The sequence below is a fragment of the Ambystoma mexicanum genome, chromosome 10 (assembly GCF_040938575.1).
Source record: "Ambystoma mexicanum isolate Mex_15411 chromosome 10, UKY_AmexF1_1, whole genome shotgun sequence".
NCBI lineage: Eukaryota > Metazoa > Chordata > Amphibia > Caudata > Ambystomatidae > Ambystoma > Ambystoma mexicanum.
The window spans coordinates 1061283891-1061428069 of NC_090932.1; positions in this window are offsets into that span (position 1 = coordinate 1061283891).

The window sequence follows — 144179 nt, forward strand, 5'->3', positions numbered from 1 at the left end:
TCTCTTATTGACTCTGAAAATAATTGTCTATCTGAGGCACGTTAGAGAACATGCAATGATGAGGTTATGATGTGAAAGAGAGAAATGAAGATTATGGTGCTATGAACATGGCATTGCTGAGGTTTCACTGAAGTGTATGCAGGTAGGAGGATAGTGTGAAAGAGATGCATTGCAATGCATATGTCACATAAGATGGTGTTAGAGACTGGATTGAATTATTTGTATAATTGAAGTTGTGAACATTGAAGTGCACGGTGCATTGAAGGTGTCATCAGTAAGTCTACATTTAGTATGGGGGGCATCCAGATGTATGAGACTACAATTTTCATCAGCCAAAAGATATATAGTAAAAGAGGGATCATGGGACCCATGTTCTTAAACATCTTGAGAGCCACCGGTTTAGAATCGTGTGTGTGACTGCAGTGAAGTGCACGGGTCATTGAGAATGAATAGTGAGACAAAAGTGCAGTGTATGGAGGCATGGAGGGTGACAATTACTTAGACTGCATTATTGTATATGAGGAATGGGTATGGTGTGAGTGAGATGGTATTGAAATGTATTGGGCATCCAGGGCCTGGGCATCCAGGGCCGAGCAGTTAGATACATTAAAGGGTTTGAGGTGTTGTGACAGTGTCAGTGAGACTGCTTTCAAATAGGATGGTTTGTTAATTAATGGTGGTAGTATTGAGACCAAATTGAAATGTATAAGATAATGAGTCACCCTAAATAAGAGAGATTACTTGTCTGACGAATCAATATATGCCTTGTCAGACATATACAAAACATCTAGAAGATGTCTTTATTTATTGGATTTCTTTTACATTTATAGAGTGCACCCTACCCAGAGTTACATTACGTGCAACAGTATAGAGACAACGTTCTAGACCCTGCAAGAATCACACACCTAGGAACATATGGAACTACCTTGAGTGCACGCTATGGTAAAGCCGGTATGTATGCAAACATGAATGACAAAATAGGTATGAGTGCACATTCTGGCAAAGCCTCGCCTCATGGTACGGGGCTACCTCAGGTATGTATGCAAATATGAATGACAAAATAAATATGAGTGCACATTCTGGCAAAGTCTCGCCTCATGGTATGGGATTACTTCAGATATGCAGGCTAATAAGAGATACAAAGCAGCACGACAGAGTAGGGTGGACGTTGCAGATATGTTACAGGTGTAGCCTTAGGCTAAGAGACGGGGAGGAGGGGCATTATGAGTATTTTACAAGTATAGCAACACAATGAATGTCAAAATTGGCACATTTCCATAAACATGCCTTCTCTTTACCTGTTGGCCCAAATAGCTTTATTAAGGTAGGAACAGAATTATGTTTTGTGAATAATAACTCAAAGGAATATGATCTGGCATATTCTTTCACTATGACATTATTGAGATTGCTTTGGCAATGCACGGGATCTCGATAATGGTGGGGCATTACTTTGAAGTGCATTGTGAACTTTGAGTGGGACTGCATTGAACTGTCTGGGTGGTTAAGGACAGGTTGAGAAAAGCTGTGGTAAACCATATTGATGGTTGAGAAATTGCCATGAGTGAGACTACCTTGAAAGGGAGGATGGTGAGTGAACTGCATTGCTGTGCGTGACAGCGTTGCAATGGTATGAGTGACATTGTGCACAGACTAGCAGTATGTCTAGGACTCCATCCTGTAAGTGACATGTCTGCATTTATTTATTTTGAATCTGTAAGGCATCTGAGTGTTCCGCAGCTGATAGAAGTGTGTTGCATTATTTTTCTCTCTACCGTGCCAAGTGAATTAGCTGTAATTAATTGTACACTCAATGATTTGTGTGCATGTAATAAAGGGAATATGATCTTGTATATAATTTAACTGTCAACAATTCCTAGATGTAGTGCTGGCAACTTCTGCTCACCACAAGCCTTTTTTCTCATGTTATGTGCAAATACTGCTGCTGTTTCATCATACTTGTCATATATAATTATGTACACTTACTGTTACCTGTGTAATGACACGGTTTGACATAATGTGTGTTTTTGTCTGTGATTATCTGCTTTGTACATTCAAAACCGAAGAAGAAAGAGTATTATTTCACTTTATTGTATTTTATTTTATTGTATTTCTTATAGTGCTAATTTAGCAAGTGCAGCACAGAGATTTTTTTGAGATGGTGCCAACATTGGGTTTAGCATTTTTTTATGGTAGCGCAGTACTTTTGTGGAGGGAGGAATTTTGATTAGTTTGGCAGGTATTGTGTAAAAGAGCTCGTTTGTAATGGTTTGTGGAACTGGAAGCTGGTGAAATCAATACTGTGGCATATCTATCCGAGCAATCTAGTATTACATCTTCATTAATCTTCTTCGTCACAGTCCTTGCTCTATGATGAGAATCTTCACTCCTCACCCCATAGAGACAGGCTTCATACGTGTCTCCAATATAAAACAAAATACTGGTGACATGAAGTGACATAAAACTCGTAGAATGTGTAAATCAGGATCACTTGGACATTCTATCCCTAGATATTCCATCCTACATTTTATGGAGCATGATCTTGACTGAAGCAGAGGCATTTCAATCTACGAGATATGACATTACAAGTGCAAGGACTTGGAAGTTCGCAAATGTGATCCCAGTCATGGAAAATGTAGCTCCTCAGATGGAGAGTCACCTAAACATTATATGTTAGCAGGGTGGCGGAGAGGGGCGCACAATCACTTTTAGTGACGAGAACATTCAAAACCAGTTAAGAGGCGAGGATTGGACTTGGCTTACCGGGGATTTGGGTCCTCTAGTGCACTTCCATAAATGTACGGTCTTAAGCACACGATTTTGTTCCCAAAAAATTGCTTGGAACACTTGTCGCGTTAGACAGCTCTTGACAGACAATACATTTTGTTCCAATCTGAGTGAGTTCTCAATTATTCTTTTACAAGAAGTGTGGCTGCTAGACTCCCCATAATTTCAGGGCATCAAAATAATTTTGTAACCTGCTACTGATGACACGCTGGGAAGGCCTTCTGGGGGCCATATAGTTGCTATCAGAAATCCTTATGGTTTTATTACTAAAAACATGGACACTATGCATGAAGGTATTCTGTATGCGAGTGTCTCCTATAGTACGAATACTCTCTCTTTCCTTTTTAATTGTGAAAATATATTGGAACCCAAAAAAGTAAATGATTCAAATATTCCAAAGTAAACTATGTAGTATTTTGGATGAATGGCATGCTAGTACCACGTGTGGTTGAAACCTGATAGGGGTGATTTAAATGTGAATGCTTAGACCTTTGCAATTCAGCATATTAAGGGCAATTCTTGTTCCACTGTCTCATTACATTCCACGGAGCAAATATGGTCTGATTTTATGAGGAATCACAGCCTTCATATGCTTAATGGTAACACAGAGACTTGGCACAGGGGAAAATATGTGTCATGTATTGATTACATGTTCGTGAGTGAGATGTTTTTTCATAGGGGTAAGTGGTTTCATGTCTACAAACCAGAGCAAAGTGACCATAATTTGATGGCTGCGAAATTAAGTCTTGGATTCCCTCATATTTTGAATATGGAACCTAAAGACCTAGAGGTTAGCAAGTCAGACAATCTAGTTTCTTGGGGTCCATAGAAAATTATAAAATGCAATGCATCACTGCACAATGAGCTGATAGATGCTAAGGTAAACACGTGTGCACAAATCTCACCCACCTCCTTTAATGTATTCCTCCAAGAAAAGCGCGCCAGACTTCCCCCTATGGGGGGTTGTGGAAAGTCTAAACATTATCATGCATATGATGAGGAAATCCACTCAAAGAAAAGGGAGCTTCACCAAATGATAAGAACAACTCAGAGCGGTGAGGACGCCTTAACTACAAGAAAAAGAAAGTACAGCTCCTAAACAAAATCACAAAAAAACGGTTATTACACCAACGGGGAAGTAATGCGAGGTATTTAACTGCCAAATCTGACTCACAGTTTTGGTCAAAAATTAATAAACATGAACATCCTCAGTTGGCAGTACAGATTAATCCCATCTTGAACATAGTCTGTTGAAGACATTTTATATCAAATTAATCTTCACTCGGACCAAACCATTTGTCTAAAGGGCAATGAAAAGTGCATCAGATTCATGGTCTGACATACTGTATAGCCATTTTTCTAACATCATCATGGCAATGTTAACTATAATATCTTGGAAAGCTTCCCCTATCGTCCCCCTTTTTAAAAGAAGAGCCAGCTTAAATCCCCATAATTACAGGCCCATTAAGCTACTGGATATAGATAGCAAGATTCTTGCTGCTGTACATCAATTTGGCCTTTGTGGATTTCAGGTATGTGTCTGATACAGTAAACTGTACTATTTTTGGGTGGGAACTCTCAGATTAGGGTTTGCCAGGTGGATCATTAAGTATTCTAATCTATCTACACACGGACATGAGCATTAGAGTTCGATTGAATAAAAATGGTGACTTTACCGATAGGATTCCAACACACCATGGACTGCGGCAGGGGTGCGCATTGGCACCATGCCTTTTTAATGTATACATCTCAGGTATTGGCAATGCCATGGAACCTGCTGCATTCAAATCCCCAAAACTCAACGACTTGTGGTTGCTGTATGCGAATTGAAAGACCAAAGAAATATCAAGGCTTAGTACCACAAATGAAATACGCCAATCACGGTTGAAAAGATACAAGTATCTTTCATTACTGTACAGTCAAAGCAAAACAGATAGCTATCTGGCTCCCAACACATCACAGTGTGTACCAGCAGACATAGTGAGGGGTGAGAGTGCTGGACATCTAAACACAGACATATTTATACTATTTTCGAAACATTGTCCAGCCTCTCTCCAAGCTAATAAGTCACATGCTAGAGTTTGTGCTCAGTTCACATGTCAAATATTACAATATTGTACACGGTATTAAACATGTTTGCATGTCCATGAAGTTACAAGGATGCTTGTTGGTTCTCTGATCCACGGTAAGCCTTGTTCTAAGAATCGCTACAATACAGTTCAGCCAGAAAACACGATCTGAGTTTGCTTTCCATTCTCTCATTGTTTATATGAGGATGAGGCTTGTGAGCGCAGACAACACTTGGATGGCAGTTCATTCGAGTCACAAGGTTTCTTTACATCGGTCAGTCTGCTCTTGGTCAGCCTAAACATTAACAGAACTCAAGGTTGTTCGGCTCGGCTGCAAATTGAAAACACAGTCCACCATTTTAGAACACAGAAACAAGAGTTGAAATCAAAATGGCGGACAATTCTTAAAATGGCAGTAACATCGGTCGAAAAGCGAAACATTTCAGACGCAGTTTTCTATGTAACGCGAATGGGCTTAGGCCAATATTCATAACAAGGTGGTATTATGCAAATAGGATTTAACAGAATGATTTTGTTCTATTGGACCATTCTGCAATTGGACTGCAGATGCTTTTATCTGCCTTGACTGTGCAAACGAGAATGATTTCATTATTAATGAATCCAAGACAAAAGTGTTGAGATTTGCAACATTGCACAAGAAGCACAGCTTCAAGTGGCAACTGGTGGGTGTGTCCCTGGTACAAGAGTCACACTTTACATATTTGGGTTTCCCATTATAAAAACAAGCTTGCACTGACAGAAGTCCTTCATTCTAAAGGTGAATTAACTAATACCCACAGTAAAAAAAAATGTAACAATGAATACGGCATTGTTAAATATTCCAAGTGTAAGGCTGTACCAAAAATCATCTACTGCATAGAAACTAATCTTATTTTTGATTATAATAACGTGAGATTGATAGAGGAAAACATTTGGAGAAGCCTGCTAAAACATCCCTTGTTTGTGCCTTTGGCGGTGACTCATTATGAATTGGGCCTACTACAACTAAAAGCAAGAGTTCAGTGGAATTTGCTAATTGTGTATGGGAATATACTACCTCCTCCTGAGAACTCTTTGTACAAAGATCTTTACGCCTGCCACAGGTCACACAATGGTGACATTAATGGGGGTCAGATTAATGAGTGTACTCAAAACTAGATTAATTTGAGTACACTAATGAAATGGTAGTAACTCCACACTGGGATTTATAGTAGATACATACTAAGAATGCAATCAGTCGATATAAGCGATACTCTGATATGGCTTAACATAAGCAGATAGTAGATTTGCTGTTATATCTAAACAAGTTCCCTGAGGCTAAATTGAGATAACAGTTGTTGAGATTTCAACTCAACCTATTGTTGACTAATGAATTACTCCATATCAGACTAAAATGGACTATCCCTCCCCTTACTGCCACTTTTCTGACACTGAAGCAGTTGAAACCCTAAAACACCCTTTTTTATTGTGTCCAGCTATTCTAGGGCCTAGAATCATTCGTTTTGGAAAATGTCTTCATAATCTTTCTTTTGTTGAAACTGATTGGTTATGAGCAAGGATGTTTTTATGGCCATACACTCCTTTAACTCTGGCGATGTTGCAGTTTTAAAGTTCTTCAAAATAATCGAACAATGGACAAAATATGCCAACTGGAAGCCTAAAAACCGAGGTTGATATTTAGAATTATAAGACATATCAAATATGTATTCTGAAAAGGATGTTTCACATGTTATCCATTGCAAAACATCCTCTCTCAAATATCTGGAGAGGGCAATGCAAAAGGACGGGCCAGGAGCATAAATTGGGAGAAGTGCCTCTGGGAGGTGAAGCAACTGTATTATTGAGAGGAGGTCCACAGGGGGAGTAGGGTGGGCTGGAAAGGAGTGCTGGGGTGTACGGGGGAGTCCAGAGTATGTGAGTGGGGAGGGTCGTGGAGGGCAAAGGAAAGGGCAGTGGTTCTAGGGAGTCCCCAAGAGAGTCAGTAGTGGCCATGGGACATAGTGGGGAAATTATTCCTATTAAAAAAAACTATTGTTCAACAGATCCATAGAGGTGTGTGAAAGGTTTGTATTATACAAACAGAACACAGTACAATTAAATAATACTTTATGAAACTGAAATTTCCAGAAATAAATATAAAAGAAAGATTGACATAAATGTCCAAATCCAGATTATTTGGCTGCTCCCTTTTGAAAATCTGAGTCATTGAGGTCCCTACCTGCAGGGAAGTAGGTAATGTGACACATTGTGCATCTCATCCCTTGCACCCAAAAATGTGCAGACCACTCCACAAAGGGTATCTTAATGTGTGCACTTTAGAACACCCAGTGTATGCTTAAATCACCTTGATGTGCTAGAACCATGCCTTGCGGTTCAGTGAGATGTGCAATCCCTGTGCTGCCCACAGCACTAATGATCTGTGTTCACCAACCAGGGACAGCCCTCCTCCAACCCCTGGGAGTCATTGAATATGCCTGCCAAACCAAACTGCTAAACCCTCCACCCCAGCCATGATTGAAATGAGTTGGGGAATTCTAGTGCCTTACCTATCTGCCATGTGGGTTGCTCTGGGGCAGTGTTGGCATGTCACATAGTTGCAACCCCTCCTGCCCCACCCCACCCACTGTGCTTGTTCACCACACTACCATCATCCACACCATTAAGGTCAGCAGCTTCAATCTATCACCATCCTCAGAATCAGCATCTCTGGGAGAAACATTATGTGTTTGCCTCATCAACAAATCTCTGACCGCCCTTCAGATTTGAGACAGGGGAACAGATGACCAACCACATTCCCATTTACTTCAAAATCACTCTATTCATCTGGGTTGTTTAATGCATCTTCCTGCCCTGCTATCATTTTCCCATTACTATTTTTATAGAAAAGAAATGAATGTAGCTATCACCCCCATGTTGGGGGGCATACATGACCGTTAACAGCCTGTCAGCCTGGCCTAGGCAGGAGAGAGAGAAGCAAAGACCTTGGTGAGGGCTGTGGGCCATTATTGGCCATGTACAACCGACCGTGGTTTTTTTGCCCCGTGGTTTCGATCACGGGGCAAAAAAAGTTTATTATTTGGTTCATAAGAAATTGGCTTCACAAGTATTGTGCCTGCCTGATCCGCCATAAAAAATAAAAGATGGCCACCGACATTTGAAAATGCATGTAGTCTCTTTTCTATGTCCATGGCGGTTGTGGGCAGTAGGAGTTCTGGAACAAACAGAGAAGAGAGTGGGCACCACCATGTATTCAAAAATGTTCAGAATATTCAAGTAAAAATCAAATGTTTCAAAAAAGAATATACATCTAATTGAAAAGGAGCTGGCTGTGACAAGTCTGGAGACACCCGGACTTATAATTGCAAAACACGCTGGAGAACAAGTAATAATACTGGGTCACACAACCGCTCTCATATGCGGCCCAAGATGGGCACGTATTTATATCTGATTCACGACAATATGTTCAAGTATCCATAATATACCATACTTCTTAGAGAAAGGAAAATGAGTCTTTCTGATTCATATCAAAAATGATTTATCCATAATAGTTCAAACAAAAAGCTATCACTAATAATCCTTAGTGAGGAAGCAGTTGCCACAATCCACATGTATTAGGCTAAAAAAGCCAATGCATTTCGGAAATTATTTCCTTCATCAGGGCGAGTCTAATTATATAAGTCCAGCAAGCAAGTATATAACATAACAAATGCAAGTATGTGACATAAATTCATATAATGGTGACAATTCAAACGAAACACACATTGAAAAAAATGAAAGGAAACATACCAATCAGTAGATGTTACATCATGGGTAAATATCAATAGCAAAAAAGAAAAAGAAAAATGCCGTAAGTGGTTTATAAGGTAAATAAATGAAACCAAAGAATATTAGGTGTGGATTTACCTCATTGGTGTGGTCAGTGGTGAAAAACAGAACGTCCTGCATTCATGCCCTCTCAGCAGTGGGTTGTAAATGACATTATGCACAAAGGCATGGAGAAAATCCACTCGTGCTTACAAGGAAACCAATCTGTGGATCATAAAAGATCCAATTAGATACTGTGTTTTACACTCATACTTGGTCAAAGAGAAGGATTGTAATCAGATTCTTACCTTGTAATACACAGAGAGAAACGAACCTCCACTGTGGAGCTGCAGGGCAGTGACTCAGACTGCAGTGTGAAGCCGTTGTCTAGGCAAAGGTTCTTTTGTTTAGCATGTGACCACCTCGTTTCTGTGAGATGCAGGTGGTCACAATTAATGATGTCAAATCGGCCAGGGCCCACAAAAATGACAAACCAAATATTTATGGGGCATCATAAATAGGTGCCCATAATTGTGATGATAAAATCCGAAAAAAATTAAACTTTAGAATAATGAAGATAGAAAAAATACTGTCACATGTCCTGTGGCTGTCTGGTCACAAATACTGCTGTAAAGTCAGCCATGGCCCCCAAAAATAAAAATTAGGTATTTATAGGGCATCACAAATGGGTGCCCATAATTGTAATAACAAATTCCGAAATTAAAAAAATTTATGAAAAAACAAAGTAGTAGTGATAGATTTATGCAGGTGGTCACAAATAATGATGTACAATAGGCCAGGGCCCACAAAGATGTCAAACCAAGTATTTATGGGGCATCATAAATAGGTGCCCATAATTGTGATGATAAAATCTGAAAGAAAATTAAACATTAGAATAATGAAGATAGAAAAGATACTGTCACAGGTCCTATGGCTATCTGGTCACAAATACTGTTGTAAAGTTGGCCAGGGCCCACAAAAATTAAAAATGAAGTATTTATGGGGCATCACCAATGGGTGCCCATAATTGTAATGACAAAATTCCAAATAAATATATGAAGTAACAAAGTAGTAAAGATAGAAAAGATACTGTCACAGGTCTTTAAGCTGTCTAGACAGCAAGACATAACGAAATTAAGCTAAGGTAATAGTAAGACTATTCAAACGTAGATGAGCAGTTGAAGTACAGTCACAGTGCGTAAGGTGTCGCCAAGGGGCGGCACCTTGGGTCCCAGACATACGTCCGGGACATGCACTAGGGCTGTTACTAGAATGCTCCAAACATAATTAGACAAAAGGCAACATATGCCAGACAATAATTAAGAAAATAAAGCAAAAAAGGCTACATGAGGTAGAGTGATTCGAACAAGTTAAGCTCAACGGCTGTCAACATGTGGAAATGTAAAAAGAGCAGTATCCAAATGTTCAGAACATCTTTCACAAATTACTCTGAGCATCATATAGAGTAGCCAATGCAATCAAAAAGTAATAATTAGAGCACAGGGCAAAGAGACCCCTATGTATGAAAACATGTTAAAGTATACAACTCAAGCACAGAAAGAACAGTAGAAACAGTAAAGTCACAAGAGGAACAGTGGAGACCCTTATGTGTGAAAACATGGCAAAGCATACACCTTTAACACAGGCAAAACAGTAGTATCACAATCAAATATAACAGTGGTAATTGATCTCCTCATTCAGACCGCTCGGGACCAAACTACAGAGTTTATCAATCCAAAATGTCTCTCTGCGATTGAGGCGCAGACCTAAATCTTCATGAGGATTATTTCTTGTGAGTACCTCCAGAATCAGAAACTTAATCTGTGAAAGATTGTGATTGTTCAAGGCCCAGTGGCGAGCTACAGCCGAATTAGGGTTGGAATTACGGATACATGACCGGTGTTCGTTCCATCTGATTTTGGCTGCTCTAGTTGACTGGCCGACATAGTATTTTCCGCAAGGACATTTAATGCCATATATGATGTTGGCAGTGTCGCATGTGCCAAATGTCTTGAGGATGATCTTCTTACCTGTGCGTGGATGGAAGATTACATTTCCTTTATGACGGAATTGCAATTAATGCAGTGTAGGCAGGGAAACGTACCAGTGCGTTGTGTGATAATTTTTTTCAATGGAGGTCTTGTATGTACAAGTTCGTCCCTGAGATTCCTACTCCTCTGGTATGCAAACACAGGTAATTCAGAAAACAAGTTTTGTACTCTTATGTCGTTTTTGAAAATGTTCCAGTGTTTCTTAATTGTTTGTTTGATTTTATTACTCTGGGTAGAGAATTTTGATACATATACTGGTGATTTAAGGTCCCTTGTTGGTTTCTTAGGAGTGAATAGTAAGGTTTTACGGTCAAGACTGTTGACCCTTTCAACTGCAGAATCCAGTTCTTCTTGATGGTAACCTCTTGCAAGAAATTTCTCTTTCATAGCCAGTTGCTGTGAAATACAATCCTCGGGGTCACTTACAATCTTTTTGACTCAAATAAGTTGACTAAATGGCAGGTTCCTTAGTAAGCTAGGCTGATGGAAGCTAAGGCGGTGTAGCAGATTATTGCGATCAGTTGGCTTCCGGAAAAGGGTGGTACTATAACCATTGTCTTTCTTAATTATTTGTACATCTAGAAACGTAATCTTGTCCCGTGATGATTCCCTAGTGAATTGAACTCGTTGGTCAATGTTATTAAGGTGCTCAAAGAAGTCATCAAATGCTGTATCTGTGCCTGTCCAAATCCCAAAAATGTCATCTATGTATCGAGTCCACATGTAGATATCCTTCTTCCATTCGGGTTTGTTCAAAATGTGGTCCGACTCGAATTTGTACATAAAGCAGTTGGCGTAAGTCGGCGCCATAGTTGCGCCCATGGATGTATCAGAGACTTGAAGGAAAAACTGGTTATGGTATTGAAAATAAGAATTTTCAGCAATAAATTGCAGAAGAGTTAGAATAAATTCCTTTTGGGCTCGAACATCCGGTGATTGAAGTAAAAGCCATTCTACTGCTTCAATTCCAAGGTCGTGTGGTATAGAAGTGTATAGACTTTTGACATCTATAGTAAACATCAGATGATCCTGTTGGAAAGTAATATTGTTAAGCTTCTGTAAAAAATGAGTTGTGTCTCGAGTATAAGTAGGGGTTTCTTGAATTAGGGGTTGTATGAAAAAATCAATGTAAACACCAAGTGGCTGGTTTATATTGTCCATTCCTGCGACAATGGGTCTGCCAGGGGGTTTGATAGGGTCCTTATGAATCTTTGGCAGAGTGTAGAAATTCGGAATCCTCGGATGTTCATTGAGCAGGAACTTATGTGTATGTTCATTTACCCAATTTAGTTCGAGTGCTTTGTCCAGCAGAATAACTAAGTTCTGTTTGATTGAGATAGTTGGCTCATGATCTAAAGTGGCATATGTGGTCTGATCTTGAAGTTGTCTACTGCACTCAGAATCATAGTCTGTAGTGTTAAGGATGACAAGGGCACCTCCTTTGTCTGCAGGGCGAATAGTGATTTTGGTGTCGCTGTAGAGATCTCTAATAAGTCTTATTTCGTGAGGTTTCAAGTTCTTGTGTGGCAGGGTTCGATAATTGATCCGTTCAAGATCTCGAGTGACCAGTTTTTGAAAAATATCGATAGAGGGGACACTGATGGGAGGTATGAACCCACTTTTAGCCCTAAACTCTTGGAAATCAGGCATGTTGGGAGGTTTATCGTATATGTTTCCAATTCTTCAAAGAACACTTTCAATTTAAGCTTCCTTACAAATGTATAGAGTTCGATCTTACTGTTGAACAATGTTGTACTATAGGTCGGAACAAAACTGAGACCTTTTTGTAATGTGTCTTCTTCCTGTTTAGTGAGAGTTCTGTCTGAGATATTAATCACTAAGTTTTCCTTAATTGTAGACGTGTTTGAGGTTTGGGTCTTAGGCTTCCTCCTCCCCCTGCGGGTTCTTTTGGCCGTGCGCCTAAAAAAACAGCGGTGGATGTTTGTGCTGAGGAGCTCGCTGTGTGGTTGAGGTTGTCAAGTGCTTGTTCAATTGGTGTTTCTGAATCTCTCTGTACTTCTGAGTCTGAACTAGAGGTGTTATCAGATGATTGTTTGTCGGATGGGTATTTATAGAGCTTTTTTGGTGCTACTGGGCCATATTTCTCCATCCATGTGTACACTTCATCATTAATATAGTCATATGTGTCGCGCTTAAATTTCTTAACTTTCTTTTGTGATGCCCCATAAATACTTGGTTTGACATCTTTGTGGGCCCTGGCCTATTTTACATCATTATTTGTGACCACCTGCATAAATCTATCACTACTACTTTGTTTTTTCATACATTTTTTTAATTTGGGAATTTGTTATTACAATTATGGGCACCCATTTGTGATGCCCTATAAATACCTCATTTTTATTTTTGGGGGCCCTGGCCGACTTTACAGCAGTATTTGTGACCAGACAGCAACAGGACATGTGAAGGTATTTTTTCTATCTTCATTATTCTAAAGTTTAATTTTTTTCGGATTTTATCATCACAATTATGGGCACCTATTTATGATGCCCCATAAATATTTGGTTTGTCATTTTGGTGGGCCCTGGCTGATTTTACATCATTAATTGTGACCACCTGCATCTCACAGAAACGAGGTGGTCACATGCTAAACAAAAGAACCGTTGCCTAGACAACGGCTTCACACTGCAGTCTGAGTCACTGCCCTGCAGCTCCACAGTGGAGGTTCGTTTCTCTCTGTGTATTACAAGGTAAGAATCTGATTACAATCCTTCTCTTTGACCAAGTATGAGTGTAAAACACAGTATCTAATTGGTTCTTTTATGATCCACAGATTGGTTTCCTTGTAAGCACGAGTGGATTTTCTCCATGCCTTTGTGCATAATGTCATTTACAACCCACTGCTGAGTGGGCATGAACGCAGGACGTTCTGTTTTTCACCACTGACCACACCAATGAGGTAAATCCACACCTAATATTCTTGGGTTTCATTTATTTACCTTATAAACCACTTACGGCATTTTTCTTTTTCTTTTTTCTTTTTTGCTATTGATATTTACCCATGATGTAACATCTACTGATTGGTATGTTTCCTTTCATTTTTTTCAATGCATGTTTCGTTTGAATTGTCACCATTATATGAATTTATGTCACATACTTGCATTTGTTATATTATATACTTGCTTGCTGGACTTATATAATTAGACTCGCCCTGATGAAGGAAATAATTTCCGAAATGCATTGGCTTTTTTAGTCTAATACATGTGGATTGTGGCAACTGCTTCCTCACTAAGGATTATTAGTGATAGCTTTTTGTTTGAACTATTATGGATAAATCATTTTTGATATGAATCAGAAAGACTCATTTTCCTTTCTCTAAGAAGTATGGTATATTATGGATACTTGAACATATTGTCGTGAATCAGATATAAATACGTGCCCATCTTGGGCCGCATATGAGAGCAGTTGTGTGACCCAGTATTATTACTTGGTCTCCAGCAGTAGGAGTTCTGGTCCAGCAGATCAGTACAGAGGGTGGGAGTGGTAGGTAAAAGTGAGTAGGATGTCTTTGGGGCTGGGAGAAGATGGGATGGAAACTTGGAGAGGCTCCCTGTTGCCTTCCTACAATTAAGATGGCATCGCCCGGGCAGATTGTTGTTTGGCAGGGAAATGTGGTCAGTACACTGTGTGTTCTTGACCCACATTTCCAGACATCTACGGGGTAATTCATAGAATTCAGCGCAGAAGTGGCGCACGCGGCTGGCGCACAGTGTGCGCGTGCGACATTCTGCGCCAGCTGCGTGCGCTAAAATCCATTTCTGTGCACAGCGTATTCATGGATTTTAACATCCAAAACCAGCCGTGGCGCAGAGTGGTGCATCGACCCTGCAGCAGCGCCAGTTATGCCCCCAACCCCTCCACGTGCGCCATGTACAGTGCACAAATCCCGTACATGGCGCACAGGCTCACAACCTCGAAAACGCCTGTAAAACTCCCCACGCACACCTCCGAATACATGTACCCCGATGCGCGGGTAGTCTCACACGCGATTGGCCCTGTGCGAGCGGGGTACATGTATTACTGGGGTTCACGGGAAGTTTCACACGCAATTGGCCCTGTGCGAGTGGGGTGCGTGTATTACTGGGGTTCGCGGGAAGTGTAACACGCGATTGGCCCTGTGCGAGTGGGGTATGTGTATTACTGGGGTTCGAGGGAAGTTTCACACACGATTGGCCCTGTGCGAGTGGGGTACGTGTATTACTGGGGTTCGTGGGAAGTTTCATACGCAATTGTCCTTGTGCGAGCGGGGTACGTGTATTACTGGGGTTCGCGGGAAGTGTCACACGTGATTGGCCCTGTGCGAGCAGGGTACGTGTATCACTGGGTTTGCGGGAAGTTTCACATGCGATTGGCCCCGTGCGAGCGGGGTATGTGTATTACCGGGGTCCGCAGGAAGTTTCACACAGGATTGGCCCTGTGTGAGCGGAGTACGTGTATTACTGGGGTTCGCAGGAAGTTTCACACGCGATTGGCCCTGTGCGAGCGGGGTACGTGTATTACTGGGATTCGCGGGAAGTTTCACACCGATTGGCCCTGTGCGAGCGTGGTACATGTATTACTGGGGTTCGCGGGAAGAGTCACACGCGATTGGCCCTGTGCAAGCGGGGTATGTGTATTTTGGGGGTGCGCGTGAAGTTTCACACACGATTTTGCTGTCAGAGCGGGGTAGTTTATCCAGTGTGGTGCGCGGCGTCCTACACGTGAGTTGGCAGTGTGGGTCCTCCCAGGTGTCCCCTCTACCATGTCTACATCCCCTGCAGGCAGCCCACAACACAGGGGACTACCCTACACCCCCGGTCATGCCCTGCAGGCAGCCCATCCACCATGGGCATGCCCCCCAGCCAAGCCACATGTCACCTTGCAATATGATCACCAACTCATGTCCCCCAGCACCCGCAGCCCCCAGCAGTGAGGGGCACCTGCCAGCAGGCCCCCACTCATGTCCCGCTCATGTCCCCAGCACCTCCACCCCCCTGCAGTGTGGGGCATCTGTCAGCAGGCCCCACTCATGTCCCCCAGCACCCCCACCCCCCAGCAGTGAGGGGCACCTGCCAGCAGGCCGCCACTCATGTCCCACTCATGTCCCCCAACACCCCCACCCCCCAGCAGTGAGGGGCACCTGCCAGCAGGCCCCCACTCATGTCCCACTCATGTCCCCATGCACCCCCACCCCCCAGCAGTGAGGGGCACCTGCCAGCAGGCCCCCACTCATGTCCCACTCATGTCCACCTGCACCCCCACCCTCCAGCAGTGAGGGGCACCTGCCAGCAGGCCCCCACTCATGTCCCACTCATATCCCCCTGCACCCCCACCCCCCAGCAGTGAGTGGCACCTGCCAGCAGGCCCCCACTCATGTCCCACTCATGTCCCCCTGCACCCCCACCCTCCAGCAGTGAGGGGCACCTGCCAGCAGGCCCCCACTCATGTCCCCCAGCACCCCCACCCCAAAGCGGTGAGGGGCACCTGCCAGCAGGCCCACACTTATGTCCCACTCATGTCCCCCTGCACCCCCACCCTCCAGCAGTGAGGAGCACCTGCCAGCAGGCCCCCACTCATGTCCCACTCATGTCCCCCAGCACCACACCCCCAGCAGTGAGGGGCACCTACCAGCAGGCCCCCACTCATGTCCCACTCCTGTCCCCCTGCACCCCAACCCCCCAGCAGTGAGGGGCACCTGCCAGCAGGCCCCCACTCATGTCCCACTCATGTCCCCCAGCACCCCCACCCTCCAGCAGTGAGGGGCACCTGCCAGCAGGCCCCCACTCATGTCCCCCAGCACCCCCACCCCGCAGCAGTGAGGGGCACCTGCCAGCAGGCCCCCACTCATGGCCCACTCATGTCCCCCAGCACCTCCACCCTCATCAGTGAGGGGCACCTGCCAGCAGGCCCCCACTCATGTCCCACTCATGTCCCCCTGCACCCCTACCCCCCAGGAGTGAGGGGCACCTGCCAGCAGGCCCCCACTCATGTCCCACAGCCCCCCAGACCTCCCAGCAGTGAGGGGCACCTGCCAGCAGGCCCCCACTCCTGTCCCCCTTCACCCCCACCCCCCAGCAGTGAGGGGCACCAGCCAGCAGGCCCCCACTCATGTCCCACTCATGTCCCCCACCCACTCACCCACCCAGCAGTGACATGCCCATCTCATGACACAAACCAAAAGTCAACTATGTACATCAACGCATGTCCATCACACACACACACACACACACACACACACAGACACACACAAACAGGTTGCCATTGATTGAGTAAACCCACATGTCAACATGAATGAACCCAATGAGTGAATCCCACACATTGAAGTAAAAGATCAAAATGTATTAACATGAAAACCAATTGGAAGTACTTAAAGCATAAAATAATGGCAAACATGAAATGAAATGCATTTCCTAATAAAACAAATAAAAATCCTCATAAAAACCCAAGTAATCCAAAAAAAAAATAGCCAAAACTCTCTGTCCACCAAACCAAATCCAAATGAAACGCAAAAAGGTAAATTCATAGATCCATGGTGAAAAGAAATTAAAATGTCCAAATAAATCCAACATCCAACTATGTACAATACAATTTTCAAGGGTCCATGAGCCCAACAAAACAAAAGAAACCTATCTAATAATCTAACCAAAAAACTATTTACAAAAGTGTGGGGCATAGTCCAAAAGCCCCAAAATAAAAAAAAGGAAACCTAACACTATAAACTATTTACAATGGCGACGTGCAAGTCCTGCGGCTCACTCATTGATGTTTTCGGCCATGGCATCATCGAACTGCATGTCTATTTGCTGGAGGCAGGCCTCTGTCCTGGCCCGAGGTCTCGCAGGGAGGCACTCATGGCCTGTTCCAACTCCCTGCGATTCGCCTCGAGGCACTCTGCCCACCTCAACGCCCGACGCATGGAGAACTCCGCCCTGATCATGGTGAGCCATGGCTCTTCCGCCCGCCGCCGCTCCGCACCTATACGCTGGCCCAACCGCAGCCACACGGAAGACACATCCATTCCAGGGTTCTCCTGCCCTTTGGCCGATGTCTGCCCCCCTGATGTCGATGGCCCTGAGCCATCATTGCTCCCACCTAGAGCCTGCTCCTGCTGCTGCTGTCCATGTGCCCTGTTCGATGATGCCTGCACATCCTCCATCAGCGGGTCTCCAGTTGTGGTGTCCACCCCTGCTGGACCACTGACTCCGTACTGTGGCAGGGATGGGATCTCCACCAAGCTGGTTGTGTTGGTCAGGCCAGGTCCACAGGGGGCCCTGGTGGAATCTGGGCCGGAAGACAGCAGGGAGAACGACTGGCGCATAGTCTCCACAGAGGAGGAGAGGTCCGCAAGAGTGCGCGTCACATGTAGAAACACACCAACCAGGGCCCCTCCCAACAATGCCACGTCGTGACGCTGTGGTTCATGATGGCGTGCGTTCTCTGCCCAGGAAGAAGGCACGTCATCACGAATGTCACGCGTGTGCAACGCGACACCAATCAGGACAGAGCCCATACGTTCATTGGACCCCTCGTCCGCAGGTAGTGGAGAGGCAGTTGACATGGCACTCTCCCCTACCTGCGGACGGGCCTTGAAGGGGCATCCCTGCTGGTGCATGGTGGTGCAGTCACAGGGTTAAGGACAGGGACATGCACAGGCCCCTCTGTGGTGACCTGTGCTGCCTCCTGACCCTGGACTGCACCACTTGCACCAGTGGTACTACCCCCACCAGGACCCATGTGCGGCTCAGTGGCGGGCTCCTCCTCCTCTGTGGAGACCACCAACCTGGATGTCTCCGTACCATCTTCCGCCATTGCAAGCCGCTGTGGGGGCTCTCCTGGCCCTTCCGCCACAGCCGTAGTGGCAGACGCGGCACCAGCCCCCTCGCACCCGGATGATGGCAAGTCCTCGGAGGGTGGCTGGGCCTTGCGTCGCTGCCCAGCGGAGGCATCCCCGCCGCTTGGCTCCACAGCGCCAGCTCCGCCCTCTTCTTCACTTGACGCTGCGTAGAGGGAGACATAGAACACAAGCATCAGGGTACAGTACAATATTCGCCTAGACAGGAAGCAATAACACATGAGTGGCAGTGTCTAACATCACTTCCATCCTGTCCCTCCACAACACATGGGTGAATGCACGCAACACACATGCGTAAACAGGCATGGCTCCTGCAATCAACATCAGCATCCATGTACAAGGGCCTCTATTAATCAAAATGTTGCCTTCAAACTCACATGCATTATGGCTCACACTGGTCCCATGCACACACATCACCGGAGGGTCATGCATCATGCCTTTTACAGCACAGACACATTGGATAGACATAGTGCATACAACGGTGACTGCACTGCATGAGTGAATGTACACATCATCACGTACATGTGTCATGAATCTATGGTGTATCAAAGTCACAGACACACTTCTCAGACACACATACATGTACACCATACATGTACATGACAGCAGCACGCACCCCTCACACCCCCACCATGTGCAAGAGCAGACACTGGCATGCTTTCATTTGTGCATTTGCCATACAGCTCCCCATATTGCATTGGAACTCATGCACCAACCATGTGGTTCGCACATTACTGGTCTCACATGCCTGAACATGTTGTCCCTGCACACACACATCCATACAAGACCCATGTCACACATACAGGCAAGTATCAGACTACCAGCACACTGCAACATGTCCTGTCTCACACAACAATGCTTGGCCACTTACCGCTCAACTCCAGACGGGTCTTCCTCCGAAGGATCTGAGCGTGGAGCGCTGGGCATACGTGCTCCAGGACCCTCATCTGGATGTCACTCATGCTTACCCGGTCCCTCTACGCGATGCGCCGGGCCTTGTGGAGGGTCCTGGACCTGAAGTCCTCCCAGTGCTTCTTGACGTGCTTGATGTCGCGGGTTGCCACCCCCTCCGCATTGATGGCAATCACTACGTCGTCCCAGATCCTCTCCCGTCCTTCCTTGTTGGCACGTGATGTTCTGAAGAGGGCATCATACTGCCCCAGGACATGCTCCACCAGGACACCAACTTCCTTCACACTGAAGCTGGTGGCCCTCTGCCTCTCTGGCTGGGGGTCACCAGTGGTCTCATATGGTGTTTGCCCTGAAATGGCGACCCCCGAGGCAGGCGTGGGTGGGCAACTGGGTCCTGGGGCTGGGCTGTGGAGCGATGGTATCCCAGTCGGGAGTCTTCTGTTTCAGTAGGGGTGGACACAGCAACTGGAACCCTGGCTGATGTGCAGGCACCAAATAGCAGGGCACGTGGACAGCAGGCAGGCAGGCAGCAGCAGATGGCAGGTGGGAGCAGGCTCGGGGCTCTGGGGGGCAGTAATTCGGCCTTCTGGGCAGGATCGTGGTCTTCCGTGTGTTGTTGCGTGGCCAGCTTGATACGGAGTGATTTGGCACGTGAAAACCTTGCACGTCAGTGTGTAATTTGAGGAAAGTCCCTTAGCGCGTAAGCGCATCAGCACACGTACACGGTTTCATTGGACCAAAGGCCCTTAGCGCGTAAGCACGTCTGTAATGTGATGCGCGCGGGTGTTTCCCTCGTGACGTGGGCATAGTGGCTCATGGCGTGTGAAAAAACTGCACGTCCGTGTGTGAATGCGTGTAATCTGGGGAAAGGGCCTACGTGTCTGTGACGTGACGTGCGCGGGCATTTCCATCAACACGGGTGCATGTTCATCATACACGTCTAAAAACTGCACATACACGCGTAAGTGACGTTGTACATGTGGGCGGCTTTAAAAGGTACGTGTAGGACCCCATCTCCTTGTACATGCTTTTCGTGGAGAGCAAGTGGGTGAATTCTGTACTTCTTGTCGGTTCACACGCGATTACTTCACAGCGTTTCAAGTTCATACTCCCTGTTACCTCTGACAGCGTTCATTTTTTTGTTGGGCCTGTTTCCTCAAACAGCGTTCACTTCTTCTTTTGTCCTGTGTCCTCAGACAGCGTACAATTCTTCTTTTGGCAGGGGTGTTGCCAACGCGCACACACGCATTTTTTTCACGTTCTTTTTCCAGGCAGACAGTGAGTCGCGCACGCATTTACCAACTGTGCTTGCCCTGTGTGTTGCGTACCCCTTCAGAGGTTATTCTAGGCTGCGTGTAACACATCTACGCTTATTTTTGTGTTCCTGGGTGCCACAGCATAGTGCGGGGTCATTTTTCCACGCACGTGGTCTACGAGGGGTTGGGTACAAGTAATTTTTTGTTTTCGGGTGCCTGTGCATTGCGTGACCCGTCATCTTCCCCCAGGGGTCACAGACAGCCTTGCTAGAGCTCTAGGGTATGAATTCCATCTACTACCCTACCCCTTTCACCCCCAATTGCCCAGGACAATCGTTTACTGCTACTCCCATACGCACAACATCAGTGCCATGGATGGGAGGTGACCAAGCAGTAAGGGAGGCAAAGGTGGCCAACCTCCAAAAGGTGGGTGTGGTGGGCGCGGTATGGGACTTGGCCAGGATTTGCAGGGTGCCCCTAGACCCCATGTGTGGAGGACCAATCAGGGACACCCATGCCCCCCCCATGGTTGTGGGAAACGTAGCTGTCACCATCCCAGCTCAGCCCTTGTTGGACTAGCCCATTGTGGCACCTGACTCGGCACAGGATTACTCCCAGGCTGACTTCCAGGTCAGCAAGTCTAAGCCACATGTGGTGGTGCAAATTGGTGTCACCAGGCCACGTGGATCTGGGGCAGCGATGTCATCTGCTGCCCCAAGTAGGCAGGGTGGGGAGGCTGCAGGGGCAGCTGCAGCTCTATCCACCCCAGCTCTGAGTCTCCCAGCCGGGACAGTGTCGGTCCAGGTCCATCAAACGGACGATGCCCCTGTCCACATCACACTTCAGCCAATGCCTGCACAAAGACCTATGGTCATTGTGCCTTCGCACACTCCTAGTACCCAGTCCACCGGCGCTTCTGCCCCTACTGACCAGAGCAGCGTAAGCCACTCAGGCTCCGCTCCACCTTTGAAAAAGAGGAAGAAGGGTGCTGTGGCACTACAGGCTGAGACCCCAGACACGGCTACACACTCCAGCACGTCAAGGAAGCCTAGCTTTAATGACGCTGAACTTGATGCACTTGTGACCTATGTGTCGGCACATAGCCGCGTAATGGTGGTGACTGCAGGGTTCAAGACCACACCTGCTCAACATAGGGCACACTGGCAGACCATCGCGGACCACATAAGTGCCCTTGGATTTGTGAGGCGCACAGCTGATGATTGCTACAAGTGGTGGAATGACCTGAAACGCAGAGCAAAGAACAAGCTGGCCCCAAATCATGCCACTACTTTGGTGACTGGCAGTGGGTCTCCACCAGAGGACAACAAACTCACTGAACTTGAGTCTGTTGCTGGGACCTTCATCTCAGAGGAACAGATCGAAGGCGTGGGAGACCTATCTGATTATGACGCATTGTCGGGTGAGTGCCCATGCATGTGTGTGTAATCCATGTGTATGTTGTTTGGGTGACGGGTTCTGATTGAGTGCCAGGTGAGGGTGTGTACTCCTAAGTGTTATGGGTCACCCATGTGCTTCCTCCAATACATTCACATGCCTTTGATTTGGGTATGACAGTATCGCTTCTGCCCACAGTAGCCAATTAGCCCCACATTACTGCTGTTGCCCTTAAACTATCATTGTTCTGATTTTTTCAGTGTTCATTCAGGCTGATTGTTTAGATCATCCCATTTTTCATATGATTTTTTCATCCCTAATGCCACATATGTGACATGCTTCTGTCATTGTTTACACCCCACATTGTGCCACTTTAGTTACCTGGTTATGTGAATGATTAGACCATTCAGGGCGAGGGAGTATTGGCCTCCTGAAATGTATTTATTGTGCCTGTTTGGGTATTACAGTATCGCTTCTGCCCACAGTAGCCAATTAACCCCACATTACTGCTGTTGCCCTTGAACTATCATCTTGCAACAACATTGTTCTGATTTTTTCTGTGTTCATTCAGGCTGATTGTTTAGATCATCCCATTTTTCATATGTTTTTTTCATCCCTAATGCCACATATGTGACATGCTTCTGTCATTGTTTACACCCCCACATTGTGCCACTTTAGTTACCTGGTTATGTGAATGACTAGACCATTCAGTGCGAGGGAGTGTTGGCCTGCTGAAATGTATTTATCGTGCCTGTTTGCATGTGGAACATGATAGTTGTTTCCTGTCATGTTGAAGTGACCAACCATTGATGTGTACATCTGCCTACAATCACTGTCTTATTGTACACTGGATGTGTTGCAGTGTGTGGCACATGCATATTTTGCAACACTATTCTGCATTAATCTTCTCATCATGTCCATGTGACATGGATGTGTGACAGTACTCATTCACTGACATATCACTGTAGTTGTTACCATGGCTATGCTACATGACATCTGTGTGCTGGCTTGTTTCATGTATGTGTATTGGACATGCCACTCACAGGATGATGTGTGATGCCAGTGCTACACAACATGCGGCAAATGTGTTGCTTTTCCATCTTGGTGTCCTCATTGTCTGCCTTTTTGACTCCCCTTCAAACTCATTGAAACTCATTGACAGTGCATGCGTGCCAGGGTTATAGTCATGTGGGACATGTGTAAACCATGTACAGGATCTCTGTCTTGTCAGGCCTATGTGTGTGCTATGGTGTTCATGCCTGTTTCCATTTCTTTTATTACATGTTTTTGCAGGAGACGATGCACTTGATGCTGGTGAGGTTCAGGAGATGGTGCAGACCCAGGAGGATTCTCAGCCACAACCAGGCACCAGTGGGGGACGTGGTGTGGTGGTGGGTGAAAACACTCTGGTACTGCAGACCATACTGTCGAGGGGTGTCTCTGGGGTCAGCTCCCCAGACCTCTATCCAGGGGTAGAACCCTCTATGGGGATGTCAGTGTTGGTAGGTCTGCCTTTGGCGGTTACGGATGTAGCGTCACACTCCACAGCATCTGATCCTGTTCCTGGGCCAACAGATCAGAGGGGGAATGCAGTCCTGCAGCCTCAGGCAGTGTCAGCACAGCAAGGTGCAGATCGCCTTGCCCCGAACAGGTGTGGTGCCCGCCGACACGGTGGCCGTGCGCCACCAGGCAATACTGTATGGGAAAACTCCATGTACGGTATGGCAAGCCAACAGGCAGCATCAGTAGAAATGATGGCTCAGGCAATGGAGAGGGTGGCCACTTCCATTATCCCCCTGAAAGGCAGATGGAGCAACAACAGCAGGCAACAGACTCCATTTGCCAATCACACAGGGAAGAAATGTTGGCGTCCAACAGGGACCGATGGGCGGCACTGGAGACTCTGCACAAATCCATATCAATAGAGTCACAGGGCCACAGGGAAGCCCTGCGGGTAGAACTCCATAACCTCAGGCAGAGTCTGCTTGAACTTGAGGCTTCCCGAAATGTTAGGGCAGAACAGCAGCTGGAGCAGCTCACACATTTGCTCTCAGCTGAGCTGCAGGCAACACGTGAGGCGATCCGGGCATCCCGCGAGTCCATGCGTGCAGAAGTGCAGGCAACCCGTGAGGTGCTGCATGGGGATCTCTGCACTTTAATCCTCCAGAATCAGACCTTTCAGACCCGCATGCTTGCTGCCATGGATGACCATACGAGGGCTTTGCATGGGCTGCCTCCCATAGTGCCACCACCTCCTGATGCAGCAGCAGAGGGTGAAGAGAGCGACAGCAGTTCTCCCACAATGGCATAGCTGTGCAGGCCATGAGCCCATGGAAGTTTTTTTTTTTTTCTCGCAACATCCACGCAGGTGGGTGTTGGTGTGCACCCTCTCCTTGAACCTCCTGGGTGGCCTCCCCCCCTAGCCCCCACATGTCCATTATTTATTTATTTTTTTATTTTTTACAGTGTGTTGCCTTGTGTAGCTCCCGTGGGCATCCACTGTATTCCGGCTGGGCACATGCAGGCTTGTCCTGAGTTTGGGTTAGATGCTTGGGTCCGTGACACAAACACCCCTCCTGCTTCCTGTTTCCATGGGCTTGCAAAGGGTGTGACCAAGTGACAGTGACTTACAGAGTGACATTGGGCTCCCAGGAGCTGTGTGGGCAGTCTGTAGTCAATACTGTGTGGCCACCCCGAGTGGGTATTGTTGTTGCATTGTACACTGCATGGTGTATTGATATGTGCTTGTGCATCCATGTTTTCCTCATAATTTGCAGGTTCCTTCCTCATGTCTTCACAAGGCCGTCTCCTTTGCAGATGGAGTTCATGTTGTATGCAGTACACTGACACATTTGCGTGGCAGCAACACTCTACAGTTGGAAGGGGTCGATGTGCTGGCTTATTCAGGTTGTAAGACTACCACTACTTTGACTTATTACTATCATGTTTTTGCAATGTTTCATGGTGTGTTGCTGTATTGTGTTGGTGGTAAGTATTTGTTCATGTGTGAAGTTTGTTATTGATTACTGGGAGCATATTGTTTGTGTGCAGTTTCCATTTGGGACAGTGAACTTTGTGACACTTGTGTCAGGTCTTGTGCATTGCTTTGTTTGCTTTCACATTGCATGACATGTCATGGTGTGTTGGGTGGCGGAGCTGGGGAGGGGTTGGGTGACAAGGCGCTGTTTTCATGTTGTATTTTGCAAGGGGGTTATCAGTTTATCAGCATAGATGTATGTCTTATAATGACATAGCATTGGTGGTGTTTCGGTAGGTAGGGATGCACACAATGTAACACTTCCAGGTGACAAATCTCAAGCTGGTATGGTTGTGACAGTTGACTGTCCCTTATGTCATCATCATTGATTGTCAGCTGGTATGTGCCAGGGCTGTGTGCACTCGACAGGGGTTTGATTTTATGTGAAGTAATTAGCCACCACCACATGCCCTTTCCCCTCCCATGTGCAGCGGCTGTGCATGTGGTTGGGGATGTGGGGGCACCACCATGTCCACCAGCAGTCCCCGGCATGTTGCAACGTCGTGCAGGACACATGCTGCCACTATGATCCTACACACTACTGGGGGAGCGTATAGCAGCTGCCCACCAGAGTGGTCAAGGGAGCGAAAGCGTGACTTGAGCACTCCGAATGTGCGCTCCACTATGCCCTGCGTTGCAATATGGGCTGTGTTGTATTTTACCTCGGGTGGTGTTCTGGGGTTCCGAATTGGCGTCATCATGTGGGTGCTCAGAGGGTAGGCACTGTCCCCTGGGGAGGTGGTGATGGGTATCATTAGTGGGTTTGTGACATTACTCAGTTATATTCACCAAGCAGCCATGTATCGCTATGCCGCCCAGCTTCTAGGTCACGGTTTAGGGTTGACATTCTGTAAATGAAACGGTCATGGGTGGACCCTGGATAGTTGGCATATACTGAGGTGATGATTCCCTTGGCATCACATACGACCTGCACGTTGATGGAATGCCAGTGCTTTCGGTTTCTATAGATGTGCTCCGTTGCCCTGGGGGGACTTAGAGCCACATGGGTGCAATCAATGGCACCTAGCACTTTGGGGAATTGTGCCACCCCACAGAAATCCTGGACAGCAGCCTGCCTTTCTGCAGGTGTTCTGGGCAGGTATATGTACCTGCAGACTGATGGGCGTGCAGTCATGATGGCCAACACATGGTGCAGGCAGTGTGACTGCTTGGCCTGTGACACCCCCCCCACTATAGCACTTGTCCACTGAAATGATCCAGTGGCCAAGAAGTGCAGTACATTAAGCACCTTTTCAAGGGGGCTCAGTGCTTGGGAGCACAGGGTGGGTGATGTGAGGTCATCCTCCCACTCACTCACCATGTCGAGTATTATGTGAGGTGGAAACCTGTACCTCCCATACCTGGTCATCAGGCATCCCAAAAAGGCTGGTTCTGGGTGTAAAAATTCTGGCCCTGACTATCCTCCTCCTCCTTCTGCGGTATCCCACGACCACTGCTGCAAGGAACAGTATATTCATCTTGTTGTCTGAGCTTGTTTGTTGTTTGCGCGCACTTTTATGCTGCGTGGGTCCACGTACAGCTGCTTCCTGCTGGCGTACGTGTTTCCGGATTAGTGCATCTTTTTTGGCGCATGCATTAGCCCCGTTCGATTCCATGAATATGTGTTGTAGGCGCGTGTGTGGGCGTTCCGCGCATTTGCCTCCTGTACTTCCCCCGTGACGCCCACATTTTCACACGTTGTTCCCCATTCCGCTTGTTACGCCCCGTGTTACGCCTACTTTTGTTGTGTGCGCTGCGCTACGTGTGCTTTCGCTGTGCGCGTAGCACACGCTGTTTGAAGACATGAGCGCCGGCGTGTGCCAAGCAGGATTTTAGCGCACATCCATGGATTTACATGGGCACTCGACTTCCATGAATCGCTGTGCACAGGTTTTGCTGCGATTTTCGCACTTGCGCTGCGATTCGCATGCTTTTGCACGTTTGCGCGGATATTTTCAGCGCACATTCATTCCATGAATCGGCCTGCTAATTGGATGAGCTCCCTTCACTGTGTGTGAATAAGAAAAAAAAACATGAAAACAAAATGTAACTGAAAATAATTTTTAAAAAAACAAACTGATGCCTAGAAAACTTTAACTAGAAAAACGTAAAGGGACAGATTATTTAATAATTCTGTTTCCGTACATAACTAGCATAACTTTCAGCTGAAAACCGGATTTATAAGTGGCACAAATGAATGTACTTTAAGTTGTGCCTGCTTCACAAAGAAGAGCAGCTTCCATTTTGCCTTTTTACTGCTCATTCCGCCATACCTTCTTTCCAGGTGGATAGAGATAATATACCCTTTTTGAAAACAAATTAAATCACTTGGTGTGTATCTGGATCATTTGTTAAATTGTTCTGTACAAGTCAACTTGACCATAGGCATTGCCTCCTATTACTTTTTCTTTTCTTTTTTTTTTTAAGCAGATGCAGTGTATACCTCTGTGTTTGAGTACTTTACAAGTCAGTATCAATATCAGTAGTATTGCTCATATCGACATGTGAGGGATTAGGCTAAGGGCAAACACACCATGATTTTCATGACATATTTCCTCCTTCATCACACATCCCATTAGTTTGCAAATCAACAGTTTCTCTTCCAAACATTAACACCTGACCTATTTATGTGTAATCCACCAAAAGTGAGAGAGGTTTTGTTATAGAGGCAACTTTTATTTTTGATAAAAACATTCTGGGAGTGTTGATCTTTCTAAGGGACACAGTCACACTCATTCTCAAGCCCACAAAGTCATAGACACACATCTGTTGCAACACTGTTCCAAATGATTGACGGCATTACGGGTTATAGGTACATTTGAAGAAATCCCGCCATTTCCTGAAGAGAAGAAAAGCAGAATGTCGATGTATGCAAAGTCTAGAAAGTCAGACATAATTTTATGATGCAGGCAAACACCCTTTTGTGAATCTCACAGAACTAGCATAAGTTTAACTTTATTTCAGACATAATACGCACTTACAACTGGAAAAATACAATATTTGTTTTAAATCAGGCAGAACGACTTCTGCAAATATATTACAAACGTATACAATAAGCTTTGTCTCACTAACATGTACATTTAAAATGTTACCTAACTCTACATTCAGTATTGTAAGTATTAAAAAAAAAAAAAACTGTGATTAAGTAAATAACATTGTGAAAACATAAGGTTGCTCTACCCAAAAAAAATAAAAAAAAATAAATCGATTTCTTGACCAACCCAAATTGATTTAATACTAATTATAAGAAAATATAAATAAGTGTTGTCTAACAAACAAAATAAGGTCTCCATAACTAAAGTAAGAACTAAAAATAAGATTCCACTGAAAGAAATGAAAAGTGAAGTAAGGAAATTCCAGTCCAAATAAGAAAGTATTCAACTCTACCATGCCTGACCTCCCTATTGCTAAAAGTGGCACACACAAGCCTTGGCTTGTGTCTAGGCATGGGATCAACATTGTCCATGCTCTTCCTAATAGTACTACTTGTTCAAAATATGGAAATAGTTAACACATGCTACTACCACCTTAGCATATGATGTCAGTGCCTGGCAAATGGCCTGCATAATGACTATGCAATAGCCAAAACTACTGGCCTTGCCAACACTTGTTTTCAACAAGGTTTCAGTGCAAGGAACAAATGCAAAGACACACTTCTATGCTTACATTCAAGTGGCTATTACAAGAACAGCTAGTTTAGCTCTATTTATAGCAACAATTAGGTCATTACCTTTCAGAAGACTGTTCAGAAAGCACAGAGCTAGACTCAAATATATTCCAGAAGTGATGTATTTTGCACCTGAGGGGTAGGTAGTGGATATGGATGGCTATAGGGACTAGCATGCCTATGGGTCGTCAATGAATGGATAAATAACCAAGCAACACCTGCAGTTAGTGTATCCACTCCCAAATCTCAACTCTCTCACCCCCTCCCACATCTCATCTCTCTGATACCTTCACCTGCCTTGACAATAGTCTTGGTTTGTAGGCAGCACTTTCAATTGCACCTAATATACAAAACTAAACATACATCAGACAGTTAGAGGGTTGCTTACGGTGCAAAGCTCAGTTTGTTTATTCCATCAAATGCATCTGAATCTTGGGAGGCCTGAGCAGCCCAACGAAATGCATCTGAATCTTGGGAGGCCTGAGCAGCCCAATGATTTGCAGTCTGCTGCAAATTTCTCCAATTCTACCAGGTAAACATGTCGAGATGTGCATGCTACTTTGAACATATTTACTCTAGCCAGGGATGGCTGAAGGTGTGGTGACAGATTGGGGAGCCCATTTCAAAATGGTTTCTGTGGCCCCCTTTTCCTGTAGCTGGGAAAAGCCGTCTGAGGTAGCTTTGTGATGCACAAATTATAAACCCAGATTATTTTAGAGATCTTTCCTAATGCAAACCCCAGTGGGTGATTTGCCTGGTTTCATCACTGAGTGTGCATATCATGCGCCCCAGTTTGAGCTTCAGGAATCACCAAGTAATGTACTGCCCCAAAGCAAAGAGCTAAACACAGGGGGGAAGATGTATGTGATAAGTTAACCCCTTTGTTTCGTTTTTGTTGTCATGTACAGTTTTGAATGGACAGAGCCTTTAAAGTGTGAAGATGGAAGCTTCCATAGGCAATTTGTACACACCACCTAGATCCCAGATATAGTAATGGAGGGAGTGGCTGAGTACACGCATATAATAACAAGTCCAGTTTATTGGCATCTGCACAACAGAACAAACAGATCATTGGGGAGCTGAAACCCTAAAAGCCACTTAAACAAGTTATTAAGCTTCCTTTGTCAGAGTCACCACCTCCCCACAATCCCAAGGTGTGGTGGCCCAGTTAAATTGATATGGTTGAATGTCCTTGACATGTATCTTCTGTTTTTTTAATTAATTAATTTATTTATTTTTATGGTGCTGGAAATCCACAGGTATCAGGGTGCAATAACATGGTAGGAAAGGACAAAAGATTAAACAAGACATGAGTTAAGATAACAGCTAGTCATGTCCATTGTCCAGGCTTACCTGGTGCCACACAGTATTGCACAATCAGATGAATCAAAAAATGGACCTTTATATGGTACACAGCTGTTTTGTAGCTTGGGTGTATCTAGTTCAATAACAGGAGACTCCACATTTGCAGCCTCTCTCTTTGGTCACTGTTTAAGAGAATGTTTGGCTCTGACCATATAAAATATGATGCCTTAAGAAGAAACATGGTTAAGTGCCATGGACATATGGGTTCAGGTGTGGTTGAGGGAGCTTTGTCTGTTTTGGTAGATGGGACCTCAGCCTTAAAAGGGCACCTGAAAATATGGCACACACATTTCCTGGATTTTGTTACCCCATTGGCCATTAAACAGTACTATTACTAATTAAAGGTAATGTGCAAAGTAAATGAGCTCAAAATTCTAAATGTATTCAGATCCATGCGCACAAGAAAGACATGGGGTCATTACAAGTTTGCTGAGCTAGTATTAATTTTCCGGTAATAACATTTACCAGCATGTTTCCAGACCGGCAAACTACACGTTTGGGGTGACCTAATTTACCTGCAGACAAGAGCTGGAGCCAATGTTTTAATACTGGCAAACCCCAATGTAGGCCTATGAGACTCCATGAGATGGGGATTAACCTACTCTTGCCGCCGCTTGTAATCTGCCGGTGATACCGGCAGACAAATTGGTGGTAATGGTATTACCGTTCGGTGGTATCCTGCCAAATTTTTAAGAGTAACTCTTTAAATTCAGGTTTTGTAAACTGAATCTGCTCAAGACTCAATTCTCAGTCTGTTAATACATGATAAGGGACACTTAATACACATGCAAACTGATGTTTGTTGGCGATTTAGTTGTTGAAGCAGGTCTGAAGTCCCCAATGTCCCCTGCTGAGGAGCATGTGTGGAAACAGACTGCACTTCACAGATGCTATAATTGAGTGAGAGGCACTTACACACCAAGCCCCAGAAGGATCATTTGTGGGAGATGGAGTTCAGGTCTTGTGCACTGGGAAGACATTTGCTTCCAAATAGTTTATGTTGATGGCGAACCATGTGAAGTTCCAAGCAACTGATGCAAAAGGAAGAATGGCAATAAATATAATTATGTCTGCTCATAAAAAGATACTTGTTCCCTTGCACACCAATAAAAGTTCTTATCTGGATTGCACAGTTGTCTTTGCTTTTACATCTGGGAGTAGTGGTTTTCTTCCCACTCAAATGAGGTCTTTGGGGGGCACAGATACCATACTTAGGAGCCCTCCTTTCTTCTTGTATCTCAAAAATTTCCCTCCAGACTAGAACTCAAACATAAGGTGGAAGACTGGAAAGGGTGAATTCTGACCATGCAATTGTAACCGATTACATCATTGCTTTCCTAGTGTTGTCACAAAGGCTTATGAAGAGTTAACCAATGCCTCTAGTAAATCCTTCCTGCACCCTAAAATCTGGTACAATGATCACTTTAACGTGGCTCTAAGTACGTGTTTATGCATAAATGAAACAGAGCTTTGAATAATGGGTTAGAATTGTACAGTGTGGGATTCTAGAACCTGGCTGCTCCAGGAATGACAGCTTGAAGCTGGAGCTCCATTGTACTGAGCTTATCTCCCACTGCTACAATGGCTGATCCTGCCACTATTAAATCTTCTCAGCCTGCTAAGGGGCAACAAGGTGGAGATGTAGTGAATACAGGAGAAGGAAGACAAAATTCTGGAGCTTTTAACCAAAGTTACCTTGGATGTCGCACATGTTAAAGCAAAACCGTTTGCTTCAGAGGAGATATATACTGAACTATCCACTAAGGTTGACTCTGTGGAGGACCATCTGACTACAGTGGAAGAGGGCACATGGAGGATGGCTGTAGTAAAGAAGCACGACACCAAGAAAGCTTGAACAAGAGCTTTATATGAGGCCCCCGGAGGCAAGGACCACCAGAGCTGGAATGGCTGTGCACGTTCCTAGGGGAGAACGTGGAAACGCGCGGGTGTTCCAATGGAGCCATGTACATTCTGAAAGTGTAAAACATCATAACATCTCCTTACCTATAGGAAAGAAAGGGATGGAAGGAGGGGGGGGGAGAAAGGGAACACGAGAAGAGGAAAGAGAGAGCTAATGTGTAAATGTATAGAACATTTGTGTGGCGGCTGCTGGTTAATAGTAGATGTAGTCGCTGTTGAAATTTCGGATAGTCTTCCGATTTCTTTTCGACAACCTCCCGACTGAGGCTTCATCGTTGTCGAAATGGAGCTCATCATCTTCCATGTGCCTGTGGTATGACGTACCATCCAAAATGGGGTATTTTCTTGATAGCGTGCCACAGTTAATGTCTTTGGATGTGCTGGGTCTGCAGATATCATTGGTTATTTTCACAAGATCATCTCCAGACCATCTCTTTCCATCGTCCAATATGACAGATTTTCCTTGACAACGTGTGACTCTTTGTGGAGACCTGAAGCTGGATTCGCCGTTGAGTGTTTTTTTTTTGGTTCTTTGACACAAACCCAGTCTCCTTCTTGAATGGACATTTCTTTAACTCCCTTCCTTGAATCATAATATGTTTTGTATTTTTCTTGCTTCTCTTTCACCGTCTTCCGAATTTGGTCCATGTCTATTCTTGCCTCACCAGTATCCATGAAGATCCATTCTGGCCTCAGTTGATTGGTTGCGACTCTGCCCTGCATCATGGTAAAGGGCTCCACTTTGGTGGTGGTGTGTGGAATTGTTCTGTATGCATATAAGGCTTTCTTGAGGGTTTCCCTCCATGGAAGGGCGTTCGCTGTGGCTAGTTGGACCACACTCTTCACAAGTCTATTACTCCTCTCCACCAGTCCATTGGAGATCGGGTGGTACAGGGACGTTGTGACGTGGTTGATGGATCTGTTTCTGAGGAACTCTTGAAATTCTGATGATGTAAACTGGGACCCGTTGTCCGAGACCAAATCCTTGTGGTCACCCTCTCTGCTGAAGATCTCGGTTAGGAAATCTGTGACTTTTTTTGTGCTTACACTCATTTCCACTACCCCCCATTCAGTCCATTTGAAGGTATAATCTATGATCACAATAATGAATATTCTCACTGCCTCTAGGTTTTCAAAAGGGCCCATGATGTCTATTGCAAGTTTTGACCACACATTTCTTGGGGGCTCTATAGGTTGAAGGGGAGTCTTCCGTGACACCTTTGATTTGTCACTGGTGGCGCAGGCGGAGCTATTTTTGACTACTTCTTCTGCTTCTTTCCACATGTTGGGCCACCAATAGTTGTTACTCACCCTATTTTTTGTCAAGCTCCTCCCCATGTGCCCCTCGTGTGCCAAATCAAGTAGTCTCTTCCCAAGTGCCACAGCCGGAATTACTCTGTTGCCTCTATAGATGTGTTTTTGTCCATGGATATTTCTTCCTTGAAAGGTGCAAAGTCCACCAAGCTTTGCCCAACTCTTACCCAGTCATTGGCTACGGCACTCCTGATTTCTTGTTGTTCTAAGTCACTGTTGGTGATGTTTTTCCATTGATCTGTGGGAATGGCGGGGTTGATGATGGCTATGATTTCTCATCAGAAATTTCAGTCTCAATGTCTTGGGTGTCCTGGCTGGCCGGCAACCTAGAGAGGTAATCGGCTACTTGGTTTTGTGGATTAGGGGTGTAACATACTTGAAGATTGTATTGCATGATATCAAGGAACCAACGTCTAATCCTTGGTGATATAAGGTGAGGAGTTTTGGATTGAAGAACATTCACCAAGGGTTTGTGGTCTGTCTTGAGTAGAATGGGCAGACTCCAGATTAGGTTCTTGAAGTGTTGTAAAATCCATTTGACAGCTAGGGCCTCCCTCTCGATGGTGGAATAGTTCAACTCAGCACCTCTTAGTGCCCTTGATGCAAAGGCGATGGTCACAGTGTTTCCATTCTGTTGTTGTTCCAGGACCCCACCAAGCCCGATTTTACTGGCATCTACCAATACAATTGTCTTGGCTTTATAGTCAAACATGCTTAGGGCTGGAGCTTGATTGATGTCGGATTTGAGTTCTACAAATTTGTTCCTACACTCTGTGGACCAGTTGAACTTGGTTGTCTTCTTCATGAGGTTCCTCATGTTTTTTGTTTTGTTGGCATAATTGCTCACAAATTTGTAGTAATACTCCGTCAAGCCGAGGAACTTCTCAACTGATCTTTATTTTCGGGTTCGGCAAGGTTCAATATGGTGTCCATGAGTTTCCTCTTGGGACTGATGCCTCTGGCATCAATGAAATGGCCGAGGTAGGAAACTTGATTACACTTTATGTTGCATTTCTCCAACTTAAGGGTGAGCCCACTTTTTTGGATCACTTGTAGGACACCCATAAGTTTAGCATCATGCTCCTCTTCTGTTTTCACTGATATGAGGATGTCATCTTGAAAACATTATACTCCATCAAGGCCTCCAAATAAGTGTGACATTAACCTCTGGAACACCGCCGCTGCCGAAGCGAGTGAAAAGGGCATTCTGTTAAACATGAACGCTCCCAACGGTGTAACAAAGGACGGGAGGGCTTTTGAGTTGTCCTCCAAGGCAATTTGGTGATATGCGGAGGAGAGGTCCAGGGTGCTGAAGTAATTTGCTGGTTTCATGGTTGAGAGAAGCTCAGATATGTTGGGGAGAGGGTGCCTATGTTTTTCCATAAGTTTTTGTTCAGGTCCCTCAAATAGGTACACATACTTATGGAATTGTCGGTTTTTTTTTAATAAGACGATCGTGGGTGAGCCATTCAGAGCTTTCTATGGGCTGGATAATGTTCTCATCACACAGACGTGTGAGTTCATTTCTCAAGGCTTCTTTAGTTCCGAAAGGAACTCTACGGACTCGATGGGCTGTAGGAATGGCACCCTTCTTCAGTACAATTTTGTGTTGAAAGTCTTTGAGGAGTCCAATTTTGTTAGAAAATATCTTGGGGAATTTTCAACTAAGGTGGATTTAATGTCGGTGTTGCTTTTGAGTACACTCAACACGGGGACTTCTTCTCCAGGGTGGATTTTTACTTGGAGGGCAGCTTGCTCTTCCAAGCCTACTACTGATGATCCGTTCCTGGCTACGAACAGCTTACAGTACGTTTCCCTGTTATGGAACCTAATCTTAACCCAGGTACCCAATGATGTCGATGGGGTTTTTCCCATAACCCGTAGCTCTCACCGGGGAGTTTCGTAAATCGTGGATTTTGCCAGACAGCACCTTCAGGAATGTCTCGACATCTTACATGGTGTACGGGGAACCTGTGTCCACCATCACTCGTAGAGGTATGTCATTCACGTACATGTTGACCCAGGGACCATTGCACTCTTGCAGAGAGGTGACAGTGAGGATTTGTACTTATGGGCATGCTTGGTTGATGGACAACATGCTGTCAGACACTTGATCGCTGTCCACTGTTCTCACAGACCCAAATCTGCCAAAAGGCCGTCTTGTGACATTACCAAATCTACCGGATCTCCCTCGGGTATTTCCACAGACTTTGGCAAAATGCCCTAGCTGGCCACATTTGTAACACTCAACATTCGCTGTGGGGCATACCTTGCGGTGTCATGGTACTTATACCATCCGGTGGACCCAACAGGGCAGACTTCAGTAGAGGACAGAGAGAGTGTCCTACACTGACAACAGGCTGCTAAACAACTTGATGGGCAAGAAGTTGGAAAACACAGGTTAAGTTGGGAAAATGGTCTCTTCTACAGTGAACCAACAGAGTCTATCACTGGAGACTGTAAAATAATTGCAGTGCCCCTTGCCACCAGACTCCGGTTCCTACAGTTGGCCCATGAGATACCTTTGGCTAGTCATTTCAGTTTCAAAAAGACCAAGGAAAGGCTCTCCTTATACTTCTACTGGCCTAAGATGGGTTCAGAAGTTGAGGAATTTTGTAGGAGCTGTCACACTTGCCAAACCTCTGGCAAGAGTGGAGCCAAGAATGTGGCACCCCTGGTGCCTCTACCAGTGGTGGGAGTTCCTTTTGAGAGGGTGGGCATCGACATTGTTTGTCCCCTTGACCCTCCCACATCTTCATGGAACAGGTTTATCCTAGTTGTAGTAGACCATGCTACAAGATACCCAGAAGCCGTACCTATGAAAACTGTTACGGCTCACGCTGTGGCTAAGGCTCTACTTGGTATTTTTACCAGAATAGGGTTTCCTAAGGAAGTGATATCCGAGAGGGGATCCCATTTTATGTCCCACTACATGCAAGCCATGTGGAAAAACTGTGGTGTCACTTACAAGTTCTCTACCGCCTACCATCCACAGACAAATGGACTGGTAGAGAGGTTTAATCGTAAAATGAAGAGCATGATAGGTGCTTTAGAAGAACCCCTTAAAAGAAAGTAGGACCTTCTACTGCCATGATTTCTCTTTGCTTATAGAGAGGTCCCTCAGGAGGGAGCTGGTTACAGTCCCTTTGAACTTCCCTATGGCCATCCAGTAAGAGGTCCATTGGCCCTGATCAAGGAGGGGTTGGAGAGTGCTCCTTCCCCCAAGCCAGTCAGAGTGATTGACTATGTGATAGGTCTCCGGAGGAGAATGTCACACATGATGGCAGAAGCTAGTGATAACTTAAAAGCAGGTCAGGCTCTGGTCAAACATTGGCATGACCAGAAGGCCAGCATGGTTGAGTTTACTCAAGACCAGCTTGTATTAGTTATGGTGCCAACAAGGCAGAGGGCCTTGCAGGGCAAATGGATAGGACCCTTCAAGGTTGTAGGCAAACTTGGAGAGGTGAACTATTTGGTGGACTTAGGCAGACCTACGGAGGCTCCCAGAGTCTTTCACACCAACCGTTTGTAGGCATATGTCTCGAGACCGGAGCTAGAGCAGAGGTAGAGCAGTCTTTGCAGTCAACACTGCCGCTGTGCTCCAGTCTCTCTACCATTACTTTTCTTTTGTGGGAGGACCCATAAAATCCTATCTGACACCGCGGAGCGGTCACAGAGCGGTTGCGAAGCTAGAGAAGAGGTAGAGTATTCTCAGATATACAAGACACTTAATGAGAGTGTTATGGAAGTACCTTCCTATAACAATAGATCTGGTCCTAGTTTAAATCAGAATCCACTTCCAGGATATGGTTGTTGTAAACAAGATATTGCAAAAGAAAACATCAGAATGAACTCAGAAACTGGCAAAGCTATAAACAACCATCATATGGAAGATGTTAGTACTGCATTGTCAAAGAAGTTGAAGCTTGTTTCATACTTTAATTTTGAAGTGTCGCGACGGGTCCTACCCAAAATATGATTTATGTCGGGCAAGTGTCCTCAACATCTTTGGAGACATTGAAGGGCTGGATGCTATTGCTTCTTCTGACATAAATCAAATAGAGTTCTTGTGTGATAAGAATCTCTCCGTAGTAAGATTATGGATTAAATCTGGAATAGTTCGCAATACTCTTTGGAATGTAAGAATGGAATTATTCAATCTTGGGTTCTTGTTAGCTCAAGATCCAGCACGCCAATCCTCTAAAGAGTTAAGCAATAAAGATTCTTTAAAACTCAAACCTCAATTAGTATGTGGCTGTAACTTCTGTGCCAATGACCCACGCACAGGCTTGTTGACTACTGTTAATCATGACTCATAAGCATCAATACATTTGCCTCTCACTGAAATCTCACTAGCATGTTGGAATACCCGAGGCTCCTCTCATTTGCAATGGACATTAAATAATCAATTGAACATATATGATATTGTAGTATTACAAGAAACATGGTTATTAAAGTCGCCCATCTGGGATGACCACGAGCTCAGTCTTCTCCCAGCGGAACATAGTGGCAAAGGTAGACCCACTGCCGGCCTACTAGTTGCGGTGAAAGTGAGCAAGGGTTATAAAATGTCCCCCTGGCGAGCGCCAAATAAATACATACAATTGGTTAAAATATCCTTTCAGAAGCGCATATATGCCCTTATTAATGTGTACAGAAACCCTGTAGGCATCACTGATGAAAATTTTTACACAGCTTTGTCATCTCTTTTTGAATTGATCTCTATTCAGGGCAATATATTTGGAACTCTTGTAATGGGTGATCTAAACTTTTCATGTGTCGAGCATAATCCAACAAGTAAAAATCGCAATGGAGTTCGGTGGATGGCTTTTATGAAAGATCTAAACTTAAAAATGGCAAATGGCACAATTATAGGAGATATCCCCTCAATGAACACCTGGGAGCGAGGCAATTCAAAATCCACAATTGACTATGTTTTCATATCTAACAATATCTTTATGAATGCCTCCAAATTTGTCGTTGTAAAACAAACAGCTAGCGACCATCATCTGCTAGCTCTATCTTGGTCAGTCTCCGCGCCTGACTGCTTAAAATATGCACGTTATTATAAACAGACCTTGATAGTGAATAATGGTAAAAATCGATTTAAGTGGTCTACGAATAATTTGTTGGCCTTGAATGAAGCAATTTTACTAAACAATCAAAGAGCACAAGGGGCTATGTCCTATATAGATGTTTTAAGTACCTTTGCAAATATCCAGCCTGTTCATGACAGACCATTGAGAAGTCATGTTCATGGTTTTGATATAGCTCTCCATGAGAGAAAGAAAGCCCATCGCAGAGAGATCAGAAAACTTCGAAAATTACCTTTACTTGAACAAATTAAGGCGGTCAGGTCTGTTAATACAAAATATCGAAATTGGGCACGGTCAAGGAAAGCTGCACTATACCAACTAGATAGTGAAAGGTTTTTACAAGCATGCCGTAATAAAAACTCTGGTTTGATCTGGGAACTGCTAAACAAATGTGGCACAGCTCCACAAGCGTACTTCCAACTTAATGGTGTTCATGAAGATGTGTGGATTAAACACTTTAACACTTTATATGATGATCCTAAGATGAGTAGCTATATTTATAATGGCAGTTCTGCAAGATGTTGGGAGCTGCAATGTACTGAAAATATCATCCAGTCCCTTATTAAAACAGCGTCTTCGTCTAGAGCAGCAGGCCTTGACGGTCTTACCAACTGGATGTTTAAACAAAACATAAATGAATGGGCCCTAATTCTTAACAATGCATTTCAGCACATTTTACATACCAAATGTTTACCAGACTCTTGGCGCTCGTCCGATTTATAAGAAGGGTGATCGCATGGACGCTAAAAGCTATCGCCCGATAGCGTTATTGGACGCCCCTGGGAAGCTGTTTACCAAGTTAGTATTAAGAGATTTCGTTCTCTGGGCCTCGGCAACCTGTCAACGTGATCCAGCACAAACTGGTTTTGTGGCTGGTCTGGGCACTAGTGTTAACTTACTAACTTTAAATGCTATCCGACAACAAGCCCAGTGTAAGAGACAGCCTACATATTTTGCATTTGTTGATCTACATTCCGCTTTTGATTCGGTTTCAAGACCTAAACTCATTAACAAGTTAATCAAAGCGGAATGTCCCTCCACTCTTATAGACATCATTTTTGCATTACATTCAAAAACCAAGATCTTTGTAAGATTAAACGCTGAAGGTCTTCTGTCATCGCCTGTTTATACGTACAGAGGGTTAAAACAAGGATGCAGCTTAGCGTCAGCCCTGTTCAACTTTTTTATTAACGATGTTCGCTGGATCTTTACTAAAATAGTGGCTGACGCTCCAATGCTGAATGGTGTTAAAATTAGTGCATTATGGTATGCAGATGATCTTGTCCTTGTGTCAAAAACACCCAGTGGCCTACGTAATCTTCTGTCAGTACTTTGCAGCTATTTCAAAGAAAATGAATTATTTGTAAATACTGCTAAAACACAGATTGTTACGTTTATCCCTAAAGGTTTACGCAAGCATTTATTAGAGTGGCAAATTGAGACAACCCCCATAAAGATAGTTCCAAATTACGTTTATTTGGGTGTTATTTTTGATGGTTGTCCCATTGCAGACTCACAGCTGAATAAAATTAAACAGAAGCTAATTATGGCATTTTGTCAGACCCGAATAATTGTATCTAAGTACGGCAAATTCACACTCAAAGCAGCTCTTCTGTTTTGGAATCAAAATGTTGTCCCAACTATTCTTTATGGCATGGAAACGCAAATTTTACCAACTGGATTTCTTAATCGCTTAGAATCCAAATTTTGGCGAGCCATCTTGCATTTACCGCAATGCATTCCTGGGGTGATGATGCGTTATGAATTGGGCTTAATTTCATTAAGTGCCCAACATAATTGGCGCTTATGCGCATTATTGCGTAAATGTTTGTTTTCAACACAGGACAATTCTGCCTTGTCGGCTATCTCTAGTTACATACTAAACTCAGCAGAAAGGTTCCCGAAACAGTGGTCGTCAAATGTTCTCTCTATTATGGTAAAGGCCGATATTTCTTTGACCCTTTTATTGGATCATCCAGAGAGAGCAAAGAAGAAAGTCCACATGATGGACTGGATTGAGACCCGAGTAAAGTGTTTAACCTATAGAGATTTTGATCCTGCGATATTTGGACCTAAAGCTTATAAAGACATTGCCTCGTATTTGTGCTTGTCGCCTTCTTCTGCCATTAGATCTGATATCCTGAGGCTGCGGTTTAACATCTGGCCTACTAGGGAAGTCAAAGTAAGAAGGAGACAAATCACATCAGACTTCAATTGGTGCAGGTTTTGTCAAAACACAATAATTGTTGAAACCTTGCAACATTTATTATTGGAGTGTACAGCCCCTAAACTTTTGAGTTTAAGAAATATTCACTTTGCTAAATATTTTGTGTATTTTTCTCAAATAGACCCAAGTAATAGATGGGACGCTTTGGCTGCAACTGAATGTATGGGTATAAGGATTGCTACTATCAATTTTTTAAAATCTCTAAACCTGGAATGATTGATATACACCATGTTAAGCCAACACTTTTAAATTGTGAAAACTTGATTTGGAAGATGGTTGTAATTGTAATTGTAAACGCTTGTTTTATTGATTTAATGTTTTTACTTATGAAAGAATGGATTTTTGTAACATGTATAAAATTGAAAAAATTGAAAAAGTTGTTGTAATACAACTACAACTATATTCAATAAAAAAAAAAAGTATTCTTTGCAGTCAACACTGCCTCTGTGCTCCAGTCTCTCTACCATTACTTTTCTTTTGTGGGAGGACCCATAAAATTCCATCTGACACCGCGGAGCAGTCACAGAGCGGTCACGGAGCTAGAGCAGAGGTAGAGCAGCCTTTGCAGTCAACACTGCCTCTATGCTCCAGTCTCTCTACCATTACTTTTCCTTTGTGGGAGGACCCATAAAAGCCCATCTGACACTGCGGAGCGGTCGCGGAGCTAGAGCAGAGGTAGAGCAGTCTTTGCAGTCCTTGTCAGGACTGCAAAGGACATGGCCTCAGAACATGACTGTCAACATGCCCAGTCGGTGAAAACACCACATGAGGGCGAAGATGACGAGAAAAGGTGTTTGAGAAGCTCACGCCAAACACAGCAGCCATCATCCCCCTCGTCAATTGCAAAGCAATCTGTCAAGCCTAGATCCCCAGGACTCCTTGCAACAAACCCTATGCTGCCAGGAAACAACACCATCAACATCGCAGGCGTACAATTCCGCCCTGCAAAACCGGCTCAACATCATCAAAAAACTTCCAAAAAGGGAGTACAACTACTGGCAGAACACTCGCCAACTCAAAGTAACTTATCAACTGCGAGAGGCGAAGATGCCACGGACTCTGCAATGGGCCCCCAGGATTTACAAAAGGAAATCCTCACTGGCGCCAAAGAAACTGAATCCAGGTCCACCCTGAACTTTTGGCTCAAGCCCTCTGTTGGGGGGAAAGCTCAGTGCAGTCGGTCGGGGGATGCACTGGGAGGGACTCGCCCCAACAAAAGAGAGTCCTCGAACTTGCGGCTGGTGCAGCATCATCAAGAAAAACAAGCGGGCCGGGGGGCTCCTCGGCCGACCATGGCCGATGTGCCCAGAGGACGGACACTCCCGCCTGGGTCCTGCCCGAGCCCGAGAGGCTCTCAGATGCTGGCGGGGGGAGCAGCGCCGCTCGAAATCACAGCCCAGGTCCATGCCGCATGGAAGGATGGAAACACAGAGCTCTCAGAGCCCCGCCTGCAAGTCCTGGTGCTGAGTAACCCAGGCACCGCCGGAGACTTGGAGCACTCTCAAGCTCCCCCACTGGCTCAATCCTCACTGCAGCTGACGCCCTCTAATGGCGATGATGTCCAGAGTGCTACTCCCAGCCAAGACACAACCACGGGCGAATGGGAAAACATCTATAACTTACAGCCCCCACGCCAGAAAAAGAAAAATGGGGGAAACCCAATTGCAATAGCCTGCAGTACGGCCCCACTGGCCCCCAATGGCGAAATCTACAAGAAAACAAACCCAAAGAAAATCAATAACCACAAAGGTCGCAGACCAGTGCAAACAAAAAAGGGGACTCAGATGCTCACAAAGGGAGCACACTTGAAAACAACCTTTTGCAACTCTTTAAAAGATCTTTTTGTGAGACAAGGAAAAAGAAAGCATGAAGTACTAACTGAACTTACTGACGACAAAATCTTAGAAGCCTTAATAGACTTGTTACCAGTCCCAAAAATGTGCGAAACAATCCACAACTCTAGCCACTCCGCAACACTCCAACGCAACAACGTGGGGCCCGGTACAGTGCCGCAGCAGGAGCCGAACAAGAACTCCACACAAGAGTTTGCCCTGAATAATAACAAAGCCCTCGACGCCGCTGCCACGCTGGACACAAACTCACAACTACTAACCTTAAAAACAACATCTCCTACACCCACAGGTGAACGAACGGAAGCTTCCTACGAAACCCTGCCTCCACCTGTGGTGAAACAAAAGGAGGCTGCAGAAGTGAGACATCACTTCCCAGAGACCTTTTTGCAACCTCACCACCTCACCACGAAGATTCTCACAAAACATCAGATCTACTGGCCTCACAACCCAGACCCATGGTCGACACTGATTGGCGGATCCCAACAACTCCAAGAGCCGCACGAAGGTCCTCTCAATCTCACCTTCCAAGAGACACCAGGCTCACACAAAACCTGCTGAACGACAGGCCTCTACATGTACAAGCCCATGGCACACTGGCCAGAAGTACAGGCCACGCCTACTCGCTCCCAAAAGAAACCCCAACAAAAAAAAAACAACATGATGACGATAATGTCAGCAATCACGATAGCCTTGGTGCCCTTTGGGAAACTGTACGAGTCCCTGAACGAGACGTTAAAAGATCATACAACACTCATAGCGTTGATGCATACCAAATTGATATACATAGAAGGCTTCATCACCGCAAAGGAAAGTAACCCAAAGGGAATTCACGCAAGCCCAACTTCCCTCAGGGCCCCACAAGACAAGACCAGAAATAATCTAGAAGTACCAAAGACGCAAGGACTAAGTGCCCAAACGCAAACAGATTTCCCATTAGGTACAATACCATTTGCATTCTCAGGTATCCAACAAGGCACACCAATAGGAAAGAATAAATAAGTTCAAAGAAAGTACAGACAAACAACTTAAGCTCAAACAAATAGGTCTGTATTATCATTGATTCCCCAACCAAACCTAAGTCCACACTCAAACCAAGCGGGCTCTCGGAAGACCGCCTGGCCAAGTCCACTCCAGCAAAAAAGACTTCAACAAAGTTGGGAAGCTCGCAAACCTGCACCCGCGAGAACGAAAACTCTCAAAAGCAAAACCTTTTTCTATTTAATCCACAGAAAACAACAAGTCAACAACCCTTAGTGCAACCACACCACTCAAGGCAAAAGTTCCTGAGAACAGCCGACGATTTTTTGGCTGACAAAAGCTCCATGAACATTACCTTACATCTCTCCCCCGAGCCAGGGGTAAACAATGAAGGGCGAAAAAGTGAATCAGATAACCCCAGAATCCCAGAAAAGAAACCACCACCAAAACAATGCAGGCGACACAGCTCAACAACATCAACTCCGAACCCACGGACTAAAACAAGATTTTCAAAAGGAGCAATCCAACCAAAACAATCAGAACTTGGTAACTACAGACATCAAAGGGAAAATGAAAGGATGTACTTGCAAGGCACCCCTGCACAAAAAAGTCATGGGGAACACACAACCATAGACCCCAAGACACCTCACAGCTCCAGACCAAGCTGCAGAGAGGTAGAGAGCGACCACAACAAAACCCAATCTGTTAGAGGTCAACCTAAGATACCATCAAGAAGTAAAATTCTCAAACTAGAACAAACAGAAAAAACTCAGAAGCCTTAACCCTAAACCGAGGCACAATCATGAAGATCCTGAGAAACACTACAGACCTTAAACGCCTAAGCCCGGACGACATTACACTCGTCAAACCCTATCACAATGCTTGGAAGGCAAAGGCGTACATACATATAACAGAATCCTCAAGAACAATTCTGACCAAGGAAGACACTGAAACCCTCTTTAAAAAAGGGTTCCTCTTAACAGAAAATCTGGACAAAACTCCTTCGTCTGACAAAGGCCCGCAGAAAAAAACGAAAAGCACCCAAATTACGCATTACAGGACAAAAATGGCAATCTACCATTGGTCAGATTTGAACCAGGGCAGCTCACACCATCGAAGGCATCAAACCAAGTTTGCTGATCCTCAATCAAAAGAACAAACAGGAAAACCCAAACATCCTTACAGCAAAGATCAGCCTCAAAAGATAACCATACTCACAAAGAAACCCGGAACGATCAATCATCCAGATCCCAACACAAAAGCAAAACAAAACACTCTTTCCTTTGCCACAATAAAACAACTATGGGCTTGGCTACCGAAACCAGCAAACTCTGTGGCCAACAAATAGCAACCAGCAGTGAAGCAAAAAATCCAAGAAGTTCCAAGTAACCGAGAAAGAATGAAACTGACAGCTGCCTCACTAAAAATGGGATTGTGGAACACAAGGGGTTTTAAACACCTGACGACAAAGGGAGAAACTAACCTGGGAGACTTTGATATCCTAGCACACCAGGAGACCTAGCTGACAAACGCGCCAACAATGGACGGCTAGGCAATTGAAATCGCGACAGCCAAAAGAGGCTTGGTAGGCCACACATCAGCCAGCCTACTAATTGCAGTCAGATCGGGATGCGGTCTGGAAATTGAAAAAAAGTGATCCTTCTCTCACCTCTCCATGCAGCTGAAGTGGACCAAAACTGACCCAATTACCGAGAAGATCCAGTGGAATCCGAAATAGACGACATCCAAGCTAACTCGGAAATAACGCTGATCATCATATGTGGAGATCTAAACGCGTCCTGCCTGACCACAAAAGAAACCTCCCCAACAAACAATGGAAAGCGGCAGGGAGACTCCAGGGGTAAAAAATGGGTGAAACTGATGGACTCAAGAGACATCTATAGTGCAGACCAAATCTCCCCAAAAGCATCCCAAACATCAACATGGGAAAGAAACAGCCAAAAAGCTACTATTGAATATATATTCACCTCTGAGGCAATGCTCAACCTAGTACTATCTTTCGACATAGGAAGATCCAAAGCCATTGACCATAACATCTTGGAAATCATGGGGATCTCCCAAAGACCTCCTAACCTGACAATGAATGAAGAAGTGGAAGTTACCAATCAAAAAAACCGTCTCCGCCTAACAAAAGAAAGAATTCTGGAACTGTCTTCGACATACAAGAATAAACTCAGAGCTTCTGAGAACACCAAAAGCACCAAAATTGACTATCAACCATTACTGATTGCATACCAAGCGGGCCCATCTAAAAATCAAGGTATGCACCACTAGAACAAACTCTTGGTAGAGAAACATCGTGCTCTCCGTAAACTGAAACGTCAAGCGTTCAAGTCAAAATCTCCAACTATCAAGAAACAATATCAGGAGGAGGCAAAGCCTTATGCAAGATGGATCAAATTCTATCGAGTCACTTTATACCAACATGACTCAGAGGTGGTGTTAAGGAAGGTCAATGGCAAAAACTCCAGAGAATTTTGGGACCTCGTAAAAGGGGTCGACAAAAACACAGATCCTTCAACATCTAATGCTGTGAGTGAGGAAGGATGGACTAATCACTTAAACAGTCTGTTAGAGCATCCATCTCCAAATTCTAAAGCATGCAACCCTCTGGGCCTTACGCCCTGGGAAGATTTCTCTGGCAAAGCCGATACAGCAAAAACGATTCAAAAGCTAAAACCATCCAGAGCCCCAGGCCCTGACGGGATAACGAACATTGACTTGAAAAATCATCAAGAAGTATGGGCTTCTTTCATCAGCATCGTCTTCAAAGAAATATGCCTAACAAAGACAATACCTAGCTCCTGGACCTCAGCGACAGTTGTCTCCATCTTTTAAAAGGGCGACAGATCTGATCCCTCCAACTATCGTCCAATAGCTGTGTTGGACACGATAGGGAAAATCTATGGCTCGTTTCTTCTAGAAAGCTTACAACGCTGGGCCATACACTTACCCTGCAACAACCCCTTACAAGCGGGTTTCACCAATAACATAGGGACAACAGTAAACATAATGCTACTAAGCATAATAAAAAGTAGCTCACGAGCACAACAAAAAAAGGTCTTCATGGCCTTTTTCGATCTCACCCAAGAATTCGGCAGGATCGACCACGACCTACTATGGTCCAAACTAGACGCATGGAACTGTCCTAACCAGATCCTAGATCCCATTATTACTCTTCACACAAAAACCTCGATAAGAGTAAAGCTAAACCGGAAAGGTACCCTCTCTGAAGAGATTTTTACCAACAGAGGAGTCAAGCAAGGTTGCCCTCTGGTGCCTGCGCTTTAAACAGCCTTCCTGGGAGACTACAAAGAGACCTGCGAAGATCTGAGAACATTCCCACCTAAAATAGGAGGGGGCCGAGTCCCTAGACTCCTCTACGCTGATGACATCATCCTGATTGACCAGACGCCAATCGGGCTTCAACACCAACTCAACAACTTGGCAAGCTACATATCGAAAAATAACTTTGAGATCAATAAAGAAAAATCAAGAAAATAAAGAAAAAAACAAAACCTCAACAACAAAAAGAAAACCCAACCATTGGACGATTGACTCTGTTAAAATTGAACAAGTTAAAGAATTCAAGTACCTTGGGGTTATGATCGATTGCTCAGGCAACGAGTCGAGCATGCAGACCAACCTTTGGGAAAAAACCCGGAAACTCACTTCCCAGGCTAAGGCAATGGACAGAAAATACGGATGCTTCTCGTTCTTGCCAGTGATAAAATATTATAAGGCAAAGGTGAGTTTGTCCCTAACGTACGGAGGGGAAGCTATCCCGACAATACCGCAAAGTCTGTGGGCCAAACTCAAAGGTCATTTCTGGCGAGAAGTGCTCCGCCTGCCAAAGTCAACATCACTATCAGCAATAAGGAGAGAACTCGGGCTGCTCTCGTTAAAAGCAGTAGTTGATTGGAACGAAATGTCCCTATACAGAAAAGTGATCATGCCAGACACAGCTCCACAATACAAGCTGATAAATGAAGAAATTGCCGCTGATGGTTTCAAGATGCTCTCAACTTGGGCAGCTAAGACAAAATTTCAATTGGAGCAATCAGGCTGCAACGAGGAGGACCTTTTCCAAAATCCAATGAGAGTTAAGAAAAAGCTAAGCGAATTGGACTGGATAGAAACTCAAGACAAGGCCGCATCAAACAAACTCCTGGCCCATCTCCCAAGACAATGCGAGAAACTCAATGAAATTGAACAAGTATTCAGAAGCTTCCCTGACAAACGCCTGAGACAAAGTTTTCTAAGGGCCAAGATAAATCTTCTTCACACCAATGAAATTAGAGCTTTAAGAGGTCTAACTTCTTCTGGCAGCTGTCGAGTATGTACGATCTCTACCGAATCCGAATCGGCCAGACACCTGCTGATGAAGTGTCCCGAAATGTTTACTCTACGAAAAGCTTACCTAAAACCTCTCCTTGAACCCTTCTCGTTGAGAGAAGAAAACTCCTGGTGGATCTGCCTGCTAAGCGGAAAGAAAACTAGCTGGACAATCGCAGCGGTGAAGATCCTGGAAGCTGCCCTAGCAGAATGCCTCAAAGAAGAAAACTGACAACCATAAAGGAACTACGAACCACAAAAGGAACAGTAACCAAAGAAAAAGGAACAATTTTGTAAAATCAATAAAGTTGATAAAAGTAAAAAAATAAAAAAATAAAAAATATGTCTCAAGACTAGAAGTGGGAGCTTTGCTTATGGCTTCAGCTCAAGAGGAGGAGGAGAGTGAACCTCTACCTGACCTCCTCAGAGGCCAAACTTTGGATGAGAAAATAGGAGTCAATCTCTCTTCTAAACTGACTTCTTAACAACAGTTCTGTTAAATCAGTTTGCCTCCCTGTTTTCGCTATCACCAGGCTTGACCCCTTGGGGCCAGCATGATATTCTCACTGGTGAATGTCAAAACTGTAAAAATCAGAGGTTACAGAATGTCAGAACATGTGAGATCGCACATCAAAGGAAAGGTCAACAAGATGCTTGATCATGGGGTTATAGAGCCCTCTACAAGTCCATGGTCTAGCCCAGTTGGCAGGATCCAAGGAGCTGAGGTTCTGTGTTGACTATAGAGCTCTAAATGCATTCACTAAGACTGACGCCCATCCTTTGCCAAGGACAGATGAACTGGTGGATAAACTTGGCTCAGCCAAGCACCTCAGTACCTTTGATCTGACGTCAGGCTATTGTCAAATAGCCCTGACAGACCATGCCAACGGGAAAACTGCATTCTCAACCCCAGCAGGCCTCTACCAGTTCAAGGTTATGCCTTTTGGATTAAAGAATTCACCTGCTACATTCAAAAAGATGGTCAATCAAGTTCTGAATGGGATTCAGGACTTATGCATGGCATACTTGGATGACATTGCAGTGTTCAGCCCTACATGGAAATAATATATTGATCACTTAGGATATGTTTTGCATGCTCTTGAGCAGGCCCATCTGACCATAAAGGCAAGCAAATGTCAAACTGGTCAGAGCAAAGTGGTCTACCTTGGTCATGAGGTAAGAGGAGGTGAAATAAGGCCATTGCCTAGCAAAGTACAACCTGTGCAAAACTGGGCCACCCCTACTACTCAAACCCAAGTGAGAGCTTTCCTAGCTGTCACTGGGTACTACAGGAATTTCATAGAGAACTATGGGACCATAGATTCTCCCTTGAATGTGATCTCCTTTCCAAAATTCCCTAAAAAGTTTAGATGGAATGAGGAGTGCACTCAAACCTTTGAAAACCTGAAGAAAGCCCTTTGTCAAGCTCCAGTCTTAACAGCTCCTGATTATCACCTTCATTATGCAGATAGATGCCTCCAATACAGGTATAGGTGCAGTCCTTGGTCAACTGGATGAGAAAGGTAGTGATCACCCCATTTGCTTCATCAGTAGGAAACTGATGGAACCAAAAACAAGGTGGGCAACCATAGCGTGAATGTTTTGCCACTTGTATGGATCTACTTTTGTGATTCAGACAGACCACCAACCCTTGAGATGGTTAATGCAAACGAAAGGGGAAAACCCAAAACGTCTGAGATGGTCAATCTGCCTGCAAGGGTTTGATTTCACCATTGAGCACACAGCAGAATGTCACCATCAGCATCTCTTGTGTCAAAACTAAGGGACACAAGAGATTCATCCAGGAGTGGATTAAATCCTTGTGTCCCTTAATCTGGCAGGGGGGGATGTTAGGGAGAATTCTCCAGAATAGCTAATTTCCCTCACCTACCGAGTCCCTCAGCAGCTTTGCTGGATTTCTAGGATTTATTTCTTTCACCTGGTAAGAGTGTGAGCATTTATTTTCTACTCTTACATATGTTTTGCTGTGTGTGTTCAAAGACTGTGGAGCCTCACCTACTCCATAGGCATCATCATTTTATTGGTGTTACACAGCACCTTCAGTGCAGTAACACAGGGTTGTCTTTTAGACTTCCCAAACTCAGACTCCATTTTCTTGGACTGACTACTGTCTCCCAGAACATGTAAAGTTGCCATTAACTTTATTAGTCTTTTATAATCCACAGACCCAGTAAACCCTATCTTACATAGAGTACTGGAAAGGGTTAATACTTATCCCTTTTTTTCTGTTTCTCTTGGAGCATTGTTTCACTCCCTTTTCATCAAGACTTGGCTGGTGGCAGTGGTAACTATCCTATTTTTCCTGCTGTGGTTTTCTTAAATTGATCGTATTGTTTTAGGCTATCTTGGTAGCCTCGAACTTAAACCCGCTGGACAATATACATTTTTATACGGCTCCGTCTGGGTTTTTTCACCATTTCTTTTTGAAAATGTCTTTCTCTTGTTTTACTCCACGCACCAAACCAGGTATGGTTCCTTTGTTCACCGTCTTTTTGCGGGCTTCTCCACAGAAGCCCTCCTTAGGTGTCTGAAAGTCTGGGTGGCAGGAAGTGAGGGAGGTGTTTTAGGACCCCTGCCATGGGTTGCCTTGGTAACCCAAGTTGCACTCCTGTTTGTTTGGCTAGGTGACTGTCCCGGCGGGACAGCCACCCTGCTGTGTGATTGACAGCCAGGCTGTGTGAATGGGGGAAAACTGGATAAAATTAGGTCTCTGGGATTGGAAAGGCAGAGTCGCCCCTGGAATAAAGCTCCAATGACAGAGATATACCAGGAATCTTCTTCCCCTGAGCTGGTGGGACCAACCAGTTTGCCCAAACTGCAAGCCAGGACTCCCTCCTCTGGTCGAATTTGCTGTACAGAGCTACAGTGAAACGGATAGGCAGGAAGGTCGGATCCTGCTTGGGTTTTAAGGAGTGTACATTTTATTTGTTACTTTGCTCTGCTGCTGGTTTCTTCCCTGGGCAGTCCAGGACCCTCCAGTCTTCCTACTTCATGTCAGCCCGACAGTCGCTTCAGGAACCATGAGCCTGCAGGAACTGCCAGGAACGTCCGCCTCAGCTACAGCTTCTTCTCCATTTAAAGGTACTGTGCAAATCCGTTTGTTCGTTTCGTCCAGCTGCGGTGAAGGTGTGTGAAAACTTTCGCCAACCTGAGGGATTGTCCTTCTCTACTCTTTAAACTAACTTTTCTGCCAACCAACTTTGTCCGGAACTCTTGGCAAAGACTTAACCATAAACTACCCTGAACTGTGTGATCTTGAGAAAAATACTTTTGTCCTATTGACTTTGGCCCTAAGCCTTTTTGATTCCATCACTTTAGTTCCTCTTTCTAGCTTGCCCTGCTTACTTACTTTTTGGTGCTGTCCAATTTTTACCTAACTTTGTCTTTCCCTCCCTTTTTAAGTTACTGGAGTGCCATTTTGCTCATACTTCATTTTCAGTTTAACTTGTCCAGAATCTATTGGGAGTGGTGTGGTGTATTAAGAGTGTGTTTTTCCAACTGCTTTCTTTTAGTGAGATCTTATGCAACTTATGTGTAAATAAATGTATATTCTTTTACTCAGTCAGTGTTTGTTTGAATCATAGTAATTGCTGTTGTTTGTATAACTATTGATACTGCTCACTTGCTCTTGAGATAAGTCTGGCTGCTCTGCCATCGCTATCACTTTACTGTGTAGTATAGGCTTGTACCAAAGGTGAATTTGTACTGTCTCTTGTAGTCTTAATTGTGTGTGGTGTTCCCAAAGGGTATTGCATATAATTCTGCCTAGCAAGCGGACTGGTCACTACCCTTGGTAAACCGGAATGATCCTTTGCTTCGAGACTTCAGAGTTTTCCAGTGTGAAATGGAGAAACTATTTGCACGGCATACTCAAGGGCGGGCTCTGGACAATGAACTGTTATCACTACGGCATGGTAATCAAGACTTACTAACATATATCACTTCCTTCAATCGTCTGATAGCACAAACTAACTTGCCAGAGGAGAAAAGAACTACGCCCTTTACCGAGGCTTGCGAGGGATACTTAAGGACGTATTAACCCAAGTAGTAAATCCCCCGGAAAGATGTGCTGAATACATCGACCTGACAGTACAGCTCAATCACAAACTGCAGGATAGGGAGATGGATCGGGCCAAGGCCGAGGGGCTTTTAGTCTACGTGCGACCCCATGAGAATCAAACCAAATCACACAATCGGTCTGAGTCAATGCAAATCGGAGGATTGCAGAGCCCACTCACCAATGCAGAAAAGGAGAAAAGGAGAGAGCAGCAGCTGTGTTTGTACTGTGGTAAAGCAGGTCACTTATCTCTGATAATGCCTGTTGAAACCACCCAGGAAAGCAGTTGGAGCAACTGACAAGGTTGAAGAAGAAGAAAATGACTAGGGATATTCCAACGCCCGGCAAGCGTAGGGGTCCACTTGTCGAGCGGTGAAAAGGAACCTATACAGACCTCACATATAGTCATCCCTGTGCTCCTGGTCCCGTTGAAAATACATGCCTTGGAGGCATACATTGACAGTGGGGCTGTGGGAAATTACATGGACCAAGATCTGTCTACCTGGATAGGGCTTCCTCTCCGACAGAAGCACGTTTCGGCAAACGTCATAGCAGTTGATGGATCTTAGCTATCATCCGGACCAGTGAAGCATTACACCGAGAAGGTCATGCTTCTGTGTCAGGATGGTCACCAATAGGACATCACCTTCGATCTCATCAGCGTTCCTCAGTTCCAGATGATATTGGGAATGCCCTTGCTGAAGACCCACAATCTCAGGATTCACTGGCGTAAACGAGTTCTGACCTTTCCCCAAGACTGTGCCGACACCTGTTATAGCAAGGGATTCTCATTAAAAGGTCTTACCAACCCAGGTTCGTCAAAGAAAGAAACCATACTGGGGCTTCACCAGTTCACTACCACCTAAATACCTGCATTACCAAGATGTCTTTCAAAAAAGAGCAAGCAAACACCCTACCTCCGCACAGACCGTATATCTGGTACCTGGAACTCAAGTTCCCTGCAGCTGGATTTACACCCTAACAGAACAGGAAAACCAGCATCTAAAAATGCTCAGATATATACAAAACTACACTTACGATGAGCCTACCATCTAGTAAGAGTCAAAAAAGGAGATGCGTGGAAGACAGCCTTTCGCAGGAAATGTGACCTTTATGAATATCAGGTTATACCCTTTGGACTATGTAATGCCCTGGAGGCATTCCAATTTTTTTATGAATGACGTGCTCCGCGAACTGTTGGACGTCTGCGCTCTTATCTATATTGATGACATTCTTATCTATTCGACCACCAAGGAGGACCACGTCAACCATGTCCGGCAGTTTTGTACAAACTGCGGCAACACCAGCGATATGCTAAATTGGAGAAATGCTTCTTTCATGTGACAGAGGTAGAATTCCTCGGCTTTATTCTCACACCATGGGGCGTACGCATGTACACGCGCAAGGTAGATGCTATCCTTAACTTGCCTTCACCGACATCCATAAAGGGAGTACAGAGTGTATTCGGGTTCGCCAACTTTAATCGCTGATTCATTCCCGGGTTCCCCCAGATCGTCCACCCAATTACCTCTTTACTACAGAAAAATAAACAATTTAATTGGTCCGCAGAGGCAGAGAAAGCCTTCCAGGAGCTAAAACAAGCATTTACCACAGCACAAATTCTACGGCATCCTCGACCAGAACTACCATATGTGGTTGGAACTGATGCCATAGAATTGGTGCAGTCCTATCACAACATGGCAATGGGAGCAGTCCTACAAAGGATTTGGGGTGCAGGGGTGCACATCTACTTCCGATTTATAAAACAATGTATATTGAACTTTCAGATATAATTCTCTACTTAAGTGTAATGAGATTCTAATTGCTATTTCAGGTGCAAACGGGCAAACATCACAAGGCCACTTGGGACATGGAAATTGTCAAACAAACAGCACTGTGTATTTCTACCCAGTAGGCCCAAATGCACTCCTAATGGAACAGAAAGTCCCAATCAACATTCATTAATACTTTGGTAGACTTTAACATGTGGAGGCTTAGATATATATTTGTGCATTCATAAATACTCTGATTAGATACAAATAGTTAGCATTTATGCTTTGTCGCAAACCTTTCATTAAATAAATAAATGATGTTCTTCATTCAATAGACCCATTCTCAAACTTAATTCTCAGAGAATCTTTTAATTCTCTAGTTTTACACAAATGCAAGTGATAAATGTCAACATTATTGTCTTTCATGACAATATCAAGAAACATTGACACTTCAAACAAAAGGTTGATAAAAGCATAGCGATAAAAAACAATTTTTTGATTGTTAGTGAAAAATGTGTTAGACGCAATTGTCTCTTGGAGTGGTTGACTCCATCCAGGGAAACCCTTTTTAGATTTAAACAATCAACCAACGCGTTTCGGATCAGAGATCCATCTTCAGGGTGGGGGCTTCTCTGTTCCTATATATGGCGTGCTACAAGAAGTATTAGATTCCTAATTCTGGTCCAGTGGGCAATTCAAAGGGACATTCATTTAGTTAACTAACAAGAATAAAGACAAAGTGAGGCTAAACGTAACATAAAGGGAGGCTAAAGTTACTGACCTATCATCGAGGGCTGGAGAGATCCAGAATTTGACCTATCATGAAAACAATCAAAAATAGGGAGTCAAGGTAAGTAACCTAAGAAGAGTCAGATTTAACCTTAGTCAGAAGAAATGTAATTAAAGCAGCACCACTGCACTCACCCAGTCTTCAGATGGCAATCATAGGAGACTGGAACGCGGCCAGGCACAGTACGGCAAGAACCCTACAATTGAATAAGTAATATTTTCTGTGAATGTAATTTCTGTTCAAAGATACCAATATGGACTCAGACAGTATCTCAGTATACTTCCCTTCATGCCTCCCCAGCGTACGGCATGCATCGAGGTGCAGCCTGCCCATATCGTAATCTCATTCAGGTCAATGCCTTCACTCACCGTGTCACGGAGCTTCTCCAACCACGCCGACTGCTGTACTGAAAGCAGCGCAGCCGCAGGGAGCATTCAAGGTTGTCTCGGCAACCCCGTGCATGCAACCGGGGAGGCCGGACGGTGGCCATTTTGGTGTGGGATTCCTGGCCCAAACATCCGTTGTCATGGAGATAGGGATTTTGTGCAATTATGTGATTAGTTTGGTTCGCGCATCGGCGCTAACCTCTACACAGAATCAGACGATCCTCATGAAGGATTCAGGTAAACCTGGACAACTATATGTTTATTGTGAACAAGAAGGAAGACTAGTGCGCATGGGGGCACAACCGTGGTATGAAAAAGCCGTGGGGTGCCTCCATGACGCACCAGTCATTAAGTTCCCTCTAGGTAGGGTTTCCCGAGGGCTGCGCCAAGGCCATTTGTCAGCGGTGTCAAGTATGTATGCGTATGCGATCCAAGGAGGAGTTGTTCGTGCTGCAGTTAACCCGTGGCATGTGTACTCGCACATCGATCTCCTGGGTACAGTGTTGCAGATAGTAGTGTCTACCATATGTTGTGTAACTTCGTCAACATACAAATATATGCTACCAATGAGGCTTTTGTGACACATAATTAAATGGTGCATTAATAAAACCTAGCACGTAGCAGTTTTGACAAACTGATTATTTAGATCAAAGATTACATTGCATGGAAGTACTTCAACACTGACACCAATAACTTGTCAACATGTCTCATATCAGATTCCAAATTCATTCTGAGCTCCGCACAGACAGAGAGCATACAATTAACACTGGTGCTGCATCCATGTGGCCTAGCCCATATTCGCCATATATGATGGAAAAGCTCATAGTCATGAGTATCCAGATTACAAAATGTAATTGCATTTACATAGAAGGACATCATGCGGGTATCCAAAAAAAGATCACATACGCAGTCTAGTCAGCAGATCAAAGGAGTAAAGATTCAGAGAGACAAAGTTAAAATCAATGTTAGCCACAGCGTGGAAAAAGTTTTTACAACATGTAGAGTAAACATTGCAGATTCACACGAAACACATATAGTCAAATTCAATGTTCATGCCTCGAGGGCTCAGTGAGTCCAAAAGCTCGATCCTTAGGATCTCCCTCTTTGACAACTTTCGTTGCACATTTCCCCCTCTGCTTCCAGCTGTTACCTGCTCTAAAATAACACATTTCAATTGTGCTACAGTATGGCATTTTTCTACAAAATGGGCTGAGACTGGTGACTTCTGGTTCCTAGTACGGATATTGGACTTATGTTCGGTCCATCTCGTTTTCACCTTCCTAGTTGTCATTCCAACGTAGTAGAGCCCACATGGGCATTTCAATGCGTATATGACATTTTGGGCATCACAGGTACAAGAATGTTTTAGCAGTATGGGTTTTCCTGAGTGGGGATGTGAGATGGAATTTCCTTTAATGATATTGCTGCAGTGTTGACAGTTGTGGCACGGAATTGTGCCTTTAAATTGAGTCGATACCCCTGAAGGTGGAATCTCGGCTTTCACTAGACTCTTCCGTAGAGATTTGCTATTTCTGTATGCAAATGTTGGAAGCTCGGGAAACAGGTGTTGTAGTTGTGGGTCCAACTGTAGCATTGGCCAGTGTTTCTTTATAGCTGTTTTAATTCTCATGCTTTGCACAGAATATGTGGTAACATAGACCAGTTGTTCACCTGGTTTCTGTGGCTTTGGTACCAACAGGGTCTCTCGTTTGATATTTCTGACTTTCCCTGCTACACTCGTAATCAGGGATGAATCGTAACCTCTTTCAGTGAATTTGGTTTCCAGTGTGGACGATTGGCGTTCATACTCAGTGTTCTCTGCAATGTTTCTTCTGTACGTTAGGAAATGACTGAGTGGTACACTGTCTACTGTTCTCTTAGGGTGGAAGCTAGTTGCCAATAATAGGCTGTTCCTGTCAGTCTTTTTAGTGTAAATCCTGGTTTCCAGTTTAGCCTCGGCTGCATATATTTCCACATCCAGAAAATTGATATTCGAGTTACTGGTCTCTGTGGTAAATTTAATCCGGGGATTCATCTCATTCATCATCTGGAAGAAATTATCCAATTCGTCACGAGGGCCTGTCCAAATCCCAAAAATGTCATCAATATACCTGACGTATAGTGATAGGTGTCTCATCCATCTTGGTGACATGAGGACGTGCTCATGTTCTAAGTAATACATAAATGCATTCGCATAGCAAGGGGCCATGGCTGCCCCCATACTCGTTCCAGATATTTGGATAAAGAAACGGTCCTGAAATTTGAAAAAATTCAATCACTTCCAAGCCGGCTACGTGTGCTATGTTCGTATATAACGAGGTGACATCCATAGTGAATAGTAGGTCCCTTTCTTGTACAAACTGCACAGTGTTTAATTTCTGAAACAAATGCATTGTGTCCACCTTTACGTAGGTAGGTGTATCTTGAATCAGAGGTTGAAGGATTTTGTCCAAATATTGAGCAAGGGGTTATAGGAGGCTTTCTGTTGCTGCTGTAATCGGACGTCCCAGAGGTTTTAGAAGCCTTTTGTGGATTTTTGGTAATATATATATTACGGGCATAATGGGATGTTTGTTCTCAAGGAAGAGTCGTGTTTTTTCCGAGATGACGCCGTTCTCTTCAGCCTCATCTAGGACTCTTTTGATCAGAGCCCGTACCGTTTCGGTGGGGTTCATTGGAACTTCGAGGTAGGTTTCTTCATCCCTCAGTCCTGTCACAACGAGACCCCGAAACAGGACAGTTGCATCCCGTGGCATTCTGGTCTCACATGTTTTCAGACCCTGAATTGAATTATGCAATCAGTGATAAAGAACTGCTAGCAATTTAGGCAGCGTTCAAAGCCTGGAGACATTATCTTCTTGGAGCTAGACATACAGTCACTGTCATCATGGATCATCGCAATCTACAATATCTGAAGACCGCTAAAGCGCAATCATCACGCCAACTCTGCTGGGCTCTCTTCTTTGCGGAATACAACTTTGTCATCACCTATAGACCCGGAGTATGCAATGGAAAAGCAGATGCCCTGCCTCGCATGAGTGAGGGGGAAGAGGCATACACTACACCAGACCCCATGGCCATCATCCCTGAAGGACGAATCCAAGGCATGATTGCCGCAACCATCACACTAGACAACTTAAAATCTGACCTGCACCACTTGATGAGTCCACCAGCGCAACAGGAATGGCTAGGGAAGGGAGACCGGTATATGATGGTGGACATCCTAACATACTACCAAGGACGATTGTACATCCCGGATAAGAAATTACAGAATCAAATCATCGCAAACTATCACGATTCATTAGTAGAAGGGCATCCGGGAATAGCCAAAACCCAAGCTAAAATAAAGAAAAATTACTGGTGGCCAACTTTGCAAAAGGACATTGTCCAGTTCATCGCAACCTGTGGCACCTTTAGAACTACCCCCAGCACCTTGGCATACACTATCGATGGAGTTTATTACAGTACCATCTTACCATCTTAGTCGTTGTAGATCTGTTTTCCAAAATGGCCCACTTTATTCCCCTGAAAGGTCTCCCAACTGCTTCTACTCTGGCTAGATTGTCTGGCTACACGGGTTCCCATCAATATTGATATCAGACCAAGGAACTCAGTGGCCCTCATTACGACCCTTGCGGAAAGTGACTGACCGGACCGCCACAGCGTAAATAGCGTTTCCGCCATTGCACGATGGAGCAAAGTGCGGCCCATTCCGACCCATCGGGCACGAGCACCACGCCATGGCGGAAGTGCAAAGTCCGCGATGGCGGAAATGACCCCAAAACGGCCCACACCGCCGCCGTACGGCGCCCTAGGTGCAATACCGCCACCCATCATAGCGGACACCGCAGTGAGCGCCAACCGGAAAGTACAGCGACCGTAAATATACGGAAACGGAAGTAAAAACATGGGCCCGGAACGGGAAACAACACCCCGTACACCTATAAAACCACAAAATACACACAACCACTAAAAACACCACCCTGAGACACATCCCAACCCGTCATCCACCCTAGTGAAACCAAGAAAAATGGGAAAAGTAGAGAAGAAAGCGTGCGACCGCAAGCGGCAGGTCCACTTCTCCCGTGAGGAACTCACCGTACTCACAGAGACCCTCCAGGAGAATGCCGCCGCCGTCTTCTCCACGCAAATGACCAGGACGGCACTTGCGAACAAGAAGGCCATATGGGCCCTGGTGGCACAGCGGGTAAGTGCGGTGGGGACCGCACCCCGCAACCCACAGCAATGCAGGAAGCGGTGGGACGACCTGCGGATACGCGTCCGTAGCATACTTTCTGCCAACCGCAACATTGCCACAGCTACCGGGGGAGGGTCAGAATCACCCATCAAGTTGACCCCCTGGGAAGAAAACTGTGCCTCCACCATTGGAATGGAGAGCATAGAGGGAGTCGGAGGGATGGAGAAAGGAGTGCAGACATCCGGAGAATCAGGTAGGTGGCCCAAATAAAACCATGCCAAATCCACAATGTCCAATCATGTGACTCACATGTGTCCACATAGCGCAACAGCAACACATGGCCAGGAGAACGTCCACACACATTGGCCTGATAGCGCACTTTAAAACACACAATAAATACATAAATAAGTAAAAACCCCAAAAACACCCACTACACGTGCAGCAGGCACACCCTAACTGCAGGCTGCCAAACAACTGCACCCTCACTCCACACACAAATGAAAGCACCTCCAAGGCCCCGACCCAAATCACCCTCAGGTACCACCCCAATGCATGTGATACATTGCCATTCCAATTCCCACAGACCCATTAATAACGCTCGCCCTCCTTTACTCCACCACAGGGTCCGATCCAAACGACGAGCTCCAGGACACCCCTACCAGCACACCTGCAAAGAGGGCCAAGACCGACGGCCAAAGACCCTCCACCTCAGCTGCACGCATCAAGACACGGCAGCAGCACATATCAAGTGGCAGCACACAGGAGGGAACATCAACAGGCACCCCAGCAGCCAGCATGCCCACAACAGCACCACCACTGGTCCCCCCAATGGATGCCACAGAAGGTACTGCCTCTGGTGGCAGCAGCACCATAGGTGACACCCCATTAATGGCAGCATGCTCCGACATAGAAGACGGGGATGTCGAAGTCAGATCCATCCATGACCTGTCCCAATCCCCCTGTCTGTTCCATCCCGTACACCATGAGGATACCACGCAGGGGCACCCACAAGACGACGACTGGCCATCCCCCACAAGCCCTGTGGCAGGGCAACATGAGGCGAACAGCCCCTCTGTGACACCACCGCAAATGGCCATGGCCCAGCAGAGGCAACAGTCCCTCGACCAGTTAATCGTGCAACAGCAGCAACTGGCCACGCTCCTCAAGGACCATGCCGATGGATGTGGGGGCACTAAGGCAGACATAGAAACATCAACTGAGACACTTAGGGCACAAATGGAGAGTAGCACCGAGAGCCTGAGAGTCCAAATGGAGAGTAGCACCGAGAGCCTGAGGGGGGAACTGCATGCGACGTCCAAAGACGTATGTGCCGAACTTCCCGCAGTGCGCCGTGTGCTCACTGAGCTCTCACAAACCCTTAGGGACATGCATGGACGTGAGCAGGCAGAGACATCATCCGTTGCAAGTTCCGTCCAGGGCAGCCCCCAACGTAGATCTGGGAGGAACCTGCGCTCCACAGGCAGGGGTGCCCCTGATACCCGCAGAGGGGGCTTGCAATAGCGACTGCCCACTGACAATGAGCATCTTTGGACACTGGTGTTCGGGGGGGAGGTGGGAGGGTGGAGGGGGTGTGTTGGGCTCACTTGGGTGGCGGGTCGATAGGGTGTTCCACATGATATCACATATGCCATAAACAATGCACGATCAAACAATGAGATGTGTGGACAATGATCTTTGTGTACTAGGCCATCATAGGCGTACAGTCCATATTGTGCATGTACCAGACACACACAGTGCCACGAGTCCCGTGTCCATGTATCAGCCACCAGGCGTGAGTGCTAGAAGCATGCATCTATGAGATGCTGACGAATTTCACGGCCCTCCTGTGCCTCGCAGACTCCTTGAGGTGCTGCCACATCCCCACCCTCATCATGACCATCTTCAGGTGCTTGCAGTTCTGCGTCAGGGGGCATGGGCACATTTCTACGTACGCACATGTTGTGGAGCATGACACATGCCATCACCATCTTTGCAACCTTCTCATGGTGGTACAGGAGTGCCCCGCCAGACCTGCTGAGGCACCGGAAACGAGTCTTCAGTAGGCCGAATGCCTGTTCAATGACTACACGGGTACGTGAGTGGGCATGGTTGTAGTCCTCCTCATGCTGGTCCCGTGGGTTCCGGACTGGTGTGAGGAGCCATCTCTTCAGTGGATATCCGGCATCACCTGTATGTGGACGATAAACGAATTATGTGGAATGCCATTGCTACGTACGCAGCCCCCCCCCTTCCTGCCAGGTCATTGCCGCATCACATACCCCACATCATCATGCATGAAATGAGACTCACCGAGTAGCCAGGATCTGTTCCCTGCGTGTCGCTCCATGTAGCGTGGTATTGTAGAGTTCCTCAAGACCATAGAATCATGGGTTGATCCAGGGAATCGGGCACAACAATGTGTAATGATCCTGTTGGAGTCACACACCATTTGTACATTCAGTGAATGAAATTGTTTTCGGTTGCGGTACTGGGCCTCCATGGCATGTGGGACGACCAATTCCACATGGGTGCAGTCGATGGCCCCATTGCAACCCGGTATGCCGGCAAGTGCATGGAATCCCACTTTTGTGTTGGTAATTTCCTGCTCCGAGCGTGGTAGAGAGATGTAGTCGTCTGCGTGCTGCAGGAGGGCATCGAGCACTTGCAATAGTGTCCGTGAGAACAGTGGCTGAGAAATGCCATGCAACTGTCCGACTGTGTGCTGGTAGGTGCCTGTGGCCAGGAAGTGGAGTACAGACACCACCTTCAGTAGGGGTGGGATGGCGGTTGGGCTATCTATCATGCTGACAAGGTCAGCCTGTGTCATGTCCACAATGGCGGCTATGGTGTCCCGGTCCAAACGGTAGAGGGTGTGGATCTGCTCATCAGTGAGGTTGAACGGATGTGCTCGGAGGCGTGGGATTGCGGGCTGCCTGCGTGGTGGTAGTGGCTGTGCTGGCAGCCCTTGCTGGCCATGCCTTGCCCTCCTCCTCCTCCTGCGTCTCCTCCGTGCGGCCGGTTGTAGTTGGTGTTCGTCTTCTTCTTGGAGTTGGAGTACTTGCAGTGCTATCAGGTCCCCCAGGGCCGACATCGCGAGTCCTGCCGGTAGCATTTCGGAGTGGTTGTGGGAGGAGACTGGGCGTGCAATTTATGTGTTTTCAGGCTGTATGGCCTCCACCTGTGGTGATTCATTCCACCTGTGCAAGCTGCTCTCCCCTTTGGGCGAGCACGTCCCGCACACAACGCTGCAATTCGAGGAATGGCATCTTGCTATTACAATCATGTATTAGTACCCGATGGCCGTGTAACATTGGTTGATATGTTCATTCGGCTATGGTCCCATTGTTTCACATGCATTCTTTGCAGTCGCGAACAGACTTGTGAAGGGTCAGTGGAACGTAGTACTCGAGTAACGGTGGACCCTCATGCATCACTGTACCGAGGTTCACCGACGGGCGGGACCTCCCATTTGTGAGTGAAGGCAGTTGCCATTTTCACACACAGCCGCACTAGATGGATTAATTTGTGATTTCAAGCGGCCACAGATGCCTTTTCGACGTGATGTTGCAAATGAGGAATTCGAAGGGCGGCGCTTTCGGTCTTCAGCTAGCGGCGAGGAGATGCCCACAGGTCTGACTGCAAATATAACGTTCTATTGTTCAGTGTCCTTGGGACAGGGGCCATGGCGAGGATGCAATGATTGATATGAATAGTTTGGGATGCGCAATAGCGAAGTGGATGATGAGGCCGGACGTTCCCAAATACATGTTACTTCACAACACTGGAATTACGGGCTGGGGCACAGTGGATTTTGCAGGCTGCATAACGCACAGACTCAATGGAATTCTCACATGTTATGTGAGTATGGAAACAGGCGTTATCATTACGGGATGAAGGAATGAGGAATGGATGCATGGGCAGATGATTTGATACAGTGTTTGCCATGTACAGGGCTTCTTGGAATCTGTCCGCATCCCCTGCGCTATGTGATGCAGGGCTGCCATAGTGGGACCATCGTCTATCTGGCCTTGTTGAGCCCTCCCTGTCTCGACGTGCCTTCAGACACTTGTGTCCATGCACGTTACCAATCCCATCTGATGGATTCTGTTTTCACAGACGCATGCACAGGTACACTCGTTTGTGATGGTGTTTTCACCTCGATATGGATAGTTATGAGTCGCAAGTGGTTTTGGGGTGGTGATGATCCTTTGGAGTGGGCTAGCATGCATATGGCTGTGGATCTAGTGTGATCATTGAAGTGAGTTGTTCGAATGTAGTTCTGATGGCCATTCTTTTCTTTTTCTTTTCTTTTGGTTGACAGGTATCTCCTCCCCTTTTGCCACTGCCATCTGTATGCCACTCCTGCAGATGGGTTTTACTCCCGACACCTGCTGCTTCGTGTTAATCAGTGGAGCAGCATTACGATCTTATGGGACGATCGCCAATGGGCCACATGCCCTTACGCAGTACTAGTGGCTCGGAGCAACATTTCGGCCTTTCAGCTGGACTAGTGCCTCCCTATTGGGACGGCCCTGCGGTTCTAGGCGCTTCCATGTTGCCTTTTCGTACGAGAATGTAGCCCCTGTGTACCATGAAGGAACAGGGCGTCACACAAGAAGTAGCTGGTCATTTATTGCGGATGCAGCCCACAATGGTGAAATGTGTTTTGGAGTTCATGGCCTAATGGCTGTATGGGCTTGGTGAATTTGTTGTGCATTAAATTTCTATTCTGATATGGGCCGTGTAGCGTTCTTCTTTGCAAGTGATGTGGCATATTCCTATTTGGGGAGCGATGTATTGTGAGGAGATTTGCATTGGGTTCCAGCTTCGGAGTATAGTTGCGTGGTACTGTGCTGGGCGCGTTTGCCTACGAAGCCCAGTGAGGTCAGGGGTGAGGGCTGCCAATATGACTGTTTGGATGATGTCATGCTCAGGGGCGGGGGATTAGGTTTTGTGTAACAGATGCCGGTCAGCCAGGTGGATTGGTGGAATGATGTGATTATCGGAATATTGCTGGTCACAGGTGCCTGTGTTTGCTTGCGTTTCTTGGTGGGAGACTGGGGTCATGTCCATTGGTATAGCTTCTGTATTCGTGCCATCTGTGCCCTGCAGCTCCCATTGGCCCCTCTTGTGATTCTTTTGTTCGTTGGCATGCATGGGTGACTTGTACATTTCACTGGTTGCATTGTGACTTCGTTGCACCTACGGGGAGTTGTACTATGTGGCCAGGGAGCGGTGTACAGGCACTCAGTGGGGCCGTTTACGGTTGATTCGCGATGCCGTACTTCTCACCATGGCGGAATGGTACTTTCCGCCGTGCTTGATGGCGTTAAGTACATGTCCGCTAGGGTCGGAATTCGCGTACCCTTGCGCCATGGTGCTAATTACGGTTTGGCATGGCGCGCGCGCGCGTACTTGGTGCAGTTAGCGTTGGCGTTCACTACAGTGTCGCTAATGGCATCGTACTTTACGGTGACGGGTCATAGTCACACCGAGCGCTATTCGATGGCGGTATTGCATTTCCGCCATCGTTTTTCGATTTCCGCCAGGGTCGTAATGAGGGCCAGTTTGTCTCTGCATTCTGGAAAAGGTGTTGTAAAATTGCCAAAATCAACCTCCTTTTATCTATAAGCCATCACCCCCAAACTGACGGCCAGACGAACGGACTAACCAGACCCTTGAGCAATACAACAGGTGTATGCTGCAACAAACCGTGGATACTTGGAAGGACATACTTTGGTTAGCAGAATACGCATATGCCAAATCCATTCAAACCAGTGCGGGACAAAGCCCATTCTACATAGTGTACCGTCGACATCCACGGACATCCGTTTTTGACCCACTCAAATCATTAGAAATGCCCGCTGTAATGACCTGACACAAAACCATCACCCAGGTTTTTAAGGAAGCAGCAGAGCATCTTGCCAGAGCCAAAGAGAAACAGAAGCAGTTTTGCGGATCGACACCGAAGGAAAGCTTCCAACTACGAAGACGGAGACAAGGTTTGGTTAGCATCCAAAAACATCCCCCTGAAAGGACCATGGGCATTCCGTCCCAAATACCTGTGACCCTACCCTATCAAGTCTGTGATCAACCCTGCAGCCACGAAATTAGAATTTCCGGCCCACATGCGGATCCACCCGGTGTTCCATGTCTCCCTCCTAAAACCATTGAGACCAGGTACGCGGATCGATACTCCACCGGTTCCCAAAATAGTTGAAGGAGAACCAGAATACAAAGTTAAAAGGATCCTAGACTCTAAGATGGTCTGGTCCAAGTTATACTACCTTATAGACTGGAAAGGTTATGGACCCCAAGAGCGGACTTGGGAACCCAGTGAGCATGTCCACGCTCCACGATTAATCAGGCAGTTCCACTGCAATAACCCCACTAAACCAGGGCCTGGGGGGAACCACCCATGAGAGGGGCCTTGAGGGGGAGTGCTGTCATGGCCACAGGTCCCAGAACACAAAACCACACTTTCTAGTGATGGGGGCAATGGGTCACTTGACTCACTTATATCCCTTTGAGACCCATAAAAACAGGGGCCCTGGCTGGACTCAGTCCTGGCGTCTTTGGCGCCAGGCTCATATAGAGATGTGAGCAGGAACACTTTACTTCAGTGAAGGAGTGCTTTTACTTTATTTCAGTGCAGGAGTGCTTTTATTTTACAAGAACTTTCCAGGAGCCGAAAGCCTTTATTCCAGAGAACACCCTCATGTGCTGACTCGTCGAGTGTGGCAGGGTGTGGCAGGCAGGCTGAACCTGGTGGGCGTGGTTTCCGAAGCTCTGCTATATAAGCTGCTCCATCCTTAAGGCCGTTGCTTTGCGCTACTGTGCACTCGCTTGCAACGTGACGCTCACCGTCGCTTGGACCAGTTTACTTACCTTTGAAACCAGGCGTTCTCCTGCATACTCACCTCCAGGAAACCAGAGCAGCATCGCTTCATCTGCAGACTCATCTCCTGACATGATCTTGATCCCGACACCGCAGCACTGCACTCCGCATCCACGAACTTGGACCCTGTGAAGAAGAAGAAAGACAAGGTTAGAACATCCGTCCTAGGGCTGCGCCGCATTTGAACCCCGCACTCCCCTAGTTAACATCTTATTAGCTACTGTACCGCTGCAGCTTCGTTCCTCATTCCCTCCAGCTGCCGCATCGAGCTCTGCAGCTTCTGCCGGGCCACAACATCACCTGCAAGATAAGAAAGCAAAAGAGCAACCATCAAAGGTGGAACGGACAGCAATACAAGACAACAAACTTTACAATACAACAAAAACAGATGAGGAAAGACAAAAGGAAAACAGGAACACTTACCTGAAGTATAGTGGCTTAGTCGCAGCAGGACTGGACTATCACGTGCAATGGTCCAGTGAAGGAACTCGGTCCAGATCATATAAGGGTCCCTGCCAGAAGCAGCACGATGGAGTGCTCACCAAAACTAATCAACAGGAGCAGTCCCGAGCTGCATCACCTATTACCACCGGTCACCACATATGCGCAGAGGGCGAAGTCAGAACCGAGTGACCTCGACCCGGGAGGGCTGCAACCGTGCCCCAATGCCTCCGCAGAGACCAGGTGAGCGTGACACTGATTGATGAGAGCTTACAAAATCACCCACTGCAGTCAAATATTGTATACAGTTAGAACTTTATGTTCATTTTGAGAAAGAGTTGCCATTAGTGTTTCAAGTTATTGGACATCCTACTATGTTGATTGGCGGGACCAAGTCAGTCCCCTATAGCTGAATATAGGTTGGTTGAAGATTATTGGACCAAAACAGTCCTGCCTTCCCCCTTGTTTATCACCTTCCCTGTGGCACCACATTCTTTTCTGCTCCACGTTATGTATTCATTTTAATATGTAACACTTAATCGTGCTGACATCCGGAACTTTATTTATTTTCCATTGGCCAGCACACAGAGAAAAAAACACAAGACATCCTGAGCTGGTGGGAAGGGAGACATTCACGAGGCATTTGAACAATGAGGAGCTTTGTGGACATCATTTTGGACACAATATACTTGTTGCCTTTCAGGGACACCAAAACTCACCTTCCGATTGGCTCTTCCTAGATCACCCCTTCATTACACATTCTTATTCCCAGACCCATCTGCAAAAGGACAATTTGAAACTGCTGATCGTGCTTTGATTGTGCCTCCCTGAACATATTCTTGTGAATTTCCATTCCCCATGGTCTCACTGAGCACCCGTAAGCCTGGCTCGCCGACCCTGTATGCATCAGTAGGTTCTGTTTCCAGTGCCTGCTGTCTCCTGGGAACTTCCAGCTTGAATCGTTCTTCCAGCACCCCACTGCCTTTTTTCTCCATGAAGCCTACCAAGTAGGGCCTGTCTGTGTCATCCATGTGATCTACTTACCTGTGGGTTTTACCTGACACTGAATGCGCGGTGACACCCCATGTGTTATCCCATCATATTTATCCTGCACCCCTGACCCACACACCCAAATCCCCTCATGTCCCCTCTTGTACACCCCCACCCCAATGCCGTCCCCTGCCTTCTCTGGCTGCCTGTGTGTCCTACGCACCTTTATTACAGCCATCAATGATACCCTGTCCCGTGTATTATGTGCCTCCTCCGGCTCCCCTTATTCCTGCAGCTTGTAGGTACGTTTCCCTGAACAGCGCTGTATCAGCTCCATTACTACACCACAGAAAGAAATGGCTAGACTGACTATCATGCTTGCTTTGTCAGAAAAAGGGTCCAGAAACAAATCTCATGCCACAGTGATATATATCAGTAGACTGGCTGGACGAAAATGACAATCCAGCTTCATCATAACACTTTCCATACTTGCTTTATTATAGATGCCCAGTACATATGTCATGTCTGGCTGCAGCAAAATGCCAAGTAAGAACAACTATCATGCATGATAATTGTAGATATGTGGCTAGACTGGACCGCATTGCTGCAGCCAATATGGCTGCTCTGGCACGTAATATTTACTTGGCACCCACATTAAAGAAAACATGAGGTTTGGTTTAACATTGATTTTCTGTAGAAGATGCACCCCTCCCACCCACATATCCAAATCATATTTGTGCATGCGGGACATGTGGGTCAATGAGGTGATAGAAAATCAGAAGCCTGCGCACAAGCCTGGTGAGGGCCACACACTGTGCTGGTGAGCAGGCATCTCATTCATCCCTAAATCAAAGACCCGCTGAACAGCATGTTGAGCGCACATTCCCCAAAACACAAGGCCCACCAAATAGCACTGTGATGGTGAGCAGACCTCTCTGATTGATCACAAAATCAAAGACCCACTCCAATCACTTTGCTGGTGAGCAGGTTTCTTCTCCATCTATTTCTCAACACCAGCAACGTGAGCAGTATTCACCATGCTGGTGAGCGTGCCTCTGATTTGGGAGCCCCCTCTCCTGTGAAACCCCAAGTCAGATGTCTGTGAATGGGACTCTCAATTGGAGATGAGAGTGGAGGGGGTAGACGTTTCACACATATACACATTGATGTATGCACCCATACACATTCCCTCTCACATTCACCCATAAAACATGCATAACACTCTTTCATTCGCGCATCCACGAAAATGAAAAACAGTTCTCTTTGGCTCAGTCCAGAATTACTCATCAGGTCCCATGATGCTCCCTGCTCCCAGGTAACATGAAAAGGAACCAAAAAGTGGGAAGCACACAAGAGCATAGGATCCTGAGCATCACCTGGAAGATGCCCACAATCTCTAAATGTGCGGGGTGCACAGGAACACCACCACACACATTCAGTACTGTAGTACCCAGCCAGCATCCCCAATGGACCATGCAAAGATGAGGAAGTAGAACGGTCCTGGCCTTGCACGGCCCATTGGGCATGTGAACTGAGGTATGAACTGTTAAAGGGAAACTTTGACATTTCACGGCAGCCCAGGAAGCACTCCCTCAGCTGATAAAAACAGCTCAGGGAGTGCTTAGTGGCGGATTGTCCAAAATGGGTGGGTCGATCGCCTGTCGCCCATTATGGACGAGCCACCACTTTGTGATTGAGAACATGATGTCCTAACTATGATCAAGGCTTACCCCTTTAGAGAGATGGTAATACCCATCAATCTATGGTTTCCTTTTAAATGATGAATACTGATAATGATGTTTCAAACCAGCTGACCATCCAAGTGTATCCACATTTATTTGATTGTTTTCCCCCACATTTAACAATGTTTTTAGCAATGGATTTGTTTTTAAATGGTGACAACATGTTTTCTTATTTTATTAACCTTTGTTTTTGTTTTTTAATGGAACATCACAGACCACATTTGAATTAATATTTATTATAAATAGTTGTTCTCAGCTTTACTATCTTAGGTTTTGGGCTTTTTTCATGATCTGCCACTAGAATACGCTCGGCTGCGTAGAGATGCGTTCTTGTTGGATCACATTCACTGCTTTGGTGGCCAGTGGATTCCTGTGTCAACAGGGACTTTAAGGTTATGAGTCTGCGGTATTCTATGGCTCTCCAACTACCACTGATAGCTGTTTTTTCTTTCCTCCCAAAATCTTTTCCACAAATGCAGTTCTGAGTTTCAACTTTTTTCCGATTATCAGTATTTTGTTTTTAGATTATAGCGATTCCACATGAGCTCCAAGACCAGGACTGACCTTGATAGCTCCAGAAGACTCTGCCTTCATGGCCAGGCATGGGTCATTGATCATAGAATACCGATTAAGTCTCTGGTTGTCAGGCCAGGAGGTGGCATTATGGAAGTAAAGGTGGAAAGACATATGGCCCTCCGCTTGCAAACATGTTAAGACCTCACCCTGTGCTAAGGAGCACACCATACAAATATGAGTTAGATAATTAACACAATAAGGGAGACATGAAGCAAGAGGGGTGTAAGGCGACTTAGTGGGCGGCTTTTCAGCATTATGTGAACAGTGGAGAAGCCATTTTCTTGTAGGCCCATGTTAGGAAAGTCTTTTTTGCAGACAGTTCATAATAAACGGGCTGCAGTCTTTTGTGACCGCAATATGTATTTCTTGATCATTCAACAGAATCAGTGTGCAGAAATGTTGCAAGACTGAAGTTTCCCAGGAGAATGCAGACCCATCGAAGTAGCTCTAAGAGATACTTTTGAGACCAATGAGCTAGGCACCTGGGTGAACAAGGCGAATTGGCAGAGGAATAGAAATCAAACAACAGTTAATTAAAATCCAGCCATGGTGTGGTATTGTTTTTTACGCGAATTTTGGCCACAGGGTTTGAGAAGGGAGCTGGTGGGCCAGAGCACTGGGGTAAGGGTTTTGGGTCACGTAACAGGGAGCCAATCAGCAGAGGGGGGGTTTGTTGTCACTAGGGTGCAACATTGTACATTGTCCTTGCTGATGTCCGCAGGGCACATCATTTGTCAGACTCAGTGTAAAGGACTTGCCGCTTGCCATCTCAAAATGCTCTGTCCAATCAGTCTGTGGCAGTTTATCCATTTGTATATTGGGCATTGCTAACCAGTGGAATACAAGTGTTTTGACTGATCAGCACCATCACGTAATTGTGGGGCAGTGTTGGAAGGTTTGTGACATCCCAAGGGGTGTTAATGTGATTGTGCCTAAGAAACGTTGTACCCAATCAGGGTCACTTAACATACACATGCATATAGGGGACTGATGTAGTTCCACCAATCAGCTCCTGTGACCTGTCCTAAAAATGTAACTAATATGTTGTATGATCATTCTGTAATTTGGGTATAAAATGTTTAGCCGCAGTAGACGGTATTGACAGCTCGTTTCATTCAGTTCAGTTCCACTGGCTGATGTTATTGCAGCTTCCCTGCATCTTAACTCAGCGCCTCCGGCTGACCCAATTCCTCTCTGGGTCATTAAGGAAATTATTCTTCAGATTGCCAGTCTGGTATCTTCCTAAATTAATCTCTCTCTATCCTCTGGTGTTGTTCCTGTCTCTCTCAAACATGTGCTCATCATTCCTCTTCTTAAAAAGCCCAGCCTGGATCCTGCTGTTCCTGTTAATTTCCAGCCAATCTTGCAGATGCAAGATAGGCTGGAAATTAGGCTGGATATCCTATCCTATGAAACTATTTGAATCTCTCATGATGCCTTTTCTCTCCTCTTTCTTGGAAAACCCGAGTTCTCTTGACCCTATTAAATCTGGTTTTCGGCCGGCCCGATGTACTGAATCTGTCCTAGTGTCAGTGGTAGATGATCTTCCTGAGATTGCTGACCAGGGGTGGAGGGGTGGGTGCCCTCCTCCTCCTGGAACTCTCAGCAACGTTCGACACCATCGACCATGCCATCCTGGTTCAAAGTCTTTCCCTACTTGGTATCTCTGATTCTGTTCTGCAGTGGTTTGTCTTTTTTCTCACTGACTGCTCTCAATCTCTGTTTTTGTCTCCCTTCACATCTTCTGCACTTCCTCTTCTTTGCGGAGTTCCTCAAGGCTCGGCACTTTCTCTTCTTCTCTTTGATGTCTACATTTGTCCACTTATTCTGCTAATCCAGTCTTTTTGCTTCTGCTGTTATTCCTACGCGGATGATATCCAGATCTTGATGAAGCTGGATCTTACTGTTTCTGATACTACTTCCCGCTGCCGGTCATGCTTGTCCACAATGCATTCCTTGATGGTCTGTAACTGGTTCTATCTCAATGGGGACAAGGCAGAGGTGTTTCTGGTTGGTCCCCAGCTGGAAGCCTCCCTCTGGTCTTCAGCCTTCTGGCCTCCAGATCTGGGTCCTTTACCTACCCCCTCCAGTGTCGTTAAAAACCTGGGGGTTAACATTTCCTCCTCTCTTTTTCTCCTTCACCAGGTGAGCGCAGTATCCCCGGCTGTACATTTTACACTTTGTGTCCTTCGCAAAGTTCTTCCTTTTCTCCCGGTCTCTCTCCATTCTATGGCGGTTTCCTCTCTCATTGCTGGTTCAGTGGATTACTGTAATTCCCTGTATCTGGCTCAACCCAAATATTTGCTCCATCATCTCCAGGTTCTACAGAATTACATGGATCATCTGCTCTGGGGGCCTCTCAGCTTTCCTCTGTCTCTGCTGTCCTGAATAATTTGCACTGGTTACCCATTGCCTCCAGGTTGGATTTTAAGCCTTTGTGTATTGTCCACCGTGCTTACTATAAGAAGGGACCTCTCTATCTTCATGCTAAATTTCCACATAACACCACCTCTCGTTCTCTTTGTTCCTCCTCTTCCTGCTGTATATCTGTCCCCTGTGTTCAACTTGCCCGTTTTGGTGGATGCTTGTTTTTAGTCTGTGATGCTAAGCTGTGGAATCTTCTTCCCCTTTCTTTGCATCAGGTTCCGGACCATCTTGCCTTTCAAGACCAGCTGAATACTCTACTCTTTCTGTTGTACTAATTCATCTGTGTTTCTCTCCTTCGTTTTTTTGCATTCTGAGTACTTTCCTGTTGCCTAGCGCATTGATGCACTAGTTGGGGATTGTTTGCGTTTTACAAATGTCTTAACATAACATAACATATAACAATACAGTAAATTCCAATATGCATTTTCCTTTTGCCACATTAAAGTACAAGCCAATCCCTGCACATTTACAATTCCTACTCAGTTTAAATCATTCTTAAACCAGTTCGCAAGGCAAAGTTGAGATACTAACACTATCATTCAGACAAATTTTCCTTACAGGTTGAAAGTGATAATGCGTCAATGCCTACATTCCTCTCCTCACATAATACTAGGTATTTCAGCCATGAATCCTATGAGCTAGTCGATCCCTTGCTCAATGCTTTTGATACCAAAGATTTAGCCACCACTGATGCAACATTGAAAAAGAGTCTTTTTCAGCACTTTTTGAAAGAATAGACCTTTCTGTCACCTTGTTTGGTGTAAGGGGAATATGTTCTCCTGTGATTTAATGAATGGTATGTGCCACATTTTACCAATATTTTGAGATTCTAGAAAAACACCCCGCTAGATGTACAGAATTAGCCAGAAGGCTGACGGTGTTATCCTTGAACATCTTGTTGATACCATTGTCTTCCTCCCTTATTCTCTATCTATATGTTCCTGTTGTCAACCCTCATTTTGCAAATTGATCTTGCTATGGTCTATCCCGATTGTTTAAACTCCCCATACCATCTAGTATGATAAATAAAGTGTGTCTCCCTATCAGCCTTATTTCTGAACTTAATAAGGGTTTTTAAATGTTCTGTTTTGTGTCCAAAGTTCTTACTATTGGGTATCTGTTCTCGAATTCTTTTAGGGTAATGAAATAAGAACCCTCTTCAAAGCCATTGAGAGCTGGATCAACCTTCTGCCGATGTAACCTCACGTCATTCCATTGAAAAATCCTCTGCCATCTACTCCTTCTTCATCATCAAGATCAGCACAATGCCCCGACAGAGACAACAACTCCACAACTGACAACACGCTATACATCCCCTTTTGTAAAATCACAACTACACGGACAACTTTCAAGACACTCACCATTGAAGACCTCACTGTCACCCTAGAATCCTTCAAGGTTACATGGTATGTAGAGGACATACTCACTGCCTCCTGTACTGTAGACCCTTCCAACTGAAGCACTCTCCATTACCTGACAATTATCAACAGCTTCCTAACTCAAGACATCTTCCCCTCGAAACTCAAGACCAGACACTTATTCCTGCTTGTCTAGAAACCAACACTGGTCCCTGATGACCTCAGAAAAAACGTCCTCTTCACCCATCTTCCCTTCCTATGCAAGATCCTTGAGAAATAAGTAGCCACACAACTCCTCCAACACATCAAAGCCAGCAACCTTCTTCAGTCTTTCCAATCTAGCTTCACACCTAAATGCAGCACAGACATGGCTTACATCAACGTGATCAATAATGCCCTTAAGATTCTTGATGATAGGCACCACATCCCGCTTTTTCTCCTTGAGCTCTCAGCAACATTCAACACAGTAGACCATCAGACACTCACCAACAATCTACATCATCAAATGGGGATCAGTGAGATTGCCCTCACCTGGTTCAAATCCTACCTTGCTCATCACCAGCTGTTCAAAGAAATAGATTTCTCCAGATCATCAACTCTACTTATCACATTTGCAGTCCTGCAAAGATCCATGCTCTGCCCCATGATCTTCAAACTTTACATGAAACCACTTGGAACCAACCTCACTCAACACAACATCCACATCCACCAATACACAGATGGCACGCAGCTCTACCTTAAGATAACCTCCATCAAAGATGTCCACTGGCTCAGATCCTACCTCACATTGATTTTACCTGAAAATCAACCCCTTCAAGACCAAATTACTACCATTGATCAACAACACTGAGCACCATCAGATCCAGACCTGGCTCTCTGCTATGAACCTTGAGGACATCACACCCTAGATGACCAGTGGTGCTACGTCCCTTGCGTTCTACATCAACAGACATCTATCCTTCAAGGATCACATAGAAAGGAAGACAGACAGTGCTTAGCACTAAAGTTCTCTGTTCTGGCATATCAAGCACTTCATCCAGCAAATTCAGATCTGCTCACCTTGTCTTGGTCCTCTCCCACTTAAATGGTGTCAAAGCCCACCTGGATGGTCGTCCACTGGCCACCTTAGAACCCCTTAGATGTGAGCAATATTCTGCAGCCCAACTCATCAATGTGCTCACAAATTCAAACACATCACACATACCCTCAATGAACAGGAATGTCTCTCCTGCTAACAATTAACGCCTTCAAATCCTGCTGCCTCATCTACAAGGCCATCACCCACAAGTCCCCAAGCGACCTTGCTGATAAGTTGACTCTCTCCAGAGGCCTGCAGTCAAGTAGGGACCAGGACAAGTGCAGACTTGAAGTCTGCCATTTCAGGAAGGAAAAAAAAAACTCAAGACATTGGGCCTCATTATGAGGTTGGAGGTAGCCATGGTGCTAATAGTGGGTAGCACCATGGCTGCCCCCTTACCGCATTCCGGGTTCCCGAAATAGGGACTTACCGGGTCATTCCAACCTTGGAGGACCCAGTAAGTCCCCATTCCGGGAACCATTCCCCATTCCCATTCGGGCCCCATAGGGCTCAATGGGAATGGGGATGGAGCTAATAACGGTACTGCAATTTGCGATACCGTTATTAGCTCTGAAGTCCCTTAACGGGTCCCTTCCATAACGCCTGGCAAAACCAGGCGTTAAGGAAGGGACCCGCTAAGGGACCTCGGAATAGGGTGGTAAGGGATTACCGGCACCAGTGTCCTTACCGGTGCTGGTAATCCCTTCCCTCCAGCCTCCCAATGACCCCCATTCACTCTCTATGCCTCCAAACTCTGTATCATCCTCCCCATCAGCACCAGACTGAACCCCTTCATCCCACAATTCAGGATGGAGCTCAAGATGCTCCTCTTCAACGAAGCACTACTCTTTAACACCTACATCCATCCTCCCCTCCTCCACTTGAGACTGGGCAATCTGTTCACCCTGACTCCCCTGGTTGCTTGTACCTGCTGCCAAATTGATCACCCTTCCCCACTCTACTGTAAGATCGCCTGCAATCTGCCGCCCTCGTCATGCATTTCCCCCTATTACTTTGAAAGTGCTCTTTCAGAATCTAGGTCTACGCGCTACAAATATAATACTACTTCTAATAATATAATAACAACAGTAATGATAATAATAATAATAATAATAATAAAAAATTATAATTATAACCATAATAATAATCAGGGTGGTGGTAGGGCAGGTTGTACAACGGGGAAAAGGAAAGGAAGATAGTGGAGTAACAAAGGCGTAAGACTTACACAGAAAGAGGCGAAGAATATATGGAGTCGACTTATATTCATCCACGATATTCATGCAAAGCATTCATAATACAAGAAAATGTGCATATGTGGTATAGAAGCATTGTCCGTTTTAAAGTTACAAAATACCCTGGGGCAGTACATTTTGGTTTATCAACTCAATAAGGAGAATGAGGGAGGCTAAGTTGTCACACGCGAAAGATCTAGACACATCCACAGAGTGTATTGATAGTTTGATATGTACACGGAGAACACAGAAACCTCAGAGTTACACTTCTAGAAGTAAATGCTAAAAGAAAAGGCGTGTGCAAAGAGGCAGGCTAGATGCAGCGAAACTGCAAATGGGAATACATCTGAACACATGTTAATGAATATTAACTCACTATCCTTCGACATTAATAGTAACTACACACATGCCATGCATCTCCGTAGGGGGGATCGCATATGACATACATGTCTTTATTGAATAACATTGTGTTTTTTTTGTTTTGTTCTCATGCTGCGGGAATCAAAGGAGCATTACAGCAAGAACGGAAAGAGCAGTTCAGGCTGTGCACAGCAGGATACCGATAACAGAACTTAATGACAACGGGAACACTGATGTGTGAGTCAAACGAAGGGGCCAGATCTGGGAGCCAACATCAGTAGAGAAAAAAAAATGTCGAACCGCTTACAATCCTTCACCAGCTGCTGTCACCTCATCCTGTTCAGACAGGTTCCTTGTCTTCATTGGACACGCGCTCTCCCAACCTATATCCAAGATGAAAATACCGATCTTAAATTGAAAGGACTGGGATAGATTTTTCATTCTGGGGACGGAGGTGCGGCTAAATCCCAGCCTTCAATGTCTGGAGCCCCGTGGTTTGCAATTACTGTCAGAGCTGCCTGGCGCCATCATATCAAGTCTCTGTCCACCCCACCAGGGAGCGTGGTCACGTAAGCCAGCTGCGCACATGAGGCCGCTAATAATGGATTCCCGACACGGCACGTGACGCCGCCTCACCCTTGCTCGTGCATCCCGACTTTGTACCCATAATGCTTCAAGGCACACTGTTGCGAACACAATTATACTTTATATTGTCACACATGTTTGGACAAACAGTGTTGATTAAGGGAAATCATGTAGAACCATATTTGTAAATTTGAGGGGGCTGTCTTCGAAACTAAACCATTCCGTTTCCCATACTCACCTCTACATCATCACAAAGCCGTCACAATCGGATTTCAAGAATGACCCATTGCTTACAGATATTTCAAAAAGGTAGCTGGCACTCCTCTCCAGAAAGAACATGGCATGATAACCTGTTCTGAGATGAGAGTTTGCAGCACACACTTTTTGCTCACTGTACCTTTCACAGATGGGAAATAACCATTTGCATATCTGTCTTTGTCCCACCCACATGGGCAGTCCAGCACCGAAATTCTATGGCCATTCCTCTCTGAACAAGAGTACCAGCAGCAACCCCATACATGTGTTTCAGCCTTGTTGGGCCTCATCAATGAGGTGAAGCTGTGCCTCTCTGAGCACAGTGAGCAGGAACTCCACGTCTGGTTGCCCCCAGGTAACTTAGGGTGACCAACCCCAAATTCCTTGCAAATATTTCAAAAAGGTAGCTGGCACTCCTCTCCAGAAAGAACATGGCATGATAACCTGTTCTGAGATGGGCGGGACACGTCCTGTGCGCGTTTATGTAAAGTCTACGGAGACTCAGGTTCTGTGACTGAAATGAAGGCTCTTCATTTCAGTAACGGAACCTGACCTTCATTTCAGTAACGGAACCTGACTCTCCGTAGACTCGTACAAGAGCCACGAACTCGAGACAAACTACTTTAAACAATGCACTTTACATACACGCGCACAGGACGTGTTATGGACACTTAGGATCTTGAACACGCACAAGTAACATTTATTTGCAACCTATTTAACAGGAAGCATTAAGATGGAGAGGGTTCAGCCCTGAAGAAGGAGTCAAGCACTCCAAAATGCTTTGGCACTACAGCCCTCTAACCCTTCTTAAGCCACAGCTGGACTCTCGTTCTGCTTGAAAATTAAATCATCTCTTTAATTAAACACATAGGAGTATTGTTGCATAAGTTTAAATATAAACTTCTTTACCTCTTCCTCAGCAAAGTTTTTGAGTAATCCCGCTTGGGCTACATAATGAGAGCGACTGGTTAGCTGGGTGTTCCACTAAGGTTTTTTCTTATGACATTTATCAAGTCCAGGTGTCTCTGGAATTTGCACAGTCTGCTCCTTGGTATTTATATTACTGAACAAACCTCGATTTACCCACTTTAGGATTTTGGTGGTGCCCACCTCCACTTTTTCATTTATACACCCAGTCTTTAATGCAGTACTCTAAACAAAGTTTACATTGAATGTACTAACGTTGGACATACTCAATATATATCTGGTTACAATCTCCTAAAACACACTCTCCATTGTGCCCCTCTTCTGTAGAAACAAGTATTCACTTTCTGTTGAAATGCCCCAAACACACCATCCTGAGGCAAATTAGGCTATTCTCCATTATGCACATATACCAGGCGAATTTGCTTCATGATGCTTTTGCTACATCTGAGTTTTCAAATTCTGCCAAAATCGTTTTTCCAGTTTCAAGCTATATAGCAAAGGCCTTGTGATACAGAATTAAATAATTCGGCCTGCGAATAGAGGAACTTGTCTTTTCTGTTATTCTCCTAGGTAATTTATATTACTATCGGTATATTTGCACTTTATAACATTTTGAAGAGCATTGTATTTTATTCTGTTGTACTTTCGGATCCCAATTTGTCTTTGTACTTAAATGACATTTTTAAGTTGCATTGGAATGACATGTTTTGTGTTGATTATTGCATACTTTTATGGGAAACTTCCTAAAATAAAGTTAAATAACAACAACAAGATCACCTTAACTGTCTCTTAACTAAAGATTTCTCACTTAATTTCAAGAATGTTGTTATTTTATATTTTCTTCATGGCCCACTGCCTAACTGCATGGCAAGTGGCCAGTGTTGTATCAGTCTTATGTGTTTGTGAGTTCCCTACCGAATATAGATGTGTACAATGTCAGAGTGTGTGTGGGGTCAGTAATAAAATGTATATGATATGAACCAACCCAAGGTTCCAGAGAGAAGGAGTCAGTTGGAGGGATGGGGCCTGGGTGGTGGGCGCTGTTGGGCCCACTTTGTGGGATCTTAAGGACATACTAAGTAACTTAATAAAGCAACTAAATACATACATGAAGTATGGTGGCATTTCCATTACAATGGCGATGAATCGGTCTTAAGGAGAAGGAAGAAACAGTAAACCCATTCTAGCTGCAGAGGGGGAACAGACAACAGAGGATTCACTGCCCCTAAAACAAGACCCACCACCAATGGCCGTCTACAAGAGAAAGATAGGCATTGAATGAAGTAAATGCCGGTGATGTGTGGTGATGTCTGTGCCACGTCTGTTAAACCATATTCGCATAATACCATCTAATTATGAACATTGGCCTAAGCACATTCCCATTGTACAGAAAACCGTGTCTAAAATGCCCTGAATAGAATTAACAAAAGCCGCCATTTTAGAAACATCCACCATTTTGATTAGTTTATGTTTCTGTCTCAAACTGGACTATGGGCCTCATTACGAGTTTGGCGGTAGCGATGCCACTTTTAGCAAGGAGTTTTACACACGATTTGGCTGACGAGAGCGGGGTACACATATTCTGAGGAGTACATGAGGAGTTTTACATGTGATTTGGCTGGCATGAGCGGGATACGCATATTCCAAGGGGTACACGTTCCTCGCGCACCCCTCGCAGTACGCATACCCCATTCGTGCCAGCCTAATCGCGTGTGAAACTCCTTGCGCACCCCCGGAATACGCGTACCCCGCTCGCACCAGCACAATCACGTGTAAAACTCCATGCGCATCCCTGGAATACGCTTACCCCGCTCGTGCTAGCCCAATCATGTGTAAAACTCCACGCGCACCCCCGGAATATGCAAACCCAGCTCGCACCAGCCCAATCATGTGTAAAACTCCTCACGCATCCCCTCAGAATACCCGTACCCTTCTTGCGCCAGCCAAATCGCGTGTAAAACTCCTTGCACATCCCTCAGAACACACGTACCCCACTCGTGCCAGCCAAATCATGTGAAAAAGTCTGCGCATGCTCAGATCACCCGGGAACACATCTCGCAAGCAGCCCACGCCACAATGGACCCCCCAACACCCATGCACATGCCAGCAGGCAGCCCACACCACAACCAAACCCCCATTACCCGTGCAAATGCCAGCAGGCAGCCCACACTACAACAGACCCCCCCATCACCCGTGCACATGCCAGCAGGCAGCCCACACCACAACGGACCGCCCATCACCCGTGCACATGCCAGCAGGCAGCCCACACCACAATGGACCCCCCAATACCCGTTCACATGGCAGCAGGCAGCCCACACCACAACGGACCCCCATCACCTGTGCACATGCCAGCAGGCAGCCCACACCACAGCCTACCCCCACATCACCTGTGCACATGCCAGCAGGCAGCCCACACCACAACGGAACCCCCATCACCCCTGCACATGCCAGCAGGCAGCCCATGCCATAACCAACCCCCCATCACCCGTGCACATGCCAGCATGCAGCCCACACCATAATCAACCCCCATCACCTGTGCACAAGTCAGCAGGCAGCCCACACCACAATGGACCCCCCCATCACTTGTGCACATGCCAGCAGGCAGGCCTGACTCATGTCCCTTCAACCCCCACCAGTGACGGCAGCTTTCCAGCAGGCCCCGACTCATGTACCCCCTCCAGTGACAGCAACCTGTCAGCAGGCCCGACTCACGTCCCCCCACCAGAGACGGCAACCTGCCAGCAGGCCCTGACTCATGTCCCACCACCCTCCACCACTGATGGCAACCTGCCAGCAGGCCCGACTCATGTCCCCCCACCAACCAGCAGTGACGGCAACCTGCCAGTAGGCTCCGTCTCATGTCCCCCCTACCACTGACGGCAACCTGCCAGCAGGCTCTGACTCATGTCCCCCCACACCCCACCAGGGATGGCAACCTGCCAGCAGGCCCCAACTCATGTCCCCCACCCCTCACCAGTGACAGCATCCTGCCAGCAGGCCTCGACTCATGTACCCCCACCCCCTTGATGGAAACACAGACCCCAGTATCGGATGCACACCCAAATTCAACCCCATTGTAACCCCCCACAATGGAAATCCATGACCATCCATTGTCGCCACTCCCCAGCACATGCCCCGCCCCACGTCAATCCCAGAAGCTAACGTGAAAGTACCCCTTGACATGTGCAATTTAGGCACACAGCAGTGACATATGACTGATCCAATGACAGCTGACACATGCACCAAGCAAATGAGAGCAGACCACACCAACACTGGTCATGAAGTAAATGTATTAAAATAAATAAACTCACAAAATGGAAATTAATCAAGGCTAAGAAACAAAAAAGTGCATGAAAATGTGAATGAAAAGCAATGATGACTGTGCAAAAAATCCATGGAAAAAAATCCAAAATTAAAACATAGTCCATTGTCCTTCAGCACCTACACATTTCCACAATGAAAGAAAAAAATAAAACCATTACGTCATGGCAAAAAGTAAAATTGAAATCCACAAAACATCCAACTATGTACAAGTTCAGTCTCCAAGGGTCCATGATCCCAAAAAATACAAACACCCAGTAAAAAGGTCCATAAAAATTCCAACTATTTACAGAAAGTGGAGCAATGTCCAAAAACTCCAAATAAAAAAAAAGAAAGGAAACTCACACCTAAACAACTATTTACAAAGGTGGCGGGCTAGTCCTATGGCTCACTTCTTGATGTTAATGTCTTTGGCCAGGGCATCATCGAGCTCCATGTTGATGTCCCGGAGGCGGGCCTGGGCAATGTCCTCGTGGTCTCCTCCAATTCTAAGTGAGTCTCCTCAAGGAACGCTGCCCGCCTCAATGCCGGGCTCATGGAATTCTCCGCCCTGACCATCGTGAGCCGTGCCTTCTCCACCCGCCGCTGCTCTGCATCTATCTGCTGGCCCAACTGCTGCCACAAGGAAGACACACATATTCCAGAGTCCTCCTGCCCATCGGCCGATGCCTGACCCCATGATGTAGATGGCCCGAGGCCTGATGCCTCCCATGTCGAGCCTGCCGCGCCTCAATGCCAACTGCCTCTGCAACCACGACTGCCCCCGGGAAGATGGAAACACCCTGGTCCATGGTGCACGTGCCCTAATTGATGGTGCCTGCACATCCTCCACTGGCTGGGGTCCAGTTGCTGGGGTGACCACCTCTGCTGGACCTCCGACTCCCGTTGTGGCAGGGATCGGATTTCCACCAGCATGGCCGTGGTGGCTTGGGAAGGTCCACAAGGGGCCCTGGTGGCATGTGGCCCGGAACACAGCATGGAGGACGACTGGCGCATAGTGAGCAAAGAGGGGGAGAGGGTTATAAGAGCACCCTGCGCATGGAGGAAACCCCCAACCATGAGCCCTCCCAGCCGGCCCATGTTGGCAAACATCTGTTCGTGATGACGTGCATGGTCTCCCCAGGAAGCACGCACATCATCACAAATGTCACATGTGCGCAACACGACACCGATTAGGATGGGCTCAACCCTGTCAAGGATCTCCACATCCACAGGTAGAGGAGTGCCAGTTAATGTGGGCCTCCCCCCTACCTGAGGATGGGCCTGGAACAGGGCATCCCTGCTGGTGCATGATGATGCAGACTCAGTATCAGGGACAGGAACATGCACAGGCCCCTCCGCGGCGACCTGTGCTGCCTCCTGCCCCTTCCCCTGGACTGCACCACTTGCACCAGTGGAACCACCCCCAACAGGCCCCATGTGTGGGTCTGATACAGCCTCCTCCTCCTCCTCACCCACCACCAACCTGGATGCCTCTGCACCATGTTCTGATGTGGACAGCCCCTGTGTGGGCTCAACTGCCCCTACCGCTGCCGAGGAGCCCACTTCCAAACTCTGCCTCTTGGGCATCAACTCGACAGGCCCGGCCTTGGACCCGGCACCAGTTCCCTCACTCCCGGAAGATGACATGTCCTGGGAGGGTGACTTGGCCATGCGTCCCCGCCTGGAGGAGGCATCCCCGTCGCTCTGCTCCACAGCGCTGTCTCCGCCATCTTCCTCAGTCGCTGCTGTAGACAGGGAGAGACTGACACATGCAGAAACAGGCATGGCACATGCAATAGACATTTGCATCCATGTCCAAGGCACCGTTGGAACATCCAATGGGGAGCTGAACCTCACATGCATCATGGGACATACTGATCACATACAAACACACCACCGGACAGTCATGCATCTGGCCATGTCTACCTCTCAAAACAGTGGATTCACAGAGAAGTAGGCCTCATCAGTGAATTCACACATTGTCATGGACATGTGTCATGCATCCATGGCGTTTCCCAGTCACACACACACTACTCAGACACACACACATGTACACCATGCATGACCATGACAATGACAGCAGCATCCATGTCTCACACCCATGTCTCACACCCAAACATGGCTAAGTACAGACACAGGCATGCAAACATGTGTGCTTTCTCACATGCTGCTGCGCTTTATGCATTGTAACACATACACCATCCATGTGGAACATGCCTGACTGGACCCACATGCAGCACCATCATGTCCCTGCACACACACATCCATACATGGCCCGTGTCACACATACAGCCAAGTTGCAAACTCCTCCCACACTGCAACATGCACTGTGTTGTACGAGAATGCATGGGCACTTACCGCTCGACTCCAGACAGGTCTGAATCACAAGGACCTGGTGGTGAAGCACTGGGTGAATGTGCTCCAGGACCCTCATCTGCTGGATGGTAAGCTGGCCCCTCTGTGTCCAAGAGGTGCCGGGCCTTCTTGAGGGTCCTGGACTTGTAGTCCTCCCAGTGTTTCAGGACATGTTTCAAGTCGTGGGGTGCTACCCCCTCCACGTTGATGGCACGCTGATGTCCTCCCAGATCCTCCTCCATCCTTCCTTGTCGGCAAGCAATGGTGTGAAGAGGGCATCATAATGCCCAAGGACTTGCTCCACCAGGATGCCAACTTCTTTTGCAATGAAGCTGGCAGCCCTCTTGCTCTCTGCCGGCGGGTTGCCACTGGTGCCAGACGGTGTTGTGTCGGACATGGCAACCCCTGAGGCAGGTGTGGGTGGGCAACTGGGACCTGGGGCTGGGCTGTGGAGCAATGGAACACCAGTCAGGAGTCTTCTGTTCCAGCAGGGGTGGTCACAGCAACTGTACCCCTGGTGATGGTTGATGTGCAGGCACCACATAGCAGGGTACATTGGCAAAAGGCAGGGATGCAGCAGCAGATGGCTCATAGGAGGATCCCCGGGGACACGGGGGGCAGGTTAATGGCTTGCTGGGCAGGAGTGTGGTCTTCCGTGTGTTGTTGCGTGGCCAGCTTGATGCAGAGTGAATCCGCACGTGCAAAACCAGCAGGTCAGTGTGAGATTGCATGAAATCCGAGGAAAGGCCCTTAGCGCATAAGCTCGCAAGTGATGTTACGTGTGCAGCCATTTCCCTCTGCACGGGTTAAAGGTGAGCGTGGGCCAGCAGTTCGCTGTACATACTTTCCATGGAGACTGACCGCATGTGTTTCTTCTTCTTGTGGGTTCACACGCGATTTCTTCACATCGATTAAAGTTCGTACTTCCTGTTTTGGTGGGGGAGTTGCCTACGCACGTGTGGTTTTCTTGTCCACGCCAGGCAGACAGTGAGTCGCGAACGCATATTCTTCCCACTGTGGTTGCCGCTGTGTGTTGCGCACCCATTTTCGAGGTCAGAGTAGCCTGCGTGTTCCACGCGTATTTGTTTTTGTGTCCCTGGGTGCCACAGCGTACTGCGGGAGGTTTATTCCATGCAAGTGGGCTACCGGGGGTTGCGTGCATGTTTAATATCATTTTCTGGGGTGCCTGAGCACTGCGTGACCTGTCTTTTATCACCAGGGGTCGCAGACAGCCTTGCAGGAGCACAGGGGTGCATCCAACATCACGTACCCTGCCCTCTTCACCCCGATTGCCCAGGACAATTGTTGTGTGCACCTCCCATTGGCTGCACACCATCTGTGCAATGTTTGGGAGGACACCAAAAGGGAAGGGTGGTAAAGCTGGGCAACCTCCCCAGGCTGGGCATGGTGGGGAACGTGGCCGGGGTGGCCAGGGAGTCCAGAGAGGCCAAGGTGGATGCAAAGGGGGACATGGCCAGGGTGTACCACTGGGGCAGGATGTCCAGCAACTTGCTGGGACAGTCATGCCACCAACCCCAGTACCTCAGGGAGATGCTGCTGCAGTAATCCCCAGCACACATCTGTCCCCAAGGCAATGCCATTTTCTGGCATGGGCAACCAGGTGGTGGAAGCTGCAGGTGCAGCTCTGGCAACCACCACCCAGGCTCGGGGTCAGCCATCGCAGGCTGCCTTGCCACAGGACTCCCAGGTAGATTTTCAGGGCAGGAAGGCCAAGCCACGTGTGTCCAAGGTAACTGAGACCAAGGCACATTTTCCTGGGGCACTTTTGACATCTGCTGCCCCAAGCAGCCAGGTAGTGGGAGCTGCATGGGCAGATGCACCCAACACCACCCCGGCAGTGAGTCTGCCAGCCAGGACTGTGTCGGTCACAGACCTAGGCACTGAGGCAGTTGTGCTGCTGGGTCCTGGCAACAGCACCCAGCAGCCAATCACACTATCCAGGCCTTCCATCCTCATGCCAAATCCTACTCCATTGGCCAGTCCACCATCGCCACTGCCCAAAAAGACCAGAGTGGCATTTGTCCCTCAGGGTCCGCACAACCAGCCAACAGGAGGAAGTGTGCTTCTGCGCATGACGCTGGGACCCCAGACATGGCATTGGCCTCTGGCACGGCAAGGAAGAAGCCCTTCAATAAAGAGGAACTGGACTTCCTTGTGGAATACGTGTCGGCACACAACCACGATATGCTGGTGGGCGCAGGTTTCCATTCTATGCCTGCCCAGCGTCAGGTCCACTGGCAGTTCATTGTGGATGGTGTGAATGCAAAAGGATTTGAGAAGCGCACAGCTCAGAATGCTACACGCTTAGGACTGACCTCCGATGCTGTGCTAAACAAAAGCGGGCCTCTAATTACTCCCTGACTCTGGCGACTGGCAGTGGGCCTCCAACAGAGGAGAATGAACTCAATCTGCATGAGGAAATTGCTGCAGAGTTCATCGATCAGGGACGTATCCAGGGAGTGGCAGGGATACAAGATTATGACACAACGTCCGATGAGTCTTGATGCATGTGTGTCCAGCCCATGTGTGTTTTGCTTGTGTGATGTGTTGTGATTGAGTGCCAGTTCAGGCTGTGTATTAATGAGTGACATGTGTGACACATGCAATGCTTTACGGATGTATGCTTGTCATCATGCAGTCTGCATGCAGGATATGTACTGCACACAGGGGTAGTCCTCATCATCACACATGCACCCTACTTACATTCTAGTCACTCAGCAGCCTCTGCCTCTGCTGTTCACGTACAGGCTCACTGACATGTTTGCATGTAGCCTGTGGTGTAGTTCCAGCCAACACTCAGCCTATGTCATCACATGACTGACGGCTATGTGAGGTCACCCTGCAAGCTGCTCCATCTCACTGGCATGCCTTTCCACCACCCAGCAGTTCACTGTCAACATGGTACTGGCGATTTGTGTGTTGGACTATTGCTATGGGATATTCCCCTTTACTCTGTACAGGCACACTTCCCTGTGCAACGCTGCCATACCTGTGCTGTGGGGTACATCCTTTGTCCTTGATGCAGGCTGTCTCACCATGCAGATGGCACAGGCTCAGAGGGCACATGAGTGATCATTCATGAACCATTGTATTGCTGCAAGCCCCTATGGGTCTGTGGCAGGCTACTCACTGTGCCACATCTCCAGTATTTTATCCATCTCATGGTATTTGCTAATCCATGTAATGCTCACTCAGGGTCACGCCATCATCATGCACATGTTTATGGTGCTGTTGTCTGTGTCGGGCACAGGTCTCCCTCTGTTACAGCCACCCTGCTTCCATGTGACTGGTGTTGTGTGTTCTGCCTGCATAGATGCACTTGTAATGATTCCTCGTGTGTCCTGTTTTCTGTCCCCCTCTCATCTGCTGTAGTCTCAGTTATCTCAGATGATGCAATTGACACTTCCATACACTGTCTGCTACTTCACAGTACTGTGGTCAGCCATTCAGAACCATGCACTGTCTCCTGCCATTCCCCAGGGTATTGCCGGGGGTACAGTATATCCCCACAACCCAGTACAAACACTTTGTACATGATGACTGCACTTGCCCTTGCAGTGCTGTCATGTCACAAGATTGACATCACTACATTTCGGGTTCTGTTGATGGTAGAGGACTTATACATGTCCTGCACTGCACCCATGCACCTCTGAGCCATGTTTCACCCTTCAACATGCCTATTCACTGGTGTGTTGTCAAAGTGAACTGCCATGTATGTATCCATTTGCCCCCTTCACTGTATTTCAAGTCACTTGCGTTGTTGCATCCTGTGACACGTGTGCTTTTATTGATATTAATGTTCTTGTAGTCCATGTTGACATGCATTTTGCATGTGTCATGGACACTTCTGTTTGACATACTGCTGTGGCTATTTGGAAATTGTGTCATGGCTATGCTACCTGCCATCTCTTAGTTCACATCTGTAAATTTTGCCAGAGATTCATGCCTGCCAGAAGTTTGTGTGTGATGCAGTTGACATGCAACATCCAGTACATGTGTGGGTTTTGCTTTTGACACACATCTGTGTCTGCTTTCAGGGTCCCCTTCAATTTCTTTGCCACTGCATGCATGCCTGAGTTTGTATTGTGTGTGACATGGCTGCCTCATGTGTTGGTCCTTAATATTGTGTGGTGTATGTGTGTGGTATGTGCTGCTGACATGTGTACTTATGTTTATTTTAATTTCTTTACAGGTGATGATTCACCAGAAGCAGTGGAGGAGATTTCAGACAAGATGGAGGGTTCAGGTCACCATCCGAGCACCAGTGGTGGTCATGGGGTAGTAGGCCACGAACATCCCTCGGTGCTCCAGGCCCTCCTGTCCAGGCGTGTGTATGGGTATGGCTCTGAGGCTCTCTCTGACTCTGATTTTGAGTCGGATGCTCATGAATCCATGCCGTCGATGGTGGATGATTCTGTTATGGATTCTGTTCTGTCCACCACACATGCAGTGGGGGCGGACCCATCAAGGAGCCAGTTAGTGTTGGTATGTCAGCCTGTGGTGGTTACGGGTGAAGAGTCACACTCCACACTGGTTGCTCCTGTTCCTGGGGCAGCAGATCGACAGAGGAATGTTGTCCTGCAGCCGCAGGCTCTGCCAGCACAGCAAGGTCCACATCTCCTTGGGCACTGCAGGCGTGGTCTCCAGCAACGTGGTGGCTGTGCGCCACCGGGGAACACTGGGTGGGAGCAATCCATGTATGTCATTGCACAGAAACAGGGGGGAGCAATTGAGATGTTAGCTCAAGGGATGGAACGTGTGGCTGATTCCATTCACCCCCCTGATAGGCAGGTGGATCTCCAGCAGCAGGCAATGCAGTCCACGTGCCGCTCACTCGGGCTGGGTATGGTGACATCCAACAGGGCCCACCGGGCTAAACTGGTGGCTCTGCACTTAGCTATTGCTGCTGAGGGACAAGCCAACAAGGAAGTCCTGAGGGAAGATTACTCCTCCATCAGAAGTGCAGATTGAACACACACTCTCGGCTGAGCTCCGTGCAAGCCAGGAGGAGGTCCGTCTGGCATGTGAGGGCTCCCTGGCAGAACTCTGTGTTACACGTGAGGTGGTGTATGGGGACCTCCATGCCGTATTCATTCACAACCAGGCTCACCAGGCATGCATGCTTGCTGCCGTGACGGGGCTTGCTGAGGCTATGCATAGTCAGGCACCTGTGCCACACGCACCTCCTGATATACAACCAGGGCTGACAACGACGACTATCTATCTCTCACTCAGGTCCTGCCGTGAAGACAATGAGCACATGGGGGATTTTTTTTTTTGTCTCAACATCGACACATATGGGTGTTGAGGTGCACCATGTACCTCCGCCCTCCTGGGTGGCCCCCCAAGCCCGGGTCCACAATGCCCATTTTTATTTTTTGTCTATTGTGCATTTATGTTGCAATGTGGTGCAATCTGGCATCCAATGCCATCCACTGTGTGTTCCGACTGGGCCCATACAGACTTGTCTTGAGCTTGTGTTTGTGTTTGTGGCTTGGGGTCCGGACACATATGCCACTCCTGCTTCCCCTTTCCATGGGCTCGCAAGGATGGCACTGTGTGACAGTAATTTACACAGAGGCATTGGACTTCTGTCATATTCATTTTCACCAAGGCCCTTTTCGATTATCTGGATCATCTCGGTATCACCTACACTAACGATGCAGATGATACCCAGATCCTCCTCCCACTTTCAGGGGATTATGACAAGGTTTTGGCCTTCGTGAACAGAGTGTATATCATCATCCATGCATGGATGGCCACACATGGTCTATGCCTAAATGATGATAAAATAGAACTCATCATCCTGGGCACTCCCACTAACCTAAAAAAAAACTAGGACCTGACTACTCTTCATTCACAATTGATAGCAACTGTATTAAGGTAGAACACATGGTAAAAACACTAGGTTTTTATCTCGACTCAACTCTCTCCTTTGCCAAACAGGTTAACTCACTAGCGTCCTCTATGGCTTATACGTGCAAACGTATCTGAACCGGTAAGCCATTTCTTTCAAACCGTAGCTGCACTATCCTGGCTAGAGCCCTCATCCTGTCCTGCCTGGACTACTGCAACGCCCTCTACCTAGGTTCGACTTAATCCACCATCAGAAAAATCCTAACGCTACAAAATAATGCCCTTAGAGCGGCATTAGGCATCTCCAGAAGAGATCACATCTCTGAGAGCAGTCGTCAGAATAACTGCCTCTGGACTAATAACAAAATCCTTCTAAAAACCCTGTCACTCAACCATTAATCACTTATAAAAGCTGCCCCCATCTACCTTGCTGAGAGAGTCCACAAACAGACCTCCCTGAGACCATCCAGATCAGAAAAAAGAGATTGCCTGTTCATCCCCAGATTCAAACTATCCACAATTGGAGGCACCAGCTTCCCTGTGAAAGCGGACAAATTATGGATCTCCTTGCCTCCTACACTGAGAACAGACCAATCTTACCAACATTTTAGAACTAACATCATCCTGTGGCTGAAATCCAATGACCAATAAAATGCACAATATTGAATCCTGTACAGCAACTAGCAATGACATTCTGCTAACGGTAAACAACAATATTTTATACCTTGTATTTAATGCATCCTTCTTACGTTTTACTACTGGCTACCCCCTCGATGGTAACCATAACTCTTTTACACATCACATGTAATATTTGTAAATATCTATGCCTACCTTGTATTATCAATAAACATCTGTATTTACCTTTTCTGTAAGTTGTCTGCAACACTTGTATATACCTTCCCTGTAATTAATTCTTGTGAGTAAGGTATCTTATACCGTAATTCTTGTAACTAAGCTTCGCACATCCTTGTAACTGCTGTGCCCTGATACCCCCGGGTCTGATGTGCATTATAAATAATAAAACAAACAAATATATATGTGGCCAGTCTGAAGTCCAACCTGTGTATACACCACTAGTGGGGATTCATGATGGTTTCTCCAGTGCATGGTTGGAATGCAGTTTGGTGAGTATATTGTTGACTATGCATGCTTTCATTCTGCTAATTCATGTATTGACTTGTCTGTATACATTGTTGATGCACTTCATGCTGTATGCAGTCCCATGCCCCTTTAGCTGTCGAGGCCACTCTCATGATGGTAGGGGGACGTGTGGTGGCAATGTCACATTGAGGGACTTGTGCTATGGTGTTTACTCACTGTCTGACATTGTGACTGTTGGGTACTGTTTTCATGGTGTGTTATGCTGGTAAATTGATCATCCTGTGTTGCCTTTGCTTATGATGTGTCACAGGATCAGCAATATGTTTCTGTTGCAGATGTGTCCGCAAACCGAGTGGTTAACATGGAAAATGTATGCTAAACTGTGTGTTCATGCATTTCCTATGCTAACATGCATACAATCACCCTGCAAACACCCCCCACAACACACACTACACACCGCAAGCCCACCCCCACCCCAACATCCATGGCCTCACTCACTACTTGCCTTCTGAGACATGCTGTGTCCCTGCTGTACATGTTCACATTGACTTTCGTGATCGTGGACTGGCACCGCTGGCTAATTTTCTTCCTTTGTTTTTATGCAGCTGCAGGGGTTTCCAGGCCATTGACACCACTCACTGGACTGTGTGGTATAGTGAGCGGGGTGTTGTGGGGGACAACTCTGCAGCACCCGCATTTTCTTTTATTTTTTGGGATTCCCTAAAATGCATGCCACCAAAGGTTCGAGGTTTTGGTGTTCAGGCCTTTGGTGGCATGCATTTACGTACTTTTAGTATAGGTTGGATGTTTTTACTTACTCTTTTCTTCAGAGTGCATGTCTGAGGGGATTGTCTGTGGCCTGTTTCCATTTGTAACAGTGCACTTTGTGACAACCGTGTTATGTGTGTTGATATTTTTATTGAGGTTTTCACATTGCATGCAATACCATGGTGTGTGGGCTGGGTGACCTGGGGTTGAGGGAGGTTTAGGTGATATAACAACAGTTGGATGTGCTATTGTGCATGGGGGGTTTGCAATCTGTGGCTTGCATGTGTGCATTTTGGTTACACAGGATTGTGTTTGTTTAAGTGGCTAGGGATGCACCCAATGCTACAATTCAAAGGACACATTCTCAGGGTGTTTAGGTTGTGACAGTTGACTGTCCCTTTGTCATCATCGATTGTCACCTGGAATGTGCCAGGGCTGTGTGCACTCCACAGGGGGGGGAGTTTAGGTAAAAAATGTAGCCACAAGCTTGGTACGGCATGCCTCGCCACGTGCCCTTTCCCCTTCCATGCACAGCAGCCGTGCGTGTGGTTGAGGATGTGGGGGCACCACCATGTCCACCGGCACGCCCTGCCGGGTTGCAACATTGTGCAGGACACATGCTGCCACAATGATCCTACACACTACTGGGGGCGCATATAGTAGCTACCCACCAGAGCGGTCAAGGGAGCGGAAACCTGACTTGAGCACTACGAATGTGCGCTCCACTATGCCCAGGGTTGTAATATGGGCTGCGTTGTATCTTTCCTCCGGTGGTGTGGTGAGGTTCCGTTTTGGCGTCATCATGTGGGTGCTCAGAGGGTAGGCACTGTCCCCTGGGGAGGTGATAATGGTTGTCATTAGTTGGGTTTGTTTATTTGTCTGTGTGTGACATGCATGCATGTGCACAGACATTTGTACTCACCAATGAGCCATGTCTTGCCATGCTTGCCAGTTTCCAGGTCCCAGTGTAGAGCTGACATTCTGTATATGAAACTGTCATGGGTGGACCCAGGATAGGTTGCATAGACATAGGTGAGGATTCCCGTGGCATCGCATACACCCTGCATGTTGATGGAATGCCAGTGCTTGCGGTTGCAATAGATGTGCTCAGCGGCCCTAGGTGGACGTAGGGCCACATGGGTGCAATGGCACCAAGCACTCTGGGGATGTGTGTCACCCTGTAAAAGTCCTGGACCACAGCCTGCCTTTCGGCGGGTGTTCTGGGCATGTATATGTGCCTGCGGACGGATGGGCATGTAGTCATGATTGCCAACACCTGGTGTAGGCAGCATGACTGCGTGGACTGTGAGACACCCCCGACTATGGCAGTTGTCCACTGAAATGACCCAGTGGCCAAGAAATGCAGGACATTGAGCACCTTTTCCAAGGGGCTCAGTGTTTGTGAGCACAAGGTGGGGGATGTGAGGTCATCCTCCCACTCAGTGACAAGGTCTAGGATGATATGAGGTGGAAACCTATACCTGCCATAGATCTGGTCATCAGGCATCCCAAAAAAGCTGGTCCTGGGTAAAATAATGTGGGGCCTGGCTATTCTCCTCCTCCTGCATTGTCCCACAATCACTGCTGCAAGAAATGGGACATTCATCGTAGCTGTATATGCTTGATTGTTGTTTGCGCGCACTTATATACTGCACAGGGATGCTTCCACCTGTTTTTGTGTGGCAGACATATTTACGCATGTGCGTGTCTTTTGGCGTGCGTGGGTTTTCCCTATTGGATTCCATGAATACGTGTTGTTTGCGAGTGTGTGGCCGTTGCATGTATTTCCCAGCGGTACTTCCCCGCTACGCCCACACTTTCACGCGTTGTTCCCCATTCTGCGTGTTCCGCCCCCTTTTTAGGTGTGTGCATTAGAAGTTGTGCGCTTTTGCTGTGCGTGTCACACACAGCGTTTGGAAAGTTGCAGTGACGTGTAAGGTAACTGCGGATTTGGCGCAGCTCCCGGAAAAGCCATGTGCAGGGCCTTCCATGAATCGCCTGCGTGCGATTTGCACGCATGCACTGTTTTTTTCACGCTTGTGCCACACATTTCGACACACAATCATTCCATGAAATTTCCCGTCAATATAGATTACCATGCCATGACAAACTCTTAATGATAACCTTTTAGATGTAAAGGTAAAACATATTTTTCAATTTTACTGTAGTAGTTTGACTACTCCATTCCCTTACCCTCTTTTACCAACAACATTCCCATTTATTCAGTATTTTTTTTCCTACAACTCTTTTGCCTCAGGGCTGACAGTCACAGAATGAACATTCTGGAGTTTGAGCTGGGATTCAACATATGGACTAACACCATAGCCGTATAGCTGGCATGTGCCAAGACAATGGTCAGGAAAGGTCAGGCAATTACTGATTATTACACATACCTGATTTCCATCACACTTCCCCACACGGCAACTACAGTTGAACAAACATGCACTGTACATCGAAGGTGCCCAGGGCTCTCCTGCATTGATAACCAAGGCGGGGAGGAGTGATTGCAACTGTGGCACTGTCCTTGGCTCCTACAACAAAGCAGCACCAGTAAAGACAGCCCATCTGGTGAGTCAAAGAAACTTATACCAAACAAGATTGTGTTTGAATGAATGGTGCAGTGACAACATTGTATGAAGAAATCCAAAGAGGACAGTGTGTGAAGTGTATGTGATGAGCGATGCAAATATAATTGGAAAACAAAGGAGTGACTGAACTGTGGGAGCTCAAGTGAGATAAATCATAGAGAGTGGACCGGCACCATGTGGGTGCTCATTTGCAGGTCTCTGTTTTGTATCCAACTGAATGGCAACTGTATTGTAAAAGAGACGGTTTGTATTGAAGTGGTCCTGCACTGGGTCAATCTAAATCCTGTGCACATTCGAAAGTCTTTGATGAACCAAAGTGAACAACAATACATTTGAGCCCAGCTGAGGGAGTTTAATTGAAAAGAGGAAGGATCTGTGCCCGGTTGAGGGGGATCCGGCGTGAACCGTGAGTCACCTGAGAAAATGAATATTCTCTGAACTTTGCAAAAAATAGGATCTGAACCCGGAAGAGGGGGATCTGCAGTAACAATCATAAAATAACAGCAATCTAAGCCTGGCTGAGGGGGATGCATGGTGAACTACCCATGATAAATACTTGTAAGAAGAAAATAACTGTGTATCTGATTTTTGTACATCAGTCCCTCTGAATCAAGAGAGTATATTAAGAAAAGAGACTTGGGCACAGAAGGCCCTGTTGCCGGAAATAGAACTGTAATCTTGTGTCGAAGAAGCCAGAGGGTGTTCTTTGCTCAAGTAAACCGCCCTTGCCCTGGCTGAAAACATGGGGAGGGGAGGCCAAAGGCCCCACCATCCTGAGATATCATTTTGTGAACACTTCTTGCTTTTTTCATGAACATTGCCCCACACTATTTGCAAATAAGTGGCAAGGATTGACAATAGGTTTTTTAGTATAAGCCCTTTTATTTTGACAAGACTCTACTGGGACTGCATTATTATTATTTGATTGTCGTAGCTTTCTCCCATCTGTAGATTTATGTTTAGATAGGCATTTATCACACCCTTGTGAAAGTTCAATAAATGGTCTGGGGGTGTTTCATCGTATGAAAAGTTATCGCAGCAAACTGATCGAATAAAACAGCCTGCATGGAATCACTTTTCATATGCTCAAACGTGCTTAAACCAACCCACCCTGCACCCCCTACCAACATCCCCCTTCCCTACCTACCTCTTTCCTGCCTGGTGCACTTTAGCCCTGCAGCGTCGGATCCGTCCCTCTAACGTGGGTCTGATCAGACGCTGCAGGGTCCCTTTTTGTTTATTTTATTATTGTTTATTTTTTTGGTCCTCCGCCTCCAATATTAAGGAAGCGGGGGACACCCCTGCAAACATTGCTCCACATGGTATGTATTAGCCTAATTGTTCGGTTTAATTCGATCAAATGTTACTGACCAAATTCGGTCAAATATAACATTCGATCAAATAAAACTGAACAATTATACTAATACCCAATAAACACTCTTGAACTATGGGCACTTGTGTCTGTCTTACTGTTGATACCATGCCTTCCTTAAACTCCACACAAAAGCATTAATGGATGCAATCTTACAGCACACAGTAAAATAGCATTTTCCAATGGAGTCTTATGTGAATCCAAAATGGGCAATAACTGAAGGATTTGCATGACACCGAGCCATTCGGTCCCCTAAAGTTATTGCACGATTAATGCATGTGACAACAGTAATTCGGTGTGGCAATATTTCTAGTGGAAATACAGACAAACTCCTGAAAAGCTCCCTACATCGCGTAATCTAGTCTATTATGAATTTGTTTTCCTTTAAATATCGTTTGGGTAGTGCACGATTATCCATACATGATTGCTTCAGTCGCTATTCTCAAATGCATGTAGTTAAATGAATGTATCCCGCTGGATGGAGGAGATATGAAACTTTGATGCTTCTTTTCAAGGTTGATTGAACGCCAAGAACCTTTGCTTCTCCTTTTAAGATGTCTGATTGCATTTATTTTGCTCTCAAGTTATTCCTTTCCTCTTGTTTTCTTTCATCTACTGCGGTATGACAATACAGCAGGGAGACGTGTTTTACATGGGGTTTGATGTACCAGCAGTTCACTACTTTCTAATGTGTTCTTAACCCACTTGCTCATAGTTGCCGCCTGCAGCACACAATTTGTTGTCGAGTGCGTGAGATAGCAAAGGAGGCCCCAAGACATCAGACAAATCTAAGCTCCTTTTTGATAAGGTAGTGTTGTTTATCGAAAATGTTAGAAGTTAAAATAACAGAACAGGCATTCGGCAATCCTCCGGGGGATCAACGCACTTGCGCTCAACTTCCTGACCCTGACCCAAATGGCGGTCATCAGGGCTCGTTATGTGATTTTTAAGGCTATATAGAGAAGTAATTTACACTCGTTTCCAAATTGGATGTCATCATTTCTAATCTCACATGATTGAGGTGTCAGAGTCTCCTGTATAATGCGACTGGCATGGTAGGATGCTGGAACAAACAGTAGCACCCCTCTCTAGCAGTTCACAGGACGGTATGTTTCTTGTGGCCACATGAGATGTCATTTGCCTTTCATCAGCCTGCACGTTTAGATAATGATCTTCCTCCAATTCTCCATGCCTTGTTCAATGGTGTTTTATTTTAATGTAATGATTTACGGTTGCACACATTAAAATGAAACCCAGTTAAAAACAACATACACTATGCTAACATAGCCATCTAGAGTAATGGTCAACACTCGTAACCACACCATTATTATCATCCACGACAGATGGCGACATATAAAGAGAACAATTCCCAACACCAATAGTTTGGGCTTTTGTGTGGGCATTGACATCACATGTTAATGTATTCATTGCATTTTTCAGCTACGGCCAGATCCTCAAATATCACATGTTGCCATGAAAAGCCCAGTTTTTAACATGAGAATCTTAGATTCTCATATCAATGACATGTGCGAGTCACAGACAGATTAGGCAAGGTACGTAGACCACATGTCAGGTATGCCTGCATAGGTTCTGCTCCTCTCGACCAATAATGCTCAGTAAGATGGCACCAGCTCTAGTTTTCATTATCAGCTATCACAAAAATGCCACTTACCAGTGTACCCTCTCAGCACTTTGTTTTAGATCTGCATTTAGCAAATTTGCACAGAATAGATTGATTCGATTATGCCTAGTAAGCACATTTTGGGCACATGTAATTGGTCACTTTTAACACAGCATCCACCAATTACATTATGTGCACTGTGACAAGGTTCCATTAGTCCCAGTTAGGTCAGCATGGCTGGTGTACAATACTTTGATTTACCACAGTATGGCCAGTCCTGGCATGCCTCGTTATAAAAGAAGAACATGCTTATCCATGCATAGAACCAGAAGAATGCATCTATTGTGCCCGGTTACTCAACTGGTTTCATGCATCATATTCTTTTTCAAAGACAGAAGGATTCAATAGTGGCTCATTGGAGAACTGTAGGAGACTTCAAGCCACATTTATTTTTAGATGTGGAATCCATCTGAAAGAGCAGGACCATTGCTGCTTCCAACGTGATGTATATTTCTGACTGACTCCAATGATTAACTACATGATGCAGTTGTAAGCCCAGGTACCGCAGTTTATTAATGGCCCCCGTGCTTAATATCACATCATGTAAGGAGTTCACTTTGAACTCAACTGTGTGCATATGGTGGAGATTGCTAATAACAATCTCAATAAAAAAAGAGGGTCTTGTCATTATGGTATATCCCTTTGGCATCTACCCGCTTCTAGAACATGCTAAAAAGTAGGCAGAGTCCATATGGATCTCTTGTCAGGACTAATGGGCATGGAGGGAATATTTCAGGCTGCAAGCCAACAATGTGAACACCAGTGTGCACAGAGATCAACACTGAAGGGCACCTCAGCCATATTGCCAAAGGAGAAAGAAAGGGCATGAACATAGAAGTGAATGTCCTCCAAAAAGGGAGTCAAGGTAAATAGAAATGTTGATCTGGACTGCTTGTGGACCTGCAAAACCTTTTAATAACAACAGTAGAGAATAGACGTATGTCATAAGAGTTTGGGCCTCATTACGAGTTGGGCGCAAAGGGATACCGGCCACCGGTAAGGACACTGGTGCCAGTAATCCCTTCGCGCCCTATTCCGAGTTCCCTTACCGGGTCCCTTCCTTAATGCCTGGTTTTACCAGGTGTTATGGACGGGACCCGTTAAGGGACTTTAGAGCTAATAACGGTACCACAATTTGCGGTACCTTTATTAGCGCCTTCCCCCTTCCCATTGAGCCCTATGGGGGCTCAAATAGGAATGGGGAATGGCTTTTTCAATGGGGACTTACCGGTCCCGCAAAGGTCAGAATAGACTGATAAGTCCCCATTGAACGAGGTCGGACTCAGTACCGGTATTGGAGGTAGTCATGGCGCTATTAGCGCCATGATTACCTCCAAACTCCGAATGAGGGCCTTTGTCTTTTTAGCAATATGTTCACTATTTCATTTTGGCAACATTTTCCATGATTCTTTTTCTTCCTTGCGTTATGTAACAACGTTTTTAGACGGTGCCAAATCAACACTGTAGCAGTCTCAGAGAATGTAGTTTTGTCCTTTTGTGCACAGTTCCTAAGGTGGTGTGCTTGTCTTTGGCTCAGCAGTGGCTAGGCTTTGAGGCAATTGGAGGTGGATGCTAGGATCCATTCCAATCAACTCATTTTGAAGTTCTTGATGGAGCAATGAGCAGTTTTGATCAATGGTGCTTGTCATGGTAGGAAGGACGCGTGTGCTACAGGAGCATTGGTATCATAAATATGGCAGTGTTTATCAAGTACTTGATGGATAAGGATGCAGTGAATGCCAGGTCTAGTGCATTGCCCTTGTTTTCTGTGGGTTCTGTGACCAGTATATTGATGTTCAACATGTCCAGGATGTCTAAGAGGCCTTCTTTGCTTTTCTTGGCCTTCTTCATTCACGGTAGATTAAGTGTTCAGAGAAAGCTGATGTAGGAATGGTTGGATGCTGATACTTGTGATGATGTCTGTGAGGTCAATGAGAAAGTACATATGGGGTGGGCTTTGGATCAGATGGAAGGTGGCTATTTGTGTGTTTGAGAGTGGGAAGCGGCAGGTGAGGAGTTTGGAGAAGTTCAATGATGACAATTGTTTGAGGGTGCAGGTGCTTAGGTGATCTTGCAAATTTCTGTGATGCCTCATCCAGACTATCCTGACTAGCTGATATGCTGTGTGCTGTTCCCTGAAGGGAGGGGAATGTCACAGATATATGTGGTGGAGGGCGAGAGTCAGGTTTTTGTGACAAAAATATAATCATAGCTATTTGTGGTGATGAGATAGTTTTCGGCATGAAAGACTGCAGAGCATGCTTAAATCAACATTAAGTTTCATGTTTGTTTGTGGGGTGAGGGGTGGAAGTAATGAGTGGGCTGCAAATTAGATTGTGCAGTCTTGAAGAGTGAGGATGGTCGAGTGTGGGGACTGGAAGTGATAAATTGAGTGTTTTCCAACCTAAGCTGAGAACAGGCAAGTGCCCCAGACTTTTTTCCTTCTTGACCGTATATGGGGTAACTATTACATATAAATATTACATCTTCCAGATTTGCAACAATATTATGATATAAATATCAGAGGTTTCTAAATAGGGCACACACATTTCTTTCTTCATGGCACTACTATAGCCTCCATATGATTAATACAGTGGATGTTGACACAACAGCCACATTAACCTTCCTTCAATTGAAGCGGCAGGTGCAGTAGAGGGTTTAGAGTTTTCGGGTTTGTTTTTACTCTCATTGGGCTTCTGGTGGCCTGTTCAATCACCCAATCCAGGGTCCTGTCAGTGTCGGATTGGCCCCTCGGCCTTTTGGCCCGTGACCCGCCGAAATCGTCCCTGGGGAGTGGGGGCTGGTTTCTGGCCATGCCTGGGCCAGTTTTGAAGAAAAATAAAAGGGAAAAATATATATATTTTTTCAAATTATTTTTCATTTTTTGTTTCAAAAAACATTTCATCCTTCTTAGGTCGATAAATGAGTACCAACACAGGTTGGGTGATATTGTATGCATATTTGTTCTATAAAAAGAGCTTAAGCGTAATTACTATACAGTTACATATTATCATTTGGTCTTGGACGTCTGCTTGGATTCCCAGTAATTTAGTGTACTTAGGAACAATGCTATTTGATGCCACTTCCTGTTTTGTCAAGGGGTGAAAGGTTGTGTTTCATCGCTTCCCGGGTTGTCACTTTGGGGTGGGTTCAAATGACATCACTTCCCGTGATGTGCTCAGAGGTCAAGGGCCGTGAGGCGAGGGGTGGGCTACGTTTTTGAGGCGAGGGGTGGGCCACTTTTTTTTGGGTGACCAGGCCTATCTGTTGTCCCAGTCCAACCCTGGGTCCTGTGCTCATGAAAACACCACACCAGCTGAGTCATGATGTATTTGGGGATTGCATAGAAGTAGGTGATCACAATTTCACTAATTTTGGTGCTCATGTATCAGGAAGTCTGTGTGAATGCTTGATTTAAATCCTGCACAAATTCCCTAGGCGCCTGGTCTTCCCCACATTGCAAGTTATATGCTGCCTTACAGCCTTGTGGGTTCCGGTGAGTGGCAAAAATGTTTCGATATGGTTGCTTCATAGGTAGACCTTTTGTAGTGATCCTGATCCTCCAGCCCTGCAAAGAAGCTGGAGTGTTTTGGGGAGAATGTCCACATGAAAAACACTATACAATTCACATCATTTTGATTCCAAATTATGTCATCATTTGCTTTTAAAGCTCCAAGTGCTCCCATACTGAATATTTTGCATTCTTGTGGTAAGGAGTCAAATAGCTCTGTATGGCCTTTATCGGTCGAATTGGGTATTTAACAAAACCATTCTTCTGTTGGCAGCCTTCATTGTTTTTCCTCTGCACCTGAGTCCACCTACCTTCTGACTTAGAGCTGCTACTATTTGTTGTCCATTCCCTGTCCTCACTTTGCTCCTGATCTCGGTGAGATTGGGAATGCCTCCCGAAGTCACAGTGTCTAGGCTCCTCTCTCCTATGGCTCAGTGAACTCTCAGGTTTAGTTCCTCTGTTGTCCACTTTTTGCATAGGAGTGCGCCCATTTGCTTCATCCCCCCTTCCAGGTAGGCCAGGCAAATCCCCCAATCTCCCTGAATGTGCATAGGTTTTCAGAATATTCTTACTAGGACAAAGCTATGGATCTTCTCTTTCTACCAAGTGGACTAAGTGGTCCCTCTGTAAATTCATTGTTGCCAGTCCAACTCCTGGATTTTCTCATCATAGGAGTATTTATGGTCAGAAGTACCCCCAGTAGTATTTTATTATGTATTTAACCAGTAACTGATATCAAATCCCACATATGGGGAACCCCAGGCAAACACTCACCTGGGCAGACAGCAATCTATCCAGTGGAGGAAGTAGGTGCAGTAATGAAAGATCTCCCGGACAGTCCTGCCCCTCCCTCACCTGGGAATAGAACAACCAGCGAGAGAAAGGGCACGACCCCCAGGGAAACCCGCAGGGGGAAAAAACCCTGTGTAGAAGCAGGCAACAGGACTTCGGAACCAGGTCTTGAGAATGGTTGCTGCTCGCTGGTTTATGGAAGGCTTGATGGCTGGGATGGTTTCTGTAAGGGTGAGAGACAGAAAATGTAGGTAACTCCTAAAGAGAAAGCAAGAACGAATGAAATGAAGGAAGGTATGATAAGCTAAACCTCACTTACTGGTCAGAAACAACCTTGGCTATATTGCAAGAGCGCACTCTAATCCCCATAAGCAAGAGTGTCCATAGCCTGAAGCTCCTGGAAGAATATAGTCCTATAAGTAGAGAGAGAGGGGTTAACTCTGAAGAAAGCGCATTGAAGGACGATAGAAGGAATGCTACCTGATGGCTGGGGAATGAAGACTCAGCTTCAAGAGGAGGATGGGTGAGTTATGATATAATATTCTGGGGAGTGACGGATTGGAATCACTTAGCAGACTAATGGCAGAATAAGGGAGCCACTGTGGAATCTCGGCAGAGGGAGTGAGCCGCTGGGAAATCCTAGATGGTTGGAACACACAGAAACGAGGTTCAGAAAGAATAACAAGCCAAGAAAATAGGGGACACAAGGTTGAAACCTAGAAGCGAACTTACGGAGTGCCGGTGAAAACAGTAGCGACGCATTTGATTGCCGTTCTTCGGTTTGTATATGGAATCACGTGACCAGTAGAAAACGTCCCTTGCGGACGTGAAACAACTGTACTACTGTCTCTTGCAAAGTCTGTTTGGCCACCGGCCATATTGGATGTACTCCTCAGTATTGATCCACATAGCCGTCTGCGCTGCCAAAGTGACCAGCGCCTGAAAGCTGTAACATATTTTGGATTTCCCAGGACACAGTGGTCCGGCCACCTTCCCTTCTGCTTGGTAAAGATGAATATTCATCAATGTCTAATAAGGATTGGCCTTCTGCATCAGTTGGGCTAGGCCTGGGTGAGTTCAGCTGCCTCATATTACCCTGTTCTTGGTAACTGGTGTCTATGAGGTCAGTTGATGTCGGGACATGTGAAGTTGTAGCTTACTGGCACAAGGTACCTGGTAGAGGGTATCACCCCTTTATCAGTGGGAGCTTTTCCATACCCTGACTGGTCATGATGCCTCAATGTCTGTTTGTATTTTTCAATTTCTATTGTCAAACTCTCACACCTGCTTCTCTCAGTCTTGATTTCCTGATGGTATTCAGAGAGCTGGCTTTTTAGCTCTGAGACTAAGGCTTGTGTAGTCTCGAGCACCCTGCTCTGAGCCATGACTCGATCTTTCATTTTCTGTAATTCCTCCTGAAATGCTTCATTTTATTACTGGGAGTCATGTATGATGCATGCATATTCCAGTTGATCTCTTTCTCCAACGTGCCCCTACAATTTTCTGCCTGTGACAGGTCAGCCTTTACTTGCTTCATACAGACCACAAGTTGCCTGATTTCCTCTCTAGTTCTGGTAAGCTCCTGAGAGTCTGACAATTAATTTCCTGTATCATGTTCTGTTACCAGCCACAAATTCTGTTGCTTCAGAATATTTACATTCTGACGCCTTCCATCAAACTCCTGTTGAGAGTCCATCTGTTTGATGATAAACTGAATATTTTTCTTTTCTAAATGTCCGATTTGTTGTTTCAGGGCCATAATGTCCTTTAACAACCATCTATTATAAATAGTCTGATCGTTCAACTTATGTTTCAGTATGCTAACATTTTCCACACAATATGTATGTGCATGTTACAGAGCTTAAAAATGTATTCCACGCTCTATGCTCTATTGTTGCCGCATTTGGAGCTCATTTTTGAGTTACTCAAGGAGACTTTCTTGTTTTAATTCTAAGATGTGGCTCTGTTGTGCTTTATCTTCTAACTGCTTAAATTCTTGCTGGTTCTCTGTCAAAACCACAGTCTGATTCAGCACACAGGCCACACTCTTTTGAAATCATGTTCTACTAACGGTAAAAGAAAATACAAATACTTTGTGAACTGAGCCATGTTAATCTGCTCATCACAAGTCGTTTGTGTCATGTACAAGTGTGTTAGAACTTGATGGAATGGACCATAATCCTGCCAAATGTCAGTGCTTATAGAAGTAACCTCCTGCATCCTTCTTGTTTGCCAAATTTAAAGTTCTTCCACCTTGCATTCCCCTCCAAGGAGTAATGTGGATAGGATGTGCTTAATGACGTCTCTAACTTCAATGGTGCTCATTTAAAAAAATGTCATGTTAGAATGTTCTTTTCCACGCAGCACAATCAAACTGTTCACACTTAATTTCCACTCACAATGCCAAATCAAAAATGTATTGTTACTCAATCTTAATGTATCACCTGTACACCTCCCTGGATGATTTTGCCTCCACCTTAATGCCCTTAAATCAACATGAATAGTTTGTCACCATGCATTTGTCATGAGTCAGAAATAGCAAGCCAAATCCCAGACGAGCCCCCAATTTGTAGCTGTTTATTGAGAGGCCACCCTCAATACAGGGATGTCAGTCCAATCCCAATCTAGGTGTCACACAATAAAAGGTATGTTTAATGTTAGTTCTTTAATCACCCCTATCTGAGGCTCAAATCATGCCCCTTGGATACCTCCCTCTGAGCTACCAATGAGCCTAGAGCCAGGCTGGTGTACAGGAATATCTTTCCTTTTTCACATTTGAAAGTACATCCTATTTGTGGTTTTGGAATGCACATTGAAATGCTCAAAAACGCCCATTATTTGCATAAATGTGCAAAGGGAGTGATAGAGGGAACATGAATCTGAGCCTCTAAATTGCACAGATTCAGCGGCTCTTTATTGATTTTGGTGCACCTTTTTTGGCGCAAGTGATGAGATGTGTTATTTAGGTTTGTGTTTCTGTGTTTCATGTGCGGATTTGCTAGTAGTTGAATCGTGCACACTGGCTTCTTGTAATCATAAGAGAAGGTCCAGTGTTGTGGTTGTTTATTGTACCAAAGAGAATGTTATGTCGGTGTGTGTTTGGTATGTTTAATGTGTTTTATGGCTGGTGTACATGGTTGTATGCACTGGTCATACGGGTATGGTCCAGCGTCTGCAAATTTTTGTTGTGTGCAGGGGTTAGTTAAGTTTGGTGTGTGTTTGTGTAGTTTGGCTAGCCCATAGGCGAGTATAGTAGTTGTGAGATATTTTTTAGAGGAGCTGGAGCAGGGTGGTTAGTATGTCCTCAGAGCGGATCCAGCTGCAACACATTGGTACCCTCCATGTGTACACTGGCCGGCCCTGCCACCCACCTAAGCTCAGAGCACTAGCTACTCCCATAAATTCCTATAAGTGCAACACACTGGCTACTCCCATGTGTCCCTATTTGTGCAGAAATAATTAGTATACACTATTGTGCTTCTGGGTGCTGTAAGATTAACAACTGAACTGGTGCATTGCTAATCTTCACAAAACTTTCTAAAAGTGATGCATGGTTAATCTACCAAAATCTATATTAAGTGACGCATGGTTAGTCTTCTTAATGTCATCTAATGTGGTGCATGGCTAAATCTTCCCAGGTCTGTCTAAACGTGACATATGGCTTGTCTTCCCAGATCTGTCTAAATGTGAGGCATGGCTAGTTTTCACCTATCGATCTAAGTGGGACACATAGCTATGAAAGGAGGTGTGGGAAGAGGATGGTTGGTGGCTTTCATTCGGTCCCCATTGGTATTACTGTAATTGCCATTTTGTGCTGGTCATCTGCAGTTGAATAATCATGTTTTAAGTAATTTCCTGAAAGTGAGGAGGTCTTCTGTGGTTCTAATTTTCTCTGCCATTGTGTTCCATATGTTTGCAATTAGGTGTGAGCAAGCAGTTCCTTCAAATGTTCTTTTTTAGTAGTGTTTTGGCTTAATTTGCTTGATCTTAGTTCTCTTTCCGTCTGTTAGCGGCCGATCTTGTCCTGGAGACAAGTGGCTCCTTGTCCATGTAGAGATTTGTGGGCAATGCAGAGGGCTTTGAAATTAATGCATTGTTTTACTGGGAGCCAATGTAGGCTTCTCAGAGCTAGTGTGATGTGGTCTCTTCTGTTTAATCTCAGGAGTATGCTTGCTGCAGTGTTCTGGATGCGTTGATGTTTTTTGGTGAGCCTTTCCGGCATTCCAACCTAGCGGTTGATCATGTAGTTGATTTTTGACAATATCAGGGAAATTATTACAAGGGATCTATGTGGAAATGAGAGATATAGGAGCATCCCTCTAAGTAGTCTCAGGAGGAAGATGCATTTCTATGCAATAGTGTTGACATGTGGTTCCAGAGATAGTCTGTTGTCCATGAGCATTCATAACTGTTTACTTGAAGTCTCTGGTTGGGCTGCAATGCCTGGTGGCCAGTACAGTTGTGAGCTGATTCTGTTGCCCTCTGGGGGTGAGATCATTATTTCTGTTTTGGCCGAGTTCAGTTTAATGTTTTTCGTTGTCATCCATTTGTGTATGTCTGTGAGACAATTGTTGAGGGTGTTGTTTGGGTCATGGTTGTGGCTATCTTGACAATGAGTTGGGTGTCTTCTTTGTAGTTGAAGGCAGTCAGTCTGTGGGTTCAAATGATTTTCATCAAGGGGAATATGTGGACACTGAATATGAGGGTATAGAGGCTGGAACATTGAGGCACTTAGCAGGAGATATTGTTGGTGTTTGAGGTATATGGAGGTAGGAAAGTCCTTTCGGTTTGATCTGCGAGGAAGGATTTTAACCATTTTAAGGCAGTGTCTTTTGTACCGCATACCTAGAGTCTTTCTATTAGTGTTGTGTGGCTGATTGTGTCTTATGCTGCTGATATGTCCAGTAGCATGACGGCTGATTGGGTGCCATTGTCTGCATTTATTTTTAAGTTGTCCGAAATGGATAGGAGTGTCAATTCCATTCCTCTCATCAGTCTGAAGCCAACTTGTGAGTGGTTGAGTATTCCATTTGTTTCTACGTAGTTAATTAGGATTTTATATACATGGTTCTCTAGAATTTCGGCCGGTTAGGGCAGATTGGATACAGGACTGTAGTAGCTGGGGTCTTCCTCACTTTGCATTTTATTTTATTTTTATTTAGAAGCCATAAGTGTGATGCTGGTGTGCTGTGGTTGAGGTCTTCTCTGTAGATGTCCGGGGCAGGGGCCATTTAGAGATCCTGCTAGGATGGTCTCCTTTATTAGTGTGGAGAAAGTTTCTTCATCTTTTGGTTCAAAGTGGACGAGTCTTGCTGTGGTTGGTGTATCACCAGTTATCCATTGTGCAGTTTTTGTGTTTATATTTGCGCGGTTTGTATCAATGGTCTGTTGGATTGTTTACATTTTGTTCTAAGGTAGTTTCACCCCGAGACCTGGGGCCTTTTAAAACGAGGTAGCAATACTTAGAGATGGATGGGAATGCAAAACTTCTCATACATTAATAATCAGACCGACTCAGGAAGTTGGCAATACACTGTACTGTTTCATTAACAATAATCTAAAACAAGGAGTTACAACGGACATCAACAGACGTTCGCTCGATTTCTCTCAAAGCATCACAGGAAAAAATAGCATACTTATACTAAAAATGTGTCACTACTGATGTCCTGCTACATGGCAAACTAAGAAAAGCTACTAGGGGATGTGATAGGCTTAAAGGGAACATCTAGGTATACGTTCCATACTGACGGGAGTTGTGATTGGGTCTCTAAGATCAGGTGGACAACTAAGCCATCCCAAATGCAACTCATCTTCTGTGTCATACTAATACACAACACCCTATTGGTTACACATACTATAGGGCTCTTTAATATGTGGCCTTCTATAATTGGTTGGCACACTTGTACCCCTTCTGGAAGCTACCCCGGGTGCTGGGAGGGTTGGCCTGGTCATGCCTCCCTACCCAATTAGCCCTCATCCATCACCACTCCTGCTCTCTGCCATTCAATTACGGCTTTGAACTTGGCCTTGCAGAGGCTCACTGTGCCTGAGAATAAAAGGGAATGTGGCATTGTCTTATCGTCTGGTTTCGGTGTTGCTCAACCCAAAGCCTATTTCCATCTTGATCATGTGACTGGAGACCACGTCATCCAGCTTTTCACTGCATAAAATACTATTAAATTATGAACTCTTGACACTGTCAGTGTTTTCCATTACCCCTACAACAGCAGTTTGCTTCTTTCTTATGTTCATGTAGCTTCCCAAGCAGATATCCAGGCTCACAGCGGCCCAACGCTTGATACTGGGCCAGCCAGCCTTTCTTAAATTGTAATTCGCCATCAGTTATTTTCAATTGCGTCACACTTCAAGCCCTTTCCATTCACAGGGTTTAAGTTTGCTACAGTGCATCGTGGAACATCCAGATTCTATACATTCCTATGAATATACATTGGCGCATTGCCCCAATCTATTTACTACATAGCCAGCCACAGGATTACTTAGTCTACTTGCCTTACAGCATCTGTACAGTTGTGAAATGACTTTGCATTTCTTCAATGTTTCTTTGCACGAGCAATCTTCATTTCTATCCCGAGATGTTGCTTTACTTTGATACTTCATCATTAAATCCTATAGAATGTCTATATTCTTTCTTCATTTGTGTCTTTTCTCGGTGCATCAATTCTGCTTCGCATGATGTCACCAGTTTTATTTCTTATTCTTTTTCACACTTCTTCTGGGACCTTCTCCAGAAGACCATTATTTCTTCGTGAATGCATATAGGGTTTTCTCAATGGACACCTTGTTTCAATGATTCTTTGGGGTATAGGCATCCTCATTGGTATTGCGTATGTCACCATTTCCGGTTCTCAACATATAGGCAACATGGGGGCGGAGCTTCTGTTAGGGGGACTTGGCTCCTCCTCTACACTGTGGGTGATGTTGTCACATAGAGCTTGTGTTGGGATGGTGCCTTTGTTGCAGGACTTAGGGTGTTTTATGTTCAAAAGCATTAGGGTCTGCAAATCAACCCCAATGCAATTGTGGCCTGCAGGGTAGCATTGGTTTCCTTGAAATTCTTTACAAGGCACACCATTTTTGCATTCACATTTGTTTATTTGCTGATCTGAGCATTTAAACCATAATGTAATGTTGTACAGATATGTCATAATACATGGCAAATTAACCTAGTTTTGTAAGATAGCACCAACATCATATTTGGGGGAGACCATTGCAAAAGGGACCTAGAGCCTGGCAGTACTAGAGGCAATGCCCCCAACCGATCGCAGATAGCCTTTTGTAGAATAGGTGGTGGGTGAAACATTCAAAGTGATTTGACTACATATGAAAGAGTAGAGTTCGGGGAGTTTGTGTTATACTCACCGTCAAAGAGACAGCGGGCTTGTGGTCCAGCTTTAGAGGAGGCTCTTAAACTTGAAGTTTTCAGTGTTCAAGAGCCACTTTCAGGTGCTGTGATGCAAATCTTGATGGTGGGGCATTACTTTGGATGCGTGGCAGGAGGGTAAACAATCCTAATCTTGAGGTCAAATGGTTGGGAGAGCAGTTGGCAAAGTGAGGTGTTGCTGGCACTGTTCTAAAAGCAGGTGTTAAAAAAGGTGGGCAAGGAAGATGATCTGCACATTGCAATGGGTCAAGCCCCAGGTTGTGTGTTGAGAATAAAGAACTTGTAAATGGACGTATTAAGCAAAATGTGGCAGACTGACCGTTATTTTGGTAACAAACTCGGTGGGGTTCAAGCCAATCAGTTCTAATTTACACATGGTTCGAGAGTCACAACTGGGGACCTTTCAAAGAAATTGATAGTGAAAGTATGGGAGGCCTAAGTAGACAGAGCACTGGATTGTTAGTCAGCGGTTCAGGTAAGAGTGTGCTGGATTTTGCAGATGTAGGACAGGTGGTACTGAACACAGTTGGGTGTCGAGTTGATGTTGATGAATGTGTAGAAAATATTTCAATTTCGAAAATGGCTACACAGTTGCACTCTGATAAGGAAGATACATTGGACCTCATCACGAGTTGGGCGGTAACGCCGCCAAACCCACCGGCGCTATTAGCCTGGATCACGGCTTTGGCGGAACGGGTATTGCTCATTCCCCATTGAGCCCATTCGGGAATTCCCCATTCCCCATTGGGCTCAATGGGGAAATTTTGTGCTTTTACCGCCGGCAGATTTCCCGCTGGTGGTAAATGCACTGAAAATCAGCAAATTCTCAGCAGATTTCCCCCAAGCTTAGAGCTGAGTAGGAAATTAGCCGAAGCTGCGATTTGGCAGACCCTTAAATGCGGCGGTAACAGCACTGCTCCCACATTTAAGGGCTACTGCCAAACTCGTGATGAGGCCCATTGTATCTGGCAAGGAGAAGATTGGAAATTGACTAGGCTTTTGAGTAGAGAATATCAGAAGTAAACTCGTTTATGTTGGTGCATTTGTTTGTCTTTACAGACCCTTTACGTTTATGTATCTGTAGGTTTCACAGGTTTCTGTGTGACCCCTGATTTGCCACCAGTCCATCTTACATATGACACGGCTCCCTTTAGAAAATAAAATATAGCAATGGTACCGTGACTTACCCCAGAAGCTGTGGATGGAAATCTAACATTGCTGCATATGGACACAGCTGATCTCCAAAATGGCACAGCTGTCCCAGGGCCTTGGAGAAGTGGAAACGCAACCATGTGCGAAGGAGAAGTAATATTGTCACAGCCTGTCTAAAACGTGAAATCGCAAAAATAAATGAGCATTTACAAAAAAAACGCTCATGGAAATTAAATTGTGACTGGATGCAAAAGGTTGTCAGCATCTGTTGTTGAAAGGAATGGCCAACTGGCATCCCAGGGGAAAACTATCAATTGATCTCAAATTTCACAAGGAAAAATGTACTGGAAAACAACGAACAACGAGTAGTTCAGTGAGCAATAAACAGGATCAAGAAGTGAACAAAATTGGCTCTGTTAATAGTGTAAATTGCATCTTAACAGACGATTGCAACTGTACTGAAAATTTAAAAGTACACATTGGAAGGCATTTGCATGCCATGTTATGAAGTTATAAGCATGGTTGTGTGTTAAGCTGTGTTATGTCTGTTATGCTTAGTATTCTATTTTATGTTATGCGTTGTTATGTGATTTCAGCCTTAGCTATCCACTTGTATGCCATGTTATGCTTTGCTCTCCTATGTTATGTTGTGTTGTGTTATGTTATAATATGTTATGATCTGCAAGAAATATCATTAGCAACAATGATTAAACCTACCCCTGATATACACCAAAAAGATTTTGATATCTTTCTTCTTGGCAAAACAGAGACCTGTCTTACAAATACTACATTTCCTCAAATATCCTACTCCCAATTGTGTACAATATCTACTCAAGCAACAGAATATAAAACAAAGTGGGAGGTGCTGTCCTGATATATTTAAACAAATACCAAACACCCTGCTATGGGCAAATTAAACTCGATATTTAAGAAACGCATAGGTAAATGCCTACTAGACCCTAACACCCTAATCATCTCTACCATTCTGACCGACACTGTGCCTGTCAGGCTATAACACTCTCTTTCTTCAGAAATGCTCTGATTTCTGAACATGTTTTAAAAATATATATTTTGGGAGGTGAAATACCCTGGATAGCCCCCAATGATCACAAAGCAGCCCAAAAGTCAGCGTTACACATGAGTATCAAAATCCACACTCAAAGATGACAACATATAGGATATCATTTTATCTCTTAGTATATTGTTATAATAACTGGCACTCTCCAGACCCATGGTCAGATCACCATCAAATACTCAGTAAATGAAATCAACAAACGAACCAATGCCACCAAGCACAGATGTGCAAGTAAGTAAAACAATATTGATCACAGCCATGACAAATAATTACAACTTCAATTACACATTTGGCCAATTAATCTCAGCGTCAAAAGGTTCTGGTCCTCCAGATGTCAATAAAACCCAGACTTCTGTATAAAGATCAATCACATTGTTTGACAATGAGTAAATAGTGAGAAAAAAAACGTTTCAAAGGAGATTTGACAAATCTTGTAGAAACATTTCAGAAACCTCAACCGGCAGAAGATAAACGTCCCTATGAAATGCTTTGTAAAGGCTACCCCTCCACGACTGAACAGGAAAGTAAAAACCTTTTCAGAATTGCATTGCATCTGCACACCAAATATTAACTGAGTTATTCAAAATCTACAAGAAACTGGGTTCACTCAACCAACTACAACCTAACATTTGTCAAACAGCCTAGCTAATAAATTGAATCCGCAAACATGTTCTTGTCACCCCTTTCAAGTAACAGCCATAATCTATGTACCTTTCAACAATCCTGGTTGCATCCCAAAGTAGTATTTTAAAGACAGCATGATTCTTGAGAGCCTCTTGCAAACAGTGCACAATGTCCGTCCTTCCTCATACAAGATTACAATACCACTAATCAATTCACTCTTCACTGCATCCTTTACATCAGGTACATACTAAAATCAGCTAAAAACAACTATCTTTAAAACCTTGTTTAAAAAAAAAAGTTTTGAATGTCCCTTTTCCAGTGTAAATTATGGAATGATGGCTACCATTTAACTATGTGAACACAATGAAAAGATCAAGCTATTCCAAAATATCAATCTGTTCTTAGAAGTTATACTGCCCTTCCAGTTAGTAGAGCACAGACTATAAAATCACTGTATTGAAACATTTCAGCAGCACTTACCTACCGGTAATACTTGCAGTGTATGGTACTGTAGATCACCCACTAATCTTCAAAAGATTACTGGCTGTGCAAAGGGACAGCGATCACATGGTTAGCATCATTTCTTCATTGGTGGTCTGCACAAATCAGACTTAGGATTTTCATATCCATTTCCTTCACCTTCAAAGGTAGCTCTCATCAAGATGTATCATTACCCAAAGGCATTTTAATATGTATATAATAAACCTCTGGCATCCCCAATGTAATGTTTCATATATAAATTCTAAATGAATGAAGGGACATAAATGACTTTCAGTCTGGTAATCAATAAATCCACCATCACATAGTAACCAATGTTCTCTTTATTAAATATTATTGTGTAAAAGGAAGGACCCAGGGGCGTCATTTAGGGGTCGCCAGAGGTCGCAACTGCGACCTCTGTGGTCTCCCTTGCGACATCTAAAAAAAAAAAAAAATATATATACATATATATATATATATATATACATATATATATATATATATATATATATATATATATATATAATTTTTTTTTTTTTTGTAAAGCAAGCTCCTTGGCTGCGGCCAGCACCGTGTGGCTCTTTACTTCTGCAGAGGCTGGCTTTCTTGTTCAGGCCCCTTAAAAAAGAGGAAAGAGAGTGCCACCAGTCTAACACTTTCAGCACTAACCCTAAACAAAAAGAATAGGAATACCAAATAATGTGTCTTTCTGGAATTCTATACAATAATTGCTAGACTCATTAAAGGTTTATTTCAGGCACACTTCAGGGGGGGAGTCACTGATTTAGCCTATTATTAAACGCCTCATATAATTTTTCTATATAAAGCGCTTAAGCGTAAGTGCTATATAATAACACAGCATTACCATTTGGTCATGGACGTCTGCTTGCATTCACAGTAATTTGGTAATGTGGGCCTATACACACTGATCTTAACGATACATATGGCGATCCATTATTGTATGAAATGTACATCACATTATAGTGATATCGTAACCATATTTTTCGTAGTGTACAATGCTATGTAATGCCACTTAGTGTTTTGTTAGTGTTTTGTTAACGGGCGAAAGGTCATGTTCCATCACTTCCCACGATATCACTTCTGGGTGGGGTCAAATGACATCACTTCCTATGATGTCATCAGGGGGTCAAGGGTCATGTGATGTCACTTCCGCTACTCCTGGCATTTTGGTGAAATTACGTCCCTGGAAGGACCCCAAAATAATCCAGAAGCCCTTTAATGACCTTTAAAGGACACTTCGAGTTGGCAACCAGGTTTCCCAGTGATGGGAGAAATTCAGATGGGGGTTTTGCAGTCAGTATTTCCCTGCACATGGCAAGATCCTGACCAAGTGCTTGAGCCTCTCTGTTGTCTGAAAAGAACCAGAAACACGTTCTTCACTATACCTGCCCTACTCCATCTGGCCTGGCTCTCTACTAATTCCTGCCGCTGCACTTGCTCAAACTACACCCTGATTCCTGCCGCTGCACTTGCTCAAACTACACCCTGCTTGGTCAGTGATGTTTTACAGAGGCAGGGTTACCGTATTATCTGTTCTCGGGGGTAGGTGGCACTTTGCTACCTTATACAGCTTCTGCATTTATGTACTGATGATGTATTTTGATCTGCCTAGGCACGGCAAATGCATTATGTGGTATGACACTATTTCTCTATTCCTTCTGTCCTTGCACACACATCAAAGGTACACACTCTTTGTCTAATGCTTTTTCGGACTGCTCCTGTCCATGTGTGAAGCTCACCCACAGTTTCCTTTGATAGCGTTATGTTCCTTCCACCTGGCAGGTGTACAAACAATGTTTTGCTGCAGACCCGGTTGTTTGAGCAGGGATGGCTGAGGGGTGCAGCCTGATCCAAAAATGCTGATAGTTTCCACTGTACTTCAGAAGATCATCTCAGTTTGCCGGGGAAAGCTGCACTTGAATTTGGGGATTTTTACTGTATTCATCATGCTAGAGAACCTATGCAATTGTGTTCAGATTCCCTTTTGCTTGTTATTAGCATCTTCTTTATTTCAATACCTAATATATCATCTATCCCATGGTGATCCTATCAAAGAAGAGGAAAGCCGGTTGGAAAAAGCCCTATTTAAGATGAGCGTTTGCAGCATGATGTCTAACAGAGAAACGTGCGTGTTCATCAAGTATAGGGATGAATACCAGGGCCATGTGACATCCAGACATGGGGTGCAACCAATGAATGACTTAGTGGGAACTATCATAAGCAAACCAGAACATGGCAATAAAGGAAAGCTGAAGGCATTCCTGTATGAAGCAGAACACAACAGCATTTTCTGAGGACAGGAAGGGTAACACATGACAACTGCAAGCAGGAGTTAATCAAAGTGCAGAAGGACCTGCTGAAGGCACCAGAACTAAGTAATTGTGTATATGGCAGGAAGACAATAGTGAGAAGTGATACCAAAAAGGTGGGACTTGACACTGTGATCAAACAGCTGATTGAAAAGGGAAAACATGAATATAATGAACATCCAGGTAACAGCAGGGGCCAAAAATCATTTACCCGAGTACTGCGTAATAGCTACAATTTATCAATTGGGATCTGGTGAAGAATTTTTGTGGCCCAAGCATTTTACTAAGAAGGGCTTGAACACTGCAGAAAAACCAAATTGGTGACTTCCCTCAAAAAACACCCATTTGAAGTGACCTATGTGCTAGTCATGAGGAATACGTCTGCAGACTCCTTTTCATGACTGACAGCAAAGACGGAAGCCTATAGTGGGGATGATTAGTGGGTGATGATGTGTGATAGCAAGGTAGCATAAGAGTAGGAAAAAGCCACAACCATTTCAGAGGAAAAGGAGCTGGCCATGTGGAAGAGGCTCTCAAGTTATGTGGTTTCACAGAATATGCCATGAGTTTCCAAGAATGTGCAATGTGGTGGGCCATTAGAGATTATATTAATGTGTCCTCTGTAGGAGAATGGGTTGGGCCACTGTTGGCAATGTGTTAAAGTAGTGTAGACCTAGGACATGAAGGCCACCAAGGGATTGTGAAACGCAAGCAGTGAATACGATTGGAATACTGGTGACCATCATGTGATAACAAGATTGAGAGGAATGTGTATTTTGTGAATCAGAGGATGGAATAAGCAATTCACAAACTACACAAATGATGATCACCAGTATTCCATCAAAACAGTTTGGCATAGACATTGAGCCACATGAAAGGTTGTGACGGTCTGTTTTTTTTTATCAATCATCTTACAAAGTGGTTAGAAGTCAATTTCAAATAGGACATTTGATAAGCAACAGTTAAAACACCCTGAATGTATTGTTCTGCAGGGAAGTGTATTACAAACACATTGTTACTGTCACTGGAGTGTAATTTAAGTCTATAGACATGGCTGAATATTACAGTGTATATCCATTGTTTTAGTGTCCTATATGCTCCACGACTAAATGTATCATTCAATATGTGAATTGAGTGATCAAGGGCTGTATAATTGGGCCATGGGATTTAACATGAAGAGGGAGGAAGCTGTGTTAGAAGTGCTGAGTTCTTTTAGAACCATAACCCATTCCACCCCAAATGTAAGCCCTTTCATCACTCTATCGAGTAGGAAGCCCAAAATTGGATGATGGCTGAAAAGAGCTAGGGGATTGAAAGTTGATAAATAAGTGTTCAAGATTGAATTACTTTACCTGAGATAAGAAACAATGGGTAACTTTGAAAAATGTAAGGCTTTGGAAAAGGATGCCCCTGAATCAGGCCACTTCCCAATAATTGCCAATCCCCAGAGAGGTTGTTGTGAATTTTCATAATGCCATCAGAATGGTTAATGGGAGGGTCTGGAACTTCAAAAGATTCTGTCCATGCAAGGAGTGGGGTGTCTAAAGGGGAAGTAATGTTTTGAGCAGGGAATCAGCAGGTATCCTCAGACCCTACACAATAGTTTGATGCCAAGAAGACAAGCAAAGCGGGTGAATACTTTGGAAAAATATGCTTCAGGATACCATGGGACTGCATCTATTATCAATGGGTTGGTACCATGTTATGTTTTGTGTATATTTGAGCTCTTTAGGAGGGTTCTGTAGGGTGGATGTAGGGGCCTCCTGGTTTCATGAGGAAAAGAGGAGATGTGTCTTGTGAACTTACAGAACATCAGTAAAGTCCTGGTAACATAGGTTCTGGAATCATAAGGATTTGATTGTTGCTAGTTGAAGTTCAATTCTGGGAACTGCTGGATGTCTGTGGGTTTTCTCCATTTATACTTTCATAATGGGCAATATTACCTGAGGCTGTGGGCTGACCCTGTCGGTAACGGTCCGCCACCCAATTGATGCCCAATTTCAGGGCCCAAGCAAAGCATGGATCCCTTAACATTGTGAAATGGTAAATGTATAGTGCCTCCTTTGTGAATAATATTGGCCTAAACTTAGTTGCTCTACATGGAAAACCGTGTTGCGAAGTTCCGATTTTAATTCAACTTCGCCGCCATTTTGAGATTCATTCACCATTTTGATTTCTGTTTGTACGTTCTCTGTTCTAAAATGGTGGACTGTGTTTTCAACTTGCAACCAAGCCTCCCGACCTTTGAGTTCTGTTAATGTTTAGACTGTACAAGAGCCGACTGTTTGGATTAGGTAACAAGGCCTTGTACTGCATATGAACTGTTGTCTAAGCATTGTCTATGCATGCAAGACTCATCCGCGAATACACATCTGGAACAATGTAAGGTAAATCTTGAGCGTGGACACAAGCTGAACTCAATTGAATTCAAATTGTAAAGGGAGCTTGCTGTAGGATTTGGAAACATATGTTGTCATTGTACCACTGCGGAAATACAAACATGTGTAATCCTTTGTAAAATAGTATGTGAACCGAATGTGAACTAGGCACGAACTCTAGACCACATACTATTAACGTGAAGAGGGGCTGGAAAATATTATTCGAAATTGTATAAAAGCACGTATGTTTAGACATCCAGGACTCTCTTACCTCTCTCTGTCAGGCTGGTATACGTTGCAGGGTGTTGCGAGCCAGATAGCTATCTCGGTTTCTTTGTATGTAAACTGTACAGTAATACAAGATCTGTGAATCTTTTTAAGCCCATGATTGGTGTATTTCATTTGTGGTGCTCAGCCTTTATATTTTCTCTTTCTTACAGATGGCGTCCGAATAGGGACCCTCAAGATTGATGCCAGCTCGTTGAAGAGTTGATGCGGCTATCGAACCGGGATCAGACAGTGTGAAAGGGCGCCCCTTCTTGGATGAGACGTGACACCTCAACAGTACTGCACGACCCGATCCCTGGACGGTGAACATGCGTTCCGAGACAACATCTTGACGAGGGTCCATATATTGAGGCGGGCAGTTATGCCAAAATCACCAACCACAAGGGTCCTTTGTTGTCCTTAGCAATCTGAATGGACCTCCCTTAGTCCTTTGAATAAGGTGAGCTGTGCCCTGATTCCTAAGTATCCTGATATTTTATTTGGAGTATTGTTCTCGCGAGTACCATTATTGACCAGGTAACACCAGTAATCTGACATGCCTGGGATATTGTCTGCATGTTTCAGGGCATTATTCCACAGAGACAGACAATCTTTTGAATTTATCTGTCCAGCACCACAGGAGGGATCGCGTGCATGTACTATGTACTGTAAGTATGGCATTGGTAGTATAGTGTTCAATGATATTTGGCATAGGCAAACTAGACATGCTTCCGAACTTCTGTGGCCAATCAATGGTAGCTTTGAGATTTCTCATATAGAATATTTGGAATATATATTGTTAAAGAAATAAGCTAGACCTGCAGCATTTGATGAATTACAACATTGGAAAAAAGAAGCTATGCAGCAGCTTAAAAGTAGAGAGAAACATGCGCGCCAACATATGTCAAACGCAGAGAAAGCGTTATTGTATGATCAGCAAAAACAGTCAGAGTCAGCTAGAAACATGGATAGGGCTTTTCAATTTGGTATCCAGAAAATATATCTGTCTAAAGATTTCCATGTATCAGATGAATTAATGGATAAACTCTTATATGAACGAAGGCCTGGTGCTAATGCACCACCACCTTATGTACCTATTCCTGTTGCCTTACCTCTTCCTGCTGTCATTCCTCCTCCCATAATAATTACTGCTCTTCCTGTTATTCCTCCTACTGTTCCTCTGCCGCCAGCTATTGCTCCGGTTCCTATTATCTTTCCTCCACCTATACCTCCATCTTTGCCTGCTGTTGTGATTCCGGTAGATTTATCTTTGACGCCAGTAATAGCACCTTCATTACCTATTGTACAAGTTTTGTCTACACTTTCTCTTCCAAGTGGTTCTGCTCCACTTGTAGTTGATAAAGGAGCAAGTCCTGAATCAAAAATTGTAACTCGTAATACAGTTTCTAAAGAAAGAAAGCGAGACCTGAATGCATGGGCTAGACAGTGCATGGAGAAAGGTCAACAATCTGATGTTTTCGCTATGCTCTCTAATGTAGAAAGTTTTCCTGAGAAAAATGTCTTTATTGAAGGAATGGGAATTAATTTATCAGTAATGTGGAACAGACTGAATGATCTAGACATCCCACAAGGGATGAGGGATCGGAATGTTTTAGCTTATTCAAGAGATACTGCGGAGAAAGTAAATGAGCATGTCGAAAGGGTATTTGAGTTTAGGAGCGAGTTAGAAATTGTTACGGAATGATGAAATAGATGGTGATAGTTTGAATGCTCTTTTTGTACAGAAACGGTTCTTTCCTCCTTGTAAGTCGATGAGTGAACAAACACGAATTTGCACACGAGTTGCACTTAGATTGATTTCAGACATGTCGATATCTCCCATAGAAGTATATGACACATATAGTCAGTATACGCCAGAAATGCAGAGGAAAGTGATACAGGTAATGCAGGATGAATGTATAAAAAGAAAGATTTGTTGTCCCGCAGAATTATTGAATATCTACAAGAGAGATTTTTCATCTGACACTCCTTCCGCTGCTTTAGTGCTCGATTTAGCACTGTTGCTCAGTAATATTGATGCACATTATGTATCACAGTTTGTTCACGTCCCGTTCTCAAGACAGGAGGTGAATACCATTAGACAATCCATTCCAGATATTAGGAAAAATCCAACATAGTTTTATAAAGAGATAGAATCTATCTTGCAGTCATCAGTGTTCACTTTGGGTGATATAGACTTGCTATATCCTGTGCTCCTACCTGCTGATTTGTGGAAACAGATTATAACTGTAGACAATGCAGCAGGGCTAGGTGACACATTGGATAGTTTGGTTAGGCAAGATAGAGAAAGGAAAGCTGGTGAGAGACCACCACAGGCGATTCTGACTTTGCCTGATAGAATAGTGACAAAATTGAAAGCTTTAATTCCCGAAAGAAGGATTGTTTGGGACAAACTTACTGCTTGTATCCAAGGAAAATCTGAGGGTGCTACTGAATTATTTAATCAGTTTGAACAAGTATTTTCAGATTTTAGTGGACAAGATCTAAGCACTGAGTCTGGAAAATGACTATTTGTGGACAAATGTGTGTGTGGATTGTTACCTGATATCCAGTCACAAATTCTGAGAGCGCTTGGCAAGCTAAGTCACAGTCTGAAGTTTTGCATATGGCTCAGTATTATGAGAACCAAGTCAATAATGAAAAGGATAGGATTGAAAAGAAAAAAGGAGACTTGAAAACTAAGCTGTTGTTGCAACAGATAGTTAGAGAACCTAGAGGGGATAGTACACAGTTTCGGGGACAGTATGTTCCACAAGGTAATGTGCCGATGGGTCCTGCAAACGCAAACAAATGTGCTTATTGCAGACAAGAGGGTCATTGGCAAGCACAATGCCCGATCCTCCAGCAAAGGTCAAATAACACATATGGTATCATGGGTAGACGATCCAGAGGCCGCCCTGGGTCAGGGGTCCTGGTAGAAGCCAGTTTTCTCAGAATTCCCAGTCTTTTTCGCAAGATAATCAGCAATAGAGTATGGCTAGTAGGAATATTTTTGATAATCCCTCTACTGCTTACCTCTATGACGACCTTCCTTTTGATGATATATTGTTTCACTAGGATTGCCCAAAGCAGGGTTTGGAACCAATGCCTATTCCCATTAATCAGAAAGGTCCCTACTTTGAAATGATGGTGGGTAGTAGGAAATATCTATTTTTGATAGAGAGAGGAGAACAGAAGTGTTCCATTGACCATTCACGGGTTCCAGACATTCCACTGTCAGGGCAAACTAATTTTTCTGTAGGGTTTTCTGCTATGCCAGTGGTTAGTCCGTTTTTTTTTGCCGATCCCGATTTCACTGGGTCCATTTATGGATCACTGTCCATTTCTTTTGACATTGAACCGTGGTGAGAATTTGTTGGGGTTGAATCTGTTGAAGGAATTAAATGTTGTAATTCATTGTTCTTCGGATGGAGTACATTTGGCGATTTCACCACAGCAATTTTCTACTTCACAGTTTCTGACTATACCTTTGCCGCCGGAATTTAATGACATTCCGGAGTGTTTATGGGCGATTGATGACAATGATGTTGGAATTTTGCAGATTGAGCATGTTAAAATCATTTTGAAACCAGGAGTTAAGTTGCCACAAATTCCACAGTATAAGATTTCGGTTGATGGTGAGCAAGCTTTGAAGTGTATAGTTTCTGATTTTGTACACTGTGGGGTAATTGAAGAAATTGCAGGAAGTTTGTGTAATAGTCCGTTTTTACCAGTGTATAAAAAAGGGGATAATGCAATTCCTTTTCGTTTTATTTTCTATTTACACGCTATCAATAAGATTGTTGCTCCCAATTTCCTATTGTGCCTGATGTGATGACGATATTAACGATGATTCCAGCTTCTGCTACTCATTTTAGTGTTGTGGATCTTAAGAATGCCTTCATTAGCATACCTATACATGAGGATAGCAGATACTTGTTCACGTTCACCATAGGGGGACGCTCAATTACATTCTCCCATGTGCCACAAGGGCACACAGAAAGTCTGAGCATTTACAGTAGGGCTTTGAAAGAGCAGCTCGACACACTTGAGTTGCCTACTTCTTGTACATTGCGTCAATATGTCGACAATCTTCTCTTGGCTGCAGATTCAGAAAGTGCTTGTAAGGAGTGTTATTGCTTATTCATCTAGCAAAACATGGACATAAAGCTTCACTGAAAAAGTTTCAATATTGTCTACAGGAGGTCGCCTATTTAGGCTATCTCCTGTCAAGGGAGGGAAGAAGAGTGACACCTGAACAAATTAAAATCATTTCTAGCATGTCTGTCCCAAATACACAGAAGGTAGTCAGAGCCTTGATAGGAATGGCTTCTTACTGTACAGAGCGGATCTCAAACTTTTCACTAGTGATCAAACCAATGTTGGATTTGACAAAGAAGGGCATTTCTTTGCCATTGCCGTGGAACTTGGAACACCAGAAAGATTTTGATCTGCTCAAGACCGCACTGTGCTAAGCACCGGTTTTGGGCACACCAAATTATGAAAAGGCCTTTGAGTTGTATGTGCATGAACGTGATGGATGCGTTTTGGCTGTGTTAACGCAGGAACATGGGGGAAGAATAGGCCGTGCAGTTATTTTTCCTCCACACTTGATCCTGTTGCATGCGCTTTGCCGAGATGTCTGAGAGCTGTCACTGCTGCTGCTGCATCTATCAAACAGAGCGAGGGTATGGTCCTAGGTCATGCTTTAACCTTGTTAGTACCTCACTCTGTAGATGTTCTATTAAACAGAACGCAAACACAACATCTTACTTTCGCACGATTAACGAGATACAAATTGATCTTGTTTGCACTGCATATTCAAATTAAAAAATGTTGTGTATTAAATCTGGCTGAATTATTACCTCTTTCGCAAGATATTGCTTGCAGTGACAAAATGTCACATGACTGCCTTTATACCACAGAACAAGAAACTAAAGGCAGGATTGATTTGAAAGATACACCTTGGAACAATCCACAAGGGGAGATGTTTTGCGATGTTTCCTGTTTCAAATTTACGGATGGTACATCCACTGAAGCTTATGCCATCACTACACTAAGCACGATTGTGGAAACCAAAAGAATTTTGCATAACTCCGCGCAGGCCACAGAGATTATTGCATTGACTCGAGCTTATGAAGTTTCCGAAGGGCTTATAGTAAATATATATACAGACCGTCAGTATGCTTTTTGGGTAGTTCACAACTTCGGTAGACTTTGGGCAGAACAAGGTTTCTTGACCTCACATGGAACGAAGATTCAATATGGCACCTTGATAGTTCAGCTACTCTCAGCGCTTGCACTTCCCACTCAGCTAGCAATTATGAAGTGCGCGGCACATCAGAAAATCATAGACGATGTAGGAAAAGGGAACACTTTTGCTGACCAGATAGCCAAACAGACAGCTACTGATCTACATTCAGAAATGTATACAAGGGAAGCCACAAATGTCTGTACAATAGATGAAGGAATTGATTCCATAAAAAAATCCAAGCCGATGCCACTCTAGAAGAAACTAAGCAATGGGCTGAGGGCTTGGCGAGGTTGGATGATGATGGGTGTTGGGTGGATAACTCAGAGGGAAAATGGATGTTGCCAGGCTTGTATGTCATTATGATGATTTCATTGGCTCACGGTCCCTCTCACATATGCACTAGGACAATTTGCAAAATGTTAGAATCTTTCTGGGTAAATGTTAACATCCTGAAAACTGCTGAGCGCTTTGTCCAGAGTTGTATGGTCTGTATACAGCACAAAGTGGGGAAGGGTACATCGACACCAAGATGTAGTTTTGGTCCACCTTCTGTCCCGTTCGAGGTAATCCACTTTGACTTTATTGAAATGGAACGCTGTAATAATTTCAGATACGTTTTAGTAGTTATTTGTGCTTTCAGTAAATGGATCGAAGCCTTTCCTGTGAAAGATGCCACAGCAATGACAATGGCGAAAACCATGCTTAAGGAATATTTTCCTAGGTTTGGTCTGCAGAGGGTCATCTGGTCGGATAATGGTCTACATTTTAGCACTGCTGTTATTCTGGAAGTATGCGCAGGACTACAGATCGATAAACGTTCCATTCAGCTAGAATGCTCAAAGTGCTGGGCTGGTAGAACGACACAATGGTATTTTGAAAAACAAACTCGCTAAGACGTGTGCCGGCACCAATCTGAAATGGCCGGACGCCTTACTGATAGTGCTACTTTCTATGCGCACAACTCTGCAGACTAGGACTGGGCTCTCCCCGTATGAGGTAGTGATGGGAAGGCAGCTAACATTTGGAATCTTCCTAAACCCAAACACCTGAAGAATGTAGAACATGTACTTCTTTCTGAGTATTGTGAACGGTTAGCTCAAAATCTGTATTTGTTTTATCAACAGGTGTGAGAAGCCTTCCCAGTCAAATACGAGGGGCCAGGTCACAGAATCCGACCCGGCAACTGGGTGCTCACTAAATCATTCGAGAGAGCATCCTGTCTCGCACCACGTTGGAGAGGACCCCACCAGGTCCTATTGGACACACAGACTGCCGTACGAGTAATGGGGAAGCAACATTGGATTCATGCGACGCATGTTAAGATGATACCTTTCCCTTTGCCACACGACGGAGAAGACAAGGAGAAACTTAATTGCTCTGTTCCCAATGATCGATCAACATTGAACAGCACCAAGGGTGTTTCAGAGACACTTCCTGAGCCCGCGGGACCTGGGGAAACTGCGGCTTTGTCTCCAAACTCTTCTACAGAACCTTTTGCACCTTTGTCCAGTTCTGTTGCCAATTCATCAATTCCATCAGGAAGCAACAACACACTGTTCGCAGATCACACAGTACCAGGAGTCACACGGTACAATCTGTTACCATGGAGCTAGACTTACTGCACAGTGCGGCTGTGCCCACAGGGGAACACCCACAGAGCTTGTCCTTCACCACTCTTTTTGCACTGAAGGAAAAGTAGGTGGCTGGGGACCGGGAAAGACTAAGAAAGCATGTGATGAGGAGATCACCGGCAAACAGACTGCAGAGTTTTTCGCAGGAATCTTTGCGGAGAAGAGCTTCAAGGAACAATGCCTATTATTGTCCCTACTCGTGCGGATCAAACAGTTAAACAGGTGGCCAACAATGACATTGGACGATCAAATACATGGTCTTTAAGACGTATTTTCTTCTTGTAATTGCGTTAACCGGTTGTATAGTACTAGTTGCCTTTGGATTTTGGTATATGGAAGAAGTGCGCCCACTTGAAACATTCTTGCCTACTAAGAATGTTCCTAATGTGTCTACACCTTTTGTGCACCTGCACACTCTATCTCCTAGGGACTCCCAACATAGACAGAGCTATCATAACAATACACTACTGTTAATAATGAATGCAACTCATGCGATTTTGAATAGGACAAACTGCTGGATATGCTCTCACTTACTGCAACATGGGGAAAAAGGGTTGGGCTGGTATATTTATCCTTTGCCTTTAACTACTGCATGTTATGCCTCTCTAAGGGCACTATTCTTTGGCCAGTGGAATGATAGCATCTCAGGGAATTTTGACGGGATGAATTTGAATGAATTTGAAAGGCGAGTCCTAACGCCTCTGGGATGCTCACTTTTTGCAAATAGGAGCAAGCTCAATGTTGCTTCTATTAGGCCTTCTGATAGACTGTCCCTACCTTTGCAATCTCTTATCTCTTTTAAAATGGCTCCTATAGGTAACAGGGATGCCACGCCACCTTCGTATACTGTTAATCATAGCCCCAACTCTGTTTCTTTCTGCATTCAAAGGAATGGTAGTCAGTCAATGGGTGATTTCAAGGGTTGCATTAGTGTTGCAAACTTGACCAGTGAGGACAGACCTTTGTATGTAGGTGAACCTGTCTACTTCGTTTGCGGTAATGAGGCTTATTCGTGACTACCTAGGGCTTGGCAGGGAACTTGATATTTGGGAATTCTGCTACCAGGGGTATATGTAGCCAGTACCACTGAAATCTCAAGGGCTCGTCCAAGGCGGGACGAGAATGGTGATACTTCTTCACAAGTTCTGGGCGATGTAGCAAAATCTTTTGTATCATTTTGGTGACAGATTATGAATTCCGAGGATATTAGGAGACTGGCAAGAGTACTGGAGAGAACCATCAACCGGACCACTGACATACTCTGTAACATGACTCTAGAACACAAGGCAATTAAATTAGTGGCACTACAAAACCGGATGGTATTAGACATCATTTTGGCTGAGCGTGGTGGAGTATGCAAATTAGTGGGGTCTGCTTGTTGTGTTTTCGTCCAGATTCCTCCCTGACCATATTTAAGGCAATACAAAATCTGCATTTCCTAAATTCAGAAGTGCACGTTCCTGAGGGAAACTGGGATCTTAGTACCTGGTTCTGGGACTTCTTACGGTCTTGGGGATGGAAGCTTCTCTTGGTCTTATTGGTAATCCTTGACATGTTTTTGTTCTGTTGTTGTATTCAATGGGCCTCATTACGAGTCCGGCGGTAACTGTGCCTGCAATTCCGGCAAGGTACCGCCGGATTCCTATTACCATTCCGCCACTGTGATTCCCGGAATTACCAGGGCATTACGACCCCGGTGACCTGGGAATTCCAGAGGCGGAATTCGGTAAATCCCCATTCCCATTGAGTCCTATAGGACTCAATAGGACTAAATAGTCCTATAGGACTCAATGGGAATGGGGAAGTGGAAACACCGGCACCATCTCATGATGGTGCCGGTGTTTCCACGTCCGCCTGCAGGTGGGTGGTGTTAAACCCACCAGGTCAGACCTGGCGGGAAGGACACCTCCCGCATGCAGAACTCGAGATCTCCCGGTCCAGAAACAATGGTGGCGGTGGGTTTACCACCACTGTTATTTCCAGACCAGGTGACTCCTAATGAGTCCCAATGTCTTCCTGCCATATGTTCAATGTTAGGGGGATGTTGCGCGCAAACAGTAGTAACACTAGGACCAAAAGTACATATGCCTGAGAAGATGACTAATGTGTTTGTGATGAAGGATATTACAGAGAAAAACTTAATGGTGATTGATATATCAGATGAATGTGATTCAGGATGTATGAACATTGAAACGTGGAGTTACGAGTAAAGCGACTATTTGTAGTAAAGCTCTTGATTTAGGCCAAAAGTAGGGTTTGTGAAATGGTATATGTATAGTGCATCCTTTGTGATTAATATTGGACTAAGCCTAGTCGCTCTATGTGGAAAACCGTGTTTCAAAGTTCCGATTTTAGATCGACTTCGCCCCCATTTTAAGATTCATTCGCCATTTTGATTTCTGTTTGTACGTTCTCTGTTCTAAAATGGTGGACTGTGTTTTCAACTTTCAACCAAGCCTCCCGACCTTTGAGTTCTGTTAATGTTTATACTGTCCAAGAGGTGACTGTTTGGATTAGGTAGCGAGGCCTTGTACTGCATATGAACTGTTGTCTAAGCATTGTCTACGCACGCAAGACTCATCCGCGAATACACATCTGGAACAATGTTAAGTAAATCTTGAGCGTGGACACAAGCTGAACTCAATTGAATTTGAATTGTAAAGGGAGCTTGCTGTAGGATTTGGGAGCATACGTTGTCATTGTACCACTGCGGAAATACAAACATGTGTAATCCTTTGTAAAATATTATGTGAACCAAATGTGAACTAGGCACGAACTCTAGACCGCAGATTATTAACGTGAAGAGGGGCTGGACAATATTATTCAAAATTGTATAAAAGCACAAATGTTTAGACGTCCAGGACTATCTCACCTCTCTCTGTCAGGCTGGTATACGTTGCGGGGGGTTGAGAGCCAGATAGCTATCTGTGTTTCTTTGTAAACTGTACAGTAATAAAATATCTGTGAATCTTTTTCAGCCTGTAATTGGTGTATTTCATTTGTGGTATTCAGGCTCAATATTTTCTCGTTCTTACAACATGGGTGTTGGTACCGTTACTGACAGCGTTGGGCTGCCGCTGAGGGCAATATCGCCATTAGTACCCGTGTAGTTACCTATGCAGGTGTAAATGGTTTGTACTGTTTGAAAAAAAAAGAAGCATCACTTTTCTGCGTGGCACGGTGCTGCGTCGTGGGTTCAGAGAGTCCGTTTTCACAGAGTCTGTTTTCAATGTTGATGATTGTGACATGATTGTGGCCACACAGAATAGATACATTTTTTTTTAAACGCACACTAGCACCTGCGTAGGTAACTACACAGGTGCTAAGAGGTGAGTGGGAAGGCAGAAAAAGGAAGGGGAGCAGGGAAGGGACGGGGTGCTTGCCAGCAACACCCAGGTTGCTTGGAATTGTGGCTTCTACCAAATAATACATATGTAGCACCCCCTTCCACGGTGCTAATGTGTTAATTTACTCCACCTCCTGCTATCATTAAACACGTGTTCATGCTTTTCATTGCTGGACAATGATTTAACTTAGCCCTTCACTCAGTAATTCCTAAGAAAGTGCCAGTACAAAGAAAAATACATTGTCCTCCAATTATGGTCTGTCCATTTAATTGATGAGTATTTTTGAAGCAGCATACCTTTTATCAGCTGCAGCTGCTTCTTGATGGGTAGGGAAGGAGTCTCTCTATCAGAAACACAGAACGATAACTTCAAAGAGCTTTGAGAATAATAGATAAGATATTACATTTTACAATGTCAAGCACTAGTTAAAATATCTGTACATGAGAGTGACATTTTGACATGATACGTGCGTTGCTGGTAAAAAATAGTAATTTCATTGTCATGTATCACCTCTTCTTTAGCTGCGCAAAATGCTGTCTATCATATCGTCACTTTTTGTCTCTGTGTCATTTAACAAGGTCTGCACATGGATGCTCTGCCCACAATGTATGCATTCATCTTAAACTGAAAGTTGGTTTGTAAGTGCTCAGGCATGCATTATTGTCACTGACCTAAATGTTTCTTTCTTTTCTTGCTACTAAGGTTCCCTTGTCTTCTTTCATCTTGATTACTGCTCCTTATGTTAAGTCAAATTTCCGGCTCACCAACTTGATCCCTTACATTCTATCTGTAATTCTGCCATCTGTCTTCTCTTTGGTCTCTCTCCTCTTACTTCTGTCTATTATTTTCTGATGTAATTTGTTATACTTTCTTTTGAATAATCATGCCTCCTTTTTTATTTCCCCTGCATTTAAATGCTTTAAAGGCCTTGTATTTATCTTTCTTTTTACTACAGAACTTTTTACTCTTGAGATATTTTGAACTACAACTCCCATCAGCCTGAATCTTTATCTCAAACTCAGTTCTTAAGCCTCTTTGGGGGCAATCTCAATATCGCTTTGTCTCTCTTTTTGCACCCAAGCACTTGAATTCCTTGTTCTTGCCCATCAGGCCCCCCTTCATTTTCTGTGTTTTGTTCTAATCTAAAATCTCATCTTCAGTCCACTTTGTAGCAACTTTATGCATTGGATATTACAACCTTGCATTGCCCACTTATTTCTACGGTTAATATTTTTTTTCAGCGCTTTGAGAAAACACTACTTAATTAAGTTAAATATGAATACATGTAGAATTGCCATGACTGCAACAACAACAAAAAATGCCTGATAGATCATCTCTATCTCTGTCATTTAATGCAATATTAAATAGGGGCTACATTCAGTGACACGCTCTGAGGTAAAGCTACTTTTTCAAATACAAGCATATAATATAGACCCTCCAAACTTGAGATGTAGTTTCAATCATAGCATCAGCAGTGTACTAGAACTGTGTGAGGGCTAAGCACATACATTTCCACAGTATCCAGTGCTATCCTTCACAAGGAAGAAGAAGAAGAAGAAGAAGAAGAAGAAGAAGAAGAAGAAGAAGAAGAAGAAGAAGAAGAAGAAGAAGAAGAAGAAGAAGAAGAAGAAGAAGAAGAAGAAGAAGAAGAAGAAGAAGAAGAAGAAGAAGGAGGAGGAGGTATTACAAAAATCTGTAGAATCTTTGCAGTAAGCACACAAGCTGTTTAGCTTGGTCCTGTTGAAAAGTGGTCTACAAGACCCAGTTCAAGGTGGTGAGATGTGGGTAGCAGATGGAAAGATGGAATGCTCAGCAGTTTTAATGTAAAATTCTCCTGATCGTTATACAAGTTAATGTATATGGAAGTTTACATTTCTGGTACTCTTGGGTCAGCACCCTGGCTAAAAGGATCTAAAAAAAATATTCAAATTACACATACGATTACTAATGAGGACCCCAATGGTTCTCAAAAATGAACATGCCTTCGTAAAATATATAAATACTGGGATATACATTGTTTCAAACAATCTTGTAATACATTCCAAGACAATATTGTAAATCAAATAGTTTACAATAGTCTTCAAATCAAATGTAAATTCAACACAATTTTTACAAAGAATTCCATAATTGTGTGAACCAAACATTTGTGCAAATCATTTTATCAACAGTTTTCGCTAGAGAGCAACTAAGAATTCCTTCTCATGAATGTTCATTGCTGCTTTGCATTGCATTTTGGATATGCTCTGTATCCTTCAGGGTTTAGGTAAAACTGTCTTCCTAAGGAGCAGTTACAGAACAATCACGATTACAAAGGATATCTAGACCATCTGCTTCCATATATGACTAGTAACCTCTCTTCCAATACTTCTGTTTTTTGTTGTCCAAATATAACTTCAAAAAAATATACAACAGAAAGGCCATATACATATGTACTTTTTTGTGTTGATCAAAATTCCATTAACAATTATAATATAAAATTATCCAAACTGTGATTGTTGGGAGGGGTAACTTGTTGATCCAAAAACATACAATTATGATGTAGTTCTATCTTCAAATCATATGAAAGAAAATATTTTTTTTTCTTTTTACAATGATATACTCTTTTTTCAACAAATGTATCCTCACAATTGTCATCCGAATCTCCATCTGGCTCAAAACTACACAAACGCTGGAATAACATGCATTTTGGTTGGATTCGATTTTTATGCTTAAATGTCAACATGTAGCGTGACGTATGATGTCATTGTATATAATTTGCACAATTTGACATAGATCAGCCATATCAGAAATGTGTTCATCTTTTCTATATTACAACAATTTGAATCTTCATTATAGTACATTATTCTTCTGATCAAATAAAACTATTAAATAGTCAAGCAAATGTCTCTACAGATTTCTTAAAATATTTACTATATATAAGCATATAAGCATTATATAAGACTTGTAATGCTTCTGGGATATTCATATATTTATCTTAATTCGCTGCAGTTAATTGATATTGATGTTGATATTGATATTTTCTTTATATCACTCTCTTACAAAAGTGCTTCATAGAGCAAAAATTATAAAACATCAATCAGTATGCATACATGCAAATTGTTGTGTGCTTCAAATATTTCATTCACAAAAAGCATGACAGGTCTCAATCTATACTCATTCCCTTAGGTTACATTGTTTTCATCAGGTCATTCCAATACTTTTATGCTTTGACAACATTACATTTACACATCTTTTGCACAAAGGAATTGGGCAAAGAAATGAATTCAAGAGATGATGGAAGGGCCACACTTTGGGAATGAACATACAAAGACCAAGAGTACATTCTCACTTCTACACTCTGGGAATCCAGCTAAACACCTACAAGACCTCAGCAGTCTCTTATATCTTTCAACCAAAAGAACCTTAAGCTAATGAGTCTCATTCCTATTGGTAAGGTCATGCCCCTCAATTTCACAACATGGCAAGATTAATTACACTCTATCAGCCCTATAATTTTAAATTGAATTTCATGCACTGGGCACACGCGAATGTCCTGGGTACGTGTATCTTGGGGTGCGCGGGAAGTTTCACATGCGATATCAGCAGGGTACGTGTATTTCAGGGGTGCGCTGGAAGTTCCACACGGGAATGTCCTGGGTACGTGTATCTTGGGGTGCGTGGGAAGTTTCACACGCGATATCAGCAGGGTACGTGTATTTCAGGGGTTCCGTGGAGTACTACATGTGAATTGGCCATGTGGGTCCTCCCAGGTGTTCGCTCCACAACCTCCACGGCCCCTGCAGTCAGCCCACACCACGGGGGACTAGCCTGCACTACCACTCATGTTCCCCTGCACCCCCACCCCCCAGCACTGTGGTGCACCCTCCACCAGGCTCCCACTCATGTCTCCCATCACCCCCACACACCAGCACTGTGGTGCACCCTCCACCAGGCCCCCACTCATGTCTCCCATCACCCCCACCCCCCAGCACTGTGGGGCACCCTCAACCAGGCCCCACCTCATGTCCAACTCATGTTCCCCTGCACCCCCAACCCCCAGCACTGTGGTGCACCCTCCACCAGGCCCCAACTCATGTCCAACTCCCCCTGCACCCCCACCCCCCAGCACTGTGGGGCACCTGCCAGCAGGCCCCCACTCATGTCCAACTCATGTCCCCCTGCACCCCCACCCCCCAGCACTGTGGTGCACCCGCCACCAGGCCCCCACTCATGTCTCCCATCACCCCCACCCCCCAGCACTGTGGTGCACCCTCCACCAGGCCCCAACTCATGTTCCCCTGCACCCCCAGCCCCCATTACTGTGGGGCACCTGCCAGCAGGCCCCCACTCATGTCCAACTCATGTTCCCCTGCACCCCCACCCCCCAGCACTGTGTGGCACCTGCCAGCAGGCCCCCACTCATGTCCAACTCATGTCCCCCTGCACCCCCACCCCCCAGCACTGTGGAGCACCCTCCACCAGGCCCCCACTCATGTCTCCCATCACCCCCACCCCCCAGCACTGTGGTGCACCCTCCACCAGGCCCCAACTCATGTTCCCCTGCACCCCCACCCCCCAGCACTGTGGGGCACCTGCCAGCAGGCCCCCACTCATGTCCAACTCATGTTCCCCTGCACCCCCACCCCCCAGCACTGTGGTGCACCCTCCACCAGGCCCCCACTCATGTCCAACTCATGTTCCCCTGCACCCCCACCCCACAGCACTGTGGTGCACCCTCCACCAGGCCCCAACTCATGTTCCCCTGCACCCCCACCCCCCAGCACTGTGGGGCACCTGCCAGCAGGCCCCCACTCATGTCCAACTCATGTTCCCCTGCACCCCCACCCCCCAGCACTCTGGTGCACCCTCCACCAGGCCCCCACTCATGTCTCCCATCACCCCCACCCCCCAGCACTGTGGGGCACCCTCCACCAGGCCCCAACTCATGTTCCCCAGCCAACATGTCATCACAATCTAGATCCCTGGTCCCTATGGTCAGCCTCCAAATGCAAAACACCCACCCGAGTATTGCATCCACCCACTTAGAAATGGCAATAACATGATAGAATCCCAATTGCAAGTTTGGAAATGAACACATGTCTCTCACATACACCTAATGCTCACATACACCTAATGGGTGTCAGTGAATCTCAAAACCCATATCATGATATGCATGAAACCAATGAGATTATACTACACATTGAAGTTTGAACAAAAAATATGTATTAAAGGAAACATAAATTGAATCAAAAATAAACAAACAGAAATGGGAATGTAAAAAAATAAAAAGAAGCATGTCCGTGAAAAAATGCAAAACCAAAAATCATAATCCAAAGGAATGGTGTCCAAAGTCACAGTCAACAAAAGAAAATCCAATGGAAAATTATAATTGAAAGCCATTGCTCCATGGGTAAATTGTAAAAAAAAAAAGAAAATCCAACAGTCAACTATGTACAGATGAACAAGCCAGGGTCCATGATCCCAACAGAAGAAATGAAACCTATCTAATAACACTACCTAATAAAAAAAAACTATATACAAAAATGTGGCCCATTGTCCAAAAGGTCCAAAAAAATGCAAAACCAAAGGAAACCTAACACTAACTACAGAACTATGTACAAGGGCAGCGGGCTAGTCGACGGCTCACTTTTGGATGTCCCGGGCCAGGGCATCATCAAACTCCTGCTCAATGTCCCGGAGGCGGTCCTCCTCCATGGCCCCGAGGGTCCGCAGGGCCGTCGACGTGTCCACCTTCAACCCCCTGCGGATTGCCTCGAGGCACTTGGCCCGCCTCAGGGTCCTCTGCATGGAGTTCTCCGCCCTGACCATCGTGAGCCGTGCTCTTCCGCCCGCTGCCGCTCCGCATCTATGGCGTGGCCCAACCGCTGCCACACGGAAGACACTTTCTGTCCTGGGTCCTCCTGCCCTCCGGCCGATGCCTGCCCCTCCGATGTCGAAGGCCCCAAGCCTTCATGGCTCCCACCACGTTGCTGCTGCTGCTGTGCCTCTGCCCGTGCACTGCCTCCTGCTGCCTGCACATCCTCCGCTGGCTGGGGTGCAGTTGTTGATGTGGCCACCCCTGCTGGACGTCCGACTCCCGACTGTGGCAGGGATGCCTCCTCCACCAGCCTGGCTGCACTGTCAGAGGCAGCTCCACAGGGCACCCAGGTGACTGATGGGTGGGAAGATGGCACGGAGGACGACTGGTGCATAGGGGGTTCAGTTGAGGAGGGGGTCGCAGCAAGCCCCATCAAACGGAGGAATCCGGCCTGGGTGACCTGTCCCAGTAGGCCGACGCGGTCAACGAGCCATTCGAGATGACATGCAGTCTCCTCATGAAAAGACTGCAGGTCACCTCGCATGGCCCGTTGACGCAACGCCACACCAGTCAGGACAGGCTCAACCCGGACCCGGATAGCCACGTCCGCAGGCAGAGGAAGGCCAGTTGTCGTGAGCTCATCCCCTGCCTGAAAATGGGTCTGGACGTAGGCATCCCTGCTGGTGCAAGATGATGCAGGGACAGGATCAGGGACAGGATTGCACACAGGCACCTCCGCGTTGGCCTGTGCTGCCTCCTGTCCCTGGTCCTGCACTGCACCACTAGCACCAGAGGAATCCCCACCTCCAGACCCCGTCTCTGTTGCTTGCACGGCCTACTCCTCCAACAAACACCCCACCAACCTGGATGACTCTGTGCCATCTTCCCCCGTTGGGCCCTGTGGGGTCCCAGCTACCCCTTCTGCTGCCGAGGAGTCCAACTCCAACCTCCGCCTCTTGGACCTCCCCCTGGCAGCTGTGGCCTGGGACGCGGCACCGGACTCCTCACTCCCCGACGAGATCACAACCTGGGAGGGGAGCCAGGCCTTGCGTCTCCGGCTGGCGGTGGGATCCCCGCCGCTGTGCTCCACAGCACCTTCTCCGCCCTCTTCATCAGTTGACACTGCAGACAGCAAGAAACAAAACACAGGCATCAGGGCACTGTACAATGGACACATACACACATGACAGTTGTACATGAGTGGCATTGGCAAACCTCAGACATGCCATCACAATCCCCAACACACATGTCATTTCAACTCGCACACATGAGCCATACCACAGCCATATCGCAACTGCCAGCACCATCCATACACATACAACAGCATGAGCAGGCAAAGCTGAGCCAGACATCACATGCAACACAGGAAGTGCACTACACATGTACACACACCACCACACTTGCATGCATGTGTACACCTCTGCCAAGTGTCGCAGTGTTCAGTTGGGCATCCATGTCACATCTGCCAATCAGGCTTCCACATCCCGCTGTCACATGCATCCATGTTGCATCACTGTTGCACCCTTGTCAAATACACACAAATGCACATGTACACAGTGCTGATACATGCAGCTGAAAACAATATACATGCGTGACATCACGAACATGTCTACTTACATACACATTCATCCAAACATGTGTGCCCACACAACTACATTTGGCATGCAAGCCTACACACACAAGCACCATCCATGTCTCACACCTTACAGCCCTCGCATGTGTTAGCCTCACGGCCCTGTACACCACCACCCATACTCGACCCCATACAAACAGATGTGCAACCTGCACACTACTGAAACATCACCACACGCACAGCTCACAATCAGGATGCATGTACACTTACCGCTCGACTCCAGACGGGTCTGCCTCTCAAGGACCTGGACGTGGAGCGCTGGGGATATGCGTTCCAGGACCCTCATCTGATCTTCCGACAAGTGGCCCCAGCGCCCCGTAGCATCCGCTGCCTTCAAGAGGCGGTGGGCCTTGTTCAGGGTCCTAGAACTGAAGTCCTCCCAGCGCTTCTTGACATGTTGGAAGTCGCGGACTGCCACCCCCTCCGCGTTGATGGCAGTCACGATGTCCGTCCAGATCCGAGTCCGTCCTTCCTTGTCGGCGCAGGAACTTCCGAAGAGGGCATCATACTGCCCCAGGACTTGCTCCACCAGGACACCAACTTCCCTGGCACTGAAGCTGGTGCCCCTCTGCCTCTCTGGCTGGGGGTTGTCAGTGGTGCCAGATGTTGCAGTGCCCGACATGACAACCCCAGAGGCAGGAGTGGGTGGGCAACTGGGTCCTGGGGTTGGGCTGTGGAGCGATGGAATCCCAGTCGGGAGTCTTCGGTTCCAGCAGGGGTGGTCACAGCAACAGCACCCCTGGCTGATGTGCAGGCAGCAAATGGCAGGGCACGTGGGCAGCAGGCAGTCAGGCAGCAGCAGATGGCAGGTGGGAGCGTGCTCGGGGCTCTGGGGGGCAGTAATTCGGCCTTCTGGGCAGGAGCTTTGGTCTTCCGTGTGCTTACGCGTGGCCAGCTTGATACAGAGTGATTTGGCACGTGAAAATTCTGCACCTCAGCGTGTAATTCGAGGAAAGGCCCTTAGCGCGTAAGCTTGTTTGCACGCATACGCAATTTCATTGGACAGAAGGCCCCTCAAGCGCAAGCGCCCCTGTGACAGGCGTTCATTGGCATTTCAGCGCGCATGAAAAACTGCACGTCCGCGTGTAATCCGAGGAAAGGGCCCATGCGCGTAAGTGACGTGACTCGCGCGGGCGTTTCCCTCAGCACGAGTTAAAGGTGAGCAGGCCCAGCAGTTTGCTGTACGTGCCTTTCGTGGAGACCGACGTGTGTTGCTGCTTCCTGTTGTTTCGCGCGCCATCACAACTTCACAGCTATCAAGGACATATCTCTTCTTTTGGCGGGGGTATTGGCTACGTGTGTTTTTCTGCATCGCGCTAGTCAGACGGTGAGTCGCACACGCTCTTTTTCCCACTGCGGGTGCCCCTGTGTATCGCACCCATTTTCAATGTCATAGTAGCCTGCGTGTCCCACGCGTACGCGTTATTCGTGTTACTGGGTACCACCGCGTACTGCGGGAGGTTGAATCCACGCACATAGGCTGCAGGGTTGCGTGCACGGTTTTACTGCAGTTTTGGGGTGCCTGAGCGTTGTGTGACCCATCACTACATCACCGGGGTCACATACACCTTAGCAGGTGCAGGGGGGCTGTTAAACACTTGCCCTTGGTAGATCTCCAACAGGCCAGGAGGGAAACCATAGGGGCAGGCCGGGCTGCTCAGACCAAGACACATGTCCCTGGGGCAGTCATGTCATCTGCTGCCCCGAACAGCCGGGTGTTGGCAAGTGCAGGGGCAGATGCACCCAACAACACCCCGGTTGTGAGTCTGCCAACCAGGACTGTTGCGGTCAATGACCCTGCCACAGCTGATGTTGCTGTGCAGGATCCATTAGAGGGCACCCAGCTGCCACTGACACAAGTCAGGCCTTTGGTCGTCCCTCCACCTGCCACTCCCTTGGCTCAATCCACCGAACCCACTGGCCATACTGGTCAGGGCGGCATTAGCCAGCCAGGGTCTGTGCCACAGTCCACGAGGAGGAAGGTTGCACCTGCAGCACAGGCTGGGACCCCACACACAGCCACAACCTCCTGCACGTCGAGGAAGAAGCTTTTCTGCAAGCAGGAACTGGACTTTCTCATGGACTACGTGCGGGGCCACAGCCGTGACATGCTAGTGCGTGCCAATAGTCAGACTACGGCTGCCCAACGTGACACCCACTGGAAGCATGTTGCGGAACATGTCAGTTCATTCGGCCATGAGGTGCGCACGGCGCAAGAGTGCAAAAAGCGTTGGAATGACATCAAACGCAGCACTAAGGCCAAGCGTGCCTCTAATTACAACTTGACTCTGGTGACTGGCGGTGGGCCTGCACCAGAGGAGGAAGTGCTCACTCCGCATGAGGCACTCGTTGCGGAGTTCATACCACCTGAATTGGTCGAAGGAGTGGGAGAGATGCTGGACTTTGATACCCAGTCCAGTGAGTGTTGATGCGTGTTTGTTGAGGACGTGTGTGTTTCACTTGTGAGATGTGTTGTGCATGATTGCCACTACATATGACGTGTACATGGTTCTGATGTGTAAGTAATGCAATGCTTCCGTGATGCATGTCTCCTCTGCCTGCATGCGGGACTCCATGTAGGCATGCTCCCTTGCCCCTCCTCCGCCACTCTGCACCCCAGTTCCACCTTTGTACTGGTCTACTTCAATCTTGCCAATGTGTACTTTCTAGTTCATGCGTCCTGTGTAGATGCTAACTTCCAGCGTAGAATCTGCCAGACATATGCCGTGTGGTACAGCCTTAATACTTGATTCAGGGTATCTCACTTGTACTGTGCATAGGTCAGATGTCCCGCAGGGGCATGAGTGCCCATTCATGCTCCATGTGCTTTGCACTCATGCCCCTATGTGTCCTTGTCTGGATGATCACTGTAATACAAGTCCTTGGTAACATACATTGCCTGGCATCTCATCAGCCTTCCCATGTCAACTGTGGCTCAGTCCTGCGTTGCACACATGTTTAGGGTCTGACAATCTGTGTGGCTCACAGGCCTCAGCCTGTTCAATGGCCAATGACGCTGTCCAACTGTTGTTGTGTCTTCTTCACAAATGGGCGGCATCCAGAGGTTTCATCATGTGTCCTGCTTACTGTCCCAGCATCATTTGCAGTGTTGTCACTTGAATCACATTAAGCTGTTGATGCCAGTCAACACTGCCTGTCAATACACAGGTGTATGGTCAGCCTTTGGATACCATGCTAGGCATCCCTGCTTTGGTACTGTGGTGGAGGGGTGCTTGGCTTCTAGATATGGTACTCATTTTATGCACAATGCACATGATGTCTGAATTTGACATTGCACTGCCCTCACATTTCCTGGCACACACCATGGAGTCCTTGTACATGTAGGTAGTGAGTGGCGTACACATTTTCTGCACTGCATAGACCCACTTCCATGGAAACTGCCACCTTTCAACAGGTCTGATCACAGAAGCAATTTAAAGTTGACCCAGCATGCAAGCCAGGTTATATGTTGTGTGTCACATGTCTGCCTGATGCGTTTGCTGTCGGTGTGTGTGTGTGTTGTGTGCTTCTGACATGTGTAGTGACCTTTTTTCTCTCTATTTTTCAGGTGATGACGCAATGGCGGCGGAGGATGGTGTTGTCATGCCAGACACAGGGTTGTTACCACTAGAACAACCCGGCACTAGTGGGGGTCATGGGGTGGTAGGCCACGAAAACCCCCAAGTGCTACAGTCCATCTTGTCTCTGGCTGCCTATGAGTCCAGCCTTGATGACGACTCTGACGTCCATGTTGAGTTGGATGAGCATCAAGTCCATATGTCAGGGGTGAGTGATTCTGATGTGGACACTCCTCTGTCCGCGACACCTGCACTGAGGGATCAGACAGTCTTGGTTCCTCTGCCCGTGGTGGATCGGGACGCAGGGTCACCCTCCACACCAGTCACTGATGTGCCTGGGACATCACGTCGACGAGGGCATGTAGTCGTGCAGCCGCGGGCGGTGCCAACCCAGTGAGGACCCCCGGTCCTTAGGTCCCGCAGGGGTCAAGCCCGGCAACGCGGTCGCTGCACCAACCGCAGTATACTGAGTGGGAGCAAGACATGACTGCCAATTCCGAACGGCAGGGGGCAGCAATGGAGAACATCGCTGAGAGCATGGAGCGTGTGGCCCGATCTGTGCTCCCCCCTGCTGGGCAGGTGCTTCTCCAGCAGCAGGCGGCACGGCCAACGGCCCGCTCGGCATGGCGGCCTCAGACATGGCACGCCAGGCTGAAATGTCGTCTCTGCGTCAAGCAATTGCTGCTCACACAGAGGCGCACATGGATGCCCTGAGGAAGGAGTATGCTTCCCTCAAATCCACTCTGGGTGTCCTTATGATGTCCCAGAGGCAGCGGGCAGAGGAGAGGTTTGCACAGCTTGAGCGTACCATCTCGGCTGAGCTACAGGCTTGCCGGGTGGTGCAGCGGTTGTCCAGCCAGGCTGTCAGGGTTGCACACCGGTACCTGGCACAGGAGTGGATGTACCAACTACCCCCACACTGGTCATGATACCTGCAAGACGAAGCTTACGCAGGCCTTCGTGACCAGGGCAGGGAAAGAGGGTTAGGGTCTCGTTGATTGGATAGGTTGGGGGGTTGTGGGAAAACCGGGAAAAGGAGTAGAGCGAGGTAATGGGTAGGTAGAGGGAGATTGGGTGAGGCTCAACTGCTGCACACCTTCATCGTCATCTTCATAACACACCACATGATAATGCCTACAGTGCCTATAGGCTGGGCCAAACAGTACGCTTTCTGAATTATGAATCACATAAACAAACATTTGACCCCTTTGAGCAGTTCAATTGGCAGTGGGCAACCACTGTCACAGTTAGACTAGCATGCAACACTTAGCTTGGGTTCATTGTCCGGTCCAAGTGCTCGGTCCTTGATAAGCTGTCAGTCTGTGCTGCATCTCTAAAACGGTGTAGACTGGTCACGTCTTCCGCTACAAAGAAAGAATATGTGTTATTCTTGGTCACACATACACATGGTCATTCACTCCATGCCGCATTCATACTTTCTTCCCAGGCTTAATGATAAGGCTCCCCACGGACTAAGCCGCTCGCCGTGCTTGTCTTTTTAGCAAACAAGTCGTCAGTAGAAATGCCAGCGCGAGCTTCGCCGCGCGTGACTTGGGGCGCGGGTATTCTCCGTTTTACAATGCCAAAGTTGCGTTCCACATATCTGCATAACTCGCGCTGCTAAACACTTTTTATCCCAGGGCTAGTACTTATCTCGTATGCCGGCGCAGGGGCGAGCGATATGGACTGGGAGACTGTGCCCCCTGCACTTCCCAAAACCCCCTCTACGGGCTTTCTCAGGACTGAGTATTGCGCGGCTTCGATCCCCTGGGTATGCGTCCCCAACTTATCTGAGTATAGGCGAGGGGCCGGATTCTCAATCAGGCGGGGCGGGGCCCCTCGCATGAGTTTTCCTGCGGAGCTCGGTGTCTCACGTCCTTCTCCCCGGCGATCTCAAGCACAAGCCCCGTGCTGACGTTTTCGCGCATGCGCGTTGGGGCGTACCACGCCCAAACCGATCCCTGATTGGCTGTCTGTGCGCAAGGCATACTGGGAAGTGTAGTCTCGATGCACTTGCAGTGCCTGCAGCCTACAGGGAGGACAAAGCAGTCTCCTGTATGGCAGCACCTTTCCCCATCCTACCTGAACACTACACACATCTACAACACGTGGCCCATAGTGCAGGGCACCCACCAGCTTCTTCACCTTAGGTTTTGCTGCATGCTTTTTGCGTGCCACCCCAGGTCTGCCCCTGACACAGGCCTTGCAGGAGGAACTCTGTGTTACACGTGCTACCTTTCAAGAGGAAGCATGTGTATCACATGAGGCTCTGCATGCAGACCTATGTCACATCGCCACACAGAACCAGGCTCACCCGTCCGGCAGACTTGCTGCCGACGAGGGGCAAGCTGTGGCTAGGCGTGGCCAGGCTACTGTGCCACGTCCTCCTTTTCAGGATGAGCCAGACTCGGACAACCATCTATCTCCCACATAGGTCGGGCTGTGCAGGCGTTGAGCCCATGGAGGATTTTTTATTGGCTCAGAATCATCGCATGTGGATGTTGAGCAGCACCCTGTACCTCCCCCCTCCTGGGTGCCTCCCCTCCCTGCCGGGTCGTATGTGGCCATTTTTGATTTTTCTTTTAGTTTAGTTAGTTAAGTTTCTGTTTGATAGTTAGTTTAATTAGGTAATGTAGGTTTTCCATAGTTAGTGTAATTAGTTAATATAGTTTAAAATTGTTTGTCTATTGTGCTTTCATATGACGGTGCAGTGCTTTGTGGCTTTTGAAGGCATCCACTTCAGGCTTGTCTTGTGTATGTGTTTGCTGCTTGGGGTCCTTGACTCACATATGCCACTCCTGCCTCCCTTATCCATGGGCTCGCAAGGATGGTTCGGTGTCACAACCTTTTACACAAGGGCTTTAGACTGTCATATCTGTTGCATGTCTGGTGCTGTGTGACTTGTGTTTACACCCCTAGTGGGGATGATTTTGCTGTTATTATCCACTGTTCAGCTTTTGCTAGATGGGGTGTTTCATGATTAATGTGTACATTCATTGCTATGCATTGTGCAGTATGTTTCTTATCTTTATTGTACACGTGCTTTTTGCAATTCATGCTGTAGATAGTGTTCCACACTTTGGATGTGAAAGACGGATTGATGGTGTGATTTCTGATGTGTCTCTCTGACATGGTCAAGTAATGAGATGCCTGAAGAGACACACACAGATGACTTTTAAGCATTAATCATGTGTTTCATGCCCTTTCTGCAGGGGGATGAGCCTCCAGAGCACCTTTGCCAGCAGACATGGCCCATTGGACGTCGGAATTCTGTACACGTTTGTTGGTGCCCACATGCACATGTGTGCACAAGCAGAGGCACAGGGATTGCAGACCTACATCCTAGAACTGCTGACGTGTTCCAAGGAACTCCAGGCAAGGTGAGCAGCACAGGGGGGCCACAACACAGCAAAGCTTGCACCAGGCGAGTTGCACATGCAGGCTTAGTCACAGACTGAGGGTTAGCTTGGACGGTGTTGAAGCACACAATACAGCTCAAATGTGTTGGTGGACAGATGGCTGTTGATTGTAAAGTTGTCTGGGACACCTGCAGGGGCAGTGGCACATACCCTCCTGTACACCAAGGTCCATTGAGGCACTTGTATCAACCATGTAGCCTTCCGAGACATGGAAAGGGGCAGCTCACAGTGACATACAGCAAGGGACATACTCGGGTGCAGTGCATTTCATTTCCATGCACTGCCAACTTTGTTTCGGTCATGGTGGTACACAACTTGCTCTGAAGTCATGGCTTGCTATATGGGTATGTCTGCTTACCCAGGGAACATTGCATGTTGTGTGAATTGTGACACATTGGTGTTCAATTTGCCATGCACCCACCGGCAGCTGACTTACTGCATTGACTGTGTATGACCCATCACAGGGGTAATGTTATATATGGGTACAAAGCATCTACACCAGATTGTCTGTTTGTAGAGTAGTTTGTTGCTATGGGGCATGTTTGGTGGTCTGTTTTTGTGTAATTGGCACATACAGGTTGTTGACTGTGGCTCTCTTTGCAGCATTGCAGTGCTCCTGTAACCGGACCTGAGAGTGCGCAGGCAGGAGGCCAGCACTCAAAACCAGAGCTAAGTCTCTTGTTGTTTTTCTTTCAAACTGCTCTGCATAGGCTTGCTGGGGGTGCACTAATGCATTGATGAATGTGTAATTCAATTTGGTATGTTTTTTTCCCCCTAATCACCCGGAATCCTATGCTATTTTGAACCCTGTACCCTCTACCCGGTGTTCCTGCTTCCCGTACCTATCCAAGCAACGTTCCCTAACCCTCTTTCCCCGCTGGGGTTGCGGATGCCTGTGTAAGCCCCAAACTTGCAGGCGCCAAAACCCTAGAGGGGGTGGTTGTTTCGTGACACTCCCGCGCCTGTACACGGGGGACCTGTGATGGTCCACATCCGTTCATGGTGCATCATTCTATGTTATGTACCACACATGGTTCACATCCTGTTGTGACATTGATTTACTGTGCTACCTTGGTTGTTGCATCATTGTGGTAGTACTTGGCCTTTGTGAGGTACTGCTACGTCGAGTCATCTACTGGAGGGTGTTCTGGTTCGTTTTTCTGGCTTGGATTTTGTGATTTTGGAAATGAGTGTGGATTCTGATGGTGCAGGCACCTTTTTACACACAAGGTGGGAGATGGTGACGAAGGGGAAAGGTGATCCTGTGGCCAGGTGGAATTGAGGGTTGAAGGCTCCATGACCCAGGTGCAGTTGTTCAGTTGGTCATGGTCATTTGTGAGGGAGGGGGGGTTGCTGTTGATAGTTGCCTTGCCCTGCAGTGTGATGGGAACCCTGACATTGTAATGGTGGTATCCTATGTACATGTTGTGTTCTGCTGATCAATGCCTGTTCATGTGTTGGGTTTACCTTTCAGGTGCGAGGGGATAGTTGTGGTTTGACATGCTGGGGTGTACACATGGTGAATGTTCACATGTGATGTGTAGAGAACACTGATGGTCACTTGATTGCACATGCATATGTTGAGTGCATGTCCTTGCTGACACACACACTTGCACTCTGATGCACTACATGTACAACCACCCTTGCATATCCACGTGTACACTGTTTGCCTTCTGGTGCCCACTGTGACCCTGCAGCACATGTTCTGTGACCAATTATGGATCCTGTACATGCCTAATTTGCTTTTTGATGTGGTCTGTCGCTTAGATGTGATGCTCAGGGTGTGCATCACACACAATGGCTGTTCACTGTGCTATGTGCTGAGCAGTGTGTTGCAGGAGTAGGACACAGCACACAGAAGCTGCAGTGTTGATTTTGCAATGCACAATGTGCATGTAGACAGGCATTCATTGTTATGTTACGTCTACAACTCTTGTAATGCATTTGGAAATGACTTATTTTGGGTGGGAGGTTGTTGGTCAGTCATTTCATCTGATTCCAGGTCAGGCATCATTGTCTGATGCCACTGTACATTTTGGGCATGGCAATGTGTACCGTATTGTTACTGTGTTGGTGTATGGGTATTGCTTGCCATGTCATGTTGTGGTTTGGGAGGGTTTGAGTGACATAACAGTGATGGCCAGGGCCTGTTTTGCAGGTGTGTGTGATTCACACCTTGCATGTCAGGGCCATCCGCTTCTCAAAGCAACTAGCTGGGGGTAGATCTCTCTCCGCGGCAGGGCCCTCCCTCTGGAACAGCCTTCCTGCCTCACTGGAACTTGAGGAGAACCATCTCCGGTTCGGGAAGCACCTCAAGACCTTCCTCTTTGCAAGGGAGAGGCAGAGAAGCAGAAGTGCTTTCTCTCTCACTCTCCCTTGCTAAATTCTTCACTGGAACTGCACTGGATCTGCAACTGGGCCACTCTCACCGACCTCGG